Source organism: Pantherophis guttatus, chromosome 7 (assembly GCF_059756535.1).
Source record: "Pantherophis guttatus breed Tessera chromosome 7, ASM5975653v1, whole genome shotgun sequence".
In the NCBI taxonomy this organism is placed as follows: domain Eukaryota; kingdom Metazoa; phylum Chordata; class Lepidosauria; order Squamata; family Colubridae; genus Pantherophis; species Pantherophis guttatus.
In genome coordinates this window covers 30,282,400-30,394,190 of record NC_142069.1, presented here as the reverse complement: position 1 = coordinate 30,394,190, position 111,791 = coordinate 30,282,400, and the positions used below count along the sequence as shown (strand labels likewise).

Sequence of the window (111,791 nt, the reverse complement as noted above, 5' to 3'; positions counted from 1 at the left end):
CAGTAGAACTTACTTTTATCTCTACTACTACAGAACAGACTCATGTTGCAACAGTTAGAAAAAATAGGAAAGCACAAGAAACACATTTATCTATACATTTTCTGAAAGAAACACCAAACTTCTTCAGACCAGAGCATTCTGTGCTAAGATGCTTGGGGCTTTACACTTGGTGCTCTATGCATTCCCACTACTGTTTCCACTGCTTTGGATTGTACTCCTATCATTCCCCATTGCTGCATCTGCAGCTTGTATCCATGGTTTTGAGATCACACACAGGGATGGGTTAAAGTAGTGGAAGGCTGTTGGATTTTAGTGGAGTTGCTGACTTCTTAGTTACAGACTGCACAGCAATCAGATAACGGGAAGCAAGCAATTTGAAAAGAAGGAGTGAAAAAGAAAAACAGAGAAAAGCAAGAGGAAGAACAAACCCTGAAAGAAAAGTGTGAATGAAACAGCAGGAGTGTAAAAGAGAAGGCAAAAGGGTAGGAGGTGAGGAGGAAAGGCAAAGAAAAACTAGAAAAAATATTGTTTGAAAAGCCTAAGACCGGGCTGCAAATTTGCAAGTGGGAACACCTAATAGAGCATGTTAAAATCAGGAAACTATCAAACGAAGAAGAGAAGAGAAGACTGAGAAAACAATGAAGGAAAGTTGGAGGAAGATCAAGAGCAGAAGAAACTATAGTGAATTACTTGGAAATCTGACAAAAAAGATGGACCCAGAAAGGGAACACTTTTAGGGGATAAAAATGAAACTGAATGGGATACAGACATTGCTCTCTTCTCCTTTCCCTTGTTAGCTGGATTTTGCAGGACTCTGATGGAATAAACTGGCTTCAGAACAGGTAAGAGATAATTTGTGACACTTATGTACCATGTATTTGCTTTATCACGAAGTTGATGTGATTTCAGTGCCTGTTTGGGTAAACAAGGGTATACTGAATGTCTGTGTATCTGTTTCAGTTAAAGCACATAATCTATTGTTGGCTGAAATTCTGAGCATCGCTGCTTTTGTTCTAGCAAAAGCTTAATAAGGGGTGGGGGTTGGGAAGGCTCTGGTCCATTTATAAAAATTTATGTTAACAGAAATCTTTGAGATGCTACACTACTTAGAATGTTATTTTAAGAATATTTGTTTGCTTTATTGATACGTTTCCATCAAAACAACAGTAAACCATGTTTTAATACAAGTTTGTAAAAAGATCAGTTTGGCGTCTCTGTTCTTCCTTGTCTGGACAGTTGTTCTTTGGTACGGCTTTCTAAACAGCAGTTTTCAAGTTATTTTAGAAAGTCTGAAATCATTTTAATAGATTAGCCGAGACTAAAGGTTTGGTGTTTTTTTTTTTGGCAGGGGGCTCATAGGATTCTCATGGGAAGACCGGATCAAAAATGTCAATGTACTCATAGAATATAGGTATACCAACATTCTTTCTTGGATTAGAACTTGCCTGAATTCATCTTCTCTCCATCTCTCAAACATACAGATGCACATGGTGCCAAACATACAGTGACCCATTTCTATTATTATTATTATTTTATTTTCTTACTTTAGAGCAACCTTTCCCAACCTGGTATATCGCAGATGTGCTATGACTGCAACTCCTGAATTGATTCCAGCAATCTGGATGGTACCAGGCTGGAGAAGGCTATTTTGTGCTCTGAAAATCAATCACTGAGCTGTTTTTAGTGGTGGTAAAAGTAAATCCTCACATGTGATAGCATCTAAAATAGCATCAACTGCCAGCGTTTCTTTAAAGAATTCAAAGGAGTCTTTTTTAAAAAAAGATATAATGAGTGAAGATAGTGGGAGTACAGCATCAGTGGTCTCAGACTGAGCTCCGGACTATAATGTAGCAAGAAATGGACAACTAAATATAATTTGCTAATTTCAAGTATTTTTTTATTGCAACCATAGTTACACCTCCCTTCATCCTTGAATATAACAGAATGTAATGTGAGAGTATGCTTAGAATCATAATGGGATACAGAATTAATAGAAAAACTGATAAAAGGACCCTTAAAACCAAGAAGAAGTAGCAAATATGATAAAGACGCTATCAGAGTCATCCTTTAAAACAGCTAAGCAAGCAAAAAAAGTTTTGAACTGATGTGAAAAAGAATGCAATGCAATGCCCCCTTGGGTGTCAAAACTAGTTTTTCTCTTATATAATTCAGGCTACTTAAACTGGGCAGGCTGATATAGAGACAGACATTCCTTCAGATCTTTGATTGTCAACTCTTTATGCTTTAAAGGGGAACACTACTTGATCTACAGTGAATAGTTATTCCAAAAACTTACTGTAGGACTATTATTTTTAATGATAAGGAATCTAAAAAATAAAAGATGCCTTTGGAATCAGTGTAATGTATTTCTATCTGACTGTAACAAAAGTAATGCTGGCTGTGGTAGTCAGCCACAGATGAAGTATTCACATTGTTTTCAAGGGCAGTCCCCAGAAAATCCTTACAACAATTCTATTGAAAAGTGTCTAAAGTATGAACTAATATGGCCAGATTATTTCTGCCCAAAATAACTCACAATGGACAAACTAGACAATGCTGATATATATATATATATATATATATATATATATATATATATATATATATATATATATATATATATATATATTGGATAATTTTTTCTGTTGACAAGATATTTGTTTGTTGATTGATAATATAAGAGACTCTTAGTGGCTTTCAAATAAGGTAAAATACAATATATTATCAAAATATAAAACAATAGCAATAAAATACAACCTAAAATGTGTCGCATACACGGGTGTTGCTGAATAGCTGGTATTCTGCAGGTATGGTCAGATAATTAGGATTCAGAACTTGGGACTGGTTATCTTATCTTACATTGCTGGCATGTGGGAGGTCATTTAATCATCTATCTAATTTTATATAAAACTGAATAAATTTAGTTGTGATTTTACTTTTTTTTAAGTCCTATGGAAACTCATAGTACAGCTTTCCACAATCTGTGCCTTCAAATATGTTCTCTGGCAAGTTCTGTAATCTTCTACAGTATATGCATGGCTAATGTCTATTGTCCATAGGCATGTTTAAATATATGCATTTCTTTGTATTATGGAGATGCACAGGCTAAGAATGTTTCATTTTTGGAACTATGCACAACTGAAATGTTTCACAAGTAGACATTCTAAATTTTGAATTTTGCATATACTACAGAGGATTAAATGACCAGATTCTCCTAAGATAAAATCATTTAATATTATTGATTTAAGCTATGGGGCATTTTATACAGTCAAACACCGAATGCATTTGCTTCTGACGTTATGATGATTAATTATATGTATAAGAGGGAATTTGGCCTAAATATAATTAGGGTTTCCAATTGTGGCATATTGTGAAAGCAAATGGACTTTATGTCCATTTAACACAATGTTATGTACAATAGCATTAGGTGTTCCGAATGCAGACAGAGAAAATATATGAAGAAAGGTTAATGATATAAAATTGCATGGAGAAGGAGAAGGGGAAAGGGAAGGAGAAAGAGGAGGAGGAGGAGGAGGAGGAGGAGGAGGAGGAGGAGGAGGAGGAGGAGGAGAGTGGTGGTTGTGGAAGTATGTTTTGTTTTTATTAAGAAAATTAGAGAGAAATACATGCACTATTTAACCTTATTTGCTATTCAGCAATCTATTTGCTGAAATGCCAATCAATTACATTTTGGTTCGTGATTTTAAAAAATGGATTGTGTTATCAACCTGCAACTTGGATTGTTATCCACATAAATTGGTGGCAGCTTCCAAGGGATAGAAGAACCGGCATTGAATAGAGTCAGTGGAAGACAGAACTTAAGTGACAAGTATCATCACAGTGGAGCACTTTAATTCCTCTGTGATGCTTCTTTAGTTTTTGCACAACTGCAGTTCTTAATAGCATTTCATATTGCTATGGAGCATCTATATGTCATAACACAGGACATCAGGCAATGTCCTGCCAAGTTACATTTTGCTCATCTACTCCAAACATCAAAGAAGGCCTGCTAAGGATTTTGCCCCAATGAGAAGTTGAGGGAACTTCAAAAAGGAGACAGGTGTAGTAGCTCTCATGCTCTGGAACCTGGTGTTGCTAGAAGTGGAATTAACAACCATCCTCCTTTAGTTTAAAAAAGCCTTTAAAATTATCATCTTTCAGAGGGTTTTCAGACCCTAGGAAAATTGAGGAGCACATAAATTCTAATTATTGTGATTGTTTGGACTGTTAATTGATTATTTTAACTGCTGAGGTAATTCTATTTGTTTCATTCACGTGCTTTATTCAGACTCAGTTCAGACTGAGGTAGTTTATACATCAATAAAATAAAATAAAAGTACAATTGATACAAAGGGACTGACCCAAACTATACTCTGAAATATTGCAAATTTATGCACATTGATTTAGGAATAACCCCACTGAATACACTATGGGGTTTACATCAGAATTAATGCACATTGTCAACCATTTTTCTCCCTGTGGGAATAACTTCTCATTGTGCTGATTCATCAAGGGGATCATAAATGATTTTTTAAAAAATAAGTAGGTATGTATTTGTATGCAGGTGTAAAATTCAAAGACCCTATCATGTATTGATGCACTACTTTACATAATTCCAGTTCTATATGCATATATCTGTTGCACATGCTCAACCAGTTATTAAGTGATTCATGCAGTTGCAGCCAATAAGTGAATCTGGCTTCCCAAATTGCTTGTTGCTTGCAGGACGTGAGGCGGGAAGTCGCAAATAGCAATTGTGTGATCCTGGGATGCTACCACCATCATAAATACATACCTGTTGCCAAGCACCCACATTTTGATCACATGACTGTAGGGATGCTGTGATGGTTGTAAGTGCAAGGACTATTCATAAGTCATTCTTTTCAGTGCTCTTATAACTTCAGATATTTGCTAAACAAATGTTTGTAAGACAAGGTCTACCGGTATTTCCTCTATTACTCTCCCATGAGAGTAATGCCATAAAACTTTCCTTTCTGTTTAGAAGCATTCCATTCCATCTCATTTCATATATTTATTTATTAAATAACTCCATATTTCCCTGGGATCCATCCTCAGAATTACCTTGTGCAAAAAGTTGAAGTAAGAAATAGTACCAAGCAAAAAAATCCTTAAGAGTTTGCCATTCCTTTTTTTCCTCAGAATTGTCTTTATTACAGGGAGCAGAAAGGAGATGTTGGCCTACAATATCAGGGCAATTTCTAGAACAGAGGTCTTCAAACATGGCAGCTTTAAGACTTGTGGACTTCAACTCCCAGAATTCTCCAGCCAGCATAGCATAGCATAGCTGGCTGGAGAATTCTGGGAGTTGAAGTCCACAAGTCTTAAAGCTGCCATGTTTGAAGACCTCTGTTCTAGACGGAGGAACTGTCTGACCCATCACAGCTTATATAAGAGAGGTTGAAATGAGGGGGGAAAATCAGGTGCCAAGAGAGGATTTTAAAGGTCCTCTCTGTTGGAAATGGTGCCTTCAGAGGAATGAGTCATTGATGCATGAGGCCTTCTCTATAGAGCTTCTGACAATGGTAATAATTACACAGCAGAGAGAGAACAAATATTTTAAAGAGTAATTCTGATGGGGATGGAAAAAGGGAGGTTAGTGAAGGAAAGGCGATGAGATGAACACAAGAGAAGAAAAAATGACACAGAAACATAGAAAAGAGATGGCAGAAAAGATGCAATGGTCCATCAAGTTTGTCTTTTGACTTTTTTGTCTGTTTTCTTTTTAATTTTTAATTTATTCATTATTTTAAATAATAAACAAATATTTTTATTTATTTATTTTAATTTTTGATAGACATGTGTTTAACCCAAGCATGTTTAAACTTAGTTACTGATTATTACTGACCCACTACTTCCACTAGAAGTTGGTTCCACTACTCTTTTTGTGAAGTAATACTTTATAACATTACTTTTGAACTTCCCTCCTGCCAGTTTGAGATTATGCCCCCGAGTTCTTGATTTTTGCTTAATATTGAAAATACTACCTTCTAGAAGCTTATTCATATCCTTAATATATTTAAAGGCTTTACTCGTGTTTCCTCTTTTCCTTTTGTCCTTCACACTGTATGTATTCAGTTCCTCCAATCTTTCCTGATATGATTTGTCCCTCAGACCTTGCACCATTTTTGTTGCCCATCCTGGACTCTTTCAATCTTATCAATATCTTTTTTTAAGTGAGATCTCCAGCACTGGACACCATCACTTTATATATATTATTTATTTGCATTCCACCTTCATTATTTTTATAAATAACTCAAAGCGGACATTCCAACACACTTTCCTCCTCCTATTTTCCCTACAATAAGAACCATGTGAGATGGCATGGGCTGAGAAAGAGTTACTGGCCCAAAGTCACCTAGCTGGCTTTCATGGCTAAGGCAGGACTTGGACTCGTGGTCTCCTGCTTTCTAGCTGGGTGCCTTAATCACTAGATCAATTTGGCTCTTCATTTGCTACAAAAATGGATACTTTTCACACTGAAACATTTTTGGAGTGTCTTTAAGATGGTGAAAAATCGGGTTAACTCCAGAATGACTTGGCCTCCATTATGTATTTGTATAGCCATGATTCTGATTGACATCAAAGAAATAAGAGACCACAGAAGATGCTGGGGTCTATGTCTTTTGGAATTCACATAACCTATTAAGGTTTTGTCCACCTCTGTGGAGCACCCATTGTTTTAATTCATATTATGGAAACTCAGACACTGTGAATCTCTGCTAGGACACACAGAGCAAGTTCATATCCAGAAAATTCAAAGTAACTAATGATACTGAATAAAAGGCTGAGTAGAAGCACAAGAAGTATTTATTCCAAACAGTAATTTTTGATCCTCCTGCCCTGTATTTTAACTTATAATTGCAGTGCAACCAATCAAAAATGAAGGGGAAAGGCACAATGACTTTTTATGTTTTCTTCTTTCCATTTCTCTGCTGCCACCAACACAAAGAGGAAGATTCTCTCAATGAAAGATGGTATTAGTGGCATAATTATTATTTGTTCCGTTTTGCAGATGAAAACCAAAACTGCAAAATAAACATTTGCTCAAACCTCACACATAACTGGACATTATCTGGAATTTCAGTTTCTCTGACAATGAATCTTATGTCCACTACACTGTTAAGGAAGTCATGCTAACCACAAAACAGCTAATAATTACTTTCCTATGCAGGTTCTGAATTTACTGTGTTTTAACTTTGCCTGGTTGTAGCTAATTCAATCACACGAAGCAGGGAATAGGACCATTTTTTCCTTATAAATCAGTTCTTTATTTGTAAATGTTCCCAGAATGCTCCATATATATGTATATGATAAAAATATCTTCGCCAACCCACAAATGTCTGTCACCAGATTATGCTAATAATAGCATGTGAACTTATTGTTGCTTCTGCTGTGTGAAATTGCTTTAAACTGCAGTTGACCAGACTCAATTTAGAAAATCAGATCCAACTTATCTAACAGCGTAAATCATCCCTGTTTTTGACAAGTTATCCATTCTTTTACACCAAGGGTGAGAAATCTATTGTTCCTCCAAATGTTTGAGATTTAAATTTCCATTTTTTATTAGTTAGTTTGGATTGGATTGATAGCAATTAAATTTCAAAACAGAGGATGATAAGTGCCTTGGTGGATCATCAGTATATTTTGACCATTGCAAATTTATTTCAAGAGTCATGCGGTACAGCCATTAGGAATTAGATGACTTTCTTGCCCTAGGAACTTCCACAAAACTTCGACCTTCATTCCCCCCAAAGTTTAGAAGCAGTTTGAAGGAAAGCTATCATTGCATTTTCTTCTTCCAGTTTGCAATGTTGAGAAAAAGCAGCAAAAACCATTACCTCATCCCAAATTCCTACCAGTTCTACAGCAATAAAAATCCCCTTATTTTTAATCCCCAATAAAGACAAAGAGATTCACATCCCTGCAGTGCGTGCCAACTCCTCTGATTTTGGAAAAGGAGAGAGAAATTGACAAAAGTCTATCAGTTTCAGACTTGATTTTTATTTAGGATAAGTAGAAGGAACTGCAAAGGTATCAAACTACTCTTTCTTTGATAGGACCTAAACTGCAGAGGTCCAGAGAAAAAGGATAAGGCAAGAGTTTCCTCCAGCATAAAAATGAAGTTACATGGCTTAAACAAAATCTATGCCACACAAGAGAGAAATCAATTTTATGTTTTGTTTTTTTTTAACTTTGCCAACATTGTAGGAAGACAGACATCTGGAGCTGCTTTTGAACTGGCTCTGAATTCTGGTGTGAAAGAACCATTACTCACACAATTCTGAATATTCAGAGTGTTAAATATATATGGCACGAAAACATAAAGCCCTTGTTTTATTTTTTGACTACCTTTTCCTTACCTAGTGTTAAAAATCTCAAGTCCAAAAAATTTCTGCCTTTCACTGACATAATCAATTAGTGTGATAGTCTTCTTGTGATTAAGGTGTGAATACATAATTTCATTTGTCTTTTTCCAGCTTTACAATATTCTTTTAAAATTGGGGTAATGAAAGCTGTATTCCAGACTCTGCCAATATGATAATGATTTTGTTTAACACTTTATTTTCAATTCTTTTCTATTGTTCATGAACATAGAATATGTTTTTTTCCCCTTAGCAGCCATAATCTCTATCCTGGTCACCGCATAGTCTACCACAAACCTGCATGCTCTTTGTTGGTTTGCCACAACCAGTTTAGATTCCATCGCCATGTATAAAAAATTAGTGTTTTTCTCCCCAATAGGTGTTACACTTTACACTTCTTAACAAGTTTACACCATTCCTTCCATGTGAAGAAACTATTTTCTTTTTGTTTGTATGATAGATAATATTTCTCTTGAGTCATGTTCCACCCTGACTGAACTACCTTGCTATGTTTATGTGGTTTTCTTTAAAAAATAGTACAAAATGCTGTTTGTGACCATTTCAGTTATATCTTACAGCCTTGAAATTTCCTGGTTGTTTTCAATCATAATACTAATTAGGTCTGACCTATTTAGCGCTTTCCTTTTTTTTTTTTAGTTCAGTCAAAGTCAGTCAAGTGATACCATCATGAAATATGACACTCTTAGCCATCCCACAGTTCATCCCTCTATTCTTCACATCACTTATGAATACTTTTTAAAGCAATGGTCCCAATTCAAGTCTCTGAAATGCTCTAGGTGTTTTCCTTCTGCCACTAGAAGCACAACTGAAATCTTGCTCTCTATTTTCTTTATATATTCTCAGTAACAAATTACTGAGTCATTAGAGGGTCTCTTCTCTTAGCCTAGGTCTTTGTCAAAAGCTTTATGAAAGTCCAGCTGAAGTGAGTCAACCATATGCACATGTTCATGTTTTAACAAATTTAAGATTGCAGTCATATATTATATTAAACCATTATATTTATGATTTATACATTGATTTATTTAATATATTCTGCCCCATTCATTTCCAACAAAGCCTGCCAACTATGGTTCATAGTATAAATATAAAAACTGCAAAAACTGCAAATAAAGCATCAATATAGTTTAACTATTATAACATCTATAAATAATAATACTATATAAGTAATAAAACATTCATGGCTTCAATCCTAAAATATCCTAGTAATAATTTTAAAGTAATATATTTTTGATGGGGAGGCTTGGGCTAAAAAATAAGTTTTTTAAGGAGAAAACCATGATCTAAATTTCTAGTAGGAAGGGATTTCAGAAATCTACTTCCACCTCTGATAAAACTTGCTCCTAATTGATTCTAAAGGAGTCTCCCTTTGGATTAGAAGCTTCAAAAAACCACAGAGGATGATCAAGGAAAGCCATTCCACCAGATATGCAGGCCCCAGGCCATAAGAGTTGTATATATCAACAGACATTTTGAATTTTATAGATAGGGAAGCCCGTATGAACTCAGCCAATTATAATTGATTTAATATACCATGTTTTTATAGCATCAATTAGTGAGATATTCAAGAAAGCAATGTGATAGTTCCTAGTAAAATCCATTTGTAGTTAAAAATATTCTATTGCTTACCATTGTTTTTGATTTAGGGTGATGGTGGAATGCCATACTGACACAAGTACTGTTTAATTACACACACACATACACACACACTTCTCAATTACAGTGCCATCTCCTGACTTATAGCCCCTTGGGTAGTTTTTGGAAGCACAATTGGCCAATGGGAAGCAGGTGCTGAGCTTTAGTTCTACCTCAATAGCAAAAAGATAACAAGCAATGAAAATTTCACAAGATGGGAATCTAAGGCTACTTCAGTTATGATGCAGCCATTCTCAGGACCATTAAATCCAGGGTAAAACACAATCACAACTGTGCCTATTTGCCTCTCCCTTCTTCACTTCACTGAGCTTTCCTTGTTTGTGTGGAGGGAAATGAGTTGGTTTTATAGCCAGTGTTCATCTGTGCTATCCTCAAATTGGTCAGGTGTGGGGCTCCCACCCCGTTGCACTCTGAGTTGACAAAATTCCTTAACAAAATTCCATCCCTTTGATAGAAAGAAAACAAAAGCTTGTCAGGAGTCCACTTTACCATCCTCCTTTCTAATCAATCTAGGTTTTTCCTGTGAACGAGCACAAGCTGTTTTAAACCTAGGCAGGTGGTCAATTGAAAGGTTAGGTGACTATTGTGCCTGAAAGGTGAAAATAAAAAATTCCAGGAAGTAAGGAGAAAAATAAAAATAAAAAATAAGAGTTGAGTTTGTAATGCTCTCCTCCACGCAAGGCAAAGAACAAACATCTCTTCCTGTTCACAGCTACAAGCATAGCAGAAATGGTATGGAGAAGATTCGGCAAACACAGAAGTGGTAAAATGGTTTTTAGGAATTAGGAAAACATTCCAAAATACATTACCCTGGAAAAGCCTATGTAGTTGCTAAAAGTTGACACCAGCTTGATGGCACATTGATTGATCTGCTGGGTGGAGGAAAGGGCAATGTCATTTCTGCTAATGAGACATATTTCTATCCTCTATATAATTTGGCAAACATTAGATGTAGCGAGTGTTCTGCCCCTTTGCTTCTTTACCTCCACTCTATTTTGGCTTACTCTGGCTGGCACTGACATCTTTATTTCTGCAGTAGAAACAGAAAAAATATATCAGGTCTGGAAGCTTAGAATAGATTCTCCAACATGGGGGAGGTATGACAACTCATAATTTTAAGTAAGGATAGCCAAAAACTGAGAATTAGGAAATTTAAAATCTAATACAGGTGAACAGCATTGGCTGAGGAAAAGTTGGGACAGACAATTAGCTTTATAATACAAATTCCATTCACTTATAGATTGGATATTTGCAGCCCCCCTCTCCTGAAGCACCTAGAATTCACACTACTGAAACTGGCAACAAAAAAGCTCTATTCATATGATTTTTTTTAAATAAATGGCTGTACAAAAGTTCAAACAGAAAATTGATTTGTAACTAAGTATTCTGTCAATTTTTTGTCTTAATTCCTGCCTTTTTCTCTCTTCATGTGTAGAGCAGACAATACTGAAATTGCTTGTGGTTTTCTTTTAAACACTTCCTTTCTCATTTGATTGCATGACCTTTGAACATTCCTAAGTATGCTAACATTCTGAAAACAATAAAAAAAAACTATTGTGATTAGCTTATGAACCCTGACTTTTGGTATAACACACACATGTACATACACGAACAGCTAGAAAAGACAGCATGGGCTGTGATTGTCCAGTTTCATCTGTCTATTGTAGCCATAATCTGCTAAATATTTGTCACAGGTGGTGACACAGTGTCTGAGAACATGTGATAAGCGATGTTTTGTTTACTCACGATATATTAAATAAAAGCACATCATATTTAGACATAAATCCTTATATCCAAACCGTAATACACAATAGGATACATGTAGCAAGCTAGAGAAAATCTAGTTTGTAAATTCAGACATTGATTTCCCCTTTTCCACCACATGATATCAAGGCACGATCAACAAATTCTGCCATTTTGTGAATCATTATGAAATTATTTGAAGACTGTCCCTATTTACTGCATTCTTACATGCTGTCCAAAGCTCAGTGTTTATGCTGAGTTGTCCTCCATTTAGATGTTGCACTGATGTCTGTTTGTACTTTCACCATTGGTTTGCTAAATTAAAACTGCATTTCTTTCTAAATTCTTTGCAGCATAATAGATGAAATATGTGAATGAATTGATAAGTATAAAAAAAAGCTTCTCCAGTGGGATTTAGATATGAAATCAAAGGCTGCTCAAAAGCATGAAAGCTACTCAAAACTTACTGGTATTACTTTAACTTACATACTTACTGATTAATTATGATAATAGAGATAGCGTATTAAATAAGACTAAGATCAAATATCACACTAAGTCATTATTAACTTGGTTTAGTGCACAAACCACAGCTGGATGTGTTTAAGTAATATGCTAAACCATAAAACTTAATTCATCAACTCACAGTATCGGGGGTTCATAAAGCAAAATGAAATAAACCACTTTGTTGCTTAGTGTGAAATGCGATCCCTATTTGAGAAAGAGAAGAGAGGTAGAGAATCACTTTATTGGCAAATTAAGGATTAGAAATCCTCTTGTGATCGTAGATGAAAAGGCTCACAGACAGGGAGAAAATGAGGTAAAAGAACTGCGTGTAAGAATTGGGGTGCATTGGATATTCTTTGTCTCCAATTAAGTGACGCAGGTTACTTGAGGAATTGTAACAAATTAGTACATTTAAATTTTCCCCTGCCTTTCAACTGCTTAAACATCTCTTCCAAAAACAACATGTTTAGAAAAAGCTGAATAAAGCAAAAGTCTACAGAGTATATAGTAAGGAGATGGACTTAGTACCAGATCCTCAGAAAGAAAAAAAATGACACTAAATATGGCGTAGGCGTACTGTGTGGAAAACACCTTGTGCTATATTTCCTGATGTTTACTGTGATAAATCAACCTTTCAGATCAATTTTTACAAAATTCACAAATCCTTCCATGGAAAAATGGATATCTGAATTTGAAATGTGTGATTGTTTCCTTGTAGTTTTTCATCATCAGGCTTACATGTGCAATCACCTCCAAAATTCCATTTTCCATTTTCTCTTCCATTTCCAAGGCTTTGCATCTTGCAGACCACAAACACTGAAGGAGCAGTCTTCCCTACCCTGACATCCTTCAGTGCAGAATTGAGAATGTTACTTCCAAAATCCCATCAGCTGGATTGGATCAGATGTAAACAACTGGGGCAGCATGCCAAAAATGAGTGACATACCAAAAATGAGTGACACTACCCATTCTACTTAACTGTCATATATACAATTGCTTTGTCGAATTAAAATTTTTTACAGAGTCTAGGTAATATTGGCTTCCTTTTGTAACTTTCTTGTTTCTGCCCCACATTTTCCATCTTTTAAGTTTTCAGGGGAGGAGGCGGGAACCAACCATTTCAATAAATCAATCAGAATATAGCTGGAAGGGACTTGGAGGTCTTCAAGTCCAACCCACTGCTCAAGCAGGAGACCTTATATTATTTCAGACAAGTGGCTGTCCAATCTCTTCTTAAAAACCTCGTGTGATGAAGCACCCACAACTCCTGAAGGCAAGCTGTTCCATTGGTTAATTGTCCTCACTATTAGGAAGTATCTCCTTAGTTCCAGGTTGCTTCTTTCCTTGATTAGTTTTCTTCCATTGTTTCTTGTCCTGCCCTGTTCTGGAAAATAAGTTGACCCCCTCCTCTTTGTGGCAACCTCTCAAATACTGGAATACTGCTATCATGTGTGTCCCCCACCCCCTTGTCCTTCTTTTCTCTAGACTAGCCAAACCCAAATCCTGCAACCATTCTTCATATCTTTGCACTTTTTTCAAAGTCTCAGCATCTTTTTTGTAATGTAATGACCAAAACTGGATGCAGTATTCCAGGTGCGGCCTTACTAAGGCTTTATAAAGTGGTACTAATACTTCATGATTTTGATTCTATGCCTCTGTTTATACAACCAAGGATTGTCTTATCTTTTTTGGCTGCTGCTGCACATTGCTGGCTCATATTTAAGTGAAGGTCCACTAGGACTCCAAGGTCCCTCTCACAGTTTTTGTTTTTGAGCCAGGTTTCGCCTAATCTGTACTTCTACCTTTCGTTTTTCCTGCCTAGGTGTAAAACCTTGCTTTTCTGTACATTAATTTTCAAGTTGTTGGATATATAGCCCATTGTTCAAATCTGTCAAGATCTTTTTGGATCCTAAGCTTATCTTCTGGGGTGTTGGCTATTCCTACCAGCTTAGTGTCATCTGCAAATTTGGTGAGTTTCTGTTCTATTCCGTCATCTAAGTCATTTATGAAGAGAACTGGGATTAAGACAGAACCCAGTGGCACCTCACTGCATACTTCCCTCCATGTAGATGTACTACCATTAAGGACGACTCATTGAGTATGGTTTGTCAGCCAGTTACAAATCCATCTAGTGGTGATGTTGTATATCCCACATTTTTCTAACATACCAAGAAGTAGGTTGGTGATCTACTTTGTTGAATGCCTTGCTGAAATCTAAGTATACTATGTCCACAGTGTTTCGCTGGTCTATTAATTTAGTCACTTTGTCAAAAAATGAAAGAAGATTGATTTGGCATGATCTCTTTTTAACCCATGCTGGGTTTTAGTTATAACTTCATTTCTTTTTAGATGTTTGCAGATCTGTTTTTTGATTATCTTTTACAGTATCTTCCCCGAGATTGATGTTAGGCTGATTGGTCTGTAGTTTCCTGGATTTTTATTTTTTTCCCCTTTTTTGAAAATGGGAACCACATCAGCTCTTTTCCAATCCTCAGGTAATTCTCTGGTGTTCCAGGATTTTTGAAAGATATAATTCAATGGTTCTGAGATAACATCTGCCTGCTCCTTCAGAAGTCTGGGATGTAAATCATCAGGTCCTAGTGATTTATATTCATTAAGATCAGATAGGTGTTCTCTAACTATTGTCTTGCTTATTTTAATTTTTATTTCTAATCTGTCTTGATTCTGGTAGGTTGGGCTATAATTTTTTTGTGTGTGAAGACTGATGAAAAGAATGAGTTAAGCAGCTCTGCTTTCTCTCTACTGCCTGTTACTTCCTTGCCATCTTCTCTCTTAAGTGGACCTATTGTTTCCTTGACTTTTTTTTTGTTATTTATATGTTGAAAGAAATGTTTTTAAAATTATTTTTGACTTTTGTTGCAAGTCTTTGTTCATTCTGAGCCTTAGCTTTCCTGACTTCATCTTTGCAGATTCGAGTTATATGCTGGTATTCTCCCTTAGTTATGTGTCCCTCTTTCCATTTTTTGTACTTGTCCTTTTTGTTTTTCAATTTATCAGAAAGAGCTTTGTGCGACCATGCTGGTTTCATCTTGGATTTCTTGTTATTCTTTTTCAGTGGTATTGTACTGGACAGGGCTTTTATGATCATATTTTTAGAGTTTCCCATGCTATTTCCATCTTATGGAAGAAAATGTGCAATAGTTATTGAATAGCTTTGGATTGTGACTGCAAAAAGTTCTCTTGCTTGAAAGACCCCAAATCACCAAGTACCTTTCATTCTCAAAAGCAGCTTTGTAGCACATCAGTTATGGCCAAACTTTTTGATGTGCTGCATAAACAGGCAGTACAAACATTTGGAAGACCTGTGCAGTCAAACAACAGTGATTTCACACAAACAATAATTTGTGTGAAGTGCCTCTTGAGAAGTGGGAGTGTTACGCTGGCAGAGAGAGTCATGTGAGGTGGCAAAATGATTGCTCCCAATTTGCTGTCTTGCAAAACCAAATTGTAGCAGATTGTTCTCTTTTACTGCTGCATGAATGCTGAAAAAACAAGGATACGTTGCAAACATCATATTGTAATATTTGAGTAAAAATGAAATGTTAAACAAATGAATTAAATATATGGCCCTCGAGATTAGCTGTGTCACCCTACATTTATGCACCCTCCTTTTATATACACTGAGAGCATATGCACCAAAGACAAATTCCTTGTATGTCCAATCACACTTGGCCAATAAAGAATTCTATTCTATTCTATTCTATTCTATTCTATTCTATTCTATTCTATTCTATTCTATTCTATTCTATTCTATTCTACATAATGGTAGGCTTGATCCTCACTATCATTTCAGTACAGGAAGAGTACAACTACTGTATGCAGAGCAGGGGTGGATTTCACTTACCTTTGCTACCAGTTTGTGCACACGCCACTTCTACGCATGTGCAGAAGCTTTTGTACATGGGCAGATCGTATTTGATGACATCCGGGTGGGTGGGTGGAGCCTCCCACCACTGCTACCGGTTCTCCTGAACCGGAGCGAACCGGTAACAACCCACCACTGATGCAGAGATCTGGATTTGAAGAGAAAAATGTGATTTGGAACATCTACAGCAAGGCTGTGAAACTCCGAGCCCAAGGGCCAGATGCGTCAAGTGCTGGCCACGGCCACACCCGGTTTAGTGAAGGGAAAAATAGTCTCGATATATCACGTGATGCCGCCATGATGATGTGAGTTTAACACCCCTGATCTAGAGCACTCATGTAGCATCTGTTGGTAACAACCTGAAGAAGCAGTGACTGTTACTGGGCTCCCAGAGCAACTGTTGTGCAATTCCAAGGTTTTATGCATTTGGTTTATAAAGATGCTTTCAAATGCTACACGAGGGCCCACCTGTGTTACATTTACTTCCAAATCTGGATTTCTGCACCTAATAAGTAGAGAGTGACCTGGGCTTCACTTCTCACTACAACATAGTAGGCCTAACTATTGTTTGTTGACCTAGTACATCAAGCCATAAACCATACAGTGCAGTAAATGAAAGGACAGAAAATGTGTTTTGAATGAGTGAGTGTTCAGGAGCTGTGCATTTGACAGTGGTTTTGCATATCATCCTAAAACACAGTCTGTTTTAACCATAGCTTAACGAGACATAATGGCATGGTTCACATACAAGGCTGAGCTAAAAACCACAATGACTGGGTTCTAACAAATGCTAAGCCAAAAGCAAAAGAGCCATATTATAGAGTAGCATAATGCCTCTACATCTATAAGTGGGAATACCAGATGAACTTTATCAACTCATCCCAGTAAATAGTTACACTGCAAATTTCCATAATTAGAACAGTCCGATTAAAAAATTAATCAGAGATTCTAGCTAAAATGAAGATCTTTCTATGCCCTCTCATGTGTTCTACAGTTTGATTGACTCAAGATGACAGACTGTGGATGATTATCTGAAGATTCGGGTAGAGATTTCACTTTTCAACTTATGCTTTCTGTCCCCTTAGCTGCTTCTCCAGAAACAGTGGTATAGCTTCTGCAGCCACAAATTTTGCAGGCTGTGATGTTCAGGGAAGAGGTTAGAAGCCCCTCTTACTTGCCCAAGTTGCCACCCAGGATACATCCAGGATGTTGCTTGAGATGTAAGTCCATAGCCTGACTTTCTGTTCTGCTAGGGGTGTGCAAGTGGGGGAGGCTGTGTCTTTGTGAACTTTACCTTTGCCACATGTCAATTGTGTCATCGAGTAGGCCTTGGTGAGCCTCTTTTGCTTGTCTGCCTTTTCTCCCTCCTTCCCTTTACCATGTGGGCTGATCGTGGCTCAAACTTTTAATTCAGATGGTAATTGAAATAATAATACGGGCAGAACCCTTCTGTCTCCGATACTGCAGCTGGCTTTATGGAGCTATGAATAGCTCTGAGTCACGCTCTGAAGATGGTTTTGCTTCCAATCGTTTGTTTTGTTTTGGGGGTGGGCTTTTTTTTTGGTACTTTTCTAATGACTATTAACGAAAAGAGAGGGGGGGAAATCACACCCTCTCCTTTCCTCAATGTATCCAATTAGAGATGTGTTTATAAAATTGCTATTTAAGCATAATGGCATGAGATAACCTAAAGAGATCAGTCTATTGATAACGACTGTAAGGACAGATGGAGACTGTTGGCCTAGATTTGGTATATTTATAATTATTTTTTAAAACACACATTTGGTTACTTTCCCCTCTATGTACTTTTCATATGCCGCTTGGCTGAACAAACCGAGACCCTGGTTTAACACATGCTTGGCATTTTTTTTTGATAGCTTCATTTATTTGTATCTTGCCATCTCCCCAGCCTGTTGAAACAGCAATAGCAATAGCACTTAGACTTATGTACCGCTTCACAGTGCTCTACAGCTCTCTCTAAGTGGTTTAAAGAGTCAGCATATTGTCCACAACAATCTAGGTCCTCATTTTACTGACCTTGGACGGATGGAAGGCTGAGTCAACCTTGAGCCTGCTGAGAATCGAACTGTCAAAATGCTGGCAGTCGGCAGTCAGCAGAATTAGCCTGCAATACTGCATTCTAATCACTGGGCCACCATGGCTGATTTTCCCGTTTGTCAGGGAAGCTGGGACTGTGATACGCAGAATTCTTAGCCAACATAAGAATTCTGGGAGATTTAATCCAAACAGCCACTCAAGGATACCATGTTGGGCAAGATGGAGATCTGTTCAGTGGTATTCTGTTCATAGACTAACAGAATGTTATTTATACTACAGTAATAACCTGGGCAAACATTAGGTTTGGAATTTCTGTGAAAACTGCTTAAAAACTACATCCCAACCAAATGTAGAATTCACAGATGTGAATTCTCTTCATTGCTCCCCCCCACTGTGTTATTCTTGTACTAATAAAAGTTGATTTAATTACTGCATCTAATTACTGTTCTACAAACTTGCCTCAACTAGTTCTCCTATTATATAATCTCTAAAGAATTCTTAGAGATTTTACTACTTGAGGATCTTAATTCTATCCCATTGTTAGAATGCCAGGACCCACTAACATTCAAAAGAGTCATGGTAATTGTTAAGGTACTGGACTAGAAATTGGAAGGTTATGAATTTAAATCTTCTCAATGGCATGAAAACCAGCTTTGGGAAAAATGTCTATGGAGATTCTCAATCATTCAGATTATGGGTGTCCCAAAGGTGCTTTTCCTTTTCTTGTTGTTTTTTTCCCCCCAGAACTGAAGAAGTTCTTGAATAAGTAGTGAAATGTTTTCAAGGAGAAAACAAAGGAAGTCCAGTTGCCTTTTGGAAAAGCACCTTTGGGACACCTTTGGGAGAGTTATCCCCACCTGGATTGTTATTCTGAGAAAAATAGAAGATGGGAATATTATGTACACTGCCTTGAATTTTACAAAAATAAAAATTAGATCAAATTAATAATAAAAAAAACAGAAGCATCGTTTTAATGGCATGTATTTGGTTATTGTATTTTCACTCTAAAAAGGATGAGATTTAATTATTAGAGTCTGGAGAAGGAATGCAACTTAGTGTGGAATAACAACGTAAGCTGGAAAGAAAAAACAAAACAAAGGCACTATTACAGAAAAGCAAGGGAATAGAGAAGAACATCTTGTAAAAATCATTTCTAGTCAAGACAGATTTAACCTAAGCCTGTTCTAGTTCAAAAGTAAACTCTTTCAAAGCAGCAACTAAGTTTAACTTCAGCCTGAAGTTGTACCAGCCAAAATTAATATTTGAATATATATGCCACATACTGTAAATTCCTTCTTCCTCTGGATTTACCTCCAAATAAACTTAAAAATGATTCTCTCTTGGGAATCCTCAACAATGTGGGGTGGTTGGAATCTAGAGATCTCTTTTAAATTGTTATTCTCAGCTGAATATTTCCAAGGATAGGGGTGAGTTGAACTGCTGTGGGTCACACAGCAGTTCAACTCACATAAAAGTGACATTACAGAGAGAGGGGGGAGGGAGAGAGGGAGGGAGAAAGAGAGAGAGAGAAAGAGAGAGAGAGAGAGAGAGAGAGAGAGAGGGTGAGCAGTTTCTGAAACCTGTATTAAATCAGGTTTCACCTACCTGTCAGTATCAGATATTCTAAATGGGCCAGTATTAGTTCTGGAGATAGGGAAGGGATGGTAATTTATTCAAGGTTAAAGGAATTGTGGATATGATCACATTACAAGTGGTCTCAGCACTCCACTTCAGCATTTCAGCTAGCAGAAAAATGTTGTGAGAGCTATTCTAATTATACATTTCTCTCCAGCCTGTGAAGTCACAAAATGAAGCACTGACAGCTGATGACATCATAGATCATGGTAACTTCTGCTTCCTCCATTGTTAAAGAGACACATACATACAAGGATTAAATTCAGATGCTTCAATAGGCCATTAAATAGTGTTGAAGCCAACACCACTGGCTCTACAGTGGACAGGGCTGGTTTAACCAGTGGAGAAGAACTGGGAGCTATCTTGGGGCTATCTTGGGAAGAATGCAAATGTTCTAGATGTCAGTTGTCTGTCCAAAATGCCACGGCCACCTCTTGCCAGCTGCTCACATGCCCGAGCCCTAAAAGATGATGAAGAAGAAATCCAGCCCTGTTTTCACCATCATGTTCCAACTACTCCAGGAGACCATGTCAAGAATCATAGCAGCTCTGGAGACAATCAGATGAAAAATTCAAATGACCCACCTGCATCTTCCTTAAAAGGGCTGGTAAAAAACAAAAACCGTGGTACATCAAGACAACATGAAGGAAAAAACAGAAATAATAAGAAGAAATTGTCCAGGCAGAACCTTGTCCTTGAAGAAGTGTCTCTGTCTCCAGAACCATTAGGCTTGAGTTTGGAGTTTCAGGAACCGCTATACAAGGAGGCAACAGTTTCTACCCATTTATCAGATGATGATGACGATTGGAGAGAAAAATTCCCACCCTCTTCCTATGATAAAACACATTTATACAGGATCTGTAATGTTACACAATGTGATCCTTTTGATTACAATTCAGCAATTCTTTCAGGAATGGAAACTTTCTGTTCATGGCCATTCAATGATAATGACCCTTGCACTGGGTGCCCTTCTCATGCCAAAGTCACAGAAAGCTACACTTCCCACGAAGAACCTATTGAAGAAGTGGATTTTGTGTCCTCACAGTTGAGTTATCAAGAACTTAAAGAGGAAAACTCCATGCTGAGGAGAAAGATCAAAAGAATACAGAACTTCTCGGAAAGTCAGACCCAGATGGTGCGAAACCTTGAGAGGACACTGCAAGCCACTATGAACAAGGAGGAGAAAGAGGCTCAAGATTTGGAAGCATTGATGCAGCAGGCAGAGCAAAATCTTCAGTCGATGACCCAAAGAGCTCTGAAGGCAGAAAGCAATATTGAGAAGCTGAAACAAGAAATGTCCTTCCTTCAGGCAGAGTTGACTTGCTACAAAGTAGAGAACGAAAGCCTGCGATCAGGCCAATCTACTAATATGGGGGCAGTGAAACAGCATGTGGACATTGCTTTGCAAAATCTTCTGAGGGTCACCAACCATGCTCATGCTACGATTCACCAGTTGGTCTTTGGTGCAGAAACACTGACACTTGTTGCTGACCTGCTTAAATCTGTGGGTAGAATGTCAGAAGTTGAAAAGGAAGAAGAAGAAGAAGAACAAACTTAGGGGACTCTCTTGCCTATGACTGTAATGCTCCTGTAGTGCTCTTGGGGCTTAAACCATTTGCTCTCGTAATGTATGGCTTCAAATAAGTAACCTTTCTCTTTTCCCAGAAGTACTTTTATTACATAATGGAATATTAATTTCATACTTTAATGCCTTGGCTGCTCTTTCAAAAGCTACATTGTACAAAATGTATAGATCCCAGGACTTCTTTCGGTTGACTGTTCAAAACTGAGAGTTAGCATCAAAGTTAATGTGTTTTGAAAATATGTGGGTTTTTTTTTTCTTAATTGAATAGTTGCTGAAAGAAAAAGGGCTGAGACATCCAAGTTGCCATTATGGTGCTGGGGGTGGGCTTTGTACTCCTAGTCTTCAAGCCTGTCTTCCATAGTTTATGTTCATCTAGAGCTTAGTAAGAAATGGGAGGAAAGGTATTTCTAATGAGAAAGAGCATTCTTTTCAAGATATTGCACTAATATTAAAAGCCGTGGTTGTGCAGTGATTAGAATGCAGTATTGCAGGCTAATTCTGCTGATTGTCAGCAGTTTGATTCTCACCACCATTCTCACCATTCTAACCCCCACCATCCTGCATCTCTCTGCCCCTGATGCCTCCAACTGACCTTTGCTGTCTTCTTCCTGCTGCTGCTGCTGAGGCATGCTCGGCCTGGCCCTTTGCAAGGCCTTGGGAAGGTTGTGTGTGGCTAGAAGCTTGCTCTAAAAGGGCAAAGCCAAATCTGCCTTATCAGCAGTAGGAGGAAAAAAATGTCAAATGTCAACTTGGGGCAGCAGGGGTGGTGGGGCAGTGGACTGTAGGACAGAAACGGGGGCAGACTAGAAGGCAGCCAAAAGGGGAAAGGTGGAGGGGAGATAGTGGGAGGTGGGAATTGAAGTGCATGCTGCAGTCAGAAATGTGGGCAGACTGTTAAGTGCCTGCATTTTGATCACATGACCAAGGGGCTGCTGCAATGGCCATAACTTTGAGGGGCAGCCATAAATACCATTTGTTGAGCGCTGTTGTAATTTTGTATGATTGCTGAACGAATGGTTATTAAGCAAGGACTACCTGTACTGTGCAATGTATTCTGTATTTATGGTACGACGTGTCATTATTTATTATTTCTTTCACAGTTTTTAGATACCACTCTAATTAGTATAGGCTGGACACGGTACAACCAAAAATCTCTACTAATCCCCCATATAAAACAAAACCAATAATTGTGTTATTAAGTTATTCAATTACTACTCTTTGTAGGAGGAGAACCAGGCTAATCTGGTGGCAAAATTTCAAATTTTTCTAAGTTATCAGACTCCTGCTTCCCCCCGCCATCTGATCTGATCAATATTATTTTACTAGGAATTGTCTGGCAATAATTGCTTCTGTTAGGTCTTATAACAGAACTAACCAAATAGAACATGTTTTTGTAACAGAACATGGTTGTGTTGCCTATGATAGTACCTAGCCACAATGTCTTCTGTTTCTAATCATTGGTTCTTCACCAGTGATTCTATTCTTCACATCATGCATTTAAGTCATAGCTTCATTATTAAGGCTTCCACTGAGCAGTCTTGTGTTATGCTATCTAGAACTGAATGGTTTGTTGTTCCTACATCTAAGGCATCCTTAACAATTTTCTCCAATATATAAATGTGATAAGTATCAAATCCCAAAACATAATATTAGACAAAGGAAATAGTGGCTTTAAGCAGCAGATTTGATACAAAGTTGTCCACCATGTGACCTGCCCTTGCTTCCTGAAGTGTAACACAGAATGATCCCATCACTAGTGGTGAAGTTGCATCAGCTGCCAAGGAGCAGAGGTACTATCTTCTTCACCTCAAGCAACAAACCATCTTGAGACAACTTACATAGTATTGTAACTATTAGAGAAGGGAAAGTTCACATCTCATTTATGTTCATAAGGAGATCACATATCACAGCCCTTAATTATTGAGCTGGAAGTGCCATGCAGGTTATTTCATCCTTCCTTCCTTCCTTCCTTCCTTCCTTCCTTCCTCTCCTCCCTGCCTTGCCCTGCCCTGTCCTCCCCTGCCCTCCCCTGCCCTAAGGTGCATATTTATTTACAACTACACAGCTGTGTAAGTGTGCAAGTCTTTTATAAATTATTGTTTCCCAGTGCCTGGAAAAAATTGTATATTGGGGAATAAACAATGTTGGAAAAATAATTTGGAAAAGCACTTTGGGCTATACAAGTAACAAGATGTTCTACCATTGTATAAAAAAGTCACCTTAGCATAGATTGGCTTGCAACGTGCCTTATCAGGATCTTTGTTCTGCATTGTCTCTATATGACATTGCCTTCCTCACTTCAATGCATGAATGAGTCAACACTAAGTTGTACTAACCCTTCCAGTGTTGCTGTAGCATTTTTCTGCTCAAGCTGGTGGCAACTAACACAGTTTCAGTATAGATAAAATCTGGTGTATGTCTGTAGACTATCTGTGGGGTCAGGGTTGGCAGCCCATGCTTATTGCCCATTACAGCAGATGAACTTCCTCTACTCAGTTCTGCATGGAATGGGACAACTTGCCACAGCCAACTCGCCATGGCAAACTTACCACAGCCAACTCACTGCAGGACAACTTGTCATGGTCAACTCACCATGGGACAACTCGCTACGGGACAATTTAACAATTCTATTTAATTATTTAAAATAAGATTTATTTTAATTTTTGCCATTCACATTTCATTCTGTCCCTCCTTTTGCATCCTTCAATTATTCTTTTCTACTATTACTTTGATATTAGTGTAATTCTTGTCCTGCAGTGAGTTGTCCTGTGGCGAGTTGTCCTGCAACGAGTTGACCATAGCAAGTTGGCTGTGGCGAGTTGGCCATGGTGAGTTAGCCGTGACAAGTTGACCATGGCAAATTGTCATAGACCCATCCTGCGCGCTCTTGTCTGCTGCTCTTTTCCAGCTCCCTGGTGAAAAGGCTGGGACACAATTACGATATTTTACTTTACTGAGCAGCCCCCAAATTTTTGTTTTGAGAATACTAAACCATACTCAAAGTAAGCCCCTCCAGGGAGCTCTGGAATATGGTGGAAGATAGATGCAAACAATAAAAACATGGCTCCAGTTTTGTTCAAAGGAATCTGATTTGAGCCAGGTGATTATGATACGTACATGACACCTGTGTGTTTCTTCCCAGCCTTTTTATAATGAGTTTTGATTTTAAATGCTTGCGTGACAATGGAATAATGACTTTTTGTGTAACACTTTTCCTGTGTAGTCTACCTTTTAAAATTGTTTTTGTTGTTTTAGTTTTTCAGTGTTTTGTCTCACTTTGTAATCTATCCATAGAACTCCATTCCTTGGGTGGAATAAAAAACATAAACTTTTATTAAATGGACCTTTTGAAAACAGACTTTTAACAAGAACTGAATTTGCATTCACTCTTTATCCCCAAAAGAATGCACAGGTTCATTGTTTCTAAAGACATAATTGATGTTTTACATCATTTATGTCAATGTACGTCATGATGTAAGAACTTCAATTATTTCATTATGCAAATGGATTCAATGGACATTATGGATTTAACATAATTCCCCTCCAAAAAAAGTTTTATTAAGTCTTTTGTCTTGATGTAACGTACAATCCAACTCATTATAAGTAAAGCATGCAAATTAGGCCATAATGTCTCATTCAGTTAATCATAGTTATAAAATCCTGGCATTGTGGTATCTTAGAATGTTGCATTGTTTTTGTTGTGCCTTCCTTTATCTAGAATGGGATGAAATATAGTTCCAGTAGGAAATATAGTTCCAGGTCAGGAAAAGCTAATCAGATCCTAGTTGCCTCTTGTCACTCTCAGTGGTTCTATTTCCAGTGCAGAAAATGTTGTTACTGAATTGGTCTGCTGGACTTGATATTTATAACCATATTTCCAAAGCTTATTCTCACTTTAAACCTCAGAGACTGATTGTTTCCAAGCTTTTTTATATATATGAGGATTCATGGTGCTAAGGGCCCATCCTTTGCTATCAGAGCTTCTGGTCAGCATGGTTGGCATGATTTTTTTTAACAGGATAACAGAGCTAGAAGAAACCTTGTAGGTTTTCCAGTCCCACCCCCTCCTCAAGCAGGAAACCCTATACCATTTCAGACAAATGGTTGTCCAATCTGTTAAAAATATTTTTAACTTGCTGTTCTGACCTAGGCTTTCTGAGACAGTAAAAAGCACACAATTAATCCCCCAAACCCTCTTTTTATTTCAACGGCTCTGAATTATGTTCATTCGCAGCCCGTAATGAGTCACAAATACTCTGCAAAGAGTCCGACAGACGTCTGCCACAGTCCTTCGGGATAAGGCTGATAAGCACCCACCTTTATCTCCCTTGACATGCTGCCAAAGACCTAATTGGCAATTAGCTTCACAAGGCCACATGGAGCACAGAGTCAAAATGGAACTTCAGAATTTAAATCAACCAGAACTAAGAAAGTTGCTTCCTGCAAAGGCTCACATGCCTTTATGTCTTATGGGAGGGGCCAATCATCTCCAAGCCCTACTCCAGAGTTGTCCCTTTTGTCTTAACTGTTCTTGTCTTCTGGCAGCTCTGTGCATGTGCGCACTGGGAACAGGCTCACCCTGTTCCTCTGCCTTGCTGATGTCTGATTCTGGAGGCTCTGGAGGCAGCCCATAACTCCCAGATGGCCCTGGCCCCCTTTCTGCTTCCGACGCAGAGCCCTCATCAGAGCCTTCCCCGGACTCCAGGACTGGCCCACCTCACTGATTGACTCTGCTGCCAGCTCCGCAGGCTGCCAGCAGAACACAATACTTGCTTTTAAATAAAAGTAAATAAAGATAATCCAGTTTATCATACTTTTATAGTGTCCAAACATTTGGATTACACATTCATGTTTTAACTTTTGTTTTCCTTGACTCCATATTAATATTATGAATATTAAATAAAAATGGTAACTATGCAACAAGTATTTATGAGTCATCATTCCTTCCAAAATGTTACACTTCTAAAATAAAGTTTGAAGCCAAACTTTTATTACATCTCTTCTATGGTGACCTCTAAGCACCCAAAATATTAACTTATATTAATTAATGTGTAGTTACATTTTAGATTACAGGATACCTATAAACATACAAATTTTTTTGTTGTGTTAATTATATTTGAGATCACACAATATCAATTTTATTTTATTTAAAACCCTTGCCTTTTGATTTGTTAAAGCTATTTCAACTCATTGTCCCAAATTACCTGCAGGTTTCCCGTAGCAAATAATTCAACATTCTGGAACCTCCAAATTTTTATCTAGTAATATTAATATTATAGAATTTAGGACACTGCTAAAGCATCAGTCTCAAATTTTAAAGCCAAAGGATATTTGAGTTGAATGAATTGCAATTGACCTGTTTTAAGTAACCCAGATTCTTTTTGCAAAGAGAAAAATATTTTAAAATACTGATTAATCCAACATAACACTGCCATTTTTGTCGAAGAACTCCAAAAGAAAGATTTCCTAGAAATTTTCCATTTCCATTTCCTAGATATTATCCCATAATATTGAATTCTCATGAGAACTAATTCAGATTTAAGTCTGCTTCCCATTATCATCCACATATAATTTGCAGCCTTTGGTGGAGTCAACATAACTGACTTATTATGTCAGTTTAAAAAGGAACCAAATCCATGGTGAGAAATAAAGAAAATCTATGAAAAGATAGTAGTTCTTCTTATAAGAAAAAGAAAAGGAAATATAATTAAATCTAGCATTAATCTTCTCCATAACTTTCTTTCCTTGCAGACCAAAGCTTTTACTATTCACCTCTTTTGTTCTTGAAGCTTCTCACTCTTTGAAAATCTCATCAACTCCATCCAATAATGACTTTCTCAGTTTCCCTCTGTCCCTTGACTCCTTCATTTCTTCTATATTTGCTTTTGGATTCAATCTTAATTTTCATTCCTTTCAAGAAACATTTGTTCTTTGCAATAAACTACATACAACCTATTATTTTTCTACCATAGGCTTGCATTAAAATGTCTCCATCCATTTCCCCATTAAACATACTTGCTATGATAGCCTATCATTCCTATATAACTTGAGGTAGTTTAATTCATTTCTCAAGACTATTTTGGTTTTTAATTTTCAAATCTGTAAATCCTTGTTGCATCATACAGTTTCTCTATATTCACTGCAAATCATTTAGATTCTTGTCACTTTTAATTTTATGATAGTTTTCACTTTTTTATTTAAAAAAATCTGGAGGCAGCTTCTTCAAACATCTTCACTCATTTTCAAAATAATTTTTAAACATTTCCATTAAAATCATTCTGCATTTTCTCTGCATTTTTGGAAATCAAAACTATTCCTTGCTCTTTTTGATTATATTCTTTGCAAATCTTTTTTTTTTGCTTTATAATATTATACAGTAATATTATGTTGCTTTATAATATTACACAGTATTTTCCCTAATCCTCATTTTTGAAAGCAGCTATTCTTTTATATGACAGTTTCTCAGCCATAGGCTCTTTCATTTCTTCCTTTCACATCTTTTTCATACATCTCATTAATGTCACATACTGTTCTAGCATTCTGTAAAATAATTCTTTTCATTCTATTCCAAGCATTATTGGTAACTCAATTTCTTACATTCACTTTACATGCATTCTGTTGGAAGATTAATGTAATGTCTGTCTGAGCATCATCTATCTATCTATCTATCTATCTATCTATCTATCTATCTATCTGCTGTCATCTATTCACTTATTCATGCATACAAGTTCCTTATTATTTCTTACTGTAGTTGTCCTACTTTTATTTCTTCCGTTTTTTTGTTCAGAGATCCACTTTGACTCTACCAAAAAATGATCTGTGTCACATTCAGAATCTTTTATCACTATTATATTATTTACCAGTCTCTCATTCTTTCCACATAATCGAATCAATCCTGTTCATTTATTTCTTTTTCCATAGACATATGAATAGCTTTATGTTCATACCAAGTATTATAAACAGATGCTATTGGAATAGCCACTATTCACCAATAGTCGTCAACAATCTCTGAATGGCCAAATCATTTTCTGAACTCACATCTCACTTCCATCTACCCATTCACATCACCTAGCAGAATATATTCCTCCCCCTCCCTGACTACGTTCATTCAAAATATTGCAGAATTTCCCCCTAAAACTCATTATTGGTTCTTCCAGTATCACTCTCACTGGATTATACCATGCAACTATTATCAGTTTATATGTATTCCTACTTTCACATGTACCCTCTACCTAATTAACCACAAGAACCTAAATGTCAACCATTCATATTTGTTGATACACATTTGAGTTCTTTCGTTCATAATTAAACCATCACCTAAACTTCCCTGCATGTATTTATACAATATATTCCATCACACAGGGTCAGATTACTTTCATTCATTTTTTCATTAATTCATGATCTTTACTTCACGCACATTCCAAATTAGTCTTTTATGTTCCATAGTCATCACCAGATGATACCATAGATACTGACGTCTGTGGTCAACCAACATTTCACATAACAAGATAAAGTATGTTGTAATAGAATGCTGGAAAGCAAAATCACAAAATTCTGCCTTACTTATTTCAGTCATGTCATGTGACCAAACTCAGTGGAAAAGGCAGTTGTGTTTGGAATGGTCAGCAGTAAAAGGAGCGAGGCCAAAAAAAACGCATGGTGGCTGGACATCATCAAAGCTGGCATCAGCCAAGGCATAAAACAACTGAAAGAAGCCACATAAAATCAGAAAATGTGGAAATAGCTGGTCCGTAGAATCACTAAGAACTGGACATGATTGAATGGATAGCATCATTGTCAAGATACCAACGTATTTGTGACACTTTCCCTGGTAATGGAAAGGACTGTATGAGTTATTTAGGCTCATTTTGGCCAGTTTGCATTAAATATAATTTAAAACCTTGTTTCATCCCATATTTACACACACTTTATTATGTAAACTAGAATCCTAATCTAGAACTACTTTCTAAGACAACCTATTGTTCATTTAAAACACCATCCCAAACCATTCAAAATAATAATAATAATAATTTGCATTGTGAAGCAGTTGAGACTAAACTATTTTTTTTTAAGTCTCAGCAGTAAAAATGCCTAAACGTCTAGCCATAGATCGGGGAAGCACAAGATGTAACAAACTCTGAAGCCAGGAAGGTCTAGATCTGATATACTTAGATATGAGACTGTTGGGAAAAATGGCTTTCAAGATTTGAGGTGAATCTGTGCTTTTCTGCCCTACTTGTTTCCTCCCATACTATTTATTTTGCCACTGCTGTCCTAGTTTCTTATCACCCTGGAATCTTTGCCTCCCTCTCCTCTTCCCTTCATTCCCACATGATATTCATTGCATTAAAGAAAAGGCCTGGAAGCAGGAAGCTTATTATTATGGTTGCTTCCTAGTCAGCCAGATTGGATTTGGCATTTTGTTCATCTATAGCAGGGGTGTCAAACTCAGGCCTGCGGGCTGGATCCGGCCCACGGGGTGCTTAGATCTGGCCTGCGGGGCTGCCCTGGAAACAGCAAAGGATTGGCCAGTGGTGCCTCTGTCGGTGAAAACGGAGCTCGGGAGGGCCGCAGGCAGCCCTCTCAAGCTCCATTTTTGCTGCAGGAGGCCGTGGCAGCTGAAAATGGAGTTTGGAAGCCCGTGTTTGCTGGCAGAGTGCTCGGGCCACTACAGGCACTCCTGACACAGGTGACATCAAGCTGGCCATGCCCACCCTGGGCCACACCCAATCCCCCCCCCCCGAGATCAAACACAATCCTTATGCGGCCCTCGATGAAATTGAGTTTGACACCCCTGATCTATAGAGTCCTTCCCAAGATCCTGAGATAAGCAGAAGTTGTTGTTTAATAATATTAAAGATCATCGCAGGATGTAAACTGTTCCAAGTAAATCTGCCTTTTGTAAGGCAGCTGGGGATTTTGTCAATGTCAATGATGGATGATATTATTATTTTTAGCACGAAATTTATGTTGTCCAGGTCAGCAGACACTACAGAAGTTTATTTATTTATTTATTTATTTATTTTATCAGATTTCTATACCGCCCTTCTCCTTTCGGACTCAGGGCGGTGAACAGCCAAAGTAAAACATTTGTACACAAAAGTTAAAATAGATTTAAAATAATTAAATAAGTTTGGCCCATAATTTAAAATATTTCAATTTAAAACCAATTTCAAATTTTAAGACCATAAAATCAGGACAGCCCGGCTAACTGAAAGAAATAGGTTTTAAGTTCCCACCTTCTTCAACAGACAACAAGGTGGTTTTGATTGGCAGTGTTCCTACATACCAAAACCAAATGTGAGGGGGAGGACACACATGCACATTCCATAGCAATAGCTATTACACCGTATAGAGCTGCTCACTTGCAGTGCTTCCCTTATTGCCTATTGCTACTTGTTCTTTTCATTAAACAGTTCTTTGAGTCCATCTCTGACCTTGTGCTTCCAGAATTGGCTCTGAAGTCCAACCCAGGAGAGCCTCTGGCTGATAAACTCAATGGCTGTGTTGCCACTGGTTTTATATGTGGAAATGGGGGCGGTGGCTTGTCTCCCAATGTCCACTCATTGGCATCACATATTGTGTGAGCTAAGTCATCACATTAAATCTATAACATGGATTATCTGTTTGGGTGATGCATGTTATGTAACATTGCAAATATGTTTTGTTTATCCAGGTTTGGGGTTTAACAAGTTGTAGGAACATAGCTTATGTATTCTTTCCTGAATTCCGTGCTAGAGGAAAGATGAAAAATGAATAAATAGAGAGAACAATACAACTGGGGTTTTATTGATTAGGGCTTTTTATTTTAGTTGCTGTGATTTTTCTTCTGAATTTTTTGTTCTAATCTAGGTATCTATTCCCTCATGAAAGGAACCGAAGCTTTTACAGCCTTGGGACACCATTTGTGTGTGTCCGGTGTGTGATACTCCCAATCACACACAAGATCGGAAGCTGTTCAGCTTTATAATAAGAAGTACCTCATGATAAAACGAGTCATGGGCAGCATCCGGGTAAACAGGTGAGTAACGTCTCCCATCCATTTTTTCCTGTTTTGTAGTCACCTTAATTTTCTGTGGGCTGTATGGCTTCCCACCCTTACTGTACAATTAGGTATTTAAAATGTCTACAAGTGATATCCTGAGGGACAGGATGGATGGAACTTACAATATAGGTTCTAGCCACATGAATTGTACTGTATGCCAGGGAATCTTGTATTTAGGACTTAAATCCAATTTCTCTCTCTGTCCCTGTCTCTCTCTCTCTGGAACATACATGCACACACTCATGTTGTTGATATTATTATTATTGTAAATAACCTCCAGGAAGGTTAACAGTATTAATATAGGGTAATATGCAAAATTGTAATTAAAACATTGATTCAAAACAATAAAAAATAAGTAGTCCCCAGACCTCATCCTTGACAACCACATCATCTTAAAAGGCAAAGATTTGTCTAAATAAAAATGCTTTTGCCACTCAATAGAATGGAGCTGATCAAGTGGTGAAAGGTTGTGGGAAGGTGGGGGATGAGATATTTGAAGGTTCAGGGTTGTGATCAAGTCTAGTTGGTAATACAAATCTCCAGTAATTTAATTAAGATAGAGTGTCTTTGAAACATTTTTCCCTGTAAAATCTGACCTGAGTTGCCTTTTGTGGGATGAATGCTCAAGTGCCTCATCTCCTGCTTTCCCACAGCCTCTCATAGTAGGTTGCCATTGGTAGGGAACTCCTAGAACCTTTGAATAGCTGTAAGACTTAGGTATGAATATTTTTTTACTTAAATTACTTTTAATATTTGAGTAGCCAAATGGTAATCAAATCAATTTTAGGAAACGATTCTAGAACGTATTCATGGGAAGACTGATTTTGCTCAACAGGCTTAACTATGTTATATAACTAACCCATTTTCTTAGTTTGCTTATACCATATAAGCCATAAAAACCTAATGATAATTCATATTTTGCAAATGCCACTGCTACGTCTGACCCGGTGATTAACCTTGTATAACCAAAGCCAATAAATTTGTGGAGGTTTAGGGCTAATTGAGCTTGGTTTGCAATTTAATAGTCCCATTGTTTCATGGGAATGATCTGCAATCAGTATAGGGGATATATCTGAATTAGGTTTAACAATAACATTCTGGCCATTCTGAGCTGGATTCTCTCTACCTCAGTAGCTGGATGTAAACGATTTCTTTTGCTAGGAGAGTTTTCATTGGAGTGGTACACATTATGCATATATTCTTATTATTTGTTATAGCTGCCCTACTCAAAAAAAAATGAGTACTCAATAGATCTGTCTTCTATGAATTTATCCAATCTCCTTTTTAATATATCCAAGTTAGCGGTCATTACGATGTCATATATAATTAATTCTGCATAGGTTTAAGTATAAAGATGCATTTTACTACACACTGCACAAAAGATCATTTTCTTTTGTTTACTCTAAATCTCCTTTCAATTAATTTCATTGGATGACCCAATTCCAGGTGTTTTGAAAATGAGAGAAAGCTTTTATTCTGTCCACTTTCTCCATGTCTTCCATAATTCCATGCATCTCAATTATGTCCCCATTTTGTTAAACTTTTTCTAAGCTCAACAGTCCTAAACTTTAAACTTTTTCTCATAAGGAAGATCTTTGAGTTCTTTAGTTTCAACATTAAAGGCCTATGGTCATGAAAATGCTCAATAGAGATAATTACATACCTGTTTGAATAGAAGTGGCTTTCTATAGCTGAATCTAGAAAGCAAGAACCCTAAATAAAAGTACAGGCTGATAGTCGAACAACATGGGATGGCAGAGAAAGCAGGACTGGTGGATATGCCCAACCACCTTCTCTACTTTTGCAAAAAGCACCGCCCACCATGCTAGATATCCCATGGAAGCTTATCCAGATCAAGTTCATCTAGAAATGAATCTTGTTTCAACCTTGCAGGATTTATGTCTCAGCAAAAATAGTCTATTAATCTGCTATCAAGAGACACGGCATTGAAAAAAAGACAGTAAGATCAAGGGCTCACATCTCACTAAGCTCTAGTTTATATAAATAGTATAATGAATAAATAGAGGTTGCAATAGACTGTCAAAATCAAACGAATCATAGAATGAATCACAGTAATGCAATACATGAATGATTGAAACTTGCTGATATATCAGTCTGGCTTTGTTCCTGGCCTGCCCTAACCCAAGCCCAAGAACTACTGTTTTAAATTTATGGCATTATATCTTTGATCTGAGGAAAGAGTAATTCTATAACAACATGATATAAGCACTTCTGCTTGGAAATTCAGTCAAGTTTGCAAAGTGTTCTGCTGAAACAAACAGCAAAGAAAACAAATAGTTTTCAAATAGAAATAGTTTGATCTTAAGATATTTGGCATTACAAAAAGAAAAGTTTTGGCAATTAATCTCTTATACATTGTCTCTTCTCTGTCTCTCTGCCACAGTACTTTAAGATCTCTTCTCTATCTCTGCCACAGTACTTTAAGATCTCAATGATAGATATTTGCTATGACCGCATCTTATATTCAAATGATGTCAGGCAGAACTTTCTGTAATGAAACCACCCAGCAGCTCTTCTCGACTATGGGAAAAATGAATACAGAGAGAATGGAAAATTTTGAAGAAGGAGATAAAAGCAAGTCACAGCTCTTGAGGAGAGGGAGTTTCTTTCAGGATATCTGGCAACCCGTTGTCTCTTGATCTCTAATTACACCTTAGGTTTTAGATATGGGATGCTGGGAAACATACTTGTTGCTGTAGCAACAGAATTGTCTAGAACTCTGGAAGTGTATAAACATTGTCACAGATGCACGATTAGATCAACAAATGCAAACCGAACAGAAAATAGAAACTTCCAGCCTTATGCAATTCTGAGCTAAAGTGTTACAAAACTGTATTCATATGGCTTCATCTATCCCAACTTTGTGTCCTCAGATGTGTTGGAATATAACTCCCATCAACTATAGCCACTGTGACAATGATAATCTTGGTTGGGTACAATGGGAATTGTAGTCTAGTACACCTGAAGTCTGCTCTAGTAGGTCCTGCTTAATTACAGGTTAAATCTTGGAAGCAACTGATTTATATTTTATTTTTTGGTTGGAGAATGGTATCAAGATCAGATGAAGTGTTAATACCACTTTATAATGCCTTGGTAAGATCACACTTGGAATACTGCATCCAGTTTTGATCACCACGATGTAAAAAAAAACGTTGAGACTAAAAAGTGTGCAGAGAAGAGCAACAAAGATGATTAGGGGACTGGAGGCTAAAACGTATAAAGAATGGTTGCTGGAATTGCGTGTGTCTAGTTTAATGAAAAGAAGGACTGGGGTGACATGATAGCAAGGGCTGCCACAAAGAAGAGGGAGTCAAACTATTCTCCAAAGTACCTGAGGGTAGGGCAAGAAGCAATGGGTGGAAACTAATCAAGGAGAGAAGCAACCTAGAACTAAGGAGAAATTTCCTGACAGTTAGAACAATTAATCAGTGGAACAACTTGCCTCCAGAAGTTGTAACAGCTCCAACACCGGAAGTTTTTAAGAAGAGATTGGATAACCATTTGTCTGAAATGATACAGGGTTTCCTGCCTAAGCAGGGGGTTGGACTAGAAGACCTCCAAGATCCCTTCTAACTCTGTTATTCTATTATTATTACAATCCAAGAAATCAAATGTCTTGAACAGCTAAGTGGACCTCTTAATACAGCATTATTCTTCATTGCTTTAAACAAAGATTTTTGATTCGGACAATATGGAGAGTGTTTTAAACGCTTTTAATCAAACATGCTGTAACACTGCAGAGAGAATAACTCATATGTCTTAAAGACTTATATGGGGGTGAGTCCTAAAACTCCTATTTTTAAGATTATTTTAATGGCTTTTTTTTCTCTCTCTCATACCAAATATAATATCTGCAGTAATTTTTTAAAGATAATCATCAAAAACTGCACAGAATAGAACATTATTTTAATTGCAGGTATTCTGAATTTAGAGTGATTCACCCTTCTGAATGTTTGCACAGTACACATGAATGCCAGCGCTATATGATTTTCTTAGTAATGCTAAATCTAGAGTGTGCATGCCACATCTGTAAAGGGTCATATATAGAAGGATTAAACATCTAGGGTGGTTGAAAAAAAATGAGATACAGGAAGTCCTCGACTTATAACCGCAATTGGGCCCAAAATTTCTATTGCTGAGCGAGACATTCATTAAATGATTTTTGCCTCATTTTACAATCTTTCTTGTCACAGTTGTTAAAGTGAATCACTGCATTTGTTAAGTTAGTAACATGGTTGTTAAGTGAATCTGGCTTCTCCATTGACTTTGCTTGACAGAAGGTTGTAAAAGGTGATCACATGACTCCAGGATTCTGAAGCCATCATAAATATGAACCAATTGTCATAATCTGAATTTTGATCACGTGACCATGGGATGCTGCAATGGTCATAAGCATGAAAAATGGCTATAAATAATTTTTTCAGTGCCGTTGAACTTCAAACCATCACTAAATGAACTGTTGTAAGTTGAGTACACCTGTACTAGATTTGGGTGTATGAGTGCTTAAAATGATCTTTTGAGAAATCACAACTTGTCTTCCACCTTTAACTATCACTTTTTCCCCTGTTCATAAGGTACAGCATTGTTTCCACTGAAGAGGATGGACACAAAGTCTCCTCCCTTGGCAGTCTTAATGAGCAGAGTCGTAATGGGAAAGGTCATGCCCCTCGACGGAAACGACGTAACCGTTTTGTCAAAAAGAATGGCCAGTGCAATGTCTACTTTGCTAACCTAAGCAACAAATCTCAACGTTATATGGCTGACATCTTCACTACTTGTGTGGACACTCGTTGGCGCTACATGCTCATGATCTTTTCAGCAGCCTTCTTGGTCTCATGGCTATTCTTTGGTCTGCTGTTTTGGATCATTGCCTTCTTTCATGGTGACTTAGATGTCCCAGGTGCAGGGAGTGGTTCCGTTGCTACAAAATTCTGCATCAAACATGTCAACGGGTTCTTGGGAGCTTTCCTCTTCTCAGTGGAGACCCAGACAACCATTGGTTATGGTTTTAGATATGTGACTGAGGAATGCCCACTAGCTATCATGGTGGTTGTGGCGCAATCCATTGTAGGCTGTGTTATTGATTCTTTCATGATTGGCACCATCATGGCAAAAATGGCACGCCCCAAGAAAAGGGCCCAAACCCTACTCTTCAGCCATCATGCTGTCATCTCTCTGCGGGATGGCAAACTCTGCCTCATGTGGCGGGTGGGGAATCTAAGGAGGAGCCATATTGTGGAAGCTCATGTTCGGGCCCAGCTTATAAAACCCTATATGACAGCAGAAGGTGAGTATCTTCCAGTAGACCAGAGAGATCTGAATGTGGGCTATGACATCGGCCTTGATCGTATCTTCTTAGTGTCTCCCATTATTATTGTTCATGAGATCGATGAAGAAAGTCCACTCTATGGGATGGGCAAGGAAGAACTGGAGAGAGAGGATTTTGAGATTGTTGTTATCCTTGAGGGTATGGTGGAAGCAACAGCCATGACCACTCAGGCTCGTAGCTCCTACTTGGCTAGTGAAATCCTTTGGGGCCATCGTTTTGAGCCTGTTGTCTTTGAGGAGAAGAAACATTATAAGGTGGACTATTCACGTTTCCACAAGACTTATGAGGTGGCTGGAACTCCTTACTGTTCTGCTCGGGAATTGCAGGAGAGCAAAATTACCATCCTGCCTTCACCTCCTCCACCTCCTAGTGCCTTCTGCTATGAGAATGAATTGGCTCTTGTCAGCCAGGATGAAGATGAGGAGGATGACTTGGATGTTGGAGTAGATTTGGGAGGAGTTCCAAAGGATGATGCAGGAGTCATACCAATGATGGAGTTTGGGAGCCATATGGATCTGGATCGATTGCAAGTCTCCATTCCTCTGGATGCACTCTCATACCGTAGGGAATCAGCCATCTGAACTGCCATCTTGATTTTCATCCCACTTATATTCCCTAAATGTTTCATTACTGCTCTAGCACAAGCTTTTGGTTGGAAAATCCCTACTGTACTTCTACCAACTATTGAATATATATAGACATGACACTTGCCTGGTGTTGGACAATCCAAGCTTCCTGCCATGCAGTTATCAATTGGTTTTAAATATCCTGAATTTAGAACAGAACCAAGGTCATTTCTCCTCATTTTCACACTTCTCTTTTCTGTGGCTTAAAACTGTGACAAAGCAGCAACAGATGTGACACACTAAGATAAGATGGGACATGTTTTGCTAAACTGCCAGCAGTAGCAGAGAGACCAATAATATTGCTGCAGGACAAGGAAGCTGCAAATATTAGCAAGCTGAATGAAACTGGTGTTTCTCAGTGTCATAGAGAGTTCTGGCAGTGGCATATAATTTGCATGTATATTATTTGTTGCATACAAACTCTTCAGGAGAAAATAGCTCTAGCTTTCTCAAACATGTACAGTTAATCTCAGTCTCATCCTGGTTCTTGGTATCCATGACTCCCTAAGTAAGTTAATACCAAGTGTTCTGATCCATTTAAAATTTCTGTTCCTTCCCATAGAAATGCAAACGGGGCAAATCAGAAATATGTGCAAGAGGAGATTTTACAAATTGAGTCAGAATTCAAATGACTTTTAACTGGTCCTTTCTAAGCAATGCAATCTATATGCCCACTTCACCTTCCAATGTTCTCTGGAAAATTCATTTGGAACTGTTTATTTTTAAATAAAGTATACAATTTAATAAAATATAAAAGACTGGAAACAAAGTGGGGAGGGGCCTTTACTGCATAATGCTTTATCTACTATTTGCTTAATGATGGTGAGTTACCTTTCACCTACTAAGTGCCCTCCAGCTGCATTGAACTGCAAGTCCCACCATCCTCAGTCAGCATGGCCAATGACCTAGAAAGAGAGAGGGGGAAAAGTTCAATAATTTATGTCTGGATTAGCATCTGCTTGATGGTTACATAATTCAACCTTAATCATGCATACAGTTGGAGGAAGCATCTGTGGCTTTTCAAGTGTTAATGAAGTACTACTTGCAATATTCTTTTAGACCTGGTTGGCTGATGAAAGTTGGCTTCCAACATGACCTGGAAGGCTACAGGCCTCCCGTTTCTATGGTAAAGGTTGAAAACATGAAACAGTGTTGACTCTAGCAAACACAAACGTGAAACACTGCAAGACTCTAAACATGAATAACATAATATACATTGAACTGAGGTAAAATGAGGATAGGAACAATTCATTTTACACATACCACACACAAATGAATTTTAAAAAGACAACAAGAATTACATTAGCTTGGCAAGCTTAAGAAATCAAAACAAACATTATGGATGTGGGTTTTTTTTAGAATTGAACGAACTGAAAAGTTGAGGTGAACAAGAATTTAGAGAAGAAGAAAATTAATAATGAATAAACAAAAATAGAATGTTATTCTAAAAGGGGCACTTTTATACATTTTAACCATCTTTTATATAAGCGACTAATTAGAAAAAAGTAAGTTTGTCTTGAGCCAAGGTCAACCCTGCATTTTTCTTGACAACCATACAAAAGTGATTTGTTGTCTTCTCTTGACTTCTCAGTCTAACTTACAGCCTTGGGCCTTCCTAGTGACCCCTCACACAATTACTAACCAGATCCAATTCTGCATAACATTTTGAAATAAGATTAGCTGCTAGGTCATCACACAAATGTTTCATTAATTAGGCAATAAACATGCACAGATGCACATTTAAAAATAATTGCTATGTTTTGAAATGTAACAGTTTTTTAAAAAAAATGTAATACTCCTAGTCATTGTGGGAAAGAATGAGACCAGTATGAATAGATGACCTTAAAGCTTTTGATACGTCTCCCAATTGATCTTTATGTTGAAACTGGCCTTGAAATGCTTTCATGTAGAAAATTGTTCTCTGACAGCCTTTTATAGAGAAAACAATAGTATCTACTCATGCTCATCAAAGATCACTTGGCCATACTCCTTTGGTTACACGTTGTTGAAAATCCACTGTGTTTACTGCCCTAAAATTGCCCATTTTTAAATCAGATTTGGCTCTGTACTTTTAATAGCACTAGGTTGAATTAAAGTATTCCTTTAAAAAAGTAAACAAAGATTCCAAAATACCAAATTTCCAAGCATTCAATAAGTCCTCCTATCATAATATGCTCCATTTTTGTAATAATGAATGAAGATATTAGTGTCATCAATGAGGTTATCTTAGAACAGTTTAATACCTGGAAGAACTGTCACCCATAACAAGATTTGGACATTATGTGCCAAAACTTTGATTACTCCTGTTTGTACCTCTTTCTCCTTTTCTAAATCAACACTGTTACATTGGTATACAGGATTTTCTTTTGGAATGCTAATCTGAATTGTACAAATGCTATTCTTTCTATTCTGAAATAAGAATTTGAAAGAAGGTTGTACAGTATGGACATTCAATAATCAGATTAACTCTGTTTGCTCAGATAAGAATTTTCCATGACATGGACCTGATCTTTGAGACAGGAATCTACTGGTAGTTATTACTGGAAGCTTTGGCTTCCTTCAAAATACATCTATTCTTAGGGCATGCCATGTACATTTTGATTCAGGCTTTTAGAGCATTAAAAATCATATCCCGGTCTAGATAGGCAACTTTCTATGTTCTTTTCAGCTGCTGCAGATTTTTTGCTCATCTTTCTGAATATGCAGCAGCAATCTAGTTATTTTGTCCAGAAAGCTTGCATTCCATTTATAATTTTTACTATCAATTGTCATTTTAAGAACTGAGTAGCGGTCTATCATTGTTCAATTCAACTATTAAAAAGGACTCACTTTGAACACAAAAACAGACTTTTTCATACCTCACACTTTATTCTCTTCATCAAATGTTTGTGTAGTTGGTAGTATATTTTAGGAGGATGACACAAAGTCTCTCTCTCTCTCTCTCACACACACACACACACACACATACACATGTGCGCATACCCATATATATGTACACCCGTACACACACACACACACAGAGAGAGATACAGTTCTTTCAATGAAAGTTTAAAACTATTTAAAAATTTTGTTTTTTTTCTTTTTTCCTCAGAAATGATTTCTCAAAGAGATGTGAATCAATATATTTACCTCAAATTTCTAACCTTTTAGAAATGCAGACATTCCTTTCTATTACAAACAAAAAAGCACATACTTTCCTACAGAAGTAGGAAACTTCTGCAAAATGTCATTATCAATTACATAGCCAGTACTAAAATTGCAAGAATCAAGCTGAAAACTGGGAATAGTAATAATCTGTTACTACTTCCGGAACCGCACCAAACAAAAATGTGGTAAAATTCATGAGTTTAGTCTGGGATGAACTGGGAAGTGACCATTAGTGCCTGCTCTGAATACAAAGATTAAAAAGGTAGAAAGAAATGAAGCACAAAGTTCACACCTGTTAATTTCTAATATTTTCAAATCTAAGTAATGTATATTTCTAAGATCCCAAAATTATTATTTCATAACAACTGGAAAGTCTGGAAAGGTTTGCTGGGGGGGAGAATGAGGAGTGAAGAGCCCAATGGCTGACATTGAAACCAAACATTTCCTGGAGCAAACGTCCCTCACAAATGTCTGCTTTTACTTTTTGTGCTTAACAGGCTTGAAAAATGTATGAAAGGGAAATAAAATATAGATTGATGAGTAAAGGTTGATGACTTCATCTGGATATCATGAAATTATTGCAATGAGATTGAAACTTGTATTAAGAATCCATTGGAACAAAACCAGAGAAAATTAACAATAACTATTCTGTCTTTAGGGGTTAGTTTGCCAAAATATACTGGAAGAGATTATGATGCATCTTGAAAGCAATTTAAAGGTATCTTACAAAGACTAAATGGGGACATACTTGACTGTGGAGAGGTACAAGAAAACAGGCCCTGTTTCTGAGAAATCATGACACTTAGAGGATATGATCCACAACAAAGATGGTAATCCTACAATCATCCAAATATTGTGAGACTACAACTTCCATCAACTTAAATTTGAGTAATAGTCAAAGATGATGGGAATTTTACTATAACAGCAATTGGAGGGCTAAAGGACTGGAGGATATAAATGTATCCGCTTATGATTCACCCACAATTGACTCAGATGGTAAGTAAATCTCAATGGCCATAGAACAAAGCCTCCTTTATCAACAGTTGGTTTAACACTGTGCCACCAGGCCTCCTGAACTTATTCTCACCCCTTCTTTTTCAATAGTAATTTTGTTGTCTACCTGAGGCCCTTTTTCAAAGACTGAGAGTTGCACTGTTTCTAGGCATTGTATTGCAAAGTAAAATAATGAATTGAGAAGCAAAGGATCTATAAGTGAATCAGAAGTTCAGGACCCATCTGAGAAAGGTGAGGAACGGAGAAAGATGGGTCTCAGAAGAGAGAAAGATGAGTCTCAGAAGAAGCACTAGATGGATTTGCCCTTGAATATCAGGCAACATTCCTATCAACTGCAAATATTCTGGACAGAGATTGAACCAGCTTTCCACATTTGGTCTCCTCCAGCTAGTACTACTGGTATGATTCCCATAATTCCTTCCTAATGGAAATTATTTTTCAGACATCTAAAGGATTCTTGGGTAGGAGAAGCCTTGCTGATCTACATTAATAATATTCCCAGATCAAAGTATTCAGCTCCCAGAACCTGTCATCAAAATTGTATTATTTTAATATGACAAATGAGGAAAATATAAAATAAACAGAAAGACAAAAGGCCTCCTACGAACTGCCCAAATATTGGACCTTCTATTCCCCTTTTTAGTAGCATACTGCATCACTATCATACCCACTAAAGCTCTTGGCAGCCAGAACAAATACTCCCCCCCCCCAATACGCAGCAATTAAATTAGCCCCAGGCCTGATTTAGGGAGAATGATGAAATTCATCTTGGCTGCTTGTGTTTCAAAATTCATGCAAACAAAAAGAACATTATGGTACAAATGAACACATTGAACGAGGAAGAAATGAAAAAGGTACAAGAGGGTGGTATTTATGCTTAGTTAATTAAGAGCTTGAGTTTGTAAATGCTTTTCTGCCCAGAAGCTTGTTGCTGTACATGGAGGTCTGCAACTTCCTTCCTCCAGGATGCTCCTACAAACAGAGGTCGATGGTAGCATGATATAAGCCAAGGTTTAATTATGTTTATTCAATAAGCCATAATTGCCTGAATTTGTATAACATGATGAGCATGGTATTCTAATCTCAGTGAATAGATTTGACCCACATGCTAATCCAAAACCAAACAAGCCACATAATCACTTAGCATAATGTAAAATAGGCTAACTCACTACTCACTGCCAGAGTTCGATCCTGACTGGCTCAAGGTTGACTCAGCCTTCCATCCTTCCGAGGTTGGTAAAATGAGGACCCAGATTCTTGGGGGCAATATGCTGACTGTAAAACGCTTAGAGAGGGCTGTAAAACACTATGAAGTGGTATATAAATCCAAGTGCTATTGCTGTTGCTGCAGCTTGAAAATGTAGAAAAGGGCCAGTCTGAGAAAGAAGTACTTTACTCTCAAACTGTACTCAGCATGAACTCAGAAATGAAGAGAGATTATTGCAGTGGTGAAATCTGAACCAGTTTGCCACCGGTTTGCTGGCCGCGCATGTGCAGTGCACACCAAAAGGAGGCTTGGGAAGATAAGTAGAGCAGAGGGGGGGGAGGATCAGCTATGCCGCACGATTTAGATTCACTAGAAAGCAGGATTTCCTGCTTTCTAGCTATTTTAAATCACGCGGCACAGCTGATCGTCAGAAATACTGGTTCGGAGAAACCGGTAGCTTTTTTTTACTACTGGTTCGCTTGAACCGGTAGTTTTTATCACTACCGGTTCGCCTGAACCAATGCGAACTGGTAGCATTTCACCACTGGATTATTGCCAATTGTTAGCATTCTTTGGTCCCTCCCCAGCTTTTCCCCTTTATCAGTATAACATAATTCCCTGACCTGAACAAGTGACAGTAATAGATACAAGAATGACCTAATTTAATTACGTTGCTCTCTTACTCCGGTTGGTTGTGTAGAAGAAGCTGAATAATTAGGCAACAGTCACAGAATTAATGAGAAAATAGTTCATTTAGAGAGGTGAAGCAGCTGATGGTATCTTGGTCAATGTTTCCAGGTCTTAGAACAGAGTCTATGAAGTTGATAAAGAAGCCTATGCTAAAATGTATGAAATTGATTGCTGAAGCTTCAGTGTTACTGTGCACTGCCAGGATGGAAGAATTATAATATATTCTGTAAATGAAATTCTAGGTTTGGTTTTATCAAAACTTTGAATAGAAGAATTTATAGGTTCCCACATTGCATTGTCATAGCATGATTTGTTTAGTTCTGGCTTAGTTTGATGTGTAAATTTAGCCATCTTGTATAACAATGCAATGTATTGCTTTAACTTACTGACTGTAGTTTATTAAAAAAACATAGTTCAGCATAAGGGTGTGTACCTCACTAATGTTCTCATGTGCAATAAGAGGGATTATGTTTTTTCTGATAGGATGTGACATATTTCCTCATATCCCTGGATTAGAATTGAAATGATTTGTTGCCATATGAAAAAATTCAATCTGCAAAGCCTCCAAAGCCTGGATTTTCATTTCTTCAGTGATTCTCACATCTGCCTAAAACTATTGCTCTAGAGAAAACCAATGTTGCATTAAACACCTAGACTACTGCATCCAGTTCTAGAATATATTTCTGGAAGTATATCTAGAAAAACAAACCAGAGTATGTCTGGAAAACTGGACCATCTCTAGAAAAGCAACAATGATAATATGGAGCCTGGAAGGGAAAAAATGAGGAATAGTTGGAAATATTGTGCACTTTTTGCCTGGAGAAGAAAAGACTACAGAACGATCCAATGATTGTCTTCAAGGATCTGAAGGTTTGTAATGTATAAGATTTAAGGTCATTCAAAAATAAAAAGCAAGAAGCAATAGGTTTAGATTACAATTTCAATTGGATTTAGAAATAATTTCGTAAAGAAATTCAATGGCTTTTGTGGATGCTCTTGTAATAGTAGATTCCTGCACTGGATTCCTTTCTAATTCTTAGATTGTATGATTCTATGAAATCAGAGAAGGAGAGCATTTGAATGAAAAGATACTGATACTAATTGCTGAAAGACGTATGTTCATAAATACATGCAAGCAAATACAGTCATGCATGAAACAATACAGTTAGCAATTTAAAAACCCTGGATTTTAAGCAGAGTCATTAAAAGTGGAAAAACACTAACTCGATTCCCTCAGGTTATCTTACAGATGATAATTTTTCTACTACAACTATGCTGCTATTGGCTGTTGGAAGTCTGGATGATTTGGCAGGATAAAAATTTAATTCATAATAACTCTGGGAAACCCTAGTCTTTTTCTTCCCACTCAACCATACTGCTTGATCAGCTCATAATTCTGGAAAGTTGACAAGACTCAAATGTTGAACATCTGGAGGCCATGAGTTACCCACTTATCAACTAAGCCAAGATACAGTCCACACTCAGCATGCAGCAAGTGATGCCCAGATCTAAGCAGAATTGTAATTCAACCACAAACTGATGGGAAAGAGAATCATTTCCTGGTAATTTTTGTGGAAGCTAAACAATGTTATGTATCATTGGAAAAGGTTAGTACATGTGAAAGCAAAACAATAACAAATAAACTCCCTTTTTTAAAAAAGCATCCCCGATATTGGAAATTGACTCTGCCTAGTTGCATAATATTATGATAGCACTGTTCTTTTTACTGTAGACCTTGGAATCAAAATGATATACTGATTTTTTTTTTTTGAAAGTGTGGGGGCTGTTTTGAAATTTGTTGCCTCCCGTCTGGATTAAATGGATTAATGATCTGACTCAGTATAAAGCTGATGGTAGGCGACAGTACAGTTTTACCACCCACCAAAATTCCCACTCAGGTCAAATGCTTACAATAATGGCATAATGAGATGTAATTTTTTCCTCCAACTGCAGGAAGCTTCGCTGTCATGTAGTCACTTAACAAAAATGTAAAACAGGGGAAAAAAGTGTTTCATTATAAGGATTTTGTCCTTGAAACTGGTCTTGTTGATCGTCCCAAGAATACCATCTAGTGAACAAAAACTAAACTGCAGAATCCTGCATGTTCTTCAGTGGGACTTCTTTCTTTCATAGAAATCAATTTTTACTTTGAATGTGTGTGCAGGGGAGTATGGCTCAACCTGGAAATAAGAGAGGAAAAAATTTTTTATTTTATTTTAACAGAAGTGATAAAGTAGGGTTCTGAGACAATAGATGAACTGCAACTAATGAATAAGGCTGAGATTGACATTCCCAAATCCATACAGTCTGAAAAGAGAGACAAAAAGAAGACTGAAGCAGATGTAAAATAGCTGAGCCTGTGCAGAACTGAACAGAAAGTTTTTTTTAAAAAAAAACCCACACCACTAAATAAACATTCCCTCCCTTTCAATTTTACCGTACTAATTCCCATTCTCTCTGTGTTTTCTAGGCTCTGTCAATCTTTCTCTAACCTAAAATGCTGAGAACAAAACAACTCTTCTTCTGCTCCACCTCCACACCCCCTACCTAATTTTCACTGGAGAGGGGACAGCAACTCTGATTTACTTAAACATCTCCCAGCCAGCCACTCAGCCCTCTTAATTCACTCTGTGTTTCCAAGCTAGCTCTCACAAACTTAACTGCAAACATAAGGTTCAATATTAAAAAATAATTAAATCTGCAGAAGCAGCATTTAATAACTTTATATCACTATCAAAGTCTCTATAACAGTAAGAGCAAGGAAGAATGTTAGCAGAAAATATTACCAGAGGTTTGCATATATTCTTCTCTGCATGCATGCATGCCTAAATGCTAAAAATGAAAACTATGTCAGCAAGAGCAGATCATCTAATCACACACTTGGGAGAAAATCTATCTGGCAAAAGAGGCTGTAGGCATTTGTTTTTATGTGCTAAGCAAAATCTAACCAAACTCTTTCTATCGGCTGGAAAAAGCAGAGCCTTTGAGCAGGTCCCACAGAAAAACCAGGCCCACAGTAAAATCTTGAGCTGGTGCTTTTGTTCTGGTTGAGTGTCAGCCTCCTCGTGGCCAAGCGAGAATGGGGCTAATGGCACTACCACCGATGCTTCCTCAACTCAAACCAATGCAGTCATGGATGATCCTCACTGTGATATGTCTCCCTGACTATTTATTCTGTGATTTCTCAATATCTCACAGTACAGAAAGTCACATACAGCTGTGGTCAAGTGCAAGACCAGAGCAGAACATCTAAAGAATTTTCATTCCTCTCATGGGCTATTGAGTTCCAGGTGTAAGCCATACAGCACAGTGATAAGGAAGGCTTTTCAGGGCTTTTTATGGCATCTTCATTTGCCATTTCACAGGGAATGACAGTTTCAGTAAACTGATAGGCAGTTAGTTTCCTTACTTCACAGTTTGGGCTTAAAGATTACTCCCACTGCATGCAAACACTGCTTCATATAATCTTCATTCATTATTTGAAAGTACATTGGGTTTTTTATTAAGTTTTGCATTTTGTATTTTAACTTGGTTCTGAATAAAAATTTAAAAATACACAAAAAAAGGAAGCTCATTGGGTTTAGGGAAGAGCACTCCCACAACTGCTTCATCTCAGTTATTTATTCCTTGTTTTGTCCTGTAGGGCCTGGCAAATAGAAATCATTCTAGCAGGGATGCAAGACTAAATAAAATTTCCACAAGGTGTGCTGTGCGTCATACCTGTGAACAAATCATGTTTCTTTTTTCAATTCTGAAATGTTAACAGGCAAGAAGGAAATTTTAATATGGGTGATCTCTGAAGTTGCTAAATCTTACTCGACAGGATTTCATGTTTCCTCTCATGCTGAACTCTCAGTAGGGATAGAAACATTTTGTATTCAGTGCTGTCAAGAACAATAAACAATGGAAGAAATTCCATTTTAACAGATATACATTCCTCATTATAAAACAATAGAAGCTCAGTGCTCCTAAGGGAATCTCACTTTTTCCTATGCTAATTGGGCTACAAGTGCTTCATGAACTCTTATGAACCCCTCTCCCAGGAGTTATCATTTGTGACACTTCAGAAGCGCTTTGAAGCAATAACCAATCACTTAATTTTCTGCTGACCTCAAATTAAGGAAGAAAAAAGGTTATGGATAAAAGGGAAAGCAGAGCTCCCACAAATTCTGCAGAGCTCCAGTGTTTCAAGTGAAACAACTCTCCTTGCTAGGATTTTCCTTAAATCTCAGCAACGTTAGCAATGATTTAACTCCGCTCTTCGACACAACCAACAACAGGCAAACAGGCAAGTCAGTTATGAATTGTCTCAAAGACCCAAAGGGGAAGGCTTCTAAAAATTATTTTGTTTTAAACAATTTCCTTGTGACTCTACTACAAAAAATTAGCCCTTGCACCCTTGACTATTCAGTATCCTATAGCTTCCTATTGCTAAAGCCGCTAACTAAAAGAAGGTCTCTGTTCAGAAACAGTTTGCATAACGATTAATGGGTGGATGCTATTCTAATGGACTGAAGCCATGCTGAAAAGCTACGTTCTCTTACTCTCTCTTCATGGTCTATTTAAAAAAACACAAAACACACAGAAATATTATTACTATCTCATCTTCCCATGGATCTTTTCTTAACTGTCCTCACTGCAACTTGTTTCATAACAGCTTGTGCTGACATCTTTGGGTCCACATGGGGGCAGAGAGCTGCTGGAATCTTTCTTGCTCAGTGGCTGCCGCTGCCTGCCTGACTATGAGAAACAACAAACAAGCCATCCTGAAGCACTGCACAACCTTGCTTGTTCATGCATAACATGCACTTGTGCTACAACTGATGACTATTCAAGAAATCCACACTCTCACTCAGATACGCACTGCAGAAACATATTTCCCTGCTCATTGAATGTGTGCTGTATATTTCCTAAATGCAGAGAACATTGAAATAACACAGAGACCAGTCTCACCAAAAAAATTAAATACAAAGTTGTGGACATAAATTGTGGCTAATGGTTGCAAAATATGATTTAGTTCATGTGTGCCACTTGTCCTCCTAACTAAGTAATGTTATTCCATAAGAAAAATAGCTACATCTTGGTAAATAAAATGTGCAATAAAACATCAAATCCACAAAATGGTTTTATAATTTAAAGTTTACTTGGTAGCCACAGGAGATACAAAAGTTCATCTTGTAAGTGCATAAAATTGTATACAGGTTGTCCTCGACTTACAAGCATTAGTTTAGTGACTGTTTGAAATTACAATAGCACTCAAAAATGACCTACAATTGGTCCTCACATTTATGACCATTGCAACATCCTCACACTCATATGATCAAAATTAGGGCATTTGGCAACGGATATGTATTGGTTGCAGCATATTGTGGGTCATGTAATAGACATTTGCAACATTCCCAGATGGTTTCCAGCAAGTAAATGGGGGAAGCCATATTTGCTTAAATACTGCATGATTCACTTAACTGCCATAATTGCCTAAAATATATGAAGAATGGTTGCAGGAATTGGGTATGTCTAGTTTAATGAAAAGAAGGACTAGGGTTGACGTGATAGCAGTGTTCCAATATCTCAGGGGCTGCCACAAAGAAGAGGGAGTCAAGCTATTCTCCAAAGCACCTGAAGGCAGGACAAGAAGGAATGAATGGAAACTAAACAAGGAGAGAATCAGCCTAGAATTAAAGAGAAATTTCCTGACAGAACAATTAATGAGTGGAAGAATTTGCCTTCAGAAGTTGTGGGTGCTCCAACACTGGAGGTTTTTAAGAAGAGATTGGACAACCATTTGTCTGAAATGGTATAGGACAGAGGTCTTCAAACTTGGCAGCTTTAAGACTTGTGGACTTCAGCTCCAAGAATTCTCCTGCCAGCATAGCTATTTGAGGACCCCTGGTATAGGGTTTCCTGCTTGGGCAGGGGTTTGGAATAGAAGATCTCCAAGATCCCTTCCAATTCTGATATTTCGTTATAATTCATTTAACAACTGTGGCAAAAAAGATCATAAAATTGAGCATGACTGACTTAACCGCCTTGCTTAGCAATAGAAATTCTGATTCTAACTGTAATCATAAGTCAAGGACTACCTGTACAGCTTAATGGGCTGATGGAAAAGGGACAAAATACTCAGTCCTATTTTAAAAGATAACATCTCCTTCATGTTGAATTCAGCTCCTGACAACTACACAAACACATTCATGCTATTTTCTTGAGAACAATATAGAAACAGTTTCTCATTGCCTTCATTTGGGATCCACAGTGTATGTCAAGATATACACTGCCTAATGATACTTTTAAACTGAATGACAAATCTCTGTCCCTTCTTTGCAAACCTATGGCAAGCTAGGAAAATTTTCTGCAGGTTAAGAAATAACGTCAGTTTATTTGTAAGGAAATTTGCAAGGAAATTTCTTATTTGTAAAGAAAATAGGTTAAACAATTAAACAATAGGTAATAGTACTTCAGTTACATAATTACAACCTCAGTAATTACTCAGCAAAATATTAATGCTTCTTGACTAATTTGTTTATAATAAAGCTAGTAAGGAATATTTATCATGTTTCTAAAACATCAGAGATTCTGTTTATGGCAAAAAGACATAACATGATGATTGCTAAGACTAGAATGTTTTCCCTAATAGCTGATTCATCCTGCTAGCATTTAGTTCCATTCTTCTTGGTTTTAATCAACAGACTGGACTTGCATAAAAGTCATCTTTAAGGGAAAGAAAGAAGCATATATTTTCCTGGGAGTCTATAAAAATGGAATCAACTATTCCTGCAACTCTCAAAAAAAGTTACATGGATTTGATATACATGTATTTCATTCTGCTTTAATTGTTTTAACATTTTATTTGTTAACCACCTTAATAATTTGGCTGGATGGAAAGGCAACAAATGCACCCAATAAATAAACAATAACACCAAAATTGGCAAATATGCAAAAATATGCAGGAAGAAAAACCAATGGGATGCTCCAAAATAGCCTAAGGACTCAGAATGCAGACTGTACTGACAATAGAGTGATTACTGCCATCGAAAAGGGAAAGGGAAATGTAGGGAAGGGAAATGTAAGACATGCCCCTCAGAAGGGCTTGGCTAAGTAAAGGACACTGTAACACTTTATTAAAGATTCTGTGGGTTAAAAGGGAAACATTTTGATGATACTGATACCTGCAGAGTAAAAGGATTTTGTTTTTAATGTTCTTCAGCTTAATAAAAAAATGTCCCCAAGGTAGAGATATGTGCACTAAAGCCAAACATGCCTGAAATATTTTGTTGCCTCGTAGCAAAAAGATCTGCACGCTGGACTGATTGATATTTCTGTCTGGTGCTCATATACAGCCTGATTCTAACTAAGCTAATTAATCATCTTTGCCCATTGAAGGCAAAAACAAAAAAGAAAGAAAGAAAGAAAGAAAGAAAGAAAGAAAGAAAGAAAGAAAGAAAGAAGAGGTGAAGGGGAGATAGCCAGAGTCTGGAAGGCTAAAAGTGCTGGGGATTTAATTATTTTATAGGTTTATTTATTATATAATTTTTTTCTGCCCATATGGCACCAAGTGGGACAATTCAGAAGTAAGGGGTTTCTACTTTAACTGCACCTATCAGTTTACATGTTTTGGCCAAGTCATTCAATATTCCTTTATACAAGGATTATTTTTAACAAAGATGTTGGATGGAATATAATACCATCACCAGATTATTCTGAAATTGTGGCATTTTGCTAAATAAATATATTCTAATATGTTTACCCTATTGGCTTGAGCTTTGGAAAGCCCCAAACATTCTCATTGATATGGAACACTAAGAATGTAAACCTTCCTCTACTTGCAGTTGATATTCCTGACAATTCTCATTTTCTCCCTTGGCCACACAATATTGTCCTCATTCCGTCCCCAGCCCATATACAGTATTAAACAGTCTTAACCTGCTTCTTTGTAAACATCTTCTGTTTCTTAAGCTAACCTCATCCTATGATAGCTTCACATTTTCAAAACCTTTAGCAGTGTTTTTATATCTTGGTGTAAAAAACAGATGTGTTTTGGGCATGACCAGAGGTGTGTTTGAGGAATGTCAGAAGGCACAGATAAACTCCTTCTCTTTTTATTCTAGCCAGCCTATGTCATAGCTATTTCTTTAACAGGATTCTCCATTAATACTTCCTTTCTCCATTAATACTTCCTTTCCCGAGTTCCTTTTCATATCATCACCCACCACTCTTTATTTTTGCAGACAATTTCTGTCCAGATGGGGTAGATTACATTCTCTGCATGCTTATGGAGGCTATGACTAGAAGGGACATGTAACTGGGACAACTTCATTTGGAAAGAAGTTAACCACATATTAACTCCTTTTCCAGGCTTTGTATGATATACTAGGCTATGGTTTCGCTGAGTGGATCTGCAGCAAACGATGGCTTCAAACTATGGTTGAACTCTTGCTTCACTGACACTTAATCTATTTAATCCATGATCTGCTTCAAGTAGCACACTAGGCTTACTCACAAGATAATTTATTATAATAGAACCAGTTTTAATTTGTGACTGAATATGTATTCGTCATTAGTAGATGTTATAAGCATAAGATTCCACCTAGCATTCTAGGACAAACCAGCAATGAATGATCCCAAATTCGTGGAAACAAAAGTCCCTGAAATGTGCATAGGGAGTATATGGAACACTAAGACTGAAGGACTGGATAGCATGCATTTTCTTAAAGTTGGTGTCACCACTGTAGTTTCCATTTTGCTTCAAGTTTAAACTTGCTGCTAAGAAGCTGAAGTAAGGTCGAAGATTACTGGCTGATACCCCATTAAAAAGCATCTTCAGGATACCAACTTACTGAGTTCACTTGGAAAGAAATAATTTATTCAGATCTAAAGATTGAATTCTATAATTACCCTGATCAAGATTTCGTTTGTGGCTCTTCTATGACAGGATAAAAGGTTTCAGATTGAGATTATAAACAGAGTACCTAAATTAAGAATTATCACTATAACATTTTGGAAGTTCTAATTATAATTAATAACCTAGATGTCTCCATTGATAAAAAAAAAATGGGAGTTAGGCCAAAAAGGAATATCCTACATGGCAGAGAATTTATGTAGTATAAATTGGGATGGGTGGGTGTAAATTCATTCACTTAAGAGACAAACCTTGGAGAAAAAGTGTGTTGAATGTTATGTAATCTGTGTGTGTACAAATTCACCAGGAACCACAGTTGCCATAGGGACTGTAATTGTGACTTGGAGCCTGGATGGGTGGGTGTCTATGAGCTCGGTCTGAAGAGAGAGTCCATGATATGAAAAATCTGGAATAGAAGAAAACTTTGCTCTGGCAAAATTACTTTCCATGTGAGGGGTCCCATTCCTGGTTTTTCTTTGTTATAATGGAAGAACTGGGATCTTCAGAAATAGAGGCACATTATCAATGCCTTGTAAATGGAGGGACATTTTGTCAGATGGCTGAAGCCTAAACTGCAGATGAAGTAAACTTCTAGCCTTTATGACACCACTTTATCGATCTGGACAAGTTGTGGGTCATTGTTGGCTGCTTGATAGCCTAGCTTTTTCCTAGTCTCTAAGGACTACATAGGATACTGCTGAATCCTGAATCTCTCTGCAGAAGACAAAAGGCTGGAGAAAGGTACAATAGGTTTGAAATGGCAAGAGTTTGAGGATAAGAGGTTTGAAGAGGTTGTTTAAATTGGATAATTTGCCTACCTCAGCTGTATCATGAGTCAGTTGTGCATGGTATGGAATAATGTTTTGCAGAACTGAATTCAAACGTGTTTACCTTTGCATCTTTTAAATGAAGCCAAGTTTTAGTAATATGCCATCTGGTTAAGACAACTGCTGGACTAAAATGCTTCTATTGTAGATGTTGATGCTATTTTTTAAATGGGAAATCCACAAATGTTACAATTAAATTGTTGTTCTCCTGTAATTTTCCTAGTTATAGTCTTGATTTTTTTTCCTCCTCCAGACTCCAGAAAATCCAGCTGTTATAGAAAAAAAAAAGAATAATAGTGAAAATCTTCAGGTATGTATTACCTCAGCATTACCTTTTTTTTTTGTTTTTGAAGAGGCATGGTTTTGATATGACAGTAATGTATTAACTTAATGGGTTGATTAATGGGTGTCCCCACTTTATAAAGTCATTTGCAATTTTCTGTGTAGGTTTATAATAGATTATGAAGCACTAGGTAATAAACATCAATGTGCCCACAGATGCTGCTACTAAATGGGAATATTTGGAGTTGTAATCCAGGACATGCTATATTTTTAGATTGGGTCTGGTTTGAATTTTTTTAATTCTTTTTTTTTCTTTTTCCTTTCTTCCTTACAGAAAATATAATAGTTTGTGTTCGTACTATAACTATAGTTATTGGAAATATAAAAAATTCTTGCCACCTATTTTGTAAACATCTAATTAAAGAACTTTTATCTGTTCTTAGTATAGCTTTTTAAAAGCAGACTCCTGCTAAAATAAAACCATTGCCTGGTAAAATTATTGCACTTCTATTTCCAGTAATAATTAAACTTTCTCTTATTTTTCCCGGCCTCCCAAGGACACAGGACCGAACGGCCTGCTAATCTGTCTTCTAAACTCCATGCTGTCGGATGAAGGTAAAAAAGGTATATCATCCAAAAATAAATAAATTAGAGAATTGGTATCTGCTTAACAGCCATAGAATTGTCAAATGAATGTTCTGCATTAAGATTGTAGATCCATGGGGAACAATGGTAAGTAGCAATGGAACATCAGGGCAGAAGAGGACAAGAAAGAGAATTGTTGGAGGGGAATACAGAAGGCAGAAATTCCTTCTTCACCATACAATACTTTAAAATGTCAGAGACAATCTTAAATAGTGCCTAAAATTGGAAAATTAATTGCAATTAATTTTTAGATTACACTAATATACCACTGTTAATATTGTTATAGAACATAACCGATAGTAAAGGTAAGTAGAACCCACCCCTGCTCCCTCCCTCCCAAATTCAAACATTCTTCCTCACTGGAGGGAGCAATCGTAACATTCCAGGCCATAGCCTGTTGAGACAACCAAGCTTTCCTATCTTTTCTGAAAGCCAAGAGGGAAGAGGTTATTCCAGTAACAGGAATCTAGTTATTCCCAAGGAACGGCTGCAATGAAAAAGGAACATTTCCTCAGTCCCTACAGATGGCATCCCTAAGAGAAGGGATCCAATGAACTTGTGTATCTCCAAAGCCACAAGTAGTCATTTGAATTACTGTCTTCTAGTCTTCAGTAGAAAACTACTGTTTTCTAGAATAAGCTTCAAGGGCAGTCCATGTAAAGCCTATTGCCATAATCCAATCATGTATATGCTCCCATGAGCAGCCATGACTGGTGTTGTTAAATGCTGTAATGTAACCATGTGAAACTTAAGACTTACCTGTCTAATGCCTGGTCTATGGGTCTATGAAATGCATTAGCTTCATGTTTACATGGAAGATGAGATGTTATAGTTTACACCAGTGGTGGGATTCAAGTAATTTAACAACCGGTTCTCTGCCCTAATAATTTCTTCCAACAACCAGTTTGCTAAACTGCTCGGAGAGTTAACAACCGGTTCTTCCGAACTGGTGTGAACTGGCTGAATCCCACCACTGGTTTACACCCTCCACCTTTTATGGGAGAAAATATTTCCTCAGGTTGAAGCTGGTCTGTCTTGCTTTGGGACATTCTTCCCACCAAATGATGGTCGCAGGGTTTGCTTTAAATGCCATAGGTATGAAAGAACTGGGACACGTAACTGATAGTTCTGCTTCTCTTGTCTTCATATTTTTTCTTGGATATGATGTTATCCGCTTTCTTTATATATTTACTGTATGTACATGGTGTCAATTGTGCTGACAGGGCTTTCTTTTTGTTTTTTATTTCTATTAGGACCTAACCTAAGGGCTCTCTGACAGCTTGTCTCCTTTGAATGGGTCAGATATTAGGATCAACTTGGATTTGGAGGTATGTTCAGTTCTTTAGCTATAACAGACTCCTAGGCTGCCATATCTCTGGCTGAGATGGGGTGCTGACCAGCCTAATATTTAATATGACAGCAGGAACCCAGACCAGTTTGTTCAACCCTTATATGAGCTCCCGACATAAGAGGGATGAGTTGATTAGTTGTGTGGTCCATGGAACAGAAGCTCTAAAAACTGAAATGGCAAGGATGGTCCTAGTGACTATGGCTGTGGCATCATGGGACATATACTGGAGGATCTCTATTTCCCTATCTTCTTGAAGCTTGGAGGTGTCTTCTCCATTCTTATTTTCCATGGTGCTACCATAGGGACTTGAAACTCAATATTAAGAAAACTAAGATCATGGTATCCAGCCTTCTCAATTCCTGGCAAATAGATGGGGAAGAAATGGAGGTAGTGACAGACTTTATTTTCCTGGGCTCCAAGATCACTGCAGATGGGGACTGCAGCCAAGAAATTAAAAGACACTTGCTCCTGGGGAGGAAAGCTATGGCAAATCTAGACAGCATTCTAAAAAGCAGAGACATCACCATGCCAACAAAAGTGCGTATAGTCAAGGCTATGGTTTTCCCAGTTGCAATGTATGGCTGTGAAAGTTGGACCATAAGAAAGACTGAGCACCAAAGAATTGAGGCCTTTGAACTATGGTGCTGGAGAAGACTCCTGAAAGTCCCTTGGACCGCAAGGCGATCAAACTGGTCAATCCTAGAGATCAACCCTGACTGCTCTTTAGAAGGCCAGATCCTGAAGATGAAACTCAAATACTTTGGCTACCTAATGACAAGGAGGGATTCACTGGAGAAAAGCCTAATGCTGGGAAAGATTGAGGGCAAAAGAAGAAAGGGACAGCAGAGAATGAGGTGGCTGGATGGAGTCACTGAAGCAGTAGGTGTGAGCTTAAATGGACTCCAGAGGATGGTAGAGGACAGAAAGGCTTGGAAGAACATTGTCCATGGGGTCACAACGGGTCAGACACGACTTCACAACTAACAACAACTAGTTAGGTTTTGAGATGATAATGTTTGAGGGAAAACAACCCAAAAGGAGTCCACCACCATACTGAGCTCTCTCCACCAGCATCCAGCCTGCCTTTCCTCTGGGACTTTGTTGAATACCTCAAGGAAGGAGAGATACAAGGTAGAATGGCTGGCCAAAGAATATCTCTGCTGCCAAATAATCTTTTAGCAGAGCCAAAAGGGAAGCAATTTTGCTTCTTTGAGGCTTAGAACATTGTCAGTCCTACAGGATAGGGTTGATAAGAAAGCCAACTACACAGGAATATTAGAGTTAGACAGTATTTTATTGAAATTGCCTATATTAACATAATCTTGCAAACCTCATTGTATTCTACTGTACATCTCCTCCTTCTTATACCCCAGTGAATCAGGGAGGAGCCTGCTTGACTCTCTTCCAGATATTATCTTGTTTTCTAAGTCTAAAGGAATGTTTCAGCCCTCTTTGTTTATGTAATATTTCTTGCCTATTTCCTTCAAGATCATCTCTCTGACACTCTATTAGTATTGCAGATTTTTCTGACATGCTTCAGGAATTCTGATTTTTAGAGCATTCAGATTGATTTAGAACTGGCTGTGGTTCGTATTCATTGTCTAGAGACAGCTCTATCTTTTCCCTGTCTCACTGATTCTGAAAGGAGATATCATGGGCAATGATGTGAAGACTGTGTGCACCTCTCTCCATTTGGTTGGCTGGTCCATTTATAAGGATGACACAGGCTTGAGCCAATTGGTTGATAGAAGGTCTTGGTGAAGGAGGACACTTGACATAAGGAAGGAAGATGAGAGTTGCCCAACTTAATACGCTGTAACCTTCCTGGGGATCTCTGGGAGATTTGAGGGGAAGGCTGCCTGGAGTAACTACTTGCTACTGTTCATTCAGTGATGAGTGGTGATAGGATTGGACAATTGGTGCTTCTATCTATTCTGATACTCTTACTTTGCAGCTCCTGTAAGGAATAGCAATAGGCCTTCTTATGGCTGTCATGGATACATGGGACACACATGTAGCCCACACTTTATAAACTATAGTGTTGGTTGAGGAGAATGTGAGGGAGAAGCAAAAGGGCACACAGGAGTATCTCCGGAAGGAAGCCTCAGGGATCACAAAGGTCTCCAAGTCTGCATCTCCAGACAGCCAATCATTGGTTCAGTAACCATGCCGAGGAAATGAAAAATTATCTGTCAATATCAAAAGAATCCTAAGTGGAATTGCTGGGAATCCATGTTCTCCAGAGCAGGACAAGGAGACATCTCCTTCCACAAGAAGCATCATCAAAATGTTGATGTAACTAACATTTGAGGTCTTTACTGGTTCAAAGCAGCAATTTGTCTAGTATACCCTCTGTTAGAGATCTAATATATACTAAGCCTGGTATCACCTTGAAAGTAGGCTTGTTTCTGTTAAAGGCTTTCCATAAAACATTGGTGTTGTCTTCTTTACCTGTTATCATTTTGAAAATGGATCCAGCTTTTTTTCTGCCCCTATCTATTAAAGCATGAGTGTCCAAACTTTTGACTTGCCTGGGCCATAGAGAGTAAAGAGAAATTGTCTTGGGCTACATATAAAATATATATTATAGTTAAAGTATATAAAACATCACTAAAAATCACGTAATAATGTTAACAATTTCCAATCATATGGGTCTGCATTACTGTAGCACGTGGGCCCTGGCTTGGACATACTCATTTTAAAGTCTCAACTATTTTTTAAAAAATTTGGTAAAACTTAGATTTAATCACTGTATATAAAGTTTGGTACTTTGAAAAGTTTTGTTATTTATCATTTTGAAATTATTTTAACATTGCTGTGGGAATTCTGAATTACATCTCCACTCCAGAACTTGTCATTTGAGATTAGTGTGCCAAGTTTTGTGTGTTTCTCTTTGTGCATGTTCAGGTGTGTATGAAAGCTGAATATGGAAAAATAGACAAGCACTGTGGTTAACAATGAAATCTAAGCCTTCTTTATAATAGATTAATTATGATTGATTTGTTTTATTTAAATCCTATAGATTTAATGAGCCTATTTTAGATAGGGCTAAATTGTGAATTTCATCCTAGTAAAATAATAAAGGTTGAATTTTTGTGATGGCATTTATATTCCTCAATAAATTTGTTCTGGTTTTTTTAAAGCTATGTATGTAGAATTAAATTTGAAAGAGCTTCTGCTGAGGCATGTGCAAAAAAAGTAAAATGAATGAACGTTGGAAATTTGCCATATAAAAATAAAAGCTCAGATAATTATATAGTAAGGGTTGGATATAAGCCAGTATAAAAAAAGAAACATTATAGGGGTAAAGGTTAAGAGAATATAGTTTAAAATGAAAAGTTACTCCCTGAAAGTGTATTTAGCTGGGGAAAACAAAGTTACCTAATTTATACAATGCACTTAGGCTATGGTCTGTTTAATTATAGTTTATTATATCACCATTGGGTAGGATTCCCAAATATGCTGAACCATCAACTTGGTTTAAAAATTACAATGGGCAGGCTCACATAATAAACTCTGTCAAAACCAATCAAACCACATTATGCGTTAATGTGATATATGAACCCAGGACATGCATTAAGAACTAAATGCTTATTTAAGTTATATATTTAAGCATTCGCATTTTACCAGTAGAAAAACAGCTCTACCTTCTATGACATTAATTATTGTATATATAATTTGTTCATTTCGTAATCTTTTCTCTAGCAGTAGTCTCAATCCCAAATCTTCTGTATGTTACAGGAACCAAGATATAGAGTTTCTAAAAAGTCGGAGTTCATGGATTTTTTTTTGCAGGGGGGAGCAATGATTTTACAGTGGAGGCAGATGTTCTCTGATGTCTGTTTGAAAAGTTTTTAAAACCGTGTTAATAGGGAGTTCTATAGATACAAGTCTGAAGTGGAACCGGCATATTATATCACTAGAAGTTTACCTCTTTAATAACTTACACACTTTCTGAGAGGCCCATAAATCTGATTCTGCAATGTTTTACCATGGGATGCCATCTAAGCCCCCAAATCGCAAGGCAACCTAACAGCACAGTCTGAAACAATTTCAAAAAGAGAGAATGCATGTTTGAAGATACCTAAAATGCATTCAGCACCACTCTTCTCGTAACCTTAAAAATCTAATCATGGGATGTCCTTTCATGTTTTTCATCAGGAAATTCCTGGTTCATGCATCTAAACTTTACTTACAAGTCATCCTGACACCAATGGGAAACAGGGCCTTCTCCAAGACTAAGTTTTCTGAGTAGTCAGGAAACTCTGTGGGCTTAAAGGTTTTTTTGCCCCTGTGTGTGGCCAATATCTGCCACCAGAAGAATGCTGGCCAATGGTGCTTTCTTTGTAGGGAATCTCAAGAATGGACTGGTGGATTCCCTCCCTTCCATCAAATGCCACTAGCTACAGGAAGGAAAGAATGGCCCTGATAGACAATACCTTGGAATCAAAGGGGACAGTGCAAGCCCGCACCAGCTGAAAATAGTCAATAGGTGCCAGGATGATCCCACTGAGGGTCACTGGAGTGACCCCACACCACCATGTCCAATTACACCCCTAGCAAAACTGCCATGGATTTTTGCCTGAGTAAAAGGAAAAAGCACCCACTCAACTAAGGACCACTTGAAGCAGCTTGAGATTCAGTTTGGGGATGAGATGAAGACAATGTCATGAGGACATGGCAGGGAAAAAAAAGAGATTTCTGGGCCAGGTTTGATCTGGGGTTAGATGTGACTGTGGAAAAGCCCCATTCAAATATAACAGAAATCTTTTTGTAATAGAGCAAAACTTGCCCTGCTTACTATAAAAACCCAACAGAAACATTTTAGAAGCACCTTAGCCCTCTCTTATTTTTGTTTCTTAGCAACTGGTAGTCAGGCATATTGTCTCTGAACATGAAAGAAGCATGCAGTTTGATTACTTAAAGGTTGTGCTTAAAATCAAGAGCCAGGGTAAAGAAAAAGGTGTTGAATTTCAATGAGAAAAATGGATTTCAATGAGAAAAGTCAAGATGAAGTCCAGGTTCAAGTCACTGGATTGCTTTTGGCTGGTCAACTTACCTCCCCAGGTTGTTGCTGGCAAAATAAGAGGAACTCCACTAAATATGCTGCTGTTAGCTTCCAGACAAAAGGTAATTTACAGGGAATATAGTAATAATATATTTAATAAAATGTCTTATTGGTTGCTGCAGATTAGGGGGGAAAGTAATTTCACTATTAATTTAGCTAACAGGGTAGAACTTTTAAAGTCTTGTGTTGATGTGTTTGATTTTTAATATCATGAGAAATAAGCTTATTTCATATATACTGTACAATATCTGAATAGATACGTTTGCAGTATGATAAGAGGTTTACACATAAATATAATGTAGTAATTTGATAAAGGATTAAATATCTGGAATCCAGCAGAAAGAAAAGTTTGTGGAAGTGTGGAATTTAAGATGTTCTCAGGTATCACGTTCATTTAGCAGTGATGTCTTACTGAATTCAGTGGAGAATAGAATTATACTATTAATTATATCACATGATTCATAAAACAATTGTAAAAATCCAGCTCTCATTTGTCAAAGTATACATACTTAGCTGCATAACTGTTGATTCATAGCATCATCGTGATGGTCATATTTTTGCACTAGAAATGTGTACATATGCATCCAATGCCTAAATAAATAAATAAGAGGACAGGACTTGCAACTTTTGCAAAGCTGACTCAGGGCCCAAGAAGATAAAAGTAGATGTTGCTTTTGAATGTAACTTTAAAAAAAAAAAATCACCCAAACTTGATTTTTCAAAAATATAATGAGATATATGACACTTGATAATATTAATGATTGTTAAGTAGTGTCAGTTTGGTGTAATGGTTAAGTACCAGGCTAGTCCTTTTGTGTGTGTCCTTCTAGTCCTCCCATAGGCACAAAACCAGCTAGGTGAGTGGCCCCCGGGCTTTTGGGTACCAGGGACCCGTTCCGTGGAAAACAATTTTTCCACGGATCAGGGTAATGGTGGTTCCACGCATTACCTAGATGCTGTGCATGCTCAGGTGAAGCTTCGCTTGCTTGTTCGGCCCAGTTCCTAACAGGCCACAGACCAGTACCAGTTCAGGATTCCATGGCCTGGGGATTGGGGACTCCTGAGCAAGGTAACCTTGGACCACTCACTCTCTCCTGGCTCTAGGAAGGAAGCAATGGCAAATAACTTCTGAAAAACCTTGCCAAGAAAACTGCAGAGACTAGCCTAGTCTAGTTGCCAGGAGTAAAAAAATTGACCTGAAGGTGTGCGTGTCTGCTTGTACACTTTCACACACAAAAATCCAGTCTGTCTAGTTTAGTCTCCATTGTTATTAAACCTCTGCTATCGTTTGCCTGAAATAGGTAAATTTAGGAAGCCATAGAATTAAGAAAACATATGCTAGAATAATTATTTCAGTTTTTTTTAAAAAAAAATGTCTCAAGATTCCCCGGTTTTTACTCCCAAGTCAGTGTTCAGAGCCACCTCTGATGCCCTCCGCTGAAATACGTGAACATCGCTCATCCTCTCTGCCAAACCTCTCGCAGCGGTTCTGCTGGGCTCAATGGTTTTGCATTGCAGATGTGACATCGGCAGGCGCTGGCGATTACAGTGTTTGTTAGCAAACTTTGTGCATGTGTGCAACGACGAAAACAGCGGGCGGGGGTGGGTGGGTCGGCTTCTAGTGGTGTTTTTTTTCCTCCCCCCCCCTCTTTTTTTTTTTTTCCCCCAGCGAGCGCTATTAATCGGCTGTTGACAAGGAACTAGAAGCAGAAGGAACAAAAACAAGACGCTGGCCCTTTAAATTTCCGAGGGAGGGCCCAAGGCTCTGTAGGATGACATCAGTGGGTTTGGCCGTGAGATTCAATGGGAACTCAATGAGCGAGCGCTCCGGCTGTACACCGGGAGAGAGAGGCTGAAGGGGAAGGAGGGAGGCGGTTGAGCAGGCAGAGCACGGAGAAAGAGGAAGCGGCGGTAGCAGCGCAGCTCTGGCTACGGCGATCAGCCTCCCTTCCCAATCCTCCGTCATCCTCCCCCCCCGGCTTTCCCTCCCCCCTGACAGCCCCAGGAGCAGCAGCGGTAGGGAGGCTCCTTCTAGGCGGGGTAAGTATTGAGGGGCTCCGGGCAAGTTTTGAGGTGCAAATCCGGGGGGAAAGGCGGCCCCCACCGCCTCTTTGTGTTTTTTTTTTTTTTGGTTGCGAGAGGAGGGATTAGGCGGGGGAGGGGAACGACGCTTACCCACAGCGGTGCGGCCGTCGTCCGGGGGAGGGAGGTGAGTCTCAGCGACTGTGGGGGGGGGGAGAAAGTGGAGGGGGGGAGAGATGTTTGTTTTGTTTTCGGGTTTTTGGATGAAGACAAAGGATCGTAGGGCACCCCCCCTCCCGCGCCTGAATTTCAGGATGGGTTCCCCTGCTCTTTCTCTCGCCTGTCCCTTCTGATAGGTAGAAAGAGACCCGATCCTTTTCTTCTCAGTTGATTCACCGGAATGGGGGGGGGGGTTGAGGGTGAGTTGAGATCGCCATCGTGATCCATTTGGGGGAAGAGAAAGGAGGGGGGGGGACACTATTGTTTTTCTTCCATTCTGCTTCCACATCTGGTGATTTCCAAAGAGCCAGCGCTGAGACGGGTGTCTCCCCCCACTTTGCCAACCCCCGAATCTGTGCTTTTTATTAAAGGGGAGAACCAATTAGTAACCAGCGTTGTGTTCCTAAAAGTGCTGCCTTTGGCAAATAGGGTGTGTGTGTGTGTGTGTGTGTGTGTGGTGTGAGGGGAGATGTTATTGTAAATAGCCATCTCCTTTTGTGCACAGACACAAGGCTGGGTATTGGGGAGGGGGGGGGGATAGCAAAGGGAGCTTCCGTCTCTCTCTTTCTCTTCTTCAGCATTTCTTCTAAATTAACATTGCTGCTTAGTGTAGCGGCTCAGAGCCTAGCAATAAGGATTGTACAGTCTAGCAAATGTTAAGTTTTGTGCTATTTCTCAGGGACTGCTGCCCTGTTTTCCCCCCTCCCCCTTTCAATTATTTTGGCCCTAAACATATAAATATAATATGAACAGTGATTTAATTCTAAATTGTGCCTATAGCTAAGTGAGATGGTCTGATCAATTTTTAAATTTCTCCTTTTAATGCTTGGATTTATTGTGTGGTTGATTTGTTGCCTTTAGCTCCTTCCTTTTTGATAACAGTTCAAAGGGGGTGGGAGGGGAGCAAGGATCTTTGTTCTGGCACATTAAGATTTTTTTTTTTTTAAAAAAGATGGCATCGTATTTATCATTTCTCCTCTTATATTTGAAGCTATATAAAAACCTGCCTTCCATACTCCTGTCTTCTAACCCAGTAGCATTATTTATACATTAAGTTTAGCTAATGTGGAGGTACTTTAATTTACAATCATTGTTTGAAAGTGTGGGTGGATTGCTTACCTGTAGATTCAGCACTGTAGTGAGATGTGTGGGGCCTGTGTATATAGGAAAGAAGAATGTAATTGTTTATGTAATATGATTTATATTTATATAATGCATGAGGTTGTGTGTGCTGGAGGTAGTTTTCTGAGTAACAGAAAAAAGGGGATAGTTGTATTTTATAATCATCTGTTCATGCAGAGTATATGCTTTGTTAAGCTGATGGGTGGAGAGATGAACCCAGAAAAGATTGAATTCTTCATTAGACTGGCTGGTTCATTTTGGAAAAAGCAGACAGAACTTGCTTTTTATTAAAAAAAATATACCTTAAATTGTAGCAAAGATCTCAGACTGGAAGCAATCTATTAATGAGTGGCGTGGGAGCAAAATTTTCCAGTTTTAACTGGACTTTAGACTTCCCCATGAACTGTGTTTGCTGCCTTCGTAAACTCTTTTCCTAAGATTCTGTCTTATTAATATTACAATCCAAAGCACCCTTACTAGAAAGTAAGTAAGTCTACTATATGGGGAGGCACTTGGGATTCTTTGTGACTGATGGTAAGAAATGCTTGTGAACTCTCAGCTCCTTCCTAATTCATTGGTGGTTCTCTTAATATATAATAGTGCTTTTTTTTTAAAAAAAAAACAGTTTGGAGGTGACTTAGCTGGAAATGCTCCTCTAAAACTGTGTTAGATGGCTCACATCTAAATTGTAAGTGCTTTTCCAAGAAGATGCATGGTCATACTAGCTGAAAAAATGCAGTGGCAGGATGGGCCTCCAGTGACCTGAACCATGATTTTCTGTATGTTATGGGTTGCAGCATGATTAGCGCCTGGACTCCGTGTTCTTTACCCCTGGATCATGCTTTCAGAAATAATGGTAGGGAAATCTTGAAAACTCTTCATCTTTGGAGATCAGACATTTCCAAAGTAATTTGTGTTAGGTATTGCTCTTTCCAGTTTATCTGTTAATTGTATTATAGTTTTAGGAATATAACTTGGATGAGTCAAAAAACGTATAGCTTATGACCAATCCGTATGGGGAGGAGGAGAAAATGCTTGGTCTTTTTTGATGTTTAGGTTTGGATGGGCTTTGTCAAGCAAAATTACCTCCTTGTTTTAACATTTGCCCCTTCCAAGCAGCTTACTCCACAAGAGCAAAGAATGCATTAATCAACATGTGTTACATAAATTAATTGTATGGCAGCATCCTCTAAAAGGAGCCATGGTCTCTCCTTCCCTCCTTCAGACAGATCCAGGTTACTTGAACAGGGAGAAAGCACAAGATGGTGGCCATCAGGGAATATTGCTGGGGAGCCTCCAGAACTCCATTTGGTACAGGCCTATGCAAAGAGATTGCTCCTGCCATATGCACCAGAGGTGGTAAGGCTCAGATTTGGCTAGATCTCATGTTAATGAGTATGCTTGGAAAAAAAATCAGCAATGGGCCTATTGTCAAATTTTAGAAGCATATGCATTTATGACCCCAACTAAGTTGTAAATAATGTGGCAAAATGCAATGAAGTAATTTGACCTCTTTATGGGCAAGCATGGAAGGAATAATTGTAGAGTAGAAGATGTGTATATTTGGGGAAACAATTTCTATATTTCCCAACCCTACTTGGTCTCATCCAATAGTTGAGAAAGACTCTTCAGGACCCGTCACTGTTGCAATATAAGTATACTAGAATGATTTTTCTGAAATGGGCTAGTCATTAGGTTCTCTTTTATGAAATTTATGCCAGAAATTATCATGATGATCATCAATACATGAGTTTACAGAATAAATCTGTTGCATGAATTTCTATGAGGTTTGCTGCAATAAAAAAAGATTGTGGCTGATCATAGCTTTGGATTTAAGCTTACTTTGGGGACTGGGTTGTACTCTAACTTATTTTTTTACCCTTTTTCCACAAATTGTTGATTAGGGCACTGATTGCTAAACTAAAATGTTAAATGTCTTACCACTAGGTCAGGAAACTGAGTCTACATATCTTATATCAAGGAGTTTCCTAAGTGTAAGGCACTATATCCAAGGATTGAAATATTTTTTATAGAGGACATCTAAGAATGAACTTGGATCTTTTTGGTATGTACTCCTCTAACTTTACTCTGCCTGTCTTTTGTTTTATTTCCAGCGCATCTGAATCATGGAGCTTCGAGTGGGAAACAAATATCGGCTGGGGCGAAAAATTGGTAGTGGATCCTTTGGAGATATTTATTTGGGTGAGTTTCTTGTTACTGTAGACTTGTTATCTCAGACTAAGGAACTCTGGTATCCTGGAGAATGGAATGTACGCTGCTGCTCTTTTCAAAGTTATTTTCTATTAACATAACATAAATAAGAGCAGAGTAGACCAAAATCTTTGTTCCTGCTGGTTTCCAGTTGCCATCTGAGAATACCAACAGTTAGATGCTGAATAGTTTGGAGTACACATGCTTTAAAATTGTAAAATCATTTTGACTTGTTTGTAGTAACTTGGTAAGAAAACTCCCCTTTATTAATAGATATATAATATCTTTTTCTGGATAGCTAATATTGTTTCTTATAAAACATTATTAATAGTCTTGGGGCTTATAGTAAGGGTTTTAAAAGGGGGATGAGATAGAAAAATATTTGGGACATTTGGCCATTCTCAGTGTAAAAGCTGTTGATTGTACCATCTGGCATATAACCAACAAAGAATAGTAAACTTGGGAATTGGTGGTTGCCACCCCAGTAGCAACATGCAGGCTGATTTGAGAAATTATTTGTCTCATGTAGTTTAGACTGCTTGCTCAGCATATTACAGAACCAGAGGAAGGAAGTTGGATATTTAGGGCATGCTTACTTCCTGCATTGTGTTGTTTGAAAGGGAGACAGAACAAGGGGCGTTTGTACTCTTATGGATTTACCTTAAATAACTTATATCAGAAACTTGGTCATCCATTTTAAAAACGTGTGAAGCTTTCAGTGAAATCTGAGCAATCTTTACTCTTTATGCTACTGAGGTTAATAAAGTTTTTTAACTATGCTTCTCTCCATTTGTATATGTTGGACTACATTTTTTGTTAGCGTGGCTGTAGACGCTTTTCAGAGATTAACTGAGTTACAATTAAAAATACCTGGAGAGTACCAGGTTAAAGAAAGCTGCAATCTTAGGGGTGTAGGGGTGCTACCTATGGAGTGTTCAGTAACACGATGCCTCTACATTAGACTCCTTTGCACCAGTTGGCTTTCCCAGCCTCCAGCCACACTGTATCGTGTTGCAGTGCTTCCTGGCATTGTTACAAGATTCTTCACCTTTACTGTTTTTTGAAGTTCTTCAGTATGGCAACTTGTGGTTATTTCCTTCTCGACTGACCCGTTCTTTTTTATTTGTATGTAATTCATGTTACGTTTTGTTGAGCTGATTTTATTCTCAGTAGAGCTTTTAAAGAGCTGTTGCACAAAATTTTAGAAAACATGATAAACAGTATAAAGACAGGCTTTGTTAGGTTAACGTGTAGACAAAAGGAAACATACTATCTCTTAGACATACTTTGTTTGATTCTGAAAACGCAAACTTCTCTATAAACTTAATGGAACATCTTACCCAGTAAACAACATATAACATACTGAGATATTTTGATTATGTTGGAGGTAGGTTTATGTGTGAAGAGCCTGTTAAAACATATGCCTCTGCTGAACTTTCTTCCCGTTTCTTCATTACTTTGTCTTTTTGTTTTAGAAAATTAACTTCCATTTATCTAAAAATCTGTGTCCAGGTAGGTTATCTTCTGTCTCAAAGGCCCAGTTTATTTCTTCTGCCATTTGCCATGCTATGGTACAATAGTGAACCACTAAATATGTGTCCTTCCTTCTTTGCAAGTTTAGCTTTTGCTAATTTGTTCTTATTTTTGAATGACCCTGTGAAACATTTTATGAAAGCGTTTTGATTGAAGCCTATTGCAGTGGAAATGATGGGTGAGGATTAGGACTTTCTCTGGGGTTTGTCCCATCACTATGCAACACTGCAACACTGGCCTGCTATAAAAACTGATCCTGAAGTGGCTTTTATAGCAAACTTTTACAAGTTTAAAAAACTTTAAAATATTATTAATTGGATTATGAATTGTGTTTTTTCTAACCTCCCCTAGTTACTGTGAGAATACAGTAAAACCTCATTTTTTTACTGACCCTTATTCAGCAAACTTCCAACAGAGACCAAATTTTAGTTCAAACTTCAACCTCAAACTGAAATAATCCAGGTAATTAATGTTTAAGTTGTTTGTATCAGTTCACATCCTTTGCATAATTAATGCAAATATATAATCACAGAGATGATATAAACTGGCACAAATTATGTAAATTGCTTCAATTAAATACATTTGAATTTGCTGGACACTTTCCCCCTCCAATTGGCCTTTAATTTACTAAATCATATAAGCAGTAAGTACAGACCTTCGTACTTGGCCGAATACTATTGATATTAGCAAAGGGTTTTTTTTTTATTGCCAGGAGGAAATCTCTATGTTTGTCAAGTTGCTTGTATACTTGTACACTGCTGAGTTCAGTTCATTTCTTCCAAGACACCATGGTTTTCTGCTCATAGTTCCATGGTTTTGTTTCCAAAGTTCTTGGGGGGTGGGGGGTGGAGTAATGTCATTTAAGTCAGTGGTCCCCAACCTTTCCACCTTGGGGACCCGGTGTGTGGAGGTGGCATGTGAGTGGCAGGTGCAGGTGTGCGCACAGTTCCAATGGAGTTTCATGTGTAAGCAGAAGGTGTTTGTAGTTGCGCTCGAAACTGCACTTGCGCGAGTAGAGGGCACTTGAGCGGAGGATGCTTGTGCTGACATGGAGGGGTCAAGTTTCCTTTGCTCACACGAGTGGAGCTTCTTCTCGTGTAAGCACAAGGGCCCACCACTTATGCAAGCGGAGCTTGGCATGTGCGTTTGCCCACCACTTGCGCAAGTGGAGCTTGGCATGCGTGCGCTTGTCCATCACTCATGTGACCTGGCTTCATATAGGCTGCGGCCCAGTAGTGGGCCACGGCCTGGGGCCTGGGGAGCCCTGATTTAAGTAATGTAACTTAAATGACTTGCAGGCCTTTTTTTTTTTTTTTTGGTAAAAGCTCAGCTTCACCGTGAATGTTAATTAATACATGGCTGTTATTGATGTAGGGTTTATATCATACAGAATATAAAACTGGATGTTGGCCATTGGGACAATAAATGCAATGGTTATGTTTATTGCTTCCACTATGGTTGTATCGGGTATCCTGTGGATGCTGCTTTATTGAATTTTTACTAAAGGGTATACTAGATTGTGCAGGAATCAAGAGTAGTGCTACATATCTCATTTCAGCGTAAGAAGCTGAATTTAGACAAAGATTGAATACCTGTTGCTAATAGTTTTAAATTATTTTATTTACTGCAGATTTGTATTTCAGTAACCAAAGTGCTCTGGGCAACTCAAAATAAAACTTGTAGAGCTGCCTACCTTATGTGTGATGAAGTGGACTTCAACTCCCATAATTCTCAACAACAAACTTTTTGGATGTACAGTTCTGTGAGTTGAAGTCTATAGCTGGGGGTTGCCAAAACTGGGAAACTATTTTATGCCCCCACATTTTAAGATGAAAAATGTGTCTCTTTGATAGGAAATATATAAATTCGTATGCAAAATATTATAAATTTGTATGCAAAATTTCTTATTAATATTGAATGAGAAAAATTTAAATGGAAATCTAGGTGCTGGCAGGTTTGTGAATTCAAAAGAGCATCTCAGGATAAATCAGTGACAAGCAACTTCCACATCATGCTAAGAAAACTGCAGGAATGTCTCCATATAAGTTAGCAGGGGTGAAGACAAATATGCATTATTTAGGTCTTTGTTTTGGTTTATTTTAGATTCACTCTCAGTTATCCTATTGTATGTTTGAAGAATGTAAAGGCTATTGGTTTCCCGAAGAACTGTGAGTTCTGGAAAGCTTCAAACATCATTGTTTGAGTAGACAGGTTTGAGTTTTCCCAAGATCCAGATTCATCCAGATTCACCCAGTAATTACTTCAGCTTCATCCTGATCTGATTATGGGATAACTGAACAAAATGTTTTCTTGCTGTAAACTTGCTTTTTGCTATTCTAATTTTGTGTTTCTTTGTACAAAAATAGGACCTCTCAAACATATTTCATGAAATAAGTATTATTTAGCCTGTGTTCTCGGTATTCCAACCTGGATCTCTGATTCTGATTCATGTGAGTTAACCTGGGTCATACCCAGTGGTGGGATTCAGCCAGTTAACACCACTTCGGGAGAACCGGTTGTTAACTTTCTGAGCAGTTTGGCAAACTGGTTGTTGGAAGAAATCATTAGGGCAGAGAACCAGTTGTTAAATTACTTGAATCCCACCACTGGTTATACCTCTTGCTGGGGAAGAATGCCAATGGAAGCATCCTGGACTGGTAGACTGATGAGACCGGCCTCCATTGGACTGGACATCTCCTAAGTCTCTCTTGAATTCTCTGATTCTATTGTTGAATGGCTTTTGTAAACAAATGTCTGGAATGTGGATACTTTGCTTTCAGCAGTGAAGTTTGTTTGGTTTTAGGCTTATGTGAGGAGTACTGGTGGACTAATACGACAGAGGAGGTGGTGGTGGGGATATAGTTCTCAGAACAGAATCTGATGCAACATGGAAAAAAGCAGCATTGGATCAAAGGAAGAATTTAATAGGAGTTGGTTTAATTCTGCATTAACGTCATCATCATGGAGGCCTAGGTTGCTCCTCTACTAAGCTGTTTGAAAAAACAACAACCAGTGAGCCAAAGGCAGCTTAGCAATGCATGCTGGTGATATCTGCTTGGACAGTTCCTGATTGCTTGTACCTTCTTCAGGCAGAGGATCCATTCCCTTTGTTTCTTGGCCTGTTAATTCTGTCTCTATGCCTGACTTCACCCATCTGTTCTAGTCCTCCCTTTCCTTTGCCATTCAGTAACAAAAAATGACAGGGGGGTGGGTGGGGATGGAGAAGGAGAAATGTCATGGCTCCGTTGTGGAACACTAGTAAATGTTTGTGTGTCTGCTAACTTGCCTGTGCATCTGCATTTCTGCAGTGGTGTGGCACACCATTTTTACTTACATTGGTGACATTATCTTCTATAACATTGCCAACTTCAACATGTACACGGACTGGTCGGCTACGCATATATTTGAAACAAACAGGTTTTGGAGCAAGCAGCCCTCATGCACTTGAATGAGATGGGATAAATGCTGGATAGGACTACTACTTCTTTTTAAATCATTTTCAGATCTCTCAGATCACTAATCAAAAACTCAGTAACATTTGCATCTTTTAAAAAGGAACGTCTTGCGTATCTGAAGCTACTGCATGGTGGTGTTACATATAGTCCTGAAAGCCCTTTACCTGCTTGATATAACACAGTATATATTTTGAAACATTTACCTGTTTTAAATGACACAGTATAGATTTTGGTTGAGAAAGCAGACTGAGGTCTGTGAATAGCGTACATCAAAGACGCTACTTTACATGTCTGAATGGAGAATCACAGGTCTGGCATAGAACAGAAGGGCTGAAGCTTGTGGTGAGACAATGCAAGCTAATAGAAGGATGAAAAGGATGCGTGAAAGGACTTGTTCAAGTACGTTGTGTTCTGCATAAGTTTTGGATTTATGCCTTATGGACTTAATAGTGCACTTGGTAAAAATTTTGTAATGGGCCAGAAAGGTTTATGGGTTGGCTGTTGCAAAAAAATAAAAATAAAAAAAATCATGCCTATCCTGCATTTGATACTTTCGTCAGAAATAAAAGGGCCATATATTGTTGTGCTAAAGTTTTACTATTTTAAATAAAGAATGCTCAACTTGAGCTCAACTTGTAGTAATATGTATTATGAACATGGCTGATTTCAAAAAGTGAAGCATGGTTGGGACCTACTTTGTATTTGAATCCGGGTGGATTTGATTTAAATTGAGTTGATTTAAATCACAATTTAAATCATGATTTAAATCACTAGTAAAAAGGCTTGATTTAAATCAACTCAATTTAAATCATAATTTTTAAAGAGCAACTGTCATCTCTGCTACTCCTTTGACCCACTGTTGACTCACTGATAGTCCCAGTGTTGTCGAATATACAGCCTCATGCTGCATAACTAAGCTCCATTTCATGCTGAATAAGCTAAATTATTTATGTATCTTAAATAGAAAACTATCTTACGATAGATTTTTACCCCAAAGGTTTTTTATTAAAATAAATTCGATAAAAATCAAAAAAATCCTGGAAGTCATGGGGGGAGGGGAGGGTTAGGGAGGGTTTGGGGGGGGACTGGGGGAAAAATGTATTTGTAAAACTTTTTAAATAAATAAAAAAAAATCAAAAAATCTGATTTTTTTTGATTTTTTTAAAAAAATCATTGATTTTTATCCACCCTGATTTGAATTGGAGACTTTGAGGCATTATAGAAGAAAGCAATGGCAACCCATTTCCAAACTGTGGAATAGCAAATGTCTCCCCAAGTTGCCAGAAGTCAAGCTCAGTAAGGGGGAAATATTTTATTTGTAACTGCAATGCATTTAAATTATAGTACAAACTGAAAAAGGTGCCTCTGATGTCTCACTTATACAAACTAAAAACCTTTACTATTATTTGTTTAACCATGCCCCAAATATTTTCCAAAATCCATATGCAATCAGCAGTAGTGTCTGAAAAACATCTAAGTTAAATAGTTTTTGTCCCACTTGTGTTACAATCAGTTCAGTATTTGAATATTAATCCTTTGTATGCAGAAAATCGTCGTTTTAACATTTAGTGTCTGTAAAGGGTCATTTTGGATAAAAACTACTTTTAAACAGTTGGAATGATTTTTGATTTAACAACTAAATACCATGAATGGGTTAAATCATGAAAAAAAAAATGAGCACGTCACATTTCTGTTTTAAGTGCTTATATAACCAGTGTGGGCATGGATTTTATATTTTATTGTCATGTAAATGGATCATCCGGCTTCCAGGATCAATCCAGCCTAACCAGCTAATCTGGGATGCTGGTTCATACTTCTTGAATTAAAGTGATATATGCAGGAGCATTACATTTTTAGATGGTGGAGAAGGAAGTTAAGACATGCCCAATATAGAAAAGGGCTGAGGCAAGTAGAAGACAGTGGGAACATGGGCATACTTAGGCATCACTGCTAAATTTGCAGGTTGATAGATGAGTTGTATGTACAAATTTCTATATGAATGACTTATCCAAAAATTATAGGGTGTATAATCTTGTTTTAAAAGCAGTACAGTACTGAGTTATAAAGTAACATATTAGTACCTGCATTCTTACTTTACAAATACATCAAAAACTATTGAAGGCAATGTCTAAAATTTAAAATAATTGATTTAATGCTTTGTTTGATAGTTTAAATGCCTATCTTTTAAACCCCTTTACCTGGGAAAGTTGATAACAAATGATGGGAAGGACATCTGTAAGAGACAGCAGATAATACGAGGTTAGATGTTAATTTAAAGCTGGCACCCTCCTTTAAAGATGTGAGGCCTCCAACCACAACTTCATCTCTCTCTCTATCACTATTATTGATGTGTTAATTGGTACCTTCAGATTTCATATACTTTTATCGCTTGTGGGATTCCAAGGCCATTCACAAAAATAACCATTGCTGTTCTAAATGGGTGCCATTTTTCCCTGAGCCTGCAGATAGTGAGGTTGAAACAGTGAGTCAGATATCATTTGTGGTATACTTGCAGCTTGCCTCCCCCTGGCCAATCTCATTGGGGCTGTAGCTCTAAAGCTGAGTGACACCATGACTTAAATGTCAGCACTAACTTTGGTTTGCTGATGATTTTAGCAGATGCAGTCAGAGCCTAGCTGATGGGAATAAGACTGTGGAGTGAAGCAGGAGCTCCCAAAGGAAAGGAGTAGACGTAGAGAGAAATAGCCAGCAGTATAACACCTATCTTCCACACGAGTAATGTTGAGCCTGATAGATAATGGCTGACTCTTTAGAAACGGAAATAAAAGTTGTGTAAGTGCATGTTCTGTCTTATTAAAAAAAAAAAGGATTAAGATGGAAGATCACAGTAATTAATACACACCTAGCCTTCAGGGCAGTGATTAAAATGGAATATCATGGCACCCCAGAATAAAGTTCAGTCTTGGGTCAGTGATATGTTGTTTCATGTGTGGCTGTTCCCTCCCTTCCCCTTTTGCTCTGTGATTGCATCACTACATTTGTTCAGAGATTTGTTTCTGTTCATATTTTTTTTTAATGTCACAGCTGAAGTTGTGATATCTTGATCTTTATTCCATGGCAGAATAAATATTACTTTAGGAACAGTTGCAAAAGGCTCTTTTTTGTTGTTATGCTTATCTTTTTATAATTTAAGCTTTGTAAGAATATCTGACTTCGTCTGCTGGTCTGCAGAAAAATAGAAAAATCTCAACTCATTTGTCATTTGCCAGTTATTTATTTCTGAAAGGGTGGTGGTACCGGAGTTTAGTCTTGTCTTACTTTTAGGGGCGATATGTATCTAGTGGTTTTATATATATATCTTCAGGCACTGAATTGATACCCCTTAGATTTGCTGGACTACACTCCCATAATTCTGAGTTTGTGCAATAGTGAGACCTCTAATCCTGTCCATCTGGCAGGCAGCAAAATTGAAAGATGTGTCTTACAGAGAATTGATCAAAGCTGTATAGTCCTACAAATGTGGAAGTTAGCAGTGCACATAGTTGTCTGCAACCTCACATTAGATGTTAGAACAGGGTTGGCAGCACACCCCTCCTTAATGTTGTAAGACTATACCTTCAATCCTTGATCATAGGCCCGTGATGGCGAACCTATGGCACGCGTGCCACAGGTGGCACGCGGAGCCATATCTATGGGCATGCAAGCATTGCCCTAGCTCAGCTCCAGCATACATGCGCACACTGGCCAGCTGATTTTCGGAATTTCCGGTCCCACCGGAAGTCAGGAAATGGGCCGTTTCCGCCCTCTGGAGGGCCTCCGGGAGGGGGGGTTGGGAGGGCTGTTTTCACCCTCCACAGGCTCCTAGAAAGCCTCTGGAGCCTGGGGAGGGTGAAAAACAGGCCTACCGTAACCTTTTTGCCGTTGCGTGCCAAAAGTGGGGGGAGCATGGGGGGGGCATTGAATTATGGGTGTGGGCACAAGTGCACGAGATCCTCTGCACTCCCCCACTTTGGGCACATGACAGCAAAAAGGTTAGCCATGACTATCATAAGCTATATACTTCAATGTAACTAGTGGGAAGTGTAGTCCAACAATACAGGACATTCATAAGTTCCTTGGCCCAGCTGAATGGTATTTTTGGGGTGGAGGGAAGTATCCTGTGATTTCAGCATCTTCCTCTGAATAGAACATTCTAAAATATATTTCCAGAATCCTGGTGTGTATTTAGCTGTGTGTTTAGCTGTAGAATTGGATTGATACATGTGTATTAACGATTCTGATTTAAAATTCTGCAACTCGCTGAAGCCAGATAGACAATGGCTAGAACAGGGTGAATTTGATTTAAATCATGATTTAAATCACTAGTAAAAAGGCTTGATTTAAATCAACTCGATTTAAATCATAATTTTTAAAGAGCAACTGTCATCTCTGCTACTCCTTTGACCCACTGTTGACTCACTGATAGTCCCAGTGTTGCAGAATATACAGCCTCATGCTACATAACTAAGCTCCATTTCATGCTGAATAAACTAAATTATTTATGTATCTTAAATAGAAAACTACCTTATGATAGATTTTTACCCCAAAAGTTTTTTATTAAAATAAATTCAATAAAAAACAAAAAAATCCGATTTAAATTTTAAAAAATCTGATTTTTTTGATTTTTTTAAAAAAAATCATTGATTTTTATCTACCCTGGGCTAGAATGATATGGTGAAATCATAAGTACATTGTTATTGGAAGTGCTTTCTTTGTCATAGAAACTAATTTATTCGGCACCCTTATGGGTGGTTTTTTTTTTTTTTGGTTCATTGTAAGTTTTATTCCAGCCTTTTTCTGTCTGCTCCCTACTTAGCTTTTCTACAACACTACGGGTGGGACTTTGGAATACCTGAGAACGTAGTAGGATTTCTAGAAGTGCCACTTGTTGTATTATTACAATAATTAAGGAAATAAAAAAGGTGCACGGGGAATTTTAAAAACAAGTTTTTCAAAACAATCATTTTCAGACAACACTTGGAAGACTTATAATTGTGGTAATGTACATCTTGAACTAAAAAAAAAAAAACCACCAACCTGAAAACCCAGATTCATTCAACCGATGGAATGAAAAGGACCTGTGTTTTTTGCTGTTCTTGAGAAATGAGCTATATTTGGAAATCTTTTGGTGGTGCTTCTCTTCTCACTCCAGCAAAAGCATGCCTCCCTTCTAAACAGAGCGTACTAATCATATGTCAAACTGGTGCAGCATTATGGAGCAGGACAAGAACAGTCTGTATTGTTAATGCTACAGGGCCCAATGACCACATGGCCTGGTTGCTGTGCAACAGGTATGCTACTTCTTGACCAGTTTAGACAGAGGCTCTCTGGCTCTGTTTGCCTTAGAGATGTCACCAAGCAAAGGCTGGGACTATGAGGTTGTGATAGCTTCATATTTTCTAGTGCAGGGGTCTCCAACCTTGGCAACTTTAAGCCTGGAGGACTTCAACTCCCAGAATTCCCCAGCCAGCAAAGCTGGCTGGGGAATTCTGGGAGTTGAAGTCCGCCAGGCTTAAAGTTGCCAAGGTTGGAGACCCCTGCTCTAGTGAGTTATTTGGTTTGATGGTGTCACTGGGGGAAAAAAATGGGGGTGAAAACTATTAACTCTTGCAATAGAGTTAATAGTTCAACTCTCCTTCTGTTCAACATTTATGTAAAGCCGCTGGGTGAGATCATCCGTGGCTTTGGGGTGGAGTTCCATCAGTACGCTGATGACACTCAGCTGTACCCCAGGCCACCCCAACGATGCCCTTGAAGTGATGTCCCAGTGCCTGGAGGCCATGCAGGCCTGGATGGGGAGAAACAGGCTCCGACTCAACCCTTCCAAGACCGAGTGGCTGTGGCTTCCGGCGTCCCGATATAGCCAGCTGGTGCCATCGCTGGCTATTGGGGGCGAATCACTGGCCCCCACGGAGAGGGCTCGCAACTTAGGCGTCCTCCTGGACGCACGGCTGTCTTTAGAAGAGCATATGACGGCCGTGGCCAGGGGGGCTTTTTATCAGGTTCGCCTGATACGCCAGTTGAACCCCTTTCTGGATCGGGACTCCCTATGCACGGTCACTCAAGCACTCGTCACTTCCCGCCTGGACTATTGCAATGCTCTCTACATGGGGCTCCCCTTGGGGTGCACCCGGAGGTTGCAGTTGGTCCAGAATGCGGCTGCGCAGGGGATTATGGGAGCGACGGGGCACTCACATATGACATCTCTCCTGCGCGAGCTGCACTGGCTTCCTGTGGTCTTCCGGGTGCGCTTCAAGGTGTTGGTGACCACCTTTAAAGCGCTCCATGGCTTAGGGCCGGGGTATCTGCAAGACCGCCTTCTGTCGCCAATAGCCTCCCACCGACAGATTCGCTCGCACAGAGAGGGCCTCCTCACGGTGCCGTCGGCCAGACAGTGCCGGTTGGCGACCCTCAGGGGGAGAGCCTTCTCTGTGGCAGCACCTGCCCTCTGGAATGACCTGCCCCCTGAGATACGCATGATATCAGACTTCCGGACTTTTCGTTGGGCCCTGAAAACACACTTATTCCATCTAGCTGGGCTGGCTTGATCCCATCCTCTCAGTTTTTAATTTGAATTCGGTTTTAATTAGTTTGTTTTAAACTTGGGCCAAAATTACTTAATTGTTTTTTAAAATGTTTTTTAAATTTTATATGCTATGTTTTATCTTGGCTGTACACCGCCCTGAGTCCCGCAGGAGAAGGGCGGTATAGAAATAAAATAAAATAAAAATAAATAAATAGAGAAACAGCCAACAATTAATGAAAAGTTCACTGAGATTTCCTCTGCTTGTTCAGCAAGGTGATAGCATTCAGCTTGTTCATGTTGCACGATTGTCATATTGGAACTAAAAGTGGCACTGGGAAAATAAATTCTGCAGTTCTCACAGATGGTTCAGTCTGCTGGCTGGGAGAAAAAGGATGCCTTCAATGTAGAATATTGAAAGGGTACTTTGGCTGTAGAAATGCCACAGTGGAAGAAGGGCTGTGTTTTGATAGCTCCGTGGGCACCGTCTGCATTCTTTGATGCCTTTCTTATGCAAGTTTCTAATTTTTGTGTGGCTGTGGTATTTTAAAGATTTGTGAGCTGCTGCGGGCTGTTCTACTAAACTAAGAATTGGGGGCGGGGGTTGCTGCACTGAAAATCTGTTGCTGGATTTGTGGCTGTGCAGGCCTAAGGAAGTAAAGTTCAAAAGTGTATTTATTTAAAGAGTTGGTGATGCTGTGGAAGTCTCAGACTGGTCTTTGGACGCTGTGAGAATCTGGATCAGACAAAAGCAGACTCAGATTAAATCCTGTCAAGACAGAATTGCTAGAGGTCAGGAGACATCTGTGCACTCTGATAACACTGGCCCAGCAGTTATACTGAACGGACTTGGGCTCCCCTTGAAGGAGGAGGTACTTTGTGACTTAAGGAACTTCCTGGGCTTGCAACCCTGCCTAAACAGCAGTAGAATTCATGGTTAGGTGGGCCCGTTGCCAAGCCCAACCAGGATGCCTGGCTTCAGAAACTCATGCTTTGATAATCACTTGATTAGACAGTACAACATGTTCTACGTGGGGCTGCCCTTGGAGATGATGTGGAATCTACAGCTGGCAGCAGAATTACTGACAGGACTGTCCCACCTATCAAATTACACCTATACTAAAGTCATTGCCCTGCTTTCTTTGTAAGCTTCTAGGCCCAATTTAAAGTGCTTGTAAAGTCCTAAGTGGTCCTTGGGATTGGGATTCACCAGGCAATTCTTGGCCTGAATTGAATCTGCCCATTTAGGCTACAGACATTATTAAAAGACCTCCTTTGTAAGGTTCACAGGGCATAGGAGAAGTTGAAGGCTTTTCTATAGTAGCTCCTCCCCTATGGAATACCATCACCTTAGAAATAGGGACAGCCTCTAATTTGCTGCAATTTCATAACCATATTAAGTTTGTTTTACTCCAGTGTGCTTTCAGTCCCTGCGATGCCTATTTTGGATTTGATTTTGGATTTCCTTTTTGTGATTAAGGTTTGGTTTAGAGATTAATTTGGATGTAGTTATTGTTACCATTTTATTATTTGAAGTTTTTGTGTTGCCCAGGACACAACACACAAAGGTTTCTGGGGATTGGTGTATATCATAAGTGCTTATAAATAAATATTTTGCTATCCAGATGGGAAAGGAAAAAGAAAACATGAATACTCACTTACTAGGATTGGTTGAGTTCTTGGGAGTCTTGCCTTGATTAAGGATAGAATAGAAATAATTCAAAAGAGAGCATCAGCCTAAATTTATGATTTTGCAGTTGAGCCCATGGAATAGCCTGCTTCCTATTTCCTCTCCCTCATAGCTGGATTGAATGATTTTATGTTAGATCATAAAATCATTTTTAAAATCATATTGTAGTATGTTTGATAACCTCTTTTCCAAGAACCATCAGTTGAAGCATAGAAGTATGTTTTAAAGGCTGCTCGATGAAAAAATAAGATCTTGATTAAATTGAAAAAAATATTCCTCATTTTGATTGAAGCTGTATAGAGAGTAGGTTCCCTTCCCACAGCCTGTTTGTTTTGCATGCTGAAGAAGCTGCTTGGATAGGGTTAAGAAGGAGTTACTCTTAACAACAACAACAAAAAGAAAACATAATAGAGGAGTGGGAAAAATAAGGAGAATGTGGTCTCATGTCTTAGCACAGGTGTGAAAAATCTTTGGAAAACTGGAGAAAAATACAAATATTTTTGATAACTGCTGCTAGTTTACTCCTATTGCTGCTTTATGAGGATAGATCTTAAGTCACGTTAAAATTATGGTAAATATGTATATTTTAACCTGGCCAGATAGGCATAATTATGCTTCAGCTTGGAGTGTCATGTCAGAATTCCAGTGTTTCGAAGAATATGAAAATTTATAACCCTTCCTCTTCATCCCGCTATTTGTGCAGTCTTTTGTGTTGCTTTTGTTCTTCCAGAATGTATTCTGCAAATGGAAATCTTTACTTTGGGCTACAACTATCTCTGCTGTAGAGCTATAGTGTCTGTGAAAAAAAGGTTGCCACTGTGACATGTTGCACAATGCTGATATTATGAAAGAGATTGTGGTGTAATTGCTTACGGCTTACGTGTCCTGCTTCCTGTTTTCATTTTTTATATACACATAATATAAGCTACATCTCTTACACAAGGAAAAAGAGGTCACATTCACAAACACAGCACCCCCTCCTGCACCTTCTGGGAATAAAAAAACATTTTATTTATAAAAATAGGGTTACATACTACGTTAAAACAGTTTCTGGATTTGGTCGCAGTTAATTTTGGCTCCCTGTCAACCCTTCATTAAAACAGAAATATAATAGCAGCTTTTGTATAGTAATCTCTGTGTGGTTTAATTTTTTCCCCCTAGTGTTTATTTCTGAAAGGATTGAACTGTAAAGGTTTTTATATTGTCAAATGTAATTACCTAAAGCTGAAGACTGTGATACCCAAAAGGGGCAGGTGAGGTAGCTCACATGGGATTGTGTGGTTTTTCAGAAATAAAAGCTAGCTGGTTGTCGTCTTGTTCACTGCATGTACTGTGTTCTGTTGGAAGTGGAATTAGCAGTAGTCTTGAGTATGTGAAGTGAACCAAATGAAAGCAAACCCACCCCCACTGCTTCTTACAACCTTCTGATTCATAACTTTTGCAAAGTTGACATGGTTTTGCTGTGGTGGCATGTACTTCAGTAGAAAAAAAATGGTGCCATTTCTTAAAAACATGCTTACAGTTTTATCTGTAACATTACAGGACTACGTATTCGCATCAGGAGACAGATACTGATAGTGATAATCAAATGCTTGCTGGAATAGTGCAATTGGTTTTTATTTTGATACGTTTCATTCTAAACTCTCTTAGTATTGAGTACTGCTGGTGTAGAGCTAATAAGACTTAAAATCAAATTCCTGGTCATGAATTTGGATTATACTTATTTATGAGCCTCATTATGCCCCATCTACTCAATCTACTTTACAAAACTGGTAGAATGGTAAAATAGGGAAGAAAATTCCCCCAAAGCTCCTTGAGGGAAAGATAAAATGGCAAATATACCAAGGGCTTGATTTTATTTATTTTTTTGCTGTTGCTTCATATGCAGGTGCCAATATTGCCACAGGAGAAGAAGTAGCCATTAAATTGGAATGTGTGAAAACCAAGCACCCACAGCTCCACATTGAAAGCAAATTTTACAAGATGATGCAAGGTGGAGGTAAGTTCGTAGGCTTCAGAGCCTGATGCTTATGTTTCAGTATTTCGTAAAGGCTTTGGAAAGGCCCAAAGGGATTTGTGAATGAATGAATGATGTGTGTGCACATATGTCCCCCTTGCCAACATCCTCTTCTCATCTCTTTTTAGTGGGCATTCCTTCCATTAAGTGGTGCGGGGCAGAGGGTGACTATAATGTGATGGTGATGGAACTTCTGGGGCCCAGCCTAGAAGACCTTTTTAACTTCTGCTCCCGCAAGTTCAGTCTCAAGACTGTTCTGCTTCTGGCAGATCAGATGGTAAGTTCTTATTTGATTGTCTGTTCCTTGTGCTCTTTCACAGCAATTGCTTGCCCTTTAATAGCCAAACTTGGGGCACTCAGATAAAGCTGAAAAACGTTGGCAAGTCCCTATCTAGCAGTTGTAGGAGGAGCAGTGCTGTGCTGTAGACTAGCAGCTGGGACATCTTGCCAAAGTTGAAGACTTACGTTAACTTTAAAGAATTCTCCGTGTTATTTTCCCTGAAAATTTCTGTCTTTTGGCTCCCAGCTTAGGACAATTGGTATATGTTCCACTTTCACCTGCTATGGGTAGGTAGGGCTTCACTTTTGCATTGAACTGTGAGAAGTATTGAGATTCTCATATTTCTTGTTTACAGAGGGTCTTCCAGTTAATGAGATTACAATGTATACCTTGCTATAAAATTATTGGCACTCTCTTCCTCTCCTTTCTCTCACCTTTCCTCCATTCTTCCCAATCTTATTTCTAGATCAGCCGTATTGAGTACATTCATTCCAAGAATTTTATCCACCGAGATGTGAAACCAGACAATTTCCTAATGGGACTTGGCAAAAAAGGCAACCTAGTGTACATCATTGATTTTGGTCTGGCCAAGAAGTACCGAGACGCCCGTACCCACCAGCACATTCCCTATCGGGAAAACAAAAACCTAACCGGCACAGCCCGTTATGCCTCTATCAACACTCACCTTGGGATTGGTAAGCATTTTATGTTCCCACATTGTTGAAAATCCAATACCATGGTTAGAGATCAGTTAAATCAAAACCTGTATCATTATATTGGTTATAATTTTGGTGGAGTGGGATATACTAATTACCAATTTAATGGAAGCATTATTCCTTTAATCTTGAGGTATTTTGTTCTTATTGTCCTATGACAGGGCAAAATGATTGCATTACCTTTCAGATTAGGTGTGCATGTAGAAATTGATTAAATATTCTGTAGAAATTGTAAGAGGCAACTTGAGAAACTTAAGTCTTAGATTTCCTTCAAATTGTATCTCTGAGACAGAATTTATATAGCAAGTTAAGCCAAAATGCATCTTGCTGGTTTGTAATATGTTACAGGTAGTACTAAACTTATGACCACAATTGAGCCCAGAATTTCTGTTGCTAAGCAAGATAGTTGTTAAGTAAATTTTGCCCCATTTTATGACCTTTCCTGCTGTAATTATTAAGTGAATCACTGCAGTTGTTAAGTTAGTAACACGATTGTTAAGTGAATCTGGCTTCCCCATTGAATTTATTTGTTAATTTGTTTATATCCTACGTTTATTATCTTTGCAAATGAGTAGCTAATTTATCTAACACACCTTCCTCCTCTTTTCCCCCCACAACATCCCTGTGAGGTGGGTGGGGCTGAGAGAGTATGACTGGCCCAAAGTCATCCAGCTGGATTCCATGACTAATGCAGGACTTCAGTTCACGGTCTCCGGCAATCACTCAGCCACCATATATAAAGCTATACAGATACAAATTTGCTATTTGAAGCATTTCAGAAGTATTTTTTAATGCATTTTAAAGAAGGCAACAGTTTGTTTAGGCATAACTGTATTGAATTGGCTGCCATTTGGGAATATGTCCCTCGAATTAAATTTGACTGTGGCAAGTTGTTCTTTGGCTTGTCCTTTGTCGTAAAAGTGTTTTCACCAACATCAGTGGTGACGCATTCAGTGACGCATTACAATTTCTGGTTAAAATTTTAATTGAACAAGCCAGCAAATCAAAGGGATTTTTGCATTCCCATCCTACCAGTATAGTCTTAATATTCAAAAATCAGCCAGCATAGTCTGTACTCTTACTGACTGCTCCTAATGAAGATTAAAAAGCTAAAGAATGTAGAGAAGAGGATAAATTGCAATAATGCCTTTACAAGGAAAAGATTGGGTGTTTGGGCTCTTTAATTTTAGGAGGAAAGAGAGACTTATAGAATGATTAATTATTTAGGTTATTTGATTCTATTGTAGAGTTCTGAAGTTCAGGTCCCTTTGTGATCTGGTTTGTAAAAAGGGATCTAAACAATGAACCCAACACATATAATCATATATTATTCAAACACATGAATGTGTATTTAGATATTTTAGGATTCATTGCTTGAATGGATATTTTTAAAGCATTGGACAAATGTGTGGATGTTTCAATGGCAACTGAACACCTCTAGGTTCAGATACAATATGCCTGCAACAACTAAATATATTTTCTTTGCTTGCTAGCTTACCATGAAACTTAGCTCTCCACTAGGAGATGAAGGGGACTGAATTGATTTATGCTATGATGCAGCAAGGCAGTCAGTTTCTGGATCTAGTGAAAATTGTAGGCAGTTTCCAAATCACCTTTCTCTGCCACATCACACCACTGCAGAATATGAAACAGTGATACAGTATGTTATTAGAGTTCCTGTCCTGACTGGTGAATGATTAGACATCAGATTTTAGCCAACTTGTGCTCTGTGTAATACTGGACTGTAGATTGGGAGTCCGTTTGGCCTAGTGGTTAAGGCACCAGCCTAGAAACTGGGAGACCATGACTTCTAACCCCGCCTGAGGCATGAAAACCAGTTGGATGACTTTGGGCCAGTCACTCTCATCCGAACGTACCTCAGAGGGTTTTTGTTGTGGGGAATGGGCATTTCAGAAACAAATACAAATAACTACAGAAAAATACAAATAATTACAGAAAAAAACAAATAACTACATAACTAAAAATAGGGGGAAGGAGCATTAGGTATGTTTACCGCTTTAAGTTATTTCTAAAAATAATAAACACGGGATAAAAATAAATAAAATTGTTGCTTGCAGTGGCCACTGGCATGATCAAAGAAGGAACCATTATGGCTTCAAAAGCATGCAAAACTGATCCCACATTCCACAAACAGACATGATGTGGTGTTGCTTTTTGGGAGTGTGGATACGGAAATAGTTTTTGCAGCTGCAGAAAAGCGTATAGTTGATAGAACGTCTCCACTTGCCTGTGTTGAAATTGATAAAAGAAATGTTGCTACTTGGAGAATTGGGAGGTGGGGGTGTTGTAAACATTATCCACGTCACACATAGATAAGTAGGTGGAGAGACGGTAAGTGTTCCACATGCTCTGCATTTTGAACATTGCCCAGAAAGACTGGGTTGCACTTCCCTCACAAGTTTCTGTTTTTAGCTGGCTAGAAGTGTGAGAGATGGGCTTCACTCTCACTCTCTCTCTCTCAAATAATTATATTTTTAATAATTGATTTAATCCAGGATACACTTTCATTTGCCTGGAAAGTTCTGAGCAGCAGGAGTGACTAGATGCTAGATTTTTCTCTGCATTTATAATTATCTAACATTCTAACTGAATTGTATAAAATATTCATCTCACTCCAACATTTGTGATAACATTTGCTCTGATTTTTCTTATTGCCTGATTTCACAAACAAGAGCCGGTTTGGTCTAGTAGTTAAGGCAGCAGGCTAGAAACCAGAAGACTGTGAGTTCTAGTGCCCTCTTAGACATGAAAGCCAGCTGGGTGACTTTGGACAAGTCACTCTTAGACCAGTTTCCTTCTAGGGTGGTTGTTGTGGGAAAAATAAGAGGAGGAAGTATCGGATATGTATGCTACTCTGAGTTATTTATAAAAATAATAAAGATGGGATATAAATAAATAAATAAATATGATAGCATGATACCTTTTAAGAAAGAGAGAATTATTAGAATTGGGATGATGGGTTGATTGAGATTTGCAGTGCTCATTGCTGGGCTTGACTGGGATGTCCCAACTTGGAAAAATTCCTTTCCCAAGGATCTGCTTCCCCCAAAAAATTAGTAGAAAAAAAAAAGTATGTGTTACTTGAATGCACGTGATTTGTTCAGAATTTCAACTTGCCTCCTTGATTTCGCTGTTCTCCATGCAACCCAAACTATATAATCTTCAAATGTGTTTACTGTTTTCCCTTAGGCAGCATGCAGTGGGAGGATGATTAGTAAGAGGAGCAATCCACCCTTTGCTACAAGGAACTCCTGGCTTGGTTCCCAGTGCTACGCCATAATGTTACGGGGATGACATAAATCCATCCCCCAAAAGAAAATGTGGTCGACTAAACATAATGAATGGATTCACATATTATATTAAACCCAAATTAAACTACATTTTAATTTGGTTCTCATAAATATTTTCCAGGGAGCCCTTGGTTCCTAAGAATGTAGTTAGTCTGACAGATTTTAAAATCAATCTTATGTGCTGTTTTCCTAGCTTGGTGTTCTGCAGATGGTTTGGGATGTTGTTCTTAAGTTCAGCAATCCTGGCTAGATCATTCCATAGGAGAATTGTATTAAATTTACTTATAATCCATGGTGCAGGACCTGGATATCCATTAGACAGCCTTTCCCAGTAGTTTCTGACTACACAACTGGAACAACTGGGAATGTCTGCCAAGGGTACCCATTCTTATGGCCTTCCAGAAGCTGGTGAAAGAGGCGTCTCTTCCAAGGGTTTTTTTAGGGATCAGTTGCAATCAATGGCCCGTATATATTGTCAAATTTTAGTTAATATTCTCAGTATTAGAACTGTAAATTAGGTTATTGGTTTTATCAATTCATTTTGATAGTGATTTTGTATTTTAAATTGTAAACTGTAAGCCATCTAGAACTGTACAGGTTTCAAGTGATAGATATAGCACATTAATACGTTTATAATGTCAACTTTTACAGCTATTTACTTATCCACAGCTCCGAGTGGCTAAGAAGTGTTTTAAAAAGTATAACACTTAAAACTGATTTCAATGACCATACTTGGCAGAAAGATATATTTGCATTTAAAGAGCCTCAGGTTAGGGACATCTGGCCCTAGGAAAGATGAAAATTGCTTTTGAGACATATTGGGGGCTTCAGTTGTAGAAGTTGAAGTTAAAGTTGTCATCCTTCTTTTCTGGATCCTTCTCTGTGATTAAGGTGACATCATGTGCTAAGTCATATTTGGTTTATTTGGTTTTGGATTAGCATGTTTATAAACCTAGTCACTGTGGCTTGTTTGTACCATAGTTAAAATTAACTGTGACTTAGTAAGATTCGTGAGTCTGCTCCTAATTTTTGGCAAAGGTGGCTACCAATAAGTGTGCAAAATGTCTCAAACTTGAAACAGTTCAATTCAAGCCTTCATTTCAATTTTAGGGTTAGAATATTTCTGGTAAGGTTGAAATGTTGTTCAGACCACTGACAGAAATGGGGAAAAAATGTTTGAAGACTGAAATGCTAGACTTCTAAAATGCCACATTCTGCTCTTCTTAAATGTGGGATAAACTTGTGGCTTGGTTTTTCACTCCTTTGGATTTCCTTTTGCTTTTGCCCTGTTGTTTTAAAATAAGATTTAGGGAGAAGAGAAGGATGGACTGCAATTTTATGTATTTGTTTCTGCTTTTCTGAATTGTGTACCAACCCCCTCCCCCCACTTTATATGAATTCCTAGAACAAGCTTAAGGTCTGGAAAGAGAGTTGGGGAGTGAGTATAATCAAATCTGCTGGGATAGAAGATTAGAGCACAAAGTTGGGAGGGAAATTTCAGCCAGAGACTTTAGAATTGGGAGGAGCAACGTGAAAAGGCATCTCTTGAATCATACATTCCAGTCAATTTTCACATGCTCAGAAGATGACTTCCTGCATATCCTGCCCTTTTCAGAGCTCAAGATATCTGAAATGCGCAGTCCAAGGTGCCCGGAAGAAGGGCCTATAACAGGCCGTGTCTAAATAGCTGGAAGAGGATAAAAATACGCTAGTGATTTCTCCTTTCTTGCTTTTCAGTACGTTTGTTCACTTCCCCCAGTGTTGAATTGTACAGTAGAGGGTTAGATCTTTCTAGTCCTGCTGATCACTTTTTTCCAGGACCCATAAGGGACTCCATGCTAAAATAAATCACTATCCATGTGAAATTTTCATGCAGATTTCATAAAAGGAATTGAATGTGGGACCTAGGGAGAGAAACATAAGATGCAGTAAGGCTCAGTTTTAGCAGCTATGGATTCGGTCCCTCAGTTGTAGCCATGCAAATGTTTGCGTAGTCCCCTTTATGTTTTTTATTTTTATTATTTTATTATATTTAATATATATTTTATTTATTTTATCAATAATAGCTTACACACATGACGAAGAGGTCACAGTGACAAGAGCTGAGCTGTTCCTCCTGCCACTCTGCAGTGAAAACCCCCCAGTCATGTTGATGACCTGCCCACATAGTAGCTTTGTGCAAGAGCCATTCGGGTCAATACACAGATGTCCAGGGACACCGTCAGAACAACAGACGAGGATCAGAATCCATTTGATGGCAGGAAAATCTTGAGCTCGTAGGAAGCTCCATATGTGGCTTATTTCCCTGAATTAGTAAAAAGTGGGCATGATAGCCAGGGAATTAAAACTAAAGTGCCACAGCAGATTCACATCTTCAAATGCAAATCACTTTGCTTGTAGCCTGATTTAAGCTAGGAAAAACAGAGGCAAAAGATGGGCGTAAAAGCTGTGGATAAGAGACTTTGCTCACTGCTGTTCCTTGGCAATAAATCATCCTCCAACCTTTTGATGGCAACTTACGTTGGAAGACAGCTATCTGCTTGTGTCAGATTTCATTGTCTCATTCATCCAGACTAAGGCAAGAAAAAAATATCAAAGAGCTGGGTGCCTTCACAGTATAAGAAGATGGCAGGTATGAGGGAGAACACTAGAAGGATAAGGATGGCAGTCCTGTGTTTTGTTCCTATTAATGATGCAAAATGGCTTCCAGCATTGAGGGAAGCAATGAAAAATGGGTTCTTGGTTGGCTTTGTATCCACTTCGTTATAAGCTGTGACAAAGTCAGTGACAGAAGCTGTGTGAATACTCATAAATCTTTCAGGAAATCTAGCGGTTTTTATTTTTGTTTTTTGCCTTTTAAACAAGGAGTCTGCAATTTTACTCTGCGCTCTATGAAATTGTTTTCACAGAGCAGTATCAACAGATTGTTAAACACATTGATTAAACTGAAATAACCCTGTGACTGAATTGTGCTGCAATTAATGCATTAGTTTCTTTTAATGTACCACAGGGACCTTGCTATTTGTAACAGTACAGTGCCAAATAGATAATGGCAGAGAATTTAAAATGCAGATCTGCCTGAAGTATATGTTAGAGGTCGGGAGAGACTTCAAAGTCCAAAGCGACAGGCAAGTGAAAAAAAGGTTAATCTTTTGCCCCACTAGTGTGGGCTTAACCAATTTGAATTTTCCATATGGATGTGAAAACTGTGATGCGTTAACCCTTTGTATTTCCTGAATTTTGGTTTGTACAAAGATGTGTTCATTAAAAGAAAAATATACATTAAAATGCCCGTACATGGAACATTTTAAAATAATCTACTTTATCTTTGGGGTGAAAGGCGAGCTTTTTCTGTAGTGGTCCCATCTCTATGGAACATCCTCCCTTCCGGGATCAGAATGGCTCAAACTCTGTTAGCCTTTGTAAGGCCCTGACTGCGTTTCTAAGACTTGGGCACTGAATGTGCCAATAACCCCGTTTCCTGGCTTTATTGCATCTGTATTTCCTGACCCAATATTCTGCTCTTGTATGTCTTGAATGGAATGTTTTTCATGTTACTTGCTGGTTTTGCAGTTTTTATTATTTTAAAATGTTTTTAGATGTTTAACCGTAATATATTTTCTGAATTGTAAGCTTCCCAGAGTCATTGACTGAGATGGGTGACCACAGAAATTGAGCGAATAAACAAACAAATAAATAAAATGCATTCAGAAATGTATATATCAGCATGCAAAGGTGGGTGAAAAAAACACAACCTGCCATCTATCGGTGAAACGTCTGAGGTGGCTCGAGAGTTCATGGCTTCCATGACGGCCATGGACCTTACTCAGTTAATTCATGACCCTACTCACATAGGTGGACACACTCTGGACTTGATTTTTGTCTCTGGTCAGTGGTTGAGTGGCCTTGATATAGGGGATATAGTCATTGAACCCTTGTCATGGTCTGACCACTCGCTCCTTCGACTGGACTTTCTAACCGCTGCACCTCGCTGCAGGGAGGCAGGACCGACCAGGTGGTTCCGCCCCAGGCGCCTGATGGATCCTGATAGGTTCCAGACAGAGCTTGGGCCATTTCCTGAGACTCTGGCTCATGACTCGGCTGAAGACCTGGTGGCTGCCTGGGAGAGTGCGGCCGCCAGGGCTTTGGACCGTGTCGTGCCTTTGCGGCCTCTGACCCAGCACCGAATTCACCTAGCTCCTTGGTTCTCTGAGGAGCTGAGGGAGATGAAGCGCCGGAAAAGACGCCTGGAGAGTAGTTGGAGGACCAGCCGCTCCGAATCCGACCGAACACTGGTGAGGTCTCATATTAAGACCTACCTAGTGGCGATAAAAGCGGCGAAATCTAGCTATTTTGCCGCTCTTATCGCGTCATCAGATAATCGCCCAGCCGCCCTGTTTAGGGTGACCCGCTCCCTCCTCCATCTGGAAGCGCGGGATGATCCCTTGCAGGGTCGAGCTGAGGACTTTGTGCAGTATCTGTATGACAAGATCGCTCAGATTCGGGAAGGCCTGGCCTCTGACTGGGCAAATCCGGACGGGATGACTGAGGCAGGTCTTGAGAGTGTTATCTGGGAGGAGTTTGATCCTGTTGCTCCCGAGGACGTGGACAGGATCCTGGGACGGCTGAACGCGACCACATGTTTATTGGACCCGTGTCCCTCCTGGTTGGTACTGGCTTCCCGGGAGGTTACACGAGGCTGGCTCCAGGGGATTGTTAACGCTTCTCTGAGTGAGGGGGTCCTGCCGACCGCTTTGAAAGAAGCGGTGGTGAGGCCCCTCCTCAAGAAGCCCTCCCTGGATCCGGCTATTTTGACTAACTATCGTCCAGTCTCCAACCTTCGCTTCGTTGCGAAGGTTGTTGAGAGTGTGGTAGCGCGGCAGCTTCCCCGGTACCTGGATGAAGCTGTCTATCTGGACCCGCTCCAGTCCGGTTTCCGGCCTGGGTACAGCACGGAAACGGCATTGGTCGCGTTGGTGGATGATCTCTGGAAGGCTCGGGATAGGGGTTGTTCCTCTATCCTGGTCCTGTTAGACCTCTCAGCGGCTTTTGATACCATCGACCATGGTATCATGTTGTACCGGTTGAAGGGGCTGGGGGTGGGGGGCACCGTCCTGCGGTGGTTCTCCTCCTACCTCTCTGACCGGTCGCAATCCGTGTTGACAGGGGGGCAGCGGTCGACCCCGAGGCCCCTTGTTTGTGGGGTGCCACAAGGGTCGGTCCTCTTGCCCCTTCTGTTCAACATTTATGTAAAGCCGTTGGGCGAGATCATCCGTGGCTTCGGGGTGGAGTTCCATCAGTACGCTGACGACACTCAGCTGTACATCTCCACCCCAGGCCACCCCAACGATGCCCTTGAAGTGATGTCCCAGTGCCTGGAGGCCGTGCGGGCCTGGATCGGGAGAAACAGGCTCCAACTCAACCTCTCCAAGACCGAGTGGCTGTGGCTTCCGGCGTCCCAATATAGCCAGCTGGTGCCATCGCTGGCTATTGGGGGCGAATCACTGGCCCCCACGGAGAGGGCTCGCAACTTAGGCATCCTCCTGGACGCACGGCTGTCTTTAGAAGAGCATATGACGGCCGTGGCCAGGGGGGCTTTTTATCAGGTTCGCCTGATATGCCAGTTGCGCCCCTTTCTGGATCGGGACTCCCTACGCACGGTCACTCAAGCACTCGTCACTTCCCGCCTGGACTACTGCAATGCTCTCTACATGGGGCTCCCCTTGGGGTGCACCCGGAGGTGCAGTTGGTCCAGAACGCGGCCGCGCAGGGGATTATGGGAGCGACGGGGCGCTCACATATAACACCTCTCCTGCGCGAGCTGCACTGGCTTCCTGTGGTCTTCCGGGTGCGCTTCAAGGTGTTGGTGACCACCTTTAAAGCGCTACATGGCTTAGGGCCGGGGTATTTGCGAGACCGCCTTCTGCCGCCGATAGCCTCCCACCGACCGGTTCGTTCACACAGAGAGGGCCTCCTCAGGGTGCCGTCGGCCAGGCAGTGCTGGCTGGCGACCCCCAGGGGGAGAGCCTTCTCTGTGGCAGCGCCTGCCCTCTGGAATGACCTGCCCCCTGAGATACGCACAATATCAGACCTCCGGACTTTTCGTCGGGCCCTGAAGACACACTTGTTCCATCTAGCTGGGCTGGCTTGATCCCATCCTCTTAGTTTTTAATCGAATTTCGGTTTTAATTGGGTTGTTTTAAATTCGGGCCAATATTATTTAATTGTTTTTTAAAATGTTTTTAAATTTTATATGCTATGTTTTATCCTGGCTGTACACCGCCCTGGGTCCCGCAGGAGAAGGGCGGTATAGAAATATAATATAATAAAATAAATAAATAAATAAATAAATAAATGTCCCTTCTCTTAAAATGGATTGCCAGTATTCTACCTTTATATAAAGGTGACAGAGTTGCTTTTTTTAAAAAAAAAAAAAACCTATTTGTCCCAGCACACCTAATTCTGATAAGATGTCACCTTTTTATTCTGTTTGTTAAATGGGGTTCAGGAAGGTATTCAGGTAAATGTGAAATAAAATATAAAACATGGCTCTGCCTCTGAGGCAATGTTTGGGCCCTCATTTCTGCCTTTAAAATGATAGTTTGAGAGATTTAAGGCTAAACAGGAGCTCAAAGTTAAACACAGAAAGATGCTAACATCCCACCTGTCTGCAGCTCCTTTAATGCAGCTGTGTCTTTTCTTGGGACTGCAGCATCATCTCAGGAAAAGGCATGTTTACTTTCAGGAATTACAAAACGGGCCTTGCGTGGGCCTCTTTGCGCTTAGAAGCATTTTTAAGCGATACATAGCCCTCTTAGATAGCCTGTGGCATTGCCTTGTAGAATTTTGTGTCGTGGGGCAGTGAATTAGGATAGTGGCTTTGGGTAATACATGGACAGGTAGTTCTTAACTTAGAACCACTCATTTAGTGGCTGTTTGAAGTTACAACTGCACTGGAAAAAGTGACGACTGTTTTTCAGACTTACAACCATTGCAGCATGCCTAGAGTCATGTGATCAGAATTTGGGCACTAGGCAGCTGGCATGTATTTATGACAGTAGCATGGTCCTGGGGTCATGTGATTGCCATTTATAATCTTTCCAGCTGGCTTCTGACCAGCAAAGTCAATTGGGAAAGCTGGATTCACTTAGCAACTGCAGTGATTCACTTAACAACTGGCAAAAAAGGTTGTGAAATGGGACTTAACTGCCTTGCTTAGCCATGGAAATTTTGGGCTTAATTGTGGTCGTTAAGTCGAGGACTAACATTTCTATGGGGAACTTCTTCTGGGGAGCTTAGAATAATGTGCTGGTTCTTTCTCCCTATTCTAATTTGTTCTTGCAGCAACTCTTAAAAGGTAAGCCGGCCTGTGAATGACTGACCCAACATTACCCAAGGGGTATATCCTGAACTAGAATATCCTAGTACCTCATTCAGCACTGATGCAAAGATACTATTACAGTATCCTCAACTGGCTAATTTAAAAACTTACTTGGCTTGTGGACTTTCAAACATACGATAGGAATAAAACTGGATAAAATATACCCAGTTATAAAATATATTGAAGTCTCATTAAGCAGATTTTTTTTTAGTAGATAAAAAAAAGCATAAATTTGTACAAATCTCCCTTTTTTTCAGATTGTGGGGAATATGATTACTAATGAAAACAATCTCATATTTTTAAAGAATATTTCCTCTAATGTTCTGGATGTACTTCGAATAAGAAAGTGGCATGTTATACAGAGAAACCAGAGGGACGCGGTGGCTCAGTGGCTAAGATGCTGAGCTTGTCGATCGAAATGTCGGCAGTTCAGCGGTTCGAGTCCCTAGTGCCGCATAACGGGGTGAGCTCCCGTTATTTGTCCCAGCTTCTGCCAACCTAGCAGTTCGAAAGCACATAAAAAAAGCAAGTAGAAAAATAGGGATCACCTTTGGTGGGAAGGTAACAGCGCTGGCTCTTCGGCTTTGAAACAGAGATGAGCACCGCCCCCTAGAGTTGGGAACGACTAGCACATATGTGCGAGGGGAACCTTTACCTTTACAGAGAAACCAAAAATTCAGGATTATAAAAGTTCAGTCAAAATCCATTGTAGCTGACCAAGTGTTCATTGAATTGGAGTGCTTAATTATATACTACAATTTTCCCCCATTTCTGCTTCTAACCTCTCCATCTCACATCCCACAATTTAAATCTAAAATAATTATTTTCTTTTAAATTAGGGGTCCTTTTCTGAGTTTTAGAAGACATACTGGAAAAAGGTGTACTATATGAAAAAGATGAGAAGTTCAAAATTTATGAGAGCGAAATAACATGTATTTCCTTGGTCTCTACTTTGAGGATAGTAATCTTGATTAAAGACATTCTCTGGATGTTGGAGAGAATCTGAATTTAAAGTGGAAAATAAAAATATAGGACCAACTCTAAATATTTTTATTGTGCAATCTGGCTCTGAAATCAATAAGGTACAACAGTAGAGTATAATAAGAAATCAAAATAATATACTCTTTGAAATTATATATAAAACTCTATTTTTTAATGTTAGAGAACTCTGGATTTTTAACATTTGTTTATATCATTAATTCAGCTTCTGTTGTGCGGAAGCAAACATTGATATTACAAAACTAGCAGCTTTGCTAGATGTTGTACATATATTTTTGATATCTAATTATAAGGATTTAATTGTTTTTTCTATGGACACTGGGCTATTAAAGAGATGATTTCTGCATCTGTGCTGTATTTCTTGTATGAAATAATACAGCTTCAGAGCCTTCCCTATAACTTTCTGCATAGATTTTCAGGACTTCATAAAAAGCAATGAAACACTTAACATGCATTTTAAATGCAAGCATAAATAAACGCTTGGATTCCTGGCAGGTTAGACCAAATAGCAGATTATGTAGCTTTCAGTTTGTCTTTTTCTCTTTCCTAGTGTTGTTTTGAGCTGTTGCAAGACGACAATAATTTTCTTTTGTTTTGAGTTGTTGCTGGAACATCTCTAGCTATGCCTGTATTTGCATCTGTCTTTTTCCAGAACAAAGTCGCCGTGATGATTTGGAGAGCTTGGGCTACGTACTGATGTACTTCAATCTTGGCTCGTTGCCTTGGCAAGGCCTAAAAGCTGCCACAAAGCGACAGAAATACGAGCGCATCAGTGAAAAGAAGATGTCGACACCCATCGAAGTGCTCTGCAAAGGCTATCCTTGTAAGATTTCCCTGTACTTATTTTCAAGTTCTAGGTTCTTTTTTTAGTGGTGTGGGCATAAGCGTGCCCAATTTAACACTCCTAGTCTAGTTTTTTGTAGCCTATCTTACCAATTTAGGTGGAAGTTCTTTAGTCTGTTTGCAAAATACTGGACAGCACTACAAGTTTTCCTGTGAATCCTACCTTTATTAGCCATTTAATAGCAACTATAATTCAGAAGTGGTTATGGAGGTGCCCTTTGAGTGAAGAAAGCACTGAGTCTCATATTTTTGGAATAAAAACCATAGAGGATAATAGCTGTTAGAAAGATGGTATGCAGATTATATGTAGCTTGTATGAATTTAGAAGGGAAAGTTGCATGTTTAGATGGATCCATAAATGGATTGGAGGAAAAAGATGGAAAATAGGACTAAGGATTAGCGTGAATAATAATATGTTTACTTGAGTGGAGGTGGGGGGAGGGAGTGCAGAATTAGGTTCAGTTTTGGAAAAGATCCAGAGAGCCATGGCCAAAATAGCTAGATCTTCTTTTAGTGACAAGGAGCCAAAGGGGAACTCCAGGGAGGATTTTAATAGCTAGAATAGATTAATCCTGTCTCCAACATATCCAGCTTAATTTTAATTTTAAAAGAATCAAAAGGCAGGATGAATTTTCATCTTTTGGGCCTTTAGCATGGTATCTGCAAACCTGAGTGTGCCATTGGGTAACTGCCTTGATGTTTGCCTGACATTTTTTTCCTATTTTTGTAACTAAAAAAAAGTTAAATGGGAAAATACCTTGCTACAAAGCTAGCACAATTGAGAACTGCAAATATTTCCAAGAATATTTCAGTAGTCTGTGTATATACCAGAAGTTTTTCTAAAACCCCTGGTATATACAAACTGGCATATACCAGTTTTTTTCTAAACAGAAAAAAAATTGTAGAGATCTGTAGCTCAGTTTGGGGATCCACCTGTTTACGAAAAAGGCAAATGATTTGGAGATGGTTAGAAAGGAAAATTGATAGCAAGTCTCCCCAGTTTGTCTTTTAATATGGACCGTGGTGGTGCAGTGGTTAGAATGAAGTATTGCAGGCTAATTCTGCTGATTACCGACTGCCAGCAGTTCGGCAATTTCAGTCTCACAGACTCAAGGTTGAGTCAACCTTCCATTCTTCTGAGGTTGGTAAAATGAGGACCCAGACTGTTGGGGACAATATACTGACTCTGTAAGCTGCTTAGAGAGGGATGTAAAGCATTATGAAGCAGTATATAAGTCTAAGTGCTATTGCTAAGCACTATTAAAAATAGGTATTTTGTGACTGGCCACATCCATCATGGCAGTCATTTTGAGGAGTGTCCCTACTGGGCTTTCAGAATTCCAAATTTTTCTTCTGTCTCCAAATGTTTGGAGGCTCCTATTTTATCTAGATGGCTAGGATGACCCCCTTCATTTCTTAAGATTAATGTGTGCATTGCAGACAGAAGGCTTTCACTGCCCTCTGAACTGGACTACTGCTATTGGGATCTATAGCATGAAACTATATATAGGCAGTGTGGGGGTGGTGGAATAACAGTGCCAAGAGAGGAATAAAATTGTTCTTGCTAATTATTCCTTGTTGCTGTCTCTCATTTCTGCTCCAGCTGAGTTCTCTACATACCTCAACTTCTGCCGTTCACTGCGGTTTGATGACAAACCAGATTACTCTTATCTGAGGCAGCTGTTCCGCAATCTCTTCCACCGTCAGGGTTTCTCCTATGACTATGTATTTGACTGGAATATGCTCAAATTTGTGAGTAACCCTAATTTTTAAAGGGGTGTGTGTGATTGGTATAGTAGAATTATTTGCATACTAGGGAGCTGCACATAGATGGGGAGGGGCTGAAGGCTAAGGATGCCTATGAAGCCATTCTCTCTTTAATGCTGGATTATGTTTTGGAGTCCCTGTAATGGAAAAATTAGCCAGAATTTGCAACCTGGTTCCCTCCAATTTGTTGGATTTTGGTTCTTGTAATATCCAATTAGTAATTGGTGGGGGGAATGGGATGAAATCCTGTATTGTATTTATGGGGTTCTAAATTGAGATTTCCTTGTGAAATAAGCTTTTCAATGTAGTGGTTATAGTGGCTTTTATAATGCTTGCCTAAAAAGTAGCATCAAGACCTAAGTGCATAGGAACTCCAAAGACAGCCCAAGACAGATCCAGGCCCTGTATATTTTCTCATTGACACATAGCCACTAGCCCTGTGGCAAGACAGAAAAGTGGGAAGTGCCCACATTTTACTTCTTTCTAAGTAGGTAGTTACTATAGTAAAACAAGATTAATTTTCTATATTTTAAGATGTTAAGTTCCAAAGGTGCATCTGTTTTCCAAGTGCCTTTATGTTTTATAACTACAATAATGGATTCTGATGTTTTACTGAATCTTCAGTCGGAATATTGCTTGGCTAGATTTCTTTTCCCCCTAGGGCAGCAGAACTGAAAGGATAAATACTGATGTACAGCAAAAGCTGAATGTGTAAGCAAAGAGCTTGATAGCTACAGGCTTACACACACATACTTCTTGTCCCACTCAGAAGTGGAGGAACCTGGGAAAGGTCTGCAAAATAGACTCTGACTCATTAGGCAGAAATCAGGGAGTTTTGCTTCTCAGCTTTTCTCAGCTACTGTTGCAGTTGTTCATGCATGTGCATAAGGTGATAGATACCTCTCAGTGGTTATTAAAGCATTGTGGGCCATTAAATATTTCAGGGAGCAGCCCGGAATCCTGAGGATATGGACCGGGAGAGGCGAGAGCATGAACGAGAGGAAAGGATGGGGCAGCTCCGGGGTTCTGCTACGCGGGCACTGCCTCCTGGCCCTCCTGCTGGGGCCACTGCTAACCGCCTCCGCAATGTCGCTGAACCCATGGCCTCCACACCCACTTCCCGCATCCAGCAGTCTGGTGAGTGGACAGAAAATGGCATGCAAGCCTTTAGTGGTAGCAGAAGTATAGCCAGCCATGCTGATCTATTGTGCATTTCAGCATTTTCTTTTCATCCCAAATCTTGACTGGTCAACCCTAGCTTCTGTTTCGGAAAATTTATCCCTCTGAAAAATAAGATTAATTTTTTTTTAAAGGAATCTCTTATTGAAGCCAATAAAGAGTAAATCCATTTGTTTCAAAACTGGAATAGATTAATCCCAGTTATGAAACCTGTTGAGGAACAAGTCCATCTCCCTTCCAGTATTAGAAGCAGGAGCTCTGCTTCTTTTCAGAGTACAAATTCAACAAGTCCACCATCCCAGGGCCCATAGAATGTAGCCTTAGTATGCCAGGGACACTTCCCTGTTCCCACCCTATATAACTTTTTCTTCCTTTTCCTTTCCTTCCTTCTTTCCTTCTTCTCTCACTTTCGTCTTGTTCGTATAACTTCAAAATATCAATGTTATAAATAATTACTCCCTTCTTGCCAGGAAACACATCTCCCAGGGCAATTTCACGGGTAGACAGGGAACGCAAGGTCAGCATGAGGTTACACCGAGGAGCCCCCGCCAACATCTCCTCATCTGACCTCACAGGACGGCAAGAAGTGTCACGGATTTCAGCATCACAGGTGAGTTTCTTTTGATGATCCTATTTCACTGAAAACATATTTCTGTATTATCTTTTCTGATAAAAATGATCAGAGCAAGTCACAATAAGACCAGCAATAAAAGTAAATAGATCCCATCCTAGTTCACTGAATATTTAATATTTAAAATCTAAATATTAGAGGATAAATATTATTGATATGTGATACCTCAACTTCCTTGGATTCTGACTTCTGTCTACAGGTAGTCCTCGGTTTACAGTCACTTGTTCAGTGACCATTTGAATGTACAATGTAGTTACAATGGCTCCTTCAAGTTCGGGACATCATAACAGACCTGCTACACTCAGACTGCGCCTCCCCCATCACTTACACACACTTTCCCACCTGACAGCAGCCATTTACCTACGTGCTGGCCGGCTTGCAAGTCACCTGGGACTTGCAACTTCCTGCCAGCTTCCCTGCTGATTTTGATTGTTGGAAGCTGGCAGGAACTTGCAAGAAAGTGCTTGCTCAATAGGAACTGGAGAGATTTCCGTCAATAAGCAATGCAGTCACCTGTGTAGAAATCAAGATCCAGGAAGTACAGGCTTTCACAGACTATACAAACACTGTGGATTAAAACATCAAGTAACACCAAGACTTGGTAAGACAACAAGGACAACAGGCTGACATTCCTAGGCTGAGGTTCTGATTGGTATCATTGGCATCCTAGAAATAGAGATCTATAGGAAACCCATACACAGAGACCAGTACCTGCTGTTTGACTCCCACCATCCATTTCAACACTACATCATCAGAACACTACATTACAGGACAGAGGAGTCATCAGAACACTACATTACAGGACAGAAATCAGCATTTGGATCCAACAAAAGAATTGCAGACAAAGCTGAGACTCAAAGTCAACAGAAAAATCTGGTCATTCCTTACACTGCTGGTTTATTGGTGGAGCTAAAATGGATATTTGGGAAATGCCACATACCTCTGTTCTTCAAACCCACCAACACGCTAAGAGAGGCTGGTCAACCCTAAAGAGAGGATACCAAAATGTAAGGGTAATGTTGTGCATGCAGTCCAGCGCAGTGAGGAGTGTTCAGAGCTCTACATTGGAGAAACCAAGCAGCCTTTACACAAGAAGGTGGCCTAGCGCAGAGAAAGCAACACCACAGGACCAGAATTGGCAATGCTCTTTCATTTAGAAGAAAAAGGACTCTGTTTGGAGGATAATAATGTCCACAGTTTGGATAGGGAAGATGGATGGTTTGAGAGAGGAGTGAAGGAGTCCATTTATGTCGAAGTGGAAAATCCTTCCCTCAGTAGAGATGGAGGCCTCAGACACAATCTGCCCCATTTTTTATGCTGCTCTTTCATCATTCCCCAGGAAGATTGAGACCACTTCACAGGTTCACCAGGGAGACCACTCTTAATGATTCAACTAGGGTAGAAGATTTAGCAGTTGGAACATTTACATCCCAATAACTCCCTGCCTACTCACCTAACGAGCCTATGATGAGAAATAAAACCTCCCTGGAGGACATATATGGGATCCTTCTAACCAACTTGTTCGGACTGAAGAAGCTATTTGGATAAGCAGTGAAATCCAGTTGCCATTACTCAACTTCCAAACAACTCTTCCTGGACGACTGGGAATCTTCATCGACATACAGTCAATCCCATGATGTTGCACTTTATGACTGTATTGCTTAGCGGCAGAAATTCTGCTTCCAATTGCCTTTGTAACTCGAGTATCTGAGTTGGCATCATAATCTATTTTTGTGGATTTGTTTTTGTCATATTTGTCACTTAAGTATGAAAAATCCTTTTCCAGTAGATTCAAGAATATCAAAGTCATTTTGAGAATAACATTTGATTTTTAAAAAAAATATATATTCATCCTAAGTTATCCACTTAATACATCATTCTCAGGGTGAGGACAGGGATACATTTTAGAAGAGGGAATGTGATGGGGTCATCTCTTCAGAAGGAAGAGAGAGGAACTAGGGCAATCCTTCTGTACCTTTCCTATGGTCCCCTTCTGCAGCCTATTCAGTTCTTTGTTTATTTGCAGACCAGTGTGCCATTTGATCACCTGGGGAAATGAAGAGTGGATTCCACCAGACCAGTGTTTGCTTAGGTGAGTGTCTGCCTTGGCAGCCTGTTCTGTGATGACAGCATTATTATGTGGTCAAGTGAATGGTGGATCATGCAGGGTCCACATATTTTCTGCTTAAATCTCAATGTAATGGAAATGGGATAGTCAGGGTGTTTAAAAGGCCCAAATGACCTCATCCCATGACGAGAAAACCGGACTGTCCTTGGATTAAGAGACATAATGTTCTACACCTACCTAATAATAATACAGCTAGTTCTTTCAATTAGTGTGTGTTAGACGGTGTGACATGGTAATTTATTACCATAGAATTGTGCAAGTGTAGTCATTCAAGATTTCACAGAAGTATTGATCCCCACTGGCAGAGTGAGTGCTAGGAGCAGCAAGCTTCAGTCCTGAGTAGCAGGGTATTGGCATTGTTTCACCAGAGACATTCTTGAAAGCCTGAATCTACTATGTAACATTCCTCAAGGAGCAATACTGTAGTGTTTATGGTGTTGGACTAGGAATAGGGTTATTAGTTTCACATCCCCACTTGATTATGGCTAAACTATAATACTAGATCTGGGGGGGGGGGATTTGTATAATTGCTTCAAGTTCCTGAAAGAAAATCAGGTATAGATTTAATAGAATAAAATATTTCTTCTGTTTGTAAGGATTTATATGATAGTGAATATTTGTCTTGGGGTCAGTGGGAGGGCATAGGTCAGTTTTTCTTACAGCATCTTTAAGATATGTGGACCAATTCCCAGAATTAGCCTGCTAGGCGAAGTCCATGCATCTTAAAGTTCCTGAGGTTGAGAAAAAACACCATAGACTAAGGAGAATGGCCATTATTTCATTTTACTGCCAATTCATTAGAATTAAGTGTTCTTTTCTTTAAAAAGCAGATCTCAATCTATGCAAGTGTGGGTTTCACATCATGGGAGCAGGAAACACAGCTAATATACATAAAGTAAATACAGCACTTCAGACAATTTTGTGTTTCTCTTTTGTCTCCGTGGTTTCAGTTTGGTTCTTTAAAATATTCACTGTGAATTGGTAGAAAATTTCTTAAAAGCAAAGTAATCAAACATGAAAATACCTTAAAGCTCCAGAGATAACTTTGCACTCCTTGCAAATAAAACAATATTGCATAAATTCTGATTGGTGTATAGCTTTAAAAACACGAGTGCAGATATGAGATTATTTTTCTTCTTTCAATGCAGTTTCTAGCCCTTAAAGTTCCAAAGATTGATGGGCATGGGGATTCCTTCATAAAATAAGTGCTAACTTATTTAGGGCTAAGCCAATTTATCGGAAGACAATCCAGTGTTTGAATATCTGAGAAGAAACCACTTTTTAACGCTCTGTTCTTTTCTTTTTCTTTTCTAGTGTCTTCACTGTATTTTTCTTTTAAAAAACAAAACAACAAAAACAAATTAAAAGGAAAAAACAAAAAAAAAGCCAACCTTTTTTTTCCCCCGCCAGCAACAAGGAGAGGATCTGCCCTGTGCTGGCATCCTTGTCTTTCCTGAGATCATCGGCTGTGTTCCCGAACCAAATTGCCTTTGACGAGTCACTCATGCAGGAGCCTTGCAGGAACACCTTTGCTGCTGTTGTGCAGCTTCCTCTCCATAGGCCTTGCCCGTCTCATGCCAGCAGGCCGTGGCCACCACCCAGATCTTTCTGCTTCCCTTTCCGATCTATATGTATTGTTCACAAAAAAAAAAAAAAGAGAGAAGCCTTATTCGATATTGTTTTGAAAGTCCAGTTAGTTAAGAAAAGAAGGTTTCCAACACAATTTTAATCACATCTTTGTTCTGTGGTTCTTGGGTGGGGAGGAGGATGTTTACAGGAGACTTTAAAAATTCCAGCTCCAAGGAGCTTCAGGAGGTGGTTTAACATTCATTTCAAATTTGGCTGCAGTGGTAAGCTGGCACTGCCTCCAGGGGAGATTCAGTGGACGAAGGCTGCTATTTGTATTCAGGCATTCTTTCTTTTGGGGACACCACTGCCCCTGTGTGTGCATTCGTGTGGGATGCTATAGGCATACCAATAAGGTGAACAGGACTGGCACAGCAGCAGTTGTGTGTTAAGGGTGTGGATGTGGGTAGTGATATCTGCTGTGCAAGGCAGCAACAAATGTGAAGGGCGTAGAAATGTACCCTGCTTCTAGTGCAAGGGATGGCAGTCTCTCTCTTTCTCTCTCTCAAGCAACCGGTTTGGATGTGTTAAGTTTTATTATTTTTATTTTGTTTTTGTTATTTTCTTGCAGGAGTAGGGATGGAGCTGAGGAAAAGGGAAGGGGTATGTGAATGATAGGGGCGGGAGTAGAAGCCACGCAATTGCAGAGGTTATTCCATGTAACATCAATTTTAGAAGGACAAACACATCTTCCCTCTTCAGTAAGAAGATTTCTTCTACCTTTTTGCCCCCTTCTTGTTTTTAAATTTTTAGGTTTTATTCAAGAAAACAATCTGTCTTTAGTTCTGCATCACAGCCATCATCAACTGTCCTCCAGCCTTTAGCTTGGGGTTTGTTTTTTTTTAACGTTGGGCAGTCTGGAATGTTCAGAAGTGGATCGGCCTTGGCGTTTTTGGGTTTCTTTTTTTAATTCTTCTATTTAACACAGGTTTTTTTTGTTGTTGTTTTCCCCTAATTTATTTACCCTGCTTATTGTGTCTCTCTCCTTTTTTTTAATTAAGTAAAAAAAACCTTTTTATTACTTTGTAATTTTAAAACAAAAACAAAAAAACAAAAAATTGAACTTTGGGGGGTGGGAATTTTGTACTTTTTTCCTGTGTAAATATTGGACTTTTTTGAGCTTTATTGTGGTTGTTAATTTGAAGTAATAAAGTAGAAAATGATAAAGTGATAGAAGTTTCTGCCTTTTTTTTCCTCTTCTCTGCAGTCAACCTTGTGATGTAGGCAAGAAGTATCATTTTACATGCAACCTCATCGTTGCTCCGTTTCCAAGTTCCAGGAAAAAGATTGATTTAAGAAGACTATGTACATCATTTGCTCACCTAAAAATAAAGCAGATATAGTTTTCACTTTCTTAATCCTGGTATAATAGCAGAAAAGCAAATTGTACATGCTTCAAACCGTGCAATCTTTGTTTTGGACTCAAACAATACAGGTTCTGGAAATTGAAATTTCTTTTCAGATTAAAGCCAATCCAAATTAACTCAAAAATCAATATTTCCAAAAATGCATTAGCCAAGGATCCTTTTAGAATTTAAATAATAAAAAATAAAAATACTTCTTGGAATTTCATTCAGCAGTAGAGAATGTATCATTTTTAAACTTAACAGGATTCCATTGTATGTAATTAAGGAATCTTGCATTAATTGCTCCCTGTCCTTAAAGAAAAATCACCTCTAATATACTTCCCCCCAATTCATAGGGAAACAGCCATACATTATTTAAAATAGCCCCAATATTCCAGGCTGGAATATATTTGTGGGTTGATTTGGCTCTGTATTTTTTCCTTTTTAGCCTTTAGGGTAGGCAAGGTCAAAACTCAGAAACAGGAAAAATTCCAAGAATATTTTTTATTGTTATAGAATGGGATGAAAACATCTTGATAGCCTGTTAAGAGTTTCTCTCTGCCCCGTTTTATATCATACAAAATCAAGGAGGGATTGATTTGTAATATACAAAGTGGGATTAATTTGAAAGTAAGTGTTTCACTACAAAGCAGTGTTTTCACCTAAGGTACTTCTGAGCAGAGAAACCAGATGGCATTTCTGCTAAACAAGAGTCACGGCTGGTCAGTGAGTGCCTATTTTGGTGGGAGTCAAATGCACCTATGAAATTTTGAGCCTTTGAATCCTTCTGAATTTCTTAACCACTTTAACTTTTGCTGCAATTTATTGGTTGGAGGGCCATGTATACCTTTTGAAAGCAGATTCAATCAATCAACCAATGGAATGGCTTGCCTTCAGAAGTTGTGGGTGCTCCATCACAAGGTTTTCAAGAAGAGATTGGACAACCATTTGTCTGGAATGGTATAGTGTCTACTGCTTGAGCGGTGGGTTGGACTAGATGATCTCCAAGGTCCTTTCCAACTCTATTTGTATTCCAAGTTCCTTTCTTACACTTTCTATTTTCTCGTCTCCTTTAATGTTTCAATGTTCTCTGCTTCGTTCCCAAGATGAAATCTACGTTCTTTCACATTACTTTGCTTTTAACCTTACATTAGCTACCTAGAATCACCATTTGGATGATCTTATAATTTAAAGTAAAAATTAACCAAAAATAAACACAACGTAGCAGAATTTTAATTCCTGTGAACAAATGCAGTTTTTAATGTTCTATTCATATTGTGTAGGGCAATTTTCATATGAAGAATCCCAACATACCAACTATACATTCCAGCTGCCTTGTGTCTGAACAAGATGTTGCAGTATCCAGCACAAACTTGTCATTTACCCTGTAACCCTATATAAATATAGGCAAATAACACCCAGCCATGGCAATCAGAACTGATTAATAGTGATTTATCTTTTTTGCCATTCTCGTTCAATAGTCCAAAACCGCTGTCAGAAAGGTGCCCTATCTAGATCATGTTCCCTCCTCTGATTTAAACAATAAGACAGAGATGGATCTGTTCTGACTGCTCCATATCAGATGTTAAGTGCAGCTTTGTCTTTCACCCCGCCTGCCTAATATATGGAAGGCATTGCAGATATAGTACGGAATAGTAAATGACTCAAAATCACCAGATTCTATCAGTCTATATAGCTTGTTTTCTACTGCCTATTGTTCACACGTAATGGAATTGGCAACTCTCTTCATGTAGCTGCACTCTGCCTGCAATCCCCATGTCTTCCACAGTAGCCTATCTATGATGAGGGAAGGAGTGGGGGAAGGAGGGTTCTTCATGCCCTGTTGAGCTATAATCATCCCCTTGGCTATCTCTATTCTCTGCTTCTGCCTGGATATGTTGCTCCTACACTTGGGAAAGCTGTACCAGATTTCTTCACCCTGTTCAGTTGTTGCCTGCTGGAGCCTAGTTGAGATCTTCTGATGTTTTAGTTTGATCCCTTAGTGGAGTCATTGCTGCTTAACAATGGTAGAATCTAGCAAGAAACCCTCTCCTCAAGTCTTTTCCACCACAGAACTGTTACTATGAATGTAACACTACTGTTGACTTTACAAAGGGTCTTCCTTGAAAAGGGAGGCTGGCTTCCACTAATGAATATTCTAAACTACAAAGAAGCTGCTGCAGCTGTTTCTGCCAATGGTAACTGGGCAATTGTGATGGTTGGATCTTAACTGGGCATGTGTACCACCAGAAAAGTGCTGTCTCAGTGGGTACGATGTGCTTTTAACATTTTGTGCTACTGGGTTACAGAATTCATTAATATGCTTATATGTACACTAAGATGCGTATAAAAAATTTACCCAAACTAAGACCCATCACGAAAGTACAGTGTAATATTGCATAGTAGTGAAATAGAAAATTGAACTTGATTCAAAATAAAACAACCTTAAAAACTGGAACAGGGATTGGATTATATAAATAATTAGGAGAGATTAAATAACACAAGCCACTGAATTTTTCAAATATTCTTGCTCAGCTGACCTGGAACAGAGCAAAGCATTCATCTGGCTTTGTGCATCGCATTAAAGTCCAGTCTACTTTATTATTTGTATTAATTATTAATTACTTCACTATGATTTGAATAAATCTTCATTGATTTACTCCATGCTGTACCATGAACAGTAATTTATCATCCACAATTGGCCCACATAGAATGCAAAACAATTCCCCCGCCCCTCGTTTCAAGTATAAGAATAATTCACTATTATTTAAAAGAGAAAACAGGTTCTCTGTTATAGGTACAGATTTCATTGTTGCCAATCTATAGCAAGAAAAGCAATTATTTTATTGGCACAGAAGCCAACCTGATTCTGCTGTTCTTAGTCAGATGGAGCCTCTGCAGAGAAAGATCAGAACTGGTTGTACTTAAGTGGCACAGACAGTCAATGCCCTCCTATTGTAGACTCCCAACTGCCGTCATCAGATCAGCTGGTGGAGGCAAGAACTATGGCATGAGGAACAGCAGTGCCTTTATTGCTAGCTCATCTCGTCTAAATAGGGACTTGGAATATGAATGTGCAGGAGGGGAGGGAGTTTCCTGGGGCTGGAGTTGCTTTTCAGGATACAATCTCAATGGCTTTAACAGAGAAGGATAAAAAGGCAAGGAAGAATCATCTATTTCCCGTATTTATAAGAAAATCTGTAGTCTTTTTATCGCTTTTTATTCAAAAGTGCTGTATACATGCACACTTTTTCACTTTTATTTACCCAAAATAAAAGCTTAGTGGTTTGTTCCAATAATTTACTTTTAAATAGTTTCTTACTGCTGAGAATCGAAATATAGATAAAACTTTTTTTGGGTTCTAACCAGAGGTGGGTTGCTCCCGGTTCTGTCCGGTTCTATAGAACCGGTAGTAAAAGCAGCGGGAGGTTCCGCCCACCTGCCTGGACGTCATAATTGATGATCTGCCCATGTGCACTCCTGTTGCAAACCAGTAGTAAAGGTAAGTAGAGCCCACCCCTGGGTCTAACCCTTTTTGAGGATGATTGTCTTAAATTTAAAGTGTAGCAGAAAAACCATGTGAGTAGTATTCTAAAAATGTAATTTTGCCTGCTCTTTTTGTGGTTTATATTGTGGTATGTCAATCAATCTTTATTTGGTCATAAACAGTAGATATTTTGATGTAGTAAAGATTTGTAATGGAATTCCCTTTGAATTAATATCTAGCATAGATGCAAGAAGTACACATTGATATTAATTTCTTTCCTTTCTATTACTGATGTACTATAAACTGGGACAGCTGGATCACAAATTGTTGATCTCATTTATTCATTCACTCAAAAGAATTCTCTGTGTCACTATTCTGGGCAACTCACAAAATCATAATAAAACCAACAGTTAAACCCAAATCCTGGCATTTTATCCCAGTGGTTTTGGGAAGAACCAGCTTTTTAAGGCCTTCCAGAAGGTTAGAAGAGGGGGGGGGCCTGCCAGATCATTGGGGAATGGTATTCACCTATGCCTGGTCACCTTCTCTCTTCAACTTTTGCCAGCAGCTCTGTTGGCATTTCTTGCATCACGCCATCTCAACAGACAACAAAGAAGAAAGTCCATATTTTGGACAGAGAGGATCGCTGGTTTGAAAGAGGGGTTAAAGAGGCCATCTATGTCAAAATTGAACAGCCCTCTCTCAACAGAAGGGGAGGGATACGACATCATCTATCTCAGTGGTGAAATCCAGCCAGATCTTTCCAGCTTGTGCGAATCAGTAGCGCTGGTGGCGGGAGGCTCCACCAGGACGACATTACATCCTGTTTTTTACTCTCTCTGCATGCACAGAAGAGGTGCGCGCATATATAGCACGCACGCACACTCCCATTCCCGAACCGGTAGCGAAGGTAAGTGGATTTCACTGCTGATCTATCTCTAATCTACAACACAGTCCTTTCAACAGTTCCAAGAAGGCTCCACATCCACACCAATTTGCACCATTCAGGTGACCCTGATGACACAAATAAACCTCCAGGTGACCTTAATGACCAGCTAAAAGAATGCAAATGTCCAGCTGTCTACAAGGAGTATAAATCCTTCCATTCCCCACCAGCCAGTCAGAGCTAAAGCAGCTTCTTGGATGAGAAGCGAAACATCTTCAAAGAAAAAACAGAAAGTCCAGTTGCCTCTTGAAAAAAGCACCTTTGGGACAACCAGGACCTGGATGATTGAGAATCTCCAGAGACACTCCAGCTCACGTTGCTCTGCAGTGACCCTGCAGGAGTTCTACAAGACCAGCAACCACAGAGAGTTCATACCAGTGTGACCCAGTCCAAAGCCCTTGCCATGTGCTTATTCCAAACTATGACAAGAGGCCTTGTCTGAAACTTCATTGTCTCCATCAGTCGCCTGGGGCAGGCCAATTAAATAGACCTTGTCTCTTTGCAATGGGGATGGGGTAGGTGGCCACAGGAAATCCATGGCCAAAAGGGCTTTATCAGTCCATAGAATTGATATTAATATTCTGCAGTCCCAGATCACCATGCCGCTGCCTTAAAACAAAAACAAAACATAATGTATGACCTGCTGTGAGAATTGGCCTCTAAATAAATTGGACCTTTCCATGGTAGCCATAGGGAGCACCTCTAATTCCAGACCCAAAGAAGGCAGGTTGAAGTCTCCCAGGATCACAAGCGTGTGAAACTACAGCCAAGCCGACCATAAAGTCAGTAAACACAGGAAGACACTCTACGCTGCAGGGACAAAGTTAAACCAGCAGGGGTTCCAACAGATTCTTACAACCAAACCTCACAAAGAGAGTATTACATTGTACACATCTGGGGCAGAGCCCAGAAAGGCCACCAGGAATTCCTGGATGACAATGGCCATTCTGCCACTGGATATTAAAGTTATTGTGATACCAAGGGGCTGCCATAGAGCAGCCAATTTTCAAGCCTATTTACAATTCCAGGTTTCGCTATTTTTATTACATTTTATCGTATCTTTTCATCTGTACTCAAGGAAGCATGGCTCCTGTCTGTTTTCTCTCCCTCCCCAACACTATAGTTTGATTGCACTGAGAAAGATAAGAAATGGCATTTAACACATACCCCCCCCATAAGGATCAGAATTAAATAGAATGAAATGTGCCTTATGATAGACACAATGCAAGCAAACCCCAGCCTTTTGTATTTTCATTGTGATGTTACACACAATGTTGGTATATGTATGTTAATTTTTGAAGCAAAGTAATTCAAGTTGAAGTTCAACTTAATACCTAGAGTAGACATGTTATAGAAAACCTGTGTGCTCAATTTACATATCACATTAAACCATAAGCTCTTTTATACAAAGATTTACCGAAGAAGCCACTGTTGGTTATGTTGATAGTTTACATTAATCATATACAATGATTATAATCATAATGACTTCATACCCACAACATAGGAAGATAAAATCAAAGCTATTACATTATGGCTTCTTATGAACTCTGAGGCAGAATAATTTAAAAATATTTTCTTCATGGCCTCCCTAATAAAAGATAATTATAATTGGCTGCCACCTGTTAGGCTGACCCTACCAACTCCCTCTAGTTTATCTGGTTTGAATTCTTTCTTCTACTGAGGACTTTTCCTTCTACCTAGCCCAAGCAAAAAGAAAGAAAAATATTGTTATTCCAGCTCAAAAATCTAGAAATGCAGCGCTAGACAAACTTGTTGCCAATTCTGAAACACAAGTACAACTGTACTGTACGTGGAGAAGACTTTAATGAGAAGCCCCTTTCTTAATTAATGCAGTTAAATCAGTAGATTAAATAAATCTGATGTATTTGGAAAAGGGATACAGGGAAAAATTAAAAGGTAATGACCATTCTTTTATTTCAAGAATTTGAAATAAGAACAGTAGAATTATTACACTATCATTTAGTTAAGTTTACTTGCTGAAATAAGATTTGAGGTTTCAGCACCTTTTTTCACACTACAGAAAAAAATGATGATTGAAGAGAGACAACTGATCTTTTGCTCAGATGTTGTTAGACACGCCATCCTGCTGCTGCCACTTCCTCTTCAGCTAGTCTTAGTTTATACAAAGTGGAAGAAAATCATCACCTGTCACATTTATAATATTGAATGTTATTGGTCCAGTGATATTCCATCCCTGATGTTATTGGCAAACCTATTAAATCAGAAAATTATCTAGTGGCTGCATGTGCCTTTCTAGTGACCATTATTGGAATGATAACCAGTCTTCACTGTTTCAACCCTTTATTAAAAAGGCATCAGGTTTGCATATGAAGGCTCAATTTAACTAATTTATTGCTAAAAGCCTAAGCACAGGAATCTTCTGTGAATGGCAGTCAAAGTGGAGGGTGGACTTGGTTCATTGGTGGCTATGCAGTGATTCTAGGTTGATCCCTCTTTTCACTCCTCCCCCTGGCTTGCCAGTCCTTCTTCTACATGAGGTTTATATAGGAAGATTTTTTTTCTAGGAACAAAAGATAAATTCTGTCTATTCAGGCCTCTCAGAATGGGGATTAATTTACAAAATATTTTTTAACAGGCACTGTAGTGGTAAATCAAAAACATGAGGATTGCCATATTTAGCCTAATGTGGGAACCCATTATGAACACTTATCTTCTACTCTAGGCAAGGATGCTTGCACCCAAACTCTGCAGCTACTTGGTTTACCAACAGTCTCACTGAAGCTCTTTACTTCTTGCCACTAAATCCTGCAGATGACTGAACACTGTTGTCATCACTGACCTCGGGTAAGTTCCCTCTCCTCTCCTCTCCTCTCCTCTCCTCTCCTCTCCTCTCCTCGTCCCCTTGCTTCAGCTTTTCTCCATTTTTAGCTCTTTGGCACTTCTTTTTGTGGTGCTATGCCACAGTAGCTGAGCCCCTGTTAACAACTCATCTTCCACCATTGTCTCCAGAGAGGACTTCTTGAGGTGGCTGCTTTGCCAGGCAACTCTTCTGACCAGACATAGGGCAGAATTAAAATGGCTCTGAGAGCCAAATACAAGGTACTACATGAATTTTAACAGTTCAAGAGTTCTTTGAGGAGTCCAGCCTGCATTTAGTATGCCTGTCACATATAAAGCTTGATATAAATGCTGTTTTGGAGAAGCTTGAGAAAATAAAAGTTGGTCTGAAGTTATAGGGTTGGAACATACAAGGGATTCAGAAGGTTGAAGTCCTTGATGATAGTCATGAGGTGGAGTAGAATTGAGATCGAAGCAAGGTTGTTGTAAGCGTGGTTCTGTTCTTTCAGTGTTCGGGTGAAGAGGAGGAAAAAAAATTGGGTCCTTTCGTAAAGAGGTTTGTACTTGCTGCGTAGCTTCAATAGAAAGTTTTTTTAGTCTTTTGGATAATGATTGGTGCTGTTTTGTTAAGGATACGGTTAATGCATCAATCTCTTGTAAAGATAGTTCGTTCAGGTTCAAGGATTCCATGTTAGGAAAAATAGTTCTATGATTTTAAAATTTACAAAAATTTCATAGACCTGAGCAATCATTTTTCATCGGCTGCTACCATTTATCAGATATATATTGATGCTCATTTGGTCGTGCTCATTTGGTTCTATGAAGAAGTTATTTGGTCAATACAGCTTCAGGTTCAAAAGGTTGTTTTTATTATTTACAAATAATGAGAGGAGAGAGACGTTCACGTGTTGTCTTGCTG

General features: G+C 38.8%; 2 protein-coding genes and 1 pseudogene across 6 annotated transcripts; all 3 read left to right on the top strand.

Annotated features, from left to right (window-relative positions):
* The first annotated feature begins 200 nt into the window (after positions 1-200).
* On the top strand, positions 201-38,246 carry KCNJ4 (potassium inwardly rectifying channel subfamily J member 4). The gene is made up of 3 exons (XM_034402854.3): positions 201-842; positions 31,322-31,490; positions 36,110-38,246. Exons 2-3 carry the CDS (start codon positions 31,453-31,455, stop codon positions 37,443-37,445), a joined length of 1,374 nt encoding a protein of 457 aa, XP_034258745.2. The 5' UTR covers positions 201-842; positions 31,322-31,452; the 3' UTR covers positions 37,446-38,246.
* Positions 20,004-21,584, top strand: LOC117655419 (endosome-associated-trafficking regulator 1 pseudogene; annotated as a pseudogene). The gene has a single exon (XR_015728884.1). The product of XR_015728884.1 is annotated as an endosome-associated-trafficking regulator 1 pseudogene (transcript).
* A 14,590-nt stretch (positions 38,247-52,836) lies between the features above and the next one.
* CSNK1E (casein kinase 1 epsilon) lies at positions 52,837-103,444 on the top strand. Of its 4 annotated transcripts, XM_034403344.3 has the most exons (14): positions 52,837-53,188; positions 53,528-53,584; positions 54,114-54,180; positions 55,455-55,529; positions 66,098-66,185; positions 81,284-81,394; positions 81,541-81,689; positions 82,159-82,387; positions 94,752-94,922; positions 96,546-96,694; positions 97,654-97,846; positions 98,359-98,498; positions 100,546-100,611; positions 101,962-103,444. In XM_034403344.3, the coding sequence occupies exons 5-13, from the start codon at positions 66,110-66,112 to the stop codon at positions 100,576-100,578; spliced, it is 1,251 nt and encodes a 416-aa protein (XP_034259235.1). In that variant the 5' UTR covers positions 52,837-53,188; positions 53,528-53,584; positions 54,114-54,180; positions 55,455-55,529; positions 66,098-66,109; the 3' UTR covers positions 100,579-100,611; positions 101,962-103,444. The 4 variants fall into 4 exon arrangements, with proteins under 4 accessions (XP_034259235.1, XP_034259234.1, XP_087730001.1 ...); XM_034403343.3 differs by lacking the exons at positions 52,837-53,188; positions 53,528-53,584; positions 54,114-54,180; positions 55,455-55,529 and adding an exon at positions 62,368-62,660; XM_087873875.1 differs by lacking the exons at positions 52,837-53,188; positions 53,528-53,584; positions 54,114-54,180; positions 55,455-55,529 and adding an exon at positions 62,659-62,829.
* The last annotated feature ends 8,347 nt before the right edge of the window (positions 103,445-111,791 follow it).

Coding starts and splice junctions, on each gene's coding strand:
- CSNK1E (XM_034403344.3), top strand. CDS start 66,110: ATGGAGCTTCGAGTGGGAAACAAATATCGGCTGGGGCGAAAAATTGGT. Junction 81,690..82,158: donor TGCTTCTGGCAGATCAGATG/GTAAGTTCTTAT, acceptor TCTTATTTCTAG/ATCAGCCGTATTGAGTACAT. Junction 82,388..94,751: donor CAACACTCACCTTGGGATTG/GTAAGCATTTTA, acceptor GTCTTTTTCCAG/AACAAAGTCGCCGTGATGAT.
- KCNJ4 (XM_034402854.3), top strand. CDS start 31,453: ATGATAAAACGAGTCATGGGCAGCATCCGGGTAAACAG. Junction 31,491..36,109: donor GGCAGCATCCGGGTAAACAG/GTGAGTAACGTC, acceptor CCTGTTCATAAG/GTACAGCATTGTTTCCACTG.